This window comes from Callithrix jacchus, chromosome 11, assembly GCF_049354715.1.
Source record: "Callithrix jacchus isolate 240 chromosome 11, calJac240_pri, whole genome shotgun sequence".
Lineage (NCBI taxonomy): Eukaryota > Metazoa > Chordata > Mammalia > Primates > Cebidae > Callithrix > Callithrix jacchus.
This window is the reverse complement of record NC_133512.1, coordinates 51,609,383-51,753,561: the sequence shown is the minus strand read 5'-3', so window position 1 is coordinate 51,753,561 and position 144,179 is coordinate 51,609,383. Positions and strand designations below refer to the sequence as shown.

At 39.1% G+C, this 144,179-nt stretch overlaps 2 pseudogenes; one reads left to right on the top strand and one right to left on the bottom strand.

The window, feature by feature from the left end:
* The first annotated feature begins 19,314 nt into the window (after positions 1–19,314).
* Positions 19,315–19,751, top strand: LOC100387751 (transmembrane protein 203-like; annotated as a pseudogene).
* Positions 19,752–40,494: 20,743 nt separating this feature from the next.
* Positions 40,495–135,484, bottom strand: LOC144578232 (zinc finger protein 655-like; annotated as a pseudogene).
* Between the last annotated feature and the right edge of the window lie 8,695 nt (positions 135,485–144,179).

Genomic DNA, 144,179 nt, shown 5'->3' with positions numbered 1-144,179 from the left:
GTTGCAATCGGCTTGCCAATATTTTATTGAAGATTTTTGCATCTATGTTCATCATGGATATTGCCCTGAAGTTTTCCTTTCTTGTTGGGTCTCTGCCGGGTTTTGGTATCAGGATGATATTCGTCTCATAAAATGATTTGGGAAGGATTCCCTCTTTTTGGATTATTTGGAATAGTTTCAGAAGGAATGGTCCCAGCTCCTTTTTCTGTGTCTGGTAGAATTCAGCTGTGAACCCATCTGGACCTGGGCTTTTGTTGTGTGCTAGGCTCTAAATTGCTGCCTCGACTTCTGACCTTGTTATTGGTCTATTCATAGTTTCAGCTTCCTCCTGGTTTAGGCTTGGGAGGACACAGGAGTCCAGGAATTTATCCATTTCTTCCAGGTTTACTAGTTTATGTGCATAGAGTTGTTTGTAATATTCTCTGATGATGGTTTGAATTTCTGTGGAATCTGTGGTGATTTCCCCTTTATCATTTTTTATTGCATCTATTTGGTTGTTCTCTCTTTTCAATCAGTCTGGCTAGTGGTCTATTTTGTTGATCTTTTCAAAAAACCAGCTCTTGGATTTATTGATTTTTTGAAGGGTTTTTCGTGTCTCAATCTCCTTCAGTTCAGCTCTGATCTTAGTTATTTCTTGTCTTCTGCTGGGTTTTGAGTGTTTTTTATCTTGCTCCTCTAGCTCTTTCAATTTTGACGATAGGGTGTCAATTTTGGATCTCTCCATTCTCCTCGTATGGGCACTTATTGCTATATATTTTCCTTTAGAGACTGCTTTAATTGTGTCCCAGAGATTCTGGCATGTTGTGTCTTCATTCTCATTGGTTTCGAAGAACTTCTTTATTTCTGCTTTCATTTCATTGTTTATCCAGTCAACATTCAAGAGCCAGTTGTTCAGTTTTCATGAAGCTGTGCAGTTCTGGGTTGGTTTCTGAATTCTGAGTTCTAACTTGATTGCACTGTGGTCTGAGAGACTGTTTGTTATGATTTCAGTTGTTTTGCATTTGCTGAGGAGTGCTTTACTTCCAATTATGTGGTCAATTTTAGAGTAGGTGTGATGTGGTGCTGAGAAGAATGTATATTCTGTGGATTTGGGGTGGAGAGTTCTGTAAATGTCGATCAGGTTTGCTTGCTCCAGGTCTGAGTTCAAGCCCTGGATATCCTTGTTGATTTTCTGTCTGGTCGATCTGTCTAATATTGACAGTGGAGTGTTAAAGTCTCCCACTATTATTGTGTGGGAGTCTAAGTCTCTTTGTAAGTCATTAAGAACTTGCCTTATGTATCTGGGTGCTCCTGTATTGGGTCCATATATGTTTAGGATCATTAGCTGTTCTTGTTGTATCGATCCTTTTACCATTATGTAATGTCCTTCTTTGTCTCTTTTGATCTTTGTTGCTTTAAAGTCTATTTTATCAGAGATGAGAATTGCAACTCCTGCTTTCTTTTGCTCTCCATTTGCTTGGTAAATCTTCCTCCATCCCTTTATTTTGAGCCTTTGTGTATCCTTGAATGTGAGATGGGTTTCCTGGATACAGCACCTGATGGGTTTTGGATTTTTATCCAATTTGCCAGTCTGTGTCTTTTGATTGGTGTAACCCCATTTACATTTAGGGTTAATATTGTTATGTGTGAATTTGATACTGCCATTTTGATACTAGCTGGCTGTTTTGCCCATTAGTTGTTGTAGATTCTTTATTATGTTGATGCTCTTTAGCATTTAGTGTGATTTTGGAATGGCTGGTACTGGTTGTTCCTTTCTATGTGTAGTGCCTCTTTCAGGAGCTCTTGTAAAGCAGGCCTGGTGGTGACAAAATCTCTGAGTACTTGCTTGTTCACAAAGGATTTTATTTTTCCTTCACTTCTGAAGCTCAGTTTGGCTGGATATGAAATTCTGGGTTGAAAGTTCTTTTCTTTAAGGATGTTGAATATTGGCCCCCACTCTCTTCTGGCTTGTAGTGTTTCTGCTGAGAGACCTGCTGTGAGTCTGATGGGCTTCCCTTTGTGGGTGACCCGACCTTTCTCTCTGGCTGCCCTTAGTATTTTCTCCTTTATTTCAACCTTGTTGAATCTGACGATTATGTGCCTTGGGGTTGCTCTTCTTGCGGAATATTTTTGTGGTGGTCTCTGTATTTCCTGTATTTGAGTGTTGGCCTGTCTTGCTAAGTGGGGGAAATTTTCCTGGATAATATCCTGAAGAGTATTTTCCAGCTTGGATTCATTCTCTTCGTCACATTCTGGTACGCCTATCAAACGTAGGTTAGGTCTCTTCACATAGTCCCACATTTCTTGGAGACTTTGTTCATTCCTTTTTGCGCTTTTTTCTCTGATCTTGGTTTCTCGTTTTATTTCATTGAGTTGATCTTCGACTTCAGATATTCTTTCTTCTGCTTGGTCAATTCGGCTGTTGAAACTTGTGCATGCTTCGCGAAGTTCTCGTATTGTGTTTTTCAGCTCCTTTAATTCGTTCATATTCCTCTCTAAGTTATCCATTCTTGTTATCATTTCCTCAAATCTTTTTTCAAGGTTCTCAGTTTCTTTGCATTGATTAAAACATGTTCTTTTAGCTAACAAAAGTTTCTCATTATCCACCTTCTGAAGTCTAATTCCGTCATTTCGTCACAGTCATTCTCGGTCCAGCTTTGTTCCCTTGCTGGTGAGGAGTTTTGGTCCTTTGTAGGAGGCGAGGTGTTCTGGTTTTGGGTGTTTTCCTTCTTTTTGCACTGGTTTCTTCCCATCTTTGTGGATTTATCTACCTGTCGTCTGTGTAGTTGCTGACTTTTCGATTGGGTCTCTGAGTGGACGCCCAGATTGTTGATGATGAAGTATTTCTGTTACTTGGTTTTCCTTCTACCAGTCTAGCCCCTCCACTGTATGACTGCTGAGGTCCACTCCAGGCCCTGCTTGTCTGGGGTGCACCTATAGCAGCTGCGGAACAGTGAGGGATGCTACTGGTTTCTTTTTCTGCTATCTTTGTCCCAGAATGCTGCCTGCCAAATGTCAGTCTTTTGGATATAGAGGGGTCAGGGAGCTGCTTGAGGAGACAGTCTGTACTTTATAGGAGCTCAAGTGCTGAGCTGTGAGCTCTGTTGTTCATTTAGGCCTGTTAGGCTGCTACGTTTAATTCTGCTGCAGCAGAACTCATAAAAAAAAAAAAAAAAAAACTTTTTTCTCAGATGCTCTGTCTCGGGGGGGTTGGGGCTTTCTTTGTGAGTGTCTGTTGTGCTGTCCTGCCCAGGTAGGAGGCAGTCTAGTCACTATTTGCCTGCCGAGGCTCCGTCCTGCTGGTGTGAGGTTCGCCATGTTGCTGCAGGCTCTGCCGTGCTACTGCAGTCTCCGCCCTGCTGCCACAGGCTACGCCCTGTGGTGGAGTCTCTCTGTTGTAGCGGGTTGCCTCGGCAACAGCAGGCTGTGTCAGCAATGGGCGTGTATCTCAGTAGGGGTGGATTGCCTCGGTAATGGCGGAAGCCCCTCCCCTACGGAGCTGCACCGTCCTGGGTTCAGCTGTGCCCGCAAGGAACCTCTCCGCCCGGAGCGTTTGGAATCGCCATTTTGTTTGTCCCATTGCGCTACCCCAAATGCTTTTTCCCTTGAATCTCCTGGCCTGACTCACAGTCCAAGTCCCATTCAGTCTCAATTTCAGCCCTCTCAAGTCTCAGATTGCCGGTTCAACAGGGCACCCGGACCAGTGCACTTTGAGCGGAGCGCTGTGTAGTGCCACTGCGCTACAGCGCTGGCCTCCGGCTGCACTGGCTGCCGGCTGCACCAGCCAAAACCTCTGCCTGGCATCCCGCATCTCTTTTATACCTGGGAATTTCCCCATTCTGTGGGCAACAAAGATCCGTCTGGAAATGCGGCCCTGACTCACCCTCTCTGCGCATTCACCAAGAGCTTCAATCCTGGGTTGTTCTCACCGCGCCATCTTGAGTCCCTCCCCATGTTCCCCTTCTTTGAAGGGGAGAATTTTTAGCAGTGCTTCCAAATCTATTTTGCTGTTGCATGTCAGGTATATGGGAAACATAGAACTTGTCTTTTTCACAGGTCTTTCAGTTCAAGAAAAATTGTACTCAAGGAACTGTATATGAGGAATTGAACCCAATGAGCCCGATCTTCACCACAACCAGATTTAAATAGCAAGATCTTGGACTTTGATCTGATGCCATAAAAGGGCGGAGTTGAGAGTCTATAGGGAGAGGAAGAGTATTTTGCATGAGGGAGAGATATAATTGTGGCCAGAGGATAGGCTGTGACCAAGTATATTTTTATCTTACTTATTTATGTATGTATTTATTTATTAGAGACAGGTGTCACTCTGTCACCCAGGCTGGAGTTCGGCAGTATGAACACAGCTCACTGCAGCCTCAACTCCTGGGCTCAAGCCATTCTCCCACCTCAGCCTCCCAAGTAGCTAGGACTACAGATATGTGCCATGACATATGGCTAATTAAAAAAAAAAAAAAAAAAAAAAACTGTAGAGACAGAGTCTCACTACTTTGCCCAGGCTTGAAATGAATTCCTGGCCTCAACTAATCCTTCTGCCTTGGGCTTCTAAAGTACTGGGATTACAGGTATAAGCCACTATGTCCAACTGTGAGTGTACTTTTAAAAGATGGTCACATCTATCATATACGTTCTTCTTACATTGCAACGTTGACATTCCTCTAGATCTTTATAACTTCCTCAACAAAGAACATGAGGCAGAGTGACACTGCATGAATTTTTAGGTTAAGTTAAAAAAAAGTAATTGGTTCCCATCTGGCTCTCTTTCTTGGGATATATGCCTTAGAAATTGGAATATAAGAAGCCTCGCTACTCTGAAACTGCCCTCCTAGAGAGACTTCATGTAAGGAGCACATAAAAAGAGCTGTTCAAGGATCCCCAGATATGTTAGCCCCCAGGTGTCTGAATCTTCTGAGGATTAACTGCCAGAAATATGACTGAGAGAACCTTCAGAAGATTTCAGTCCCCAGTCTTCATGCTGCCCAAGTAGAGCAGGGACAAGTACTGTACAAATTGCATATTTGTGAGCAAAACATTTTAGACCAGTAAGTTTTGAGATGGTTTGCTGTGCAACTGTAGTCATGGGAACAATACTCCTACCTCCAAATTGCCCCTGCTGTACTATATCTAACTAAAATTTTTCCTGAATATAAATACCTGGGGTGCCTACATTGCAGACAAGGATATTCCCAGACATCTCAAGTTCTGCTGCACTAATCTTGACTCCTGAACATCACTGGAACTCATGACCTTCACTTCAGCAATCATTCAGCCACACTCAATCCAGAATTTCTCCTATGTGGTCTTCAGAACTAGTTACCACAACCCTGTCCATAGAAGACATTTTCTCTCTGTATAATCTAACCAACCCCTTAGTCTTTGCTACTTAACATCAATGTTTATTCTAGTTTTGGAGAACAGTTCAAATATGCTCTTATCATCCTCCTTTTTCCAAAATACACAATAGTCTAGACAGACTATTATATCTGTAGGTTATCTACTGTTATGCCTCCAAAATCAAGTACCACGGGTTCAGCTACTCAGTCTCCATTGACTATTTAGAGGAAAACATTGCTCTCCCCCACTGCTATGAATTAAATGTATGTTTCTCTTCAAAATACATATGTTGCAACTTAAACTCCAAGGTGATGGTATTAAGAGGTGGGTCCTTTGAGAAGTGATTAGGCCATGAGGGTCTGCCCTCATTAATAGTATTAATGCCCTTATAAAAGAGGCATTGGAGACCTTCCTGGACCTTCCAGCTCTTCTGCCATGTGAGGACACAGTAACAAGGTGCCACTTTGGAAGCAGAGAGCAGCTCATGCCAGATACCAAATCTTCTGGCACCTTGATCTGGGGATTTACAGCCTCCAGAATGCTGAGAAATTAATTTCTGTTCTTCATAAATTGCAAAATCTCAGGTATTTTGTTGTTGTTGCATGCACAGATTAAAACATCTACCCAGACCACTCTCTTCCCTTAATGCTGGTAACTAATCCATCCTCTACCAATCCTCCAGGTTCCCATTCCTCCTGAATCCCTTGTCAACTAGGCAATTCAGGGACAAAACCACTTACGTTTCTACCTGCCTCCACTTATGTTTCTACCTGCCTTCACCTACAGGCTCACGCCTGTAATCCCAGATTGTGAGAGGCTGAAGCAGGCAGATCACGAGGAGTTTGAGACCAGCCTGAGATACTATAAAGAGTGGTGTATACATGTGTCCATTTGTTGTTCCCTCTTTACCTCTCAAATTGAATGACAATTAAAGAGCACAGACATGTAACAAGGGTACAGGTATTGGGGTAAATACACCAGTTCCAAATGGAAGAAATTGGCCAAAATGTGTGGGCCTCCCAAACTTTCATAGTCTGCTTCCTCTTGAACACTTTGCCACTTAGAAATTTCTTCCAGCAGATACCTGAAGTCATCTCTTTCAAGTTCAAAGTTCCACAGTTCTCTAGGGCAGAGGCAAAGTGCCACCAGTCTCTTTGCATTGCAAGAGTGACCTTTAGTCCAGTTCCCAAAAAGTTCCTAATCTCCATCTGAGACTAACTAAGCCTGGAACTTATTGTGTGAATCCCTATTAGCATTTTGGTCAAAGCCATTCCACAAGTCTCTAGGAAGTTCCAAACTTTTCCACATTTTTCTATTTTCTTCTGAGCCCTCCAAACCGTTCCAGCCTCTGTCTGTTACCCAGTTCCAGAGTGACTTCCACATTTTCGGGTATCTTTACAGCAGCCCCTGGCCCCTTTGCTGTACCAATTTGCTGTATTGGTCTGTTCTCATGCTGCTAATAAAGACATCCCTGAGACTGGGTAATTTGTGAACGAAGAGAACGAAGAAGTTTAACTGACTCACAGTTCCACATGGCTGGGAAAGCCTGACAATCATGACAGAAGAACAAAGGATGTCTTACGTGGTGGCAGGCGAGAGAGCATTTATGGGGGAACTCCCCTTTATAAAACCATCAGGTCTTGTGAGACCTATTCACTTTCACAAGAACAGCACAGGAAAGACCCACCCCCATGATTTAATTATCTCCCACTGGGCTTCTCTGATGACGCATGGGTATTATCACAATTCAAGGTGAGATTTGCGTGGGGACACAAAGCCAAACCTCATCAGTGGCCTACAAATTAAGAATGGCTTTTACATTTTTAAGTGGTTGAACAATAACAAAAGAAAAGTAACATTTTATGACAAATGGAAACTATACAAAATTTCAATTTCGATGTCTATATATAAAGTTTTATTGGAACACAGCCATGCCTATTTTGTGTGACAATGGCAGAGCTGAATAGTTGCAGTAGAAATCACATGGTCCACAAAGCCTAAAATAAATGGTTCTTTGCAAAATGTTTGCCCTCCCCAGTCTAAAATACTGATATTACAAAAGGCACTGGATAGCTGATCTTGCTAATTAGAGCACCCAGGGTGCAGATCAGTACAGCTCCAGTACTTCTTGCATCTTTTCCAGGTTTGTATTTCCCTCATGACAATTTCCACTTTCTTTAAACACATTAGCCTAATTAATTGGGCTATGGTGACATTTTCCTTTCCTGTTCAATTAAGATTATATTGTTTCTGCTCACTGTATTTTTACAATCTTTTCCCTCAGGACTAGGGCAGCAGACACAGTCTTCCATATTTTTCAGACCTTTTGTTGGGCTCCAGATGATTTTCAATGGCCAGTATCTACCTCTGATTGCCTGGAGACTTTTGCCAGAAATACAATGGGTCTTTCCATCTAAACTAAGCAGTTGAAAAGTGCAGGGGAATTAACACCCCAAGGAATAACCCTTAATCAATAAGTCTAGAGAACTGGTGTATGGGTATCGGAGCTGCCCTATCCCTGTGGCATGTACTTTGCATCATTTTCCAGAAAGTCCTTACGGCATTAAGTTCTAGTCTCCCACTATGGTAGCTTGCTCTTTATTAGTTGCCTTCTCTTCCCTATTTGACTTCGCCAATTTATATCAATATTTTCTGAAATTCCCAAATAAACTGTTTGTACTAGAATTTTTGTCTCAATCTCTGTCTCTAGGAGAACCCAAACTAAAACACTGAAACTAAAACCACACTTCCTTTAGATCTTCAAGTTTTATCACCCAGGGTGAAGATGTGCTTGGAATAATATATAGAATGCCCAGAAATTTCACCTTTTCAACAAGGGTCAAGAAGAAAACACACTAGAAATAAGTGTGCTCTGAACCCAAGAGAGATCAACACTAAACCTCTGTGGCTGAGTACAGTGGCTCACACTTATAACTCCAGTACTGTGGGAGGCCAAGGCAGGAGGATCCCTTGAGGCCAGGAGTTCAAGACAAGCCTGGGCAACATCATGAGACTCTGTCTCTACTATAAAATAATAAAATAAAAAGAAGTTTTCTTAAAGAATAAACCTTTGCACTGGGATTTAAACCAAGCTTTTCCTAAATCTCTACTATTGTAATTGGGGGAAGATAGTTTACTAATACCTGAAGTCTTTACTCATACTGCCTCAGTTTTAGACCCAAATGCTTAATAGTCATCACCTAGTTGTAGACCACACTTCAATATAAAGATATATATATATATATGTTATGTGCATATATATATAAAATATATATTTTTATATATACATAATGAATACATAAAATGCCGCTTCCTCAGATACTTCTTATTCTCCTCAAAGCCTCATCCTCCAACATATTTTCCAAATATAGAAATGCCCTCTCTGGCATGACCACATCCAGCCGGGGTTACAGGTAACTCTGTATTGCTGTGGCTCCTGACATTAGCATCTATTTCTCAACTGACCTTCTGCTACTGGTCTTTCCATATGTCATTTGGCTTTCCACACTGCTGCCAAAATCATCTTTCAGAAAATACAATAAATCAAATTCTGTCACTTTGCTTTGAAACCTTTTTTGACTTCATTTTGCCTAGAGAATAAATTTCAGTCTTCTTGGTATGTCCCCCAAGGCTCTTAACAATTGGTCCAGCCTTTCTTACAGTTAGAAATTTCTTATACATACAGTAATTATTTTTCAGATTGATATAGGAGCTGTGGTGATGAAAAAAATTAATTTATTTCAAAGTTTTACTGAATTTATACGGATTTTGTGTATTTTCCAAGCAATGGAATAAATACAAAAAGCATAGTTATTATCATGTATAGTTGTAATTTTTGATGTCAAAAAGGTATTCTTGAGCAAAGTCACTGTAGCCAGACTGCCTCTAGATTCCCCCTCTGGGCAGAGCATCTCTGAATAAATGGCAGCAGCCCCAGTCAGGGGATTACAGATATAACTGCCTTCTCCCTGGGACAGAGCTGAGGCCTGGCAGGGGATGGGGGTGGGGTAGGGGAGGGATAGCATTAGGAGAAATACCTAATGTGAATGATGGGTTGATGGGTGCAGCAAACCACCACGGTACATGTATACATGTATACAAACCTGCACATTCTGTACATGTATCCCAGAACTTAAAGTATAATTTAAAAAAAGGGATTCTTATATTTTAAAAATTGAGAGCCAACTATATATATATATAGTATGATACTGGAGCAGTCTTCCTGCTCTTTAGATCAGCTAGGTCAAAGTTTTTATCTCACTACTAGGAAGAATTAGGTATGCAGACACCCGAGAGTGAGTGGAGTAGAATTTATTAAGATAAAGAAAAGATTCTCAGTGGAGAGGGGATACAGGGGTAGGGGTAGTTCCTTTACCCGAAGTGGGGAAGGCACCCTGTGTGGCTGAGTCTGAAGCCTTTTATGGACTCAGAATGGGGAGTGCATGCTGATTCGTTTATGAGTATGCAAAAAATGTTAAAACAAAGACACCACTCAAAGGTGGGCACAACAGTATAGAAAACCAATTAGGAAAGGCTAGGTATATGTAAAATAGGTGAATGTTGGGGATCAATCAGAGGAAACTATGCTAAACAGGAAACAAATTCTCAATCTGGTCTGGGGATTTAACTTGTAGCTTGGTTTTCAGACTTTAAACTGTCTTCAGCCTGGTGGTGGTGTTTCACTGGGGACCTGCCCCTATATGCCTAGGCATTTGGCTGCCTCTTGTCACTATTGATACCATTCTTTTTTTAATTATTGTAAAAATGCAACATGAGGTCTACTCTCTTAACAAATTTTAAAGTGTACAATACAGTATTGTTATCTATAAAGACAATGTTGTACAGCAGATCTCTAGAATGTATTCATCAGGTATAACTTTAATTTCATGCCTCCTGACTAGTGGCTACTCATTCCCCCCACCCCCAGCCAGCCCCTGGAAACTACCATTATCTTCTTCACTTCTGAGTTGGACTATTTTAGATACTTTATATAAGTGGAATTATGCATATTTGTCCTTCTATGACTGGTTTAGATCACTTAGCATAATGTCCTTACAAAGATTCATATTTTTAAAGGCCTCTTCCAACTTTCAGAACTTAGTCATGCTAAGTAAAATTTTTACTCATGGCCATTCTAAGGATGTAGACTTTAAGAACAATAGTATATTTGGGCTAGAAAATGATTTTGGTTTTGTGAGCATGTGTGTATATAGTGTGCATGAGGTGGGTGGCAAAAAGGAGATTAGCCCAGGGCGTGCATAAATAGGGTAAAATGTTACATTTTTTTCTCAATAATTCACTTCAAACAACTCCAGCTTCTTTAGGCTTCAGTAAGGAAACAGAGTAAAGTGACCTCAATTGTAGTAAAACATATTTACAGTACAATTTAGGCTTTCCATACATTTTATAATAAAAAGGGAGGATGGAAAGAGTTTTCTACCCTCATGAAGCCACCAATTCTTCAGGTAGCATCATCAGAACGCCATCTTGCACTGGACAGCCCCTCATTATAGAATCAAAATGTGGTGACTGAAGAGGGTAGACTGGACTCAAACAGATTTGGATTCAAACCCCAGGAGCATTCTTGGTAACTGTGAAATTGAGTAAATCGCTTCTCTGAGACTCAGTTTTTTCATCAATAACCTAAATAACAGACACATTTTGCGATATTATGATGACTTTAAGTGAAATTAAGTTGCTCTTGTAGGTAATAACATATTCTTTTTCTGTATCTATTACTACTAGTAAAAATACCATGCTCCCAAATACTTCATATATAGTTAAGGCTTCAAACTCTGTATCTGGAAGGATCCTTTGAGTTTATTTAGACCACCTTACTTAGTTTACAGACATAAAAACAAAAGCGGTCTTGTCATTATATCATGAAGTGGTACTGGTACTCTTTGGAATAACTACAACAGCAAATAAAACAAGATTGATGAGGAGTCAGGAAAATCATTAAGTTCAGCAAACGTTAAAAAAAAAAACACACGAATGTGCATCAGAAAAGGGATTTTCTACAAAACTAATTGGCAGTCAGAAACAGAAATGAAGAAAGAAGATGGCTGGTTGATCCAAGGTTGGAGGTTACACATATAGGAAAAGATGAAAAGAAAGAAAAATAAAACTTTGAGGAGGAGAGTTATTGACGTTATGAGTCAGAAGGTTTAAACTGGAAAAGCATGGGAAATAAAACCACAAATAGGTTAATAGGCAGAGAATATGGAGGATGAGACAAAATACACGTCTAAATAGGTTGGACAAATTGGGCTGGATAAGGCAGTGGAAGGTCAGAGATGAAATAAAGATTTAGAGGAAGACAGTATTTATTATTTTAAGGGCATTAAATGAGATAACATTGAGTTGCAATGAACTAAAACTTTTATTAATCTTAAATATTAAGAATCAGTGATGATAATTATTTAGGCCTGCCATTCTCTGGGAAATTATGGGTTAAGATGTTCACAGATGCCAGCAAAGGATCAGCAACATCCTAATGAATGACCCCAGGATATACAGACATGCAGTGAATCCTGAGGTTTGTTAGAAATGACCAATTCATCTCTTACTTCTCCACCCTAGTGATTCTAATAACAAATTCCACATGAAGGATAAGAGGAGCATCACCTAGTAGTCTTATAGCAGCTGAAGACCCTATTTACCTCTTTCTCAATCCTAGCCAACCCTGGCACAGCCCAGCCTTCCACATGAAAACCAAGGTCCCTGATATTATTGTAGAGGTTATAATAACCAAGGCTAGTTTCGGTAACAAAGATCCTTCTGACCATGCACCTACTTGCTCTTGGGAGACAATTCTCCATAGGTTTCTCATGTTTCTGTATGTCTCGCAAGCAGAGGCATTAACTGCCTTTGTACCAAACTACCTCTTCAAGAATGGGTTGTATTGGGAGCAAAGAGAAGTTTTGCTTGCTGCTCATTGTAAAACATTCAGATTCTCTTAGCCCAGTGTTCCTCTTTATAATCCCATCTGCTCACTGCATGAGCAAGTGCCACCTAGTACTCTTCCTATTGCCCTGTGGGAATTAGGGTTCTGGGCCATCGCAAGAAAATGTTGAATCTCTAGCTACTACTATTAATATAATTAAATCCTTTGACTGTGACCCAGGGGTCTCACATTTTCTGACAGCATCCATAAAATTGTCAGTCTAACTTGCTGGTTTGTGACTAGGGGGAAAATCTCACTCCCTTTACAGTTCTTGGTATTTGCCAAGTATTATTAGCAATAAAGACTGCCTGCAGGTCCTTGAAGCATAAATTTTAGGTAACAGCCTTCACTAATAGCTTCACACAGACCACTAACACTAAGCCAGACCTCAAAACAACTATAATAACCACTTATTTAGTGCATAGACACCCTTAGCTTCTCATTAAAATTTCTGTTAGATTCCTTCTAGCATCTCTGTGTGCTAATATCTCAGCTTTGGAAGGCTTTGCTGTTAATTTCTCTACCTGTGACCTTCTTCAGAGAAGAGACCTTGGGCACTGGAGCCTCCTCACCTAGACAGAGTACAGGCAGGAAGGGGCTGGGAGTTTTTATTTCTCCCAGTGACTGACTAAAGTAGAATAGAAGAGCTCTGTTCTCTTTTTTCAAGTCAGGACAAACTTGGTATAATTTATGCTCCAGAATATCCTGTGAGATCAGGCTAACGCTGGGATTTCCTTTGAAGTGATGTCCTTCCCTGGCCTCTTTCCCTTCCCTTTCCTGCTTCTTCTGCTCCTTCATTGGTTTCTCTTTGGAACACGTCCTTAATAAATAACTTGGCCTGTGTCTGTTTCTAGGAGAACCTAACCTAAGGTAGCCAGTGATTCTCAACCCTGGCTGTTTATTAGAATCTCTGAAAAAGAGTTTTTAAAAATTATGATAATGCCCTACCTTTGACCAATTAAATTAGAATATCAAGCAGTGAGATACATATGTTTAAAAGCTTCCCCAGTGATTCTAATGTTCAGCACAGATTTAGGCCATTTGGGGTCCACCTTCTTCAGGTAACTGAATTTCATCACTTGCTATGTTCCCAGTATTCCAATAGGTGCAGCAGAAATCCTCTCTAGGAAATTGCTCAGCCCAGAAAATTCTCCAGTCTGAAAATTTAGCAGCAACATGACCTAGCTCTGGCGGCAGCAGTATGCTTTTTCTTGGGAGTCGTGGCAGAGATCTTGGCCATCTGGGGCAGTCCTGTAGGTGAGAAAGGCCTAGAGGGCTTCTCTAGGGAAAGTTGACTGTAGCTGGCAAGTAAGGGCAGGGTACTAGTTCTCTTCACTACTCTGAACAGATCAGGGAAGCTGCCCATGTATGCCTCCAAATCCAGTTTACAGGAATATTTGGTGGTACTATATCCATAATAATTCTATTCTCAACAGCACCCTCCTAACCCCTACTTCCAGTTAGTCTAAGAGTTTTGTGATTATTACATTTTATATGTCAACTTGGCTAAGCTATGGTGCCAAGTTGTTTGGCCAAACACTAGTTTAAATATTTCTGTAAAGATACTTTGTAGATGAGACTAACATTAACACTGAATCTCCTATTTAATATAGTATTGGAAGTCTCAGAGCAATCAGGCAAGAAAAATAAATAAAAGATACTCGAATAGGAAAAGAAAAGTCAAACTATTTCTCTTTGAGGATGATATTATTTGACACCTAGAAAACCCTAAAGATGCCACCAAAAGGTTCCCAGAATCAATAAACAACTTCATTAAAGTTTCAGGATACAAAATCAATGTATATAAATCAGTAGCATTTCTAGACACCAATAGCATTCAAGCCAAGAGCCAAATCAAGAATGTAATCACATTTACAATAGCCACACAAAAATAAAATACCTAGGAATACATCTAACCAAGGAAGTGAAAGAGCTCTATAAGGATTACTATAAAATACTGCTAAAAGAAATCACAGGTGGCAAAAACAAATGGAAAAAAAATCCATGCTCATGGCTTGGAAGAATTAATATTATTAAAATGAACATACTGCCCAAAGCAATCTATAGGCTTAATGCCATCCCTATCAAGCTATCAATGTCATTTTTCACCTAATTCAAAAAAAAAACTATTCTAAAATCCACATGGAACCCAAACAGAGCCAAAATAACCAAAGCAATCCTATGCAAAAAGAACAAAAGCAAGGCATTATATTACCTGACCTCAAACTATACTATAAAGTATAGTAACCAAAACAGCATGATATTGGTAAAAAGACCAATAGAAGAGAATAGAGAATTCAGAAATAAAGCAGAACACCTACAACCGTCTGATCTTTGACAAGATCAATAAAAATAAGCAAGGGGGAAGAGATTCCCAATTCACTAAATGGTGCTGGGATAGATGGCTAACAATTTGCCGAAGAATTAAACTGCATTCCCATCTTTCACCATATATAATATTAACTCTAGGACTGGAGAGTTTGAAGATCGTGGTGGACAGGAAGCAGACTAGATTAAAGCTCTTACTCAGACAGACAGAGCAGCGTGTGGAGTCTCGCACTGTGAACTTTTGCTTTGGAACTACTACGGGAATAAATCATGAAAGATGAGAGAACTCACAGACCTCTGAAGGGAGCAGATTACTCCTGCAGGACCCAGGAAACACCCAAAATACTACCAGTACTTAAATGGTGGAAGTGGGAAAGAGGAATTGTCCACCCCCAAACACACACCTGCACTGGGGAAACTAAAGGTCTGGATCATGGGAGAAGCTTCTGACCTTACCTAGAGCTGAGTCAATTTAGAGAGCCTAGTGAAATACAGAGGTAGAGAAGGCAGTGGGAAAAGCTTTATGGGCTCTCTAGGTCCCCTAAGAAGTCATTTCTGCCTTGCCTCACAGGGGTTCTCAGGAAGGACTGCCAGAGGTACCTGGAGAAAACCACAGGGAGAAGGAAACCTTCTGAACATTCTTTTTTTTTTTTTTGAGATGGAGTCTTGTACTGTTGCCCAGACTGGAGTGCAATGGCCAGATCTCAGCTCACTGCAACCTCTGTCTCCCAGGTTCAAGCAATTCTACCACCTCAGCCTCCTGAGTAGCTGGGATTACAGGTGTCTACCACCATGCCCAACTAATTTTTTGTATTTTTAGTAGAGACAGGGTTTCACTATGTTGGCCAGGCTGGTCTCAAACTCCTGACCTCATGATCTGCCCACCTTGGCCTCCCAAAGTGCTGGGATTACAGGCATGAGTCCCCACGCTGGGCAGTCCTCAGCTGAACTTTTAAACAATTCTCACTGAGTGAAAAGCCTCCTGGCCAGAATGTGGGGCTGTGAATCCAGTGTGCAAACTCCACAAGTAGGGAAGCATGAAAGCCCTACTTGCTTTTGCAGCTGGGAGTCTGGTAGCCTGGGGCAAGTTCTCAGCCATGTTCACCCACTGCCTGGAAACAGAATCATGCTGTTGGTAGTTGATGGGGCACAATATGAGTGACACTGGCCTTTTAGGTTGCATAGGAGCTGGGTGAGGTCTGTGACTGCCGGCTTTCCCTGACAACCTGCATGACACAGCAGAGGCAGCCATAATCCTCCTAGGAACATAACTCCATTGACCTGAGAACCACACTCCCATGCCCCACAGCAGCCACAGCAAGACCCGCCCAAGGAGAGTCTGAGCTCAGACACCACTATCCCTGCTCCCACTTGATGATCCTTCCCTACCCACCCTGGAGGCTGAGGACAAAGGGCATATACTCTTAGGAGTTCTAGTCCCATTCACTACCTAATCCTCCCCATAGTACCACAGTTGATGTTCTTTTGAAAGTGCTGCCTTCTGGCAGGAGGCCAACAACCATAAAAATAGTGCATTTAACAGCCAAAACTAAGGACCCTCACAGAGTGCATTTCAACTCCCTACCACCTCCACAAGAGCAGGTGCCAGTATCCATCACTGAGAGGCCCACAGACAGTTCACATCACAGGACTCTGTGCAGACAACCCCCAGTACCAGCCCAGAGCATGGTACACCTGCTGGGTAGGTAGATCCAAAGGGGTGAGTACTACATCAAAGAAACACCTGTGGGACAAAAGAATCTGAACCACAGCCTTGAGCCCTAGACCTTCCCTCTGACAGAGTATACCCAAATGAGAAGGAACAAGAAAACCAGCTCTGGTAATATGACGAAACAAGGTTATTTAACAGTCCCCCAAAATCACACTAGCTCACCAGCAATCAATTCAAACCAAAAAGAAATCCCTAATTTACCTGAAAAAGAATTCAGGTCAGTTATTAAGCTAATCAAGGAGGCACCAGAGAAAGGCACCCAATTTAAGGAAATGTTTTAAAATCATACAAGAAAGGAGGGGAGAACACTTCAGTGAAATAGATAGCATAAATAAAAAACAATTAAAACTTCAGGAAACAATGGATGCACTTATAGAAATGCAAAATGTCCCAGAAAGTCTCAGCAAAAGAATCAAACAAGCAGAATAAAGAGCTTCAGAGCTCTAAGATAAGATTTTCGAATTAACCCAACCCAAAAAAGGCAAAGAAAAATGATTTAGAAAATATGAACAAAGCCTTCAAAAAGTTTGGGATTATGTTAAACAACCAAACCTAAGATTAATTGGCATTCCTGAGGAAGGAGAGATATCTAAACATTTGGAAAACATGTTTGGGAGAATAATCGAGAAAATCTTCCCCAGCCTTGCTGGAGACCTAGACATCCAAATACAAGAAGATCAAAGAACACCTGGAAAATTTATTGTAAAAGATAATCACCTAGCAACATTATCATCAGGTTATCTAAAGTTAATATGTAGGAAAGAATATTAAGAGGTATGAGGCAAAAGCACTAGGTAACATAGAAAGGAAAACCCCACTTAAAAGATACACAACTGCAGAATGAATAAGAACTCACCCAGTGAAACTAAGCTTCATAAATGAAGGAAAGATACAGTCTTTGTCAGACAAACAAATGCTGATATAATTTGCCACTACCAAGCTAGCACTATGAGAAGTGCTAAAAGCAGCTCTATATCTTGAAACAAATCTTGGGAACACATCAAAATAGAACCTCTTTAAAGCACAAATCTCACAATATCTATTAAACAAAAATGCAACTACAAAAACAAGGTATACAGGCAATAAGTAGCAAGATGAATGGAATAGTACCTCATTTCTGAATATTAATACTGAATGTACATGGCCTAGATATCCCACTTAAAAGATACACAACTGCAGAATGAATAAGAACTCACCAACCAACTATCTGCTGCCTTCAGGAGACTCCCCTAATACATAAGACTCACATAAACTTAAGGTAAAGGGGTGGAAAAGACATTCCATGCAAATGGATACCAAAAGTGAGTGGGAGTAGACAAAACAAACTTTAAAGCAACAGCAGGCTGGATGCAGTGGCTCACGCCTGTAATCCCAGCACTTTGGGAGGCCAAGGTGGGTAGATCACCTGAGGCCAGAAGTTTTAGACCAGCCTGGCCAACATGGTGAAACCCTATCTCCACTAAAAATACAAAAATTAGCTGGGTGTGGTGGTGGATGCCTGTAATCCCAGCTACACAGGAGGCTAAGACACAAGAATCGCTTGAGCCTGGGAGATGGAGGTTGCAGTAAGCTGAGATTGCGTCACTGCACTCCAGCTCAGGTGACAGAGCAAGACTCCATCTCAAAAAGTAAATAAAGCAACAGCATTTTAAGAAGACAAAGAGGGACATTATATGATTAAAAGCATTGTCCAAGAGGAAAATATCACAATCCTAAACATATATGCACTTACACTGGAGCTCCCAAATTTATAAAACAATTACTAATATACCTAAGAAATGAGATAGCAACACAATAATAGTGCAGGACTTCAATACTCCACTGACAGCACTAGACAGGTCATCGACAGAAAGTCAACAAAGAAGCAATGGATTTAAACGATACCCTAGAACAAATGGACTTAACAGATATTTACAGAACATTCTACCCAACAGCAGCAGAATATACATTCCATTCATTAGCACATGAAACTTTCTCCAAGACAGACCATATGATAGGCCACAAAACAAGTCTTAATAAACTTAAGAAAATTGAAATTATATCAAGCACTCTCTCAGACTTCAGTGGAATAAAACTGGAAATTAACTCCAAAATGAACCTTCAAAACCATGCAAATACACAGAAATTAAACAACCTGCTCATGAAAGATCACTGGGTCAAAACGAAATCAAGATGGAAATTAAAAAATTCTCTTAACTGAATGATAACAGTGACACAATCTATCAAAACCTCTGGAATACAGAAAAGAGAAATGTTCATAGCTCTAAATACCTACATCAAAAAGTCAGAAAGGGCACAGACAACCTAAGGTCATACCTCAAGGAGCTAGAGAAACAAGAAAAAAACAGACCCAAATCCAGCAGAAGAAAGAAAATAACCAAGATCCAAGCAGAGCTAAATGAAATCGAAACAAAGCAATACAAAAGATCAATGAAAAAAAAAATGCTGGTTCTTTCAAAAGATAAAGTTGATACACCATTAGCAAGGTTAACGAAGAAGAGAGAAAATCCAAATAAACTCAATTAGAAATGAAACGGGAGTTATTACAACTGACACCAAAGAAATACAAAAGATCATTCAAGGCTACGATGAACACCTTTATGCACATAAACTAGAAAACCTAGGGAAAATGGATAAATTCCTGGAAATATACCACCTTCCTAGCCTAAATCAGGAAGAATTAGATACACTGAACAGACCAATAAACAAGCAGTGAGGTTGAAATGATAATTCAAAAATTACCGCCCAGAGGAGCATGGAGTCCTAGCGAGGTGGGCGTCCGCGGGAGGCCAGTGTTGAGTTCCGGGCCGGGCCTGGGGATTGGGGGCGCACCAGGGCCGAGGCCGAAGCTGACCAGCAGGTGGCTGCCTCTAGCTCTCAGCAGCTCGGGCAGGCCTAGTCCAGGGCCACGGGGAGAAGAGACGCAGCACCGCGGGTGGCACGCTAGGCCGGTCCCCGCCCGCACTCAACAGGCGCGATGCTCTTCTAGCTCCGGAAGCTGGTGCAGTGGCTGGGCTTTGCCACCTTCGAGATCTTCGTGCACTTGCTGACACTGCATGTGGATGGCCTGGTCCCAGGCCTTTCCTGATGGAACGCGTTCGTGCCTTTCTTCGCCGCTGACGGGCTCAGCGCCTGCTTCACCACCATCGTGTCCCTGATCCTCTTCTAGGACAGAGAGAAGCGGCTGACGGTGCTCCGCCTTTTCTGGGTCCTAACGGTCTTGAGTCTCAAGCTCATCTTCGAGATGCTGTTATGCCAGAAGCTGGCGGAGTAAACTTGGGAGCTCTGGTTCTGTTTCATCACATCCCGGGTCTTCATTCTCCTGCAGCTGCTCGTGACCCAGGCCTGTCGAGTCAACAGTCCTCTCCGAGGTGCCAGAGAGGGAGCGCTGGGCAGCTAGAATGCTGACCTCAAGCCGAGGCCCCACTTGCACCACACAGGAGGAGAGGTTCTCTGGTATGAAGGCGACGCCTGCTTGCGCCGAGCTGAGTGCCTGGTTTCTCCATTCCAATTCCGTCTGAAATGGTTTCTTCAGCAGGGCCTAAAAGAGCAGGCTTCATACTTAAAATCTATTTCCTTTTATTTCATGCCTTGAGTAGGTAATGCTGAATTGAGGTGCTGAGGAGGGCTCCATGCCAGACAGTCCTGAACTCCTCTGACACTTGGAAACTGAAATGAAGTGGAAACCGGAAGTGAAATGTCCAGGTGAACTCTAAGAATTTCCGGTGGGTCCTGAGAGAATACTGCTGCACAAAGTCTGCAAAACCGGACTTAGGGATGTCCTCCAACCAGCAGCACTGACCTAAGAGCTCCCTGCACGTCCATCCAGACCTTGGCAGATAGATGTCTTTGTTAGATCTGTCAAATGTAAGCAAGCTTGTATCTTCCCCTGTGCCACGAGAGAGATTGGCTCTTTATTCCAGTCTAGGCAGAGACAGAAGAATGTTGAATAAGAGCACGATTAGGGTCCTGTCTGGTTATCTGTTGCCCAAGAAAAGTACTCTGCTGTTCAGGCACTGTTTGGCTTTCTATCCCAGCAAAGACTGCAATTTCATGTACTTTTTCACCACCTTGTGGCTGGCACTTTAAGCACACCTGAGACAGATTTAAGCCTCCTTAAAAGACTGAAGAGAGGAACAGGTGTCAGATACTCATAGGCTTTGAGACCTACAAATGGGAAGCTTGTGAGTGGCCCAGCTTTATTGGCCTATGAACTTTGGTTTGACGCCAGTCAGATGCCAAAGAGAACCTTTGCTGAGATGCAAATAAAGAGAATATTTTCCTGAAAAAAAAAATACCAACAAAAAAAGTCCAGGACCAGATGGATTCACAGCTGAATTCTATCAGACATTCAAAGAATAATTGGTACTAATCTTATAGAAACCATTACACACAAGATAAAGAAAGAGGGAATCCTCCCTAAATGATTCCTTGAAGCCAGTATCACCCTAATACCAAAACCAGGAAAGGATATAACCAAAAAGGAAAACTACAGACAAATATCCCTGATGAACATAGATGCAAAAATCCTTAACAAAATACTAGCTAACTGAATCCAACAGCATATATTTTTTTTTAAAATCCACTATAATCAAGTGGGTTTCATACCAGGAATGCAAAGATGGTTTAACATACACAAGTCAACAAATATGATACACCACATACACAGAATTAAAAATAAAAATCACATGATCATCTCAATAGATGCAGAAAAAGCATTTGACAAATTACAGCATCTCTTTATGATTAAAACTCTCAGCAAAATCAGCATACAAGAGACATACCTTCATGTAATAAAGTCATTTATGACAGACCCACAGCCAAGATAATATTGAAAAGGGAAAAGTTTAAAGCATTCCCTCTTAGAACTGGAACAAGACAAGGATGTCCACTCTCATCACTTCTCCACAATGTAGTACTGGAAGGCCTACCCAGAGCAATCAGACAAGAGAAAGAAATAAAGAGCATCTATATCAGTAAGAGAAAGTCAAACTGTTGCTGTTTGCTGATGATATGATTGTATACCCAGAAAACCCTAAAAACTCCTCTTAAAAGCTCCTAGAACTGATAAATGAATTCAGCAAAGTTTTTGGATACAAAATGAATGTACACAAATCAGTAGCTCTTCTATACACCAATAGTGATCATGATGAATATCAAATCAAGAACTCAACACCTTTTACAATAACTTCTAAAATAAATAAATAAAATGCCTAGGAATTTACCCAACCAAGGAGGTTAAACACCTCTGCAAGGAAAACTACAAAACACTGCTGACAGAAATCATAGATGACAAGAGCAAACAGAAACACATCCCATGCCCATGGATGGGTGGAATCAATATTGTGAAAATGACCATACTTCCAAATGCAATCTATAAATTCAATGCAATCCCCATCAAAATATTATCATCATCCTTCATAGAACTAGAGAAAACAATCCTAAAATTCATATAGTACCACAAAAGAGCCCTCATAGCCAAAGCAAGACTAAGCAGAAAGAACAAATCTGGAGGCATAGAGGCATCACATTACCTGATTTCAAACTATACTATAAGGCCATAATCACCAAAACAGTATGGTACTGGTATAAAAATCAGCACATAGACCAATGAAACAGAATAGAGAGCCCAGAAGTAAACCCAAATACTTATAGCTAATTGATCTTTGACAAAACAAACAAATACATGAGTGGGGAAAGGACACCCTATTCAACAAATGGTGCTGGGATAATTGGCAAGCCACATGTAGGAGAATAAAACTGGTTCCTCATCACCTCCTCACCTTATATGAAAATCAACTGAAGATAGATCAATGGCTTAAATCTAAGACCTGAAACTACAAAAATTCTGGAAGATAATATTGGAAAAGCCCTTCTAGACATTGGCTTAGGCAAGGACTTCATGACCAAGAATCCAAAAGCAAATGTAATAGAAACAAAGATAAATAGCTGGGACTTAATTAAGGAGCTTCTGCACAGCAAAAGAAACAATTATCAGAGTAAATAGACAACCTACAGAGTGGGAAAAAATCTTCACAATCTTCACATCTGACAAAGGACTAATATTCAGAATCTACAATGAACTCAAACAAATTAGCAAGAAAAAAACAATCCCATCAAAAAGTGGGCTAAGGACATGAATGGACAACTCTCAAAAGAAGATATACAAATGGCCAAGAAACATATGAAAAAATGCTCAACATCACTAATGATCAGGGAAATGCAAATCAAAACCACAAGGTGATATCACCCTACTCCTGCAAGATTGGCCATAATAAAATAAAAATAAATAGGTGTTGGTGGCATGGATGTGGTGAACAAATAATGTTTCTACACTGCTGGTGGGAATGTAAACTAGTACAACCACTATGGAAAACAGTATGGAGATTCCTTAAAGAATTAAAAGTAGAACTACCATTTGATCCAGCAATCCCACTACTGGCTCTCTACCCAGAGGAAAAGAAGTCATTATATGAAAATGATACTTGAACATACAGGTTTATAACAGCACAATTCACAATTGCAAAAATGTGGATCCAACCCAATGCCAATTAATCAATGAGTGGATAAAGAAACTGTGGTGTGTGTATATTGTGTGTATATATATATATATATATATACACACATCCACTTGTATATATATATACACATATATATACACACACATATATATATATGTGTGTGTGTGTATGTATGTATATACATATATATAAATGTATGTATATATATATATATGATGGAATACAACTCAGCCATAAAAAAGAAAGAATTAATGGCATTTGCAGCGACCTGGATGAGATTAGAGACTATTATTCTAAGGAAAATAACTCAGGAATGTAAACAAACATTGTATGTTCTTACTCATATGTGCAAGCTAAGCTATGAGGATGCAAAGGGATGAGAATGACACAAGGGACTTTGGGGACTCAGGGGAAAAGGGTGGGAAGGGGGTGAGGGATAAAAGACTACAAATTGAGTACAGTGTATACTACTTGGGTGATGAGTATACCAAAATCTCACAAATCACCACCAAAGAGCTTACTTATGTAAACAAACACCACCTGTTCCCCAATAACCTGTGGAAAAAAACATTTTTAAATTAAAATAAAAACCAATAAAATATAAGATGCTGTTTTTAAAAAATTAACTCAAGATGAATTAAATATTTAAATATAAGACCTCAAACTATAAGAATCCTAGAAGAAAATGTAAGAAACATCATTCTGAACGTCATCTTTAAGAAAGAATTTAGGCTGGGCGCAGTGGTTCAAGCCTGTAATCCCAGCACTTTGGGAGGCAGAGGCGGGTGGATCACGAGGTCAAGAGATCGAGACCATCCTGGTCAACACGGTGAAACCCTCATTGAAAAAACAGCTAAAAGACATGAACAGGCACTTCTCAAAAGAAGGCATACAAATAGCCAACAAACATATGAAAAAATGCTCTATACCACGTCACTAATCGGAGAAATGCAAATCAAAACCACAATGAGATACCATCTCACACCAGTCAGACTTGCTACTATTAAAAAGAAAAAACAACAGATGCTGGCAAGGCTACAAAGAAAAGAGAATGTTTATACATTGTTGGTAAGGATGTAAATTAGTTCAGCCACTGTGGAACGCAGTTTGGAGATTTCTTTAAAACAGAACTGCCATTCAACCCAGCAAACCCATTACTGGGTATATTTAGAGAGGAATATAAATCATTCTACCAAAAAGACACTATACACACATATGTTCATCATAGCAGTATTCACAATAGCAAAGACATGGAATCAACCTAGATGCCCATCAATGCTGGGTTAGATAAAAAAAAAAAAATGTGATACATGTACACCAAGGCATATTATACATCCATTAAAAAAAAAGAATGAAATTATGTTCTTTACAGCTACTTGGATGCAGCTGGAGGCTATTATCTTAGTGAATTAACTCAGGAACAGAAAACCAAGCACTCTATATTCCAACTTATAAATGAAAACTTAATGTTGGGTACTCAGGGACATAAAGATGGGGACAATAGACACTGGAGATTATAAGAGGGGTGGGGGATAAGGATTGAAAAACTATCTGTTGGGTACTATGCCCATCACCTGGGTGATGAGATCATTCATATTCAAATCTCAGTGTCATGCAATGTAACAAACCTGCACAGGCACCCCCTGAATCTAAAATAAAAGTTGGGGTGGGGGAGAAAAATATCTTACAAAAAAGTTTATGATCTGTTGGCTTTAAGTAGAGGAGATTACTTTTAACAATATGGGTGAATCTCATCCAGTCATTTGAAGCCCTTAAGTGCAAAAATGCGTTTCCTGGAGAAGAGTTTTTGAAAACATGACTATTACCTTTATTTTAGCCAATTCCTCTGCCTCATTCAGCCTAACCAAATTCAACCTAACCAGCCCCCTACCTCTCTACTTCCAGCTGCCCTGTGTATCCCATGATGATCTGTTTGCCCAATGCCCAGCTGTAGCCAGGGGCTCTTTTCCAACACCCTCTTTAGGGAAGTAGCTGACTGTATGGCCCAGCCACCTGTCCAGACCCTCTGGAGTAGGCCTAGAGCCTGTCATCATCTTCCTCCACACTAAATATCCTCTACCATTCTCAGGACCTCATTTCTCCCAGATCTATGGACACAATCCAGTGCTTAGCAAACTTCCTGGCATGTGAAGAGGCTGAAGAAAAATCTGATAAAGGAAAATTGGTTTTCAGGAAGCTGAAGAGCTCCAAGAGGACTTTTGAGAAATCTTCTGGTGGAACAAGAAAACTTGGAAAATCTACCTATCCCCACCAACAACTGTAAACTACTGGCATCTCAGTGGAACACCAAAGTCAACCACCCACCCTCACCCAAGTGTACTCGCTGGAGCACAGTTTAAGGCTCACCTCCAGGCAAACCGTCTCTGCCAAAAAGAGAGGAGTCTTAAATGTGAGCAGGCAAACAGCCAAATATAACCATACCTTGTCTTGGCAGTCATCCTGTACACCCCAATGTTCCATCTTCCTTGTTGCCAGCCATCTCTTCAGTCCACATACTCAAGCATCCTAGCTTTTACCTCATGTTCAGCCAGCTCTCCCCACACAATTCATGCTCTCCCAAGCTGTCATGTTGACAATCTGGACTTTGGAATCAGAGAGATCTGTTTTGAATCCTCACTTTATCATCTACAACCTGTGTGGCATTAAGCCATGGTTCCTTCACCTGTCATTCAGAACTGTTGTGGGGTTTAGAGGTAATCAGAGGACTAGTGAGATCTAGTAGAGCACCTGGCATGTAGTAAGAAGTTTTAAATGTCAGCCATTATTATTGTCATTTTGGACATAAGTCAACATTTGACTAGACACCACCACAATTACAAAAAACAGAACTTACATCTGGGTCAAGATAGCCTGCCCACCCCTCCAGACCTGAAAACCTGAGCAGGACCCTTCTCAATGATTCCCATAAGTTTCTCACAAACTTAAAAGCTATTTGGAAATTTCTGCATTTTGAAATAATTTTCTCAGCCTTTACGATCTTTAAACTTAACTCTTCCGTATGTGAAAGGAGTTTGATTATAGGCTTTCTTTAATAGTAGTTCACAAAATTAACTTTTCTATGAAAACTCTATACAAAATTGAATTCTCTCCGATAATTCCCAGCTCTGCCTACATATCAGAAGCATCTGTGCAACTTTATAAGACATTCCCAGACTTGATCTTCTACCAAGAGTTCCATGGCAGTGGGCCTCTCTGTGGCCTGGATGATCCCATCTCTTAAAAGCCCCCTTGAAGATTCTGATGACCAACTACACTTGAGCACCACTGACCTGCTGTCTGATTACAAATAATTCAAAACTGTACAGAGGAAGTGATGCAGAAATAGATACTGACTGAATCAAGAAGGCTGCAGGCAGCCCTCAGCTATTCTCAGATTTCTGTGTGCCCACCAACCACTATGTTCTGCTATCTGGAGAGTTAGTGCAGACTGGAAGTGACCTCATACCTGCAGAGTCCCAGCAGGGCTTCAAAGGGGTGCAGCCTCTGCTGTTGCTAGGTTAATGCTACATCAGACCAGAAGTTGGGAGGAGAAAAAAATGGGAGATGGTTAGGAAGGGTGTATAGAGTGGAAGAAAGGGAAGAGAAGGAGGGAGAATGCTAGGAGTAAAGCTATGTCTGTGAGTCTGGATGTCAGAAAATGAATGTGACTGAATGACAGAGATATTTCCAGAGAGAGCAATAAGCCCAATTCCAGCTGTTCAGAAGCCTCCTCGTTTGCCTCCTCATTTGTTTTTGCTTATACTTTCTGTAGAGAAAACCATTGCCTAAAGTTGTATTCATTTGTCTCTGTGTCATATTTCTGTTCCCACTCCGTGACTGTACATTATTTGTATGTTATTTTTCTTGTCATTATCAGAGCTAGCAGGACATGGTACTTGACATGGACCTATTTTGCTCCACAGATTAGTGTTGAACTAATAGATGGTGAGCTGGTAGACTGCCCTCTACACACACATTTCAGCCAGATCTTGGGTTAAGTCTATGCCTCCCACCAGACTGTGAGTCCCTCAGGTAAAGAACCTCATATATCCATCATCTCCTGGAATGGCGCTGGCATTGAACAAGTGCTTAACTATTTGCTACATCCCAAGTTAATTTTCTATCTTTTTTTTTTTTGCCAATCAGTTTGAGCTTATAAGGTTGCTCAGGTTAGCCTTGAACTCATGACCTCGCCTTTGCAAGCGCCACGACGCCACGACCTCCGGCGGGAGCCACTTTGGACCCCAATTTTCTATCTTAATATTATTTGGCTTGTGACTGATTTCCTTATCACCAGGAATGAAATAAATGCTAGAAAGGAAAGGAAAAAAACATAGCATAGGGTCCTCGCTATACAATTCCTTTTTAATGTAACTATAGATAAGCTATAAGATTTATTTGAGTTTCCATTCAGTAAACTTACTGTACTAAATCAGCTCTAAGGACATTTCCAGTCAGAAAAAATGGAAGCACTAGCCATATAATATAAGAGGTATCTGAAGCACAGCACTGTAGAAAAACTAATGGACCTGTATAAATTCCTTGCAGATCAACCTGAATTCAGATAACCCTCACCCGAACTTTGAAATGTGTATTTTGTTCCAATTTGAAGACCAAAAAAATAGAGTCCCAGAGCTTTGATTTAAGGTTGGATAGTTACGAAGAATATGCCAAGTATATAAGCCCAAACCTGTTTGAACCCATAGCCCACTCTCGCTCACCTCCATACACTGCTTCTGCCATGGGAAACTGATCAGTTGGCTTCTTGGTGATGCTGCCTAAAGAACAGGTGGCTTCTTTAGGAAGATTAAAATCTTTCCCTGCCTTGTACAGGCCTTGGGGCCAGTGTCTTTCCATCATCCCACCATCCAACCCTCCCTCCTTCCTTCCCCAGACATCAAATTTAAACAATTTGGCCTGATATGGTGGCTCACACCTGTAATCCCATCACTTTGGGAGGCCAAGGCAGGTGGATCACCTGAGGTCAGGAGTTAGACAGCAGCCTGGCCAACATGGTGAAACCCTCTTTCTACTAAAAATACAAAAATTAGCCAGGTGTGGTGGATGCCTGCAACCCCAGCTACTCGGGAGGCTGAGCCTGGAGAATCACTTGAACCCAAGAGGCAAAGGTTGCAGTGAGTGGAGATGATGCCATTGCACTCCAGCCTCGGCAATAAGAGTGAAACTCCATCTCAAAAAAAATTCATTAGTCCAGGTACACCCTGGAACTTAGAAGCTATACTCTTCTAACAGCTTCTGCTAAGAAAGTTATTTTAAATAAACTCTGAAACTTGGAAAAAATACTGCACAGAAATCTAGTTGGTTCCCAGTATTTATATTATGAGAATCTCTTTTCTATGAAGCATAAAATTACAACTCCACATGATAATAACAATGCTTTTAAGTATTCCTCGATTGAGAAAATATGTGATAAAAAGTTATAATGAATTGACAAGTTTTGAAACAAGTTTGTATTTTCTGCATGTCAACATCTATATTCATCTGAAAAATAATCAATTGTATTTGTGTGAAAAATAGCTAACTGCAAGATAGGCCAGGCCAATTGTCAAGGGCTTTTGGTGGCATACCAGAGAGATTCAAATTTATTTTCTGGGCAACATGGAGTAAAGAAAGGTTTTAAAGTAAACTGGAAAGATCAGGTTGATTTTTCTTTTCTGAAGATAATCTTGGCAGTAGTGTAGAGAGCCAAATGTGATATGGAATAAACAGAGGCAGGAGGTCAGGAGAAGGAGGAATAGAATGCCAGGAGCCAAAGTGATACAGAGGTACGTTGGACCCCAAAACTGGAGGACTTGGTGAAAAACTAGATATGAGCAATGCAGGAGATGGAGCATCCAGAGATCCTTCTAGATTTAGAAATATTTGAAGGATGTTACCCTGAAAAGAATAAGAAACACCAGAGGATATACGTTTGTTTAGTTATATACTTTGGGTGGGGCTGGGGGTTGGAGTGGTGGAATGGTTGATGAGAGTGATAATACTAATATGGACTGTGATGGTTTCTACTTGATTGGATTGAAGGATGCAAGGTATTGTTCCTGGGTGTATCTGTGAGGGTGTTGCCAAAGATTAGCATTTGAGTCAGTGGACTGGGAGAGACAGACTCACCCTCACTCTGGGTGGACACCATCTAATGAGCTGCCACCGAGGCTAGGATAAAAGCAGGCAAAGGAATAAAAGCAGCTAGTGGAGGACCAGCCTGGCCAAGTCTTCTGGCCTTCATCCTTCTCCAATTCTGGATGCTTTCTGCCCTCAAACATCAGACTCCAAGTTCTTCAGTTTTTGGACTCTTGAACTTATGCAAGTGGTTTGCTAGGGACCCTCAGGTCTTCAGCCACTGACTGAAGGCTGCACTGTAGGCTTCCCTACTTTTGAGGTTTTGGGACTCAGACTGGCTTCCTTGCTGCTCAATTTGCAGAGGGCCTATTTTGGGACTTTATCTTGTGATCGTGTGAGTCAATTGTAGTTAATAAACTCCCTTTCATATATACATCTCTCGTATTAGTCCTGTCCCTCTAGAGAACTCTAATACATGGACTTATATGTATTAAGCTTGAAATAATAAGGATACATCAGGTGATGTCCCTGCAGCATGTTATTGGATATTTAATTCTGATAATAAGATCTGAGCTGAATCTTTGGTCAGCAGGAAACTACAGTTTTATGGCAATAGCTTACAAGTTAGAAAGTCCCCACTTGAAATCTATTTACTAATTAGCTACAGGACAATCTTGAACTTTATAGAGCCTTAATTTCCTCATTTGAAAACTAGGATAATCAATACCAACATCAGGAATTTCTTTCAAAAGATTCTAGGTTTTCAAAAAATTAGAGATGATATATCTTGGCATTGTGATGGCAAGTGGTAGTTGCTCACTGAGAAGCAGGTGCTATTATTATGTAGATTGCAAGACACTAGAGTGTTGGTAACATCCATTGAGGCAGTGAAATTGATCATCATCATCCTTGGAGAACAAAATAGAGAAAAATAAAAGGCAGGACTCTGGGGATTCAATACTAGAGAAACAACCGAAAGAGCGGCAGGCGAAAGAGGCTGAGAAGGTAAGAAGGGAATAGGGAAAAGACAGTGACCTGGCAGTCATTAGAGAAAAGAGTTTCAATAAGCAGGAGGTAGATCTGATTTCTGAAGATGGGGACTAAACATTAATGTTGAATTAATAAGGGAGTTACAATGCCCTGAACAGTAATGTGAGGATAATGACAACATGCTGGGACAGTATGCAGGCACTTCTAGAGCTATAAAAAGTTAATTATCAAAATCATTACATAACTGCAAGAGACAGAAATTAACCTGGATTCAAAATGAGAGCATAATAAACCATACTGACATGGCTAAAAAAAATGGATTCACCTATTTGACATACCTGGAGCACTTAATATTTGCTACGGCTTCCACTACTGATGAAAGAAAAATGTGTCCTTGCCCTTTCTGTCTGTCTGATTGTGGTGACCAAGATTAAATGGGGAAATACAGGCATTACAAACACATCAAGGGAGGGTAGATAATTTTTACAAATGAGAAATAATCTTGTCAAAACAGAAGAGTCTGTTTTACTCTATAGATATGAATCGAAAATTTGAATTTAAAAATATGTTCAAACAAAAAAAGTGTAAGTCTCTTTCTCTCCCTACCAAATCCAATTCATCAACAAATGCTGTTAGCTTTATTTCCCAAATCAATTCCAAATCCAACCCCATTTATGGTGGCCTTCTACAGTGTTAAATTAGCTAAATGGAACTACATCTTGCAGAATTATTTTTCCTGTGTGGTTGTAGATTACATTTGGATATAAAAAAATTTGCATGTGATTTCAACTTGAGATGTGAAGCTGTTGCCAATAAGGTCAAGCAGTCAGTGCAGGGCGCCTTGCTGGAGCTCATGCATCTGCTGGCTTACCTTGTTGGAGTAGGGCAGAAGCTGGGCCCAAAGCTCCTCTAGCTCCCTCTTTGTTTCCTCTTCCAGCCTCCCCACGTCCTAGGCCAGCTGCTTGTATAACTCTGGGAGAAGGTCACCAGCATCTGCAAGTCACTGAGACACATATAAGAAGCCCATCTGTCAACACTCACCCTGCGTCGCATTCAGCTTTTCTTCCCAACTGCTGGGCCTACTGACTTCAGTGACCTTAGGGTTACCGTTAGATATGGGCAGCTTTCCATAGACTTCATCACACAGTGGGTAAGGTCTAAACCCTGTAATAAATCCTTTTTTATGTCACTTATAGCAGCTGGTTCCCTGACTAATACAGAAATTGATACTAAAGTGGTTCCACAGGAAAATAACCTTAAGGGTGGTTCTCTAAATTAGTTCTATGTCACCTAGAATTTTTTTTTCTATGATTAGAGAGACATTGATAGTTCATGGTATAAACAAAAAAGCGTCTGAGACAGAACTCAGCTGATTTAGAGTTTTATTTTGCCAAGGTTGAAGATGTGACTGAGAAAAAGAAATACAAGTTACAGTAGGACCTGTGACCTGTGCTTTTTCCAAAGAGGGCTTTGTTGACGTAAACATTTAAAGGCGGAGAAGTGGGCAAGAGGGGAAGGAGGAAAAGAAAAAAAAAAAAAGGAAAGTAGGCAAAAAATGAGACAAATGGTTACATTCTTGAGAGGCTTTGACTGATGCTTCCTGAATCCACATTTCATATGTGAAAACAGAGGAGTGAGGGGAAAGTCAATTATGCATTTATATCCTGCTCAGTATATCTACATTTCACATAAGCTAATGCAAGCATGGCTAGCTTTGGTGTCTCATGCCTGTAATCCCAGCACTTTGGGAGGCCAAGGTGGGCAGGTCACTTGAGCCTAGGAATTTGAGAACAGCCAAGGCAACACAGTAAAACCCCATCTCTACAAAAAAAATCACAAAAATTAGCCAGGTGTGGAGGTGTACACTTGTGGTCCAAGCTACTCAGGAAGCTGAGGTGGGAGAATTGCTTGAAGCTGGGAGGCAGAGGTTGCAGTGAACTGAAATCACACCACTCCACTTTAGCCTGGGCAGCAAGTGAGATGCTGTTTCAAACACAAAACAAAAACAACAACAAAAAGATAAAGTAAGCATGTGAAATTATGGCTGTTTGGGAACAAACGGAAGGCAATTGTTTTTGTTTCCATTTGAGTTTTTTTTTGGTTGTTTCTGCAGGACTCAGTTTCCAAGCCTAGCTTTTCTTTTCAACATCATGAGTTTGGGGTTCTGAGATTTTCTTTTCCTTTCACAATGGTATGCAAAAGAGTTGCTTGAATGATAACCTGTACACATGTTGGAATCAAGTGTCTATAAATGGTGGGAATGTGGGTGAACTAATTGTAATAATGAAGACTTTAGTGAAAATAATGTAGTATGGTATTGAATGGTTACTCCTAAGTACACTAGAGAATGTAAGGAAAGAAAAGGATGAACTTAAGGATTTACAGCTGCCCTACAAGATAAGGATATCCTGTAGGGCCAAGATGATTGAAAACCAAACATGAAATTTAATGCTGTGGGTGGTTGAATTACAACACAAATTAAATACTTAACTTCTCAGGGTCTCTTGTTTTAAGATTGGATATGGATTAAGAAAGAATAGTGCACAAAAGTCAGGATGGAAATATGTGAGCAGATTCCAATGAAGCTGGCAACCTTAAACCCTTAAACTCTACTAAGCCTCTCCTGAGTCAATAGAAGAAGCCCCTCCACCCCTGTCTAAGGAGAGTAGTCTTCTCCGGCCTGAAGAACCTGTAATGTCATCCTTGAAGTAGTTTCCCTACGTGGGACAGCTGATCATCTGCAGGAGGTACTCCCAACTCTATCATTACTTCTAGACCTGTACCTAGGCCCAAGTCCCAGCAGATCCCAGGAGGTAACCTATAAAGGATGACTCATAAGAGGGCCAATACATACCAAAAGCATTGCAATATTTTATCAATTTATATTGACAGAACCCCAATAAGATGTATGGGAATGGATCCTTAGATGCACTGACTCAAGGAAAAAGAAACATAATTTTGGATTCACTGGAATAGTGGACTTCATTGCACTAAGCAGAGATTTTGGAATCAGTGTGTTAGCTCAAGGGGCTGGGAATAGTTCTAAAAGTGGTTGGTTGGTTACTGAAACCTTGAAGTTGAAGGTACTTCACATTAAATGTGCTTTCACTAAATTAATTTGATGTTTCTTACCTTCTTGGTATACTAATAAAGGGAACCAAAGGCTGAGGGAGATTGATAAGCTGAAGTGAATAAGTACCTGTTCAGATAGTGGCTAAGTTCCTCAGAATGGCTCAGAGGATACATCTTTCATTAAGGCTTTCCAAAATATATTGGGAAAGGAAGATCTTTGTGGTAGCTGTGAGATGAAATTGGAATCTTTTTTCTGCCTCAAAGGAAATTCTAAAATTATGAGTAAAGAAAACACTAGCCAAGCATGGTGACTCACACCTGTAATCCCAGCACTTTGGGAGGCCAAGGTAGGTGGATCACCTGAGTTCAGATGTTCAAGACCAGCCTGGCCAACATGGTAAAACCCCATCTCTACTAAAAAGACAAGATGAGTCTGGCCAACATGGTAAAACCCTGTCTCTACTAAAAATACAAAAATTAGCCAGGCATGGTGGTGCACACCCAGCTACTTTGGAGGCTGAGGCAAGAGAATCACTTGGACCCAGGAGGTGGAGGTTGCAGTGAGCTGAGATCATGCCACTGCACTCCAGCCTGGGCAACAGAGTGAGACTCTGTCTCAAGGAAAAAAAAAAGAAAAGAAAGAGAAAAAGAAAATTGATGCAGTTTTGCTCTGCCTAATAGAGCACATATGGAAGGTCTCTCTGGTCTCCTTGCTTTCATTTCTGGCCCTGCCCGCCTTCCACACACACTCACAGATTATCCTCTGTAGCAGAGGGATCTATGCAAACCATAAATTAGGTCACTCAGTATAAAACCAAAACTGCCTTCCTGAGCCAGTGACTGATCTAAGTTGTCCCAAGTGGGGCCTGGGAATCTTACATTGCCTAATATCTCCAGTAGATTCTAACATAGCCAAGGCTAAACACCCCTGGCCTAGAGCTGTGCTTCTCCAAATTTAACCTAACAGTTCTCTGAACTATACTTTCTGACCCAGTAGGGCTGGGTGGATCCTGAAATGCTGCATTTCTAGCAAGCTTCCAGGTGGTGCTGGTGCTGCCTGCTGAGGACTACATTCTGAGTAGCCAGAGCCTCAAAGGGGAAACCATTGCTCGCCTCTGCCTAAACTACCCTTGCTCATAATTACTTGCAACTATATTTTCCCCCTCTACCCAACCTTCTGGACCTGCTAGTAACTCTGCAGCCAGCCAGCTCAAGCTGGCCTGACAGGACCTTCAGGGCAGACTTTTATAGATAAAAGAATGACATAATGATGGTGTCCACTAGGGACAGATCAGAATATATTAGTGAGAAACACTGTATTTTTATCCCAGTGTACAGCAGACTTTCTTCTGGTACAATTAAGCAAAACTCAGCCCTGCCATGCCCAATTACAGACTAGTTTATCAAGGGGGCAGATTGAAATTTAACCACAGTACCCTCCTCTCCCTGATATACATCTAAAAAGCAATGATTCTCAACCTTTTAACTACCATGACCTCCCTAAGCAGCCTTTTTAGACAAATTTTTCCTAATCACTTCCTCCATATAAAATGTCAATACCACAGATACACAATATAAATACAGATATATATGGTTATGAACTCTTGCCCCTTGTAGGACTACAAACCATTAAATGAGACTTAAGAATATTTTGCTGCCCCCTTGTGGGCAATAGAACCCTCATTGAGAATACATGATTGAGATCCATTCACTCATTCCAACCAGCTAGATTCCAGGCCTGCTGTGTAGACCACATGCTTGGACACATTTCTCCACCTGTCCCTACCAGGCCAAGTTGTAGAGAGAACACTATCTTTAGAATCACACAAATCAAGTTAAAACCCAGCCTCAGCCACTTACAAGTTGTGGAACTCTAAGCAAGAATCTTTACCTCTCTTATCCTAAGTGTCCCAACTGTTAAATGGAATTAAAATACTCACACTGAAAATTTGCTGTAAGGTGTAGAAGTGAGGTAAGGTTCCTGTAAAGCATAAACTGTAGTGTCTAGGGCAGGGCGGGTGTTCAAAAAATAGTAGCAGCTTGCCATAATTTAGTGATAGCCCTCCATAACTTTGTATTTCCTTTGAGATTAGATTCATTACACCTAGGCTCAGTAGCACCTTGATGGCCCAGTACACCAGCCCAGTAAAAGTGCAGAGTTAGATATCTCTCTTGTCAAGCTCCACTGCAGAAAAAAGAAAGACATATCTTCCTTAAGCATCTACCTGAAAACCAGGGCATCTTGAAGCAGCCCAGGGAGGAGTATTAAAGTAGAGTGGGGAACTGAGAATTTTTCAGCACGAGCAAAGGTATAGTCTGCATCCAAGGCCACTGCTATCAGTTTATAGCCCTGACCCAGTCTCTTCAACTCAACACTACCATTGATACCCATCTTCAGGATAAGAATAAGGCTGGTCAGCCCAGCTCTGCCACACTACACTTTCCCAAATGCCCCTGGACAATCTGACGACACTTTCATTTCAAGAATCATCTTCAACCTCATTTGCCACATCGATCCTAACTTGTCTTTTGAAATACCCTTCCTGCCAAACAGTACTAGCTACCACTATCTTAGTCATCAAAAAGATTCTTCATTTTCTCAGACTACCTAGTCCATAACCTTCAACCTCAGTGTGTATCCCTATTTTGCAGAGTATCATTGATATGGTTAGGCCACCCAAATCTCATCCTGAATTGTAATCCCCAAAATCCCTACATGTCAAGGGAGAAACCAGATGGAGGTAACTGAATCATGGGGGCAGGTTCCCTGATGCTGTTCTCATGATAGTGTGTGAGTTATCACGAAATCTGATGGGGCTCTTCCACCTTCACTCAGCACTGCTTGCTGACACCTTATGAAGAAGGTGCCTTGCTTCCCCTCCACTTTCTGCCATGATTGTAAGCTTCCTGAGGCTTCCCCAACAATGCTGAACTATGAGTAAATTACACCACTTTCCTTTATAAATTACATAGTCTTGGAGAGTTCTTTATAGCAATATGAAAATGGACTAATACAACTATTCAAAGCTGTCTTTGAATATATTCTCCTGTCTAGTGCCCAACCACAATCAGAAAGAGTGAATCAGCTCTTGCCCTCTTCTCTTATATTCTAAAGACATCATGGCTGCCATCCTCAAAAAATACCCTCTTTTCTCAAAATGAAAATCTTGCCTTATACCAACTCCTTGGTTTCCACTCCTCTTGGGCCCCCTTGTCATAAGCCAGTGCTTAGCCCAGTGCCCAGCAGATAGAAAGCCCTAAATAAACATCGATTGCCTGTTCCTCTATTGTCAGCACCAGAAATACCTATCTCCTAGGGAGTATCTGGCTCTATTACCTGCAGACTGTGTGACCTCCCTACAGGTGGCCTTGCCTCCCTGAGCCCCAACTCTTTTACCTATCAAATGGAAGTAAAAGAACCGCCTCCCAGGGCCATTTCAAGGGTTGGGACAATTAAAGATTTAGACTCTTAGCAGACAGACTGAATCCCACTCAAGGCCTCGCTAGTGAGAAACTAACCCAGCCACTTCTGATGACCTGGTAATGCTGCCTGAAACAGATGGCTTCACTGGGAGGGGAAATCATTATCAGCATTTTTAAAAAATTTCAGAATGGAGCTGAGGACCAAGTTGTATTGTACTGTTGTACAGATTTATTAATAAGAAATTATTATTACTTTTTCCTGTCTTTAACCTCTTCCTATATTAGGTCCTATCATCAAAGCCAAAGACTTCTTAAGATTCTACCACATAAAAAAATAAAAATGATCTTGAAAACATTTAGTATTTCAACAAATAACAAAAAAAAATCTTAGTATTTTATAAATAAATAAATTTTAGCCATGCTATTATTTAGGCTTTATCTTTTACAAAGGAGAAAGGTAAAGGCTTATAATTTCCTTATTAAGTCAGCACATAAAATGCAATTTTAACTTAAAACTCTGCCAAAAGTATATTTATTGTCATAGTTTCCATCCCTGATTGGTCCTGAGAATCATCAGTAGAGCATCTTGAACATAAAGATGGCTTTTTGGGGCTATTACAAATGTACTACTAAGAACATCTCATATAGTACCAATCTTTTGGTATGCATATGTATGCATCTCTGTGAAGTGTATATCTGAGAATAGAATTGCTAAACCAGGATATGCATGTGATTAGCTTGCATGGATACCACTAAAGAGTTTTCCAAAATGGTTGTACAAATTAACACTCACACCAGTGCAGTATGAGAATCCCTATTGTTCCATATTCAATAACATTGCTTGGTATTTTATATTTTTAATTTTAACTCCAGTGGGTATTTTAATTTGTATTTCCTAACCATAAATGAATTTGAGCATATATTTATTGGGCATTTGCATATTTTATCTGAGATGTGCCAAGTATTTTTAAAATTGAGCTGTGTTTTACTGGTTAATACATAGGATTCCTGTCTATATATTCATTCTCTCTCACCAGGGTACAAGTCTTTTATTTTTTTATATGTGTATTGAGAATATTTTTCTTCACATATCATTCTCTTTAATGGTGACTTTTTTCAACTTTTGTTCCCTAACTTTAACATGCCCCAATTTATCAACTGTTAACTATCTAGGTGCCCATCAATAGTAAAATGGATAAATAAGTTGCAGTTTACTCAATCAACGAAACACTATAAAACAATGAAAATGAACAAATCACAACTACCTGCAACAAATATGAGTGACTCTCATGTAACATTGAGGGAAGGAAGCTAGCATAGGAGTATATATTATTTTAATTTTTTTTTTTGTTTGTTTCAAAAACAAAACTAAACCATGATGTTAGAAGTTAGGATGTTGACAACTTTCTCTGGGCTTGTAGTAGTTAGGGGTCCTAATGGCTCTCTTGAGCTGCTGGTGAGAATCTGTTTCTGGTTTCAAGACTGGTGGTTACTCAGTCTTGCTCAGTTTGAGAAAATTTATCTAGCTTCACATTTATGATACATGTTTACCTCAATAAAAAGTTTACCAAAATAAAGGTACATATACCTGAGCCTCAACAGCTGGACATCCATGTTTCTTAGTGATTCAAATGGGCAGCCAGGGCAAGGACCTTTGATCAATATTCTGATCACAAATATGTTTGCAAATATAAGGAATGGAAACCTATTTCTTGAAAAATGTCTGTGGTTTATGGGAAACATTAAAATGGTGGTATTCTGGAGTTGGTTTTTTCTTTGACATTGCAATTTGGACTCTTACAATGTTGTTTTGTGCAATTATGAAAATCCTGTGAATTACACTTCTCTGTGCTCTCATTTGTCAATATTGTCCATTTTCTGCAAAGAAATACTTGCTTGCACATCTAGAAGTGTGGCAAGAGGGAGGAGGGACAGAAGCTATGAGGAAGTGAGAAAATAAGTGCTGGCTTTCCTCCATCTTGTTCTACTCTGATTTGTTCCAGCCCATAGCCAAGCATCCTCCTCTGACCAGATAGAGGGACACAGTGGTGATGTACATTTGCCAGGAAGGCAGAGACCACTGTTTATGAGCTCTGCAAATTACTGTAGCAGAGTATGATCCTGAAGAACAGAAGAGACAGAGGAAGCTTCCAGCCACAGCTTTCTCCTCCACTTTCTCTCTGCCCTCTCATGCCCTCCTTGTCTGGCAATTTGAATACAGACTAGACATTTCATTATTTGTTACAAGGACTTATGAACAGTGATATGGAATCCAATGTTGTTGGGCAGATTCTAGTTTAGACTAGATGTTGGAGAATAGGGGAGGAGACATAAGAAAGGAGGATGAGGTGTTAATGCTATATGTAGTTTTGAGCGAGAAAGAAATGTGACTCTGGATGATGAAGGTCTCGGCTAAAGGGGTCTGTTTTTCAGACAGACAAAGAGCCTCTGTGATATTGTGAAATATATATTTGGTATCTGTCCCCTTTCTTGGCATACAACTTTTAAAATACTTGGAATCTCCAAAGAGTTTTTTTTTTGTATGCAAATGTTGACTGCTAGATTCGGGATGGGACTGGTCACCAAAAGAGGCATGATCACATGGTTGGGACTTTCAGCCCCATCCTCCAGCCTTCTAGGGAGGGAAGAGGGGCTGAAGGTCAAGTTGATCACCAATGGCCAATAGTTTAATCAATCATGCCTATGTAATGAAGCCTCCATAAAAACTCAAAAGGGCAGAGTTCAGAGAGCTGAACGTGATGGAGGCTGATAGGGAGGTGAACAAGAATTTATTTATATGCCAGGAAGATGGAACATCCCAACTACACAGGGGTAGAAACTCCTGTGCTTGGGACCCTTGCAGACTCCATCCTATGTACATCTTCTCTGGCTGCTTGTTTGTATCTTTTAAAAGAGGCCAGGTGTTGTGGCTCACACCTATAATCCCAGTAACATTTTGGGAGGCCGAGGTGGGAGTGTCATATGAGCCCAAAAGTTCAAGACCAGCCCAGCCAACGTAGTAAGACTCCATCTCTACAAAAAATAGAAGAAATTATCCAGACATGGTGGCATGAGCCTGTAATCTTAGCTACTGGAAAGGCTGAGGCAAGAGGATCACTTGAGCCCAGGAGTTCAAGGTTACAGTGAACTCTGATCATACTGCTACACTCAGCCTGGACACATGCTCAAGACCTCGTCTTTAAAACAAGCAAACAAACAAAAAACAGAAACTCTTTTAAAATCAACCAGTAAGCATAAGTATACTTACTTTCCTGAGTCTGGTGAGCTGCTTTAGCACATTACTTACGACCAAAGAGGGGACTGTAAGAACTCCAACTTGAAGGTATACACCCTTTGTGAAATTATTTGTAATATCCAAGGGGCAAGATTATATTACTCCCAATGTCACAGTGGGTGTACACCCTCCATGATATTATTCATAATACCCAAGGGGGGAGATGATATTACTCATAGTATGGCAAATACCCTGTGTGTACACCCTCTTTGATATTCTTCATACTACCCAAGGCAGGAGATGGTATTACTCCTAATATCATAAACACACTGTGTGTACACCCTCTGTGATATTCTTCATAATACCCAAGGGAAGAGGTGATATTACATCCAATATCCTAAACACCCTGTGTGTACAACCTCTGTAATCTTCTTTGTAATATCCAAGTTGGGAGATGATGTTATTCCTAATATTGCAAGGGGTATACAACCCCTGTGATATTGTTTATAATATCAAAAGTGGAGATTATGTTACTTCTAATTTCGCAGGGGGGTTACACCCTCTGTGATATTCTTCCTAATATCCAAGGGGGGAGATGATGTTACTCCTAATATCGTAGTGGGTGTACATCCTCAGTGAAATTCTTTGTAATGTTTAATGCTAATACCTTTTCTACATTCATCACATTCAGAGGGTTTTTCCCTGATGCTGAGTAACGGCTGAGTTATGATGGAAGGCTTTACCACATGCAGTACGTACGTGATTTCTCCCTGGTATGAACTCTCAGATGTTGAATGAAGCCTGAATTTGATTAAATGTCTTCCCACCTTCATTACACTCACAAGTTCTCTTTGGTATGAATGCTCTGATGTTGAACCAGGTGTGCTCTCTGACTTGAGTTCTTTTCCTATATACATCACAATCAAAGACTTTCTGTCTGGTGAGAACTTCTTGTTGCAGGATAAGATCTGAGTTATGACCGAAACTGCCCATACTCATTACGTTCATATGATGTATCTTTCCTATGCATTTTTTGATGCTGAATAAGGCATGAAGTTTGACTGAAAGAGTTTCTACATTCATTACATTCATGCAGTTTCTCTCCTGTGTAAATTTTTCAATGCTGAATAAGATGCGAATTCAATGTGATATCTTTTCATTCATTTTATGCATAGGGCTTTTCTCTGAAATGAATTCTTTGTTTAATATAGGCCAATCCATATTCATCATATGCGTAGGATTTCCTCTCATGGTGGACCCTCTGATGTTCAAGTAAGTATGAAGCATGGCAGAAGTCACTGCCACATATAGTACACGTAAAGGGCATTTCTTTGTGAATTTTCTGATGTGAAGTAGGATGGACACTATGACTGAAGACCCTTTTACAACTGCTGCATCTGTAAGCTTTGGCTCTGATGTGAATTTTCTTGTGCTGAATTATGCCTGAGCTTGGACTACAGGATTTTTCAGATGCTTCACAGAATTTATCAGATGCTTCACATTTGTAAATTTTTTCTCTTGTGTGTATTATTTTATGTTGACTAAGACTTGAGCTCTGACTCCAAGACTTTCACATTCTTTATATTTGTAGGGCTTCTCTCTGGTATGAATTCTCTTATGTCTAGTAAGGGCTGAGCTCTAACAGAAAATTTTCCCATATACATCACATTTATAGGATTTCTCAGTGTTAGGGATGCTGTCCCATTTATTAAGGTGGAAGAGATCCATTAAGCTTTCCTTACATTCACTACTCTGAAAATCCTGTGTTAGATTTATGTGTTCATGTTTACCAGAGGCTGAATTCTGGTTGAAGCTCATGTCATGCTTGTCATTATCATCAGCATTCTGTATTCTAAGAACTCTCTGATCTGCATCAATAGTAGAGTCCAGACTGAAGCTTCTTTCAGGTTCATTGCATTCATTGTTCTCATTGGTGAAGATTTCCTTGTTGATTGCTATTCACCTAAACTCTCTCTCCAGGTACAAAAATTTCCTTAGAATTTCCTGAAGCCTTTCTAATCTGTCCTCAGACTTATACACTTCTCTAGTCTCAGGAACTTGGGTAATATCCTGTTTGAGTCTTCCCACTCTCACTTTTTATGAATGTACTTCTTCCAAAATTTTCTGCTTAGGAATCAACAGCTTGTTCTCTTCTCTGGTCTCTCCATCCGATACAATATATAAATAGAAATTGCAAATGTAATCTGTACCTTGTGCTTAGGAAAAGAAAACTCAGATGAGAAAACTAAACAGTTTGGTAGCTACAAGGACAAGAAAAGTTTATTTACTCTGAAAAACAGGCACAAAAATCTCAACAGCGGAATTAAGGGCATGAAATGGAGCAGTGAGGTAAAACAGTGGACATGTTCAGCAGAGTAAGAAGACAACAGTTACTACTATTGATGCAGATCAGAGAGTTCTTAGAATACAGAATACTGATGATAATGATAAGTACAACATGAGCTTCCACCAGAATTCACCCTGACAACAGTTAAGGAGAAAATAGGGAAACAGTTTAAAAGAATTTTAGATAAACAACTTGATTAGGGTTCTAGTATAACATGTGCAAGGGTACTAAACAAATGAAAAGGGTCAACCTAACTGAAGGGAAAAGGAAAGAACCATCCATGTTGGGACACACATAGAGCTCTTCCTTCTGAGTGCCAAAGCAGCTACAACTTGACTCAGCGATTGAGCTTTACTTCCCTACTAATTCCATCTGATTGATCTGCCTTACTCACCTGAGCAGTTATCTCTTAAGACTTCTCTAGTCTTAGTTTCCAGACCAAAGACCTGGAGATCCTGTTCCAGGTGGGAGACCCCATCAGGCTTGGAAATTGGAAATCCTGCTGATAGAGAAGGAGATGGGATGTGGCGATGTATCCCCAGAAGCTACACCAGCCACTTTTTCTTTTAACTAATAATTAAGAGAGAGAGAAGGCAAATTCTGAGAAGACATTAATTAGGAAGGCCTGGAGAGTGAAGAGGGCAAAGATCTTCTACAAGGAGCTCAGATTTGTGCTCTAGAAAGATGTGTGTTAAGGGGCAAGTTGATAACTTGGGAGCAGAAGGATTCATTTAAACATTATTCAGACAACAGAATGTGTGCATGGGTTTGTCTTCACAGAAGTTATCATTGTCACTCTTCATCTGTTACCTAAAGATCAATCTTTGGATTAGGTCTGGTCTACAAGTATCAAAATGGAGGTCATCAAAATATAATTCTGCAGGACTGGAGAAAAGTGAAACTCAAGCACCTGCTGCTTGGTTAGCTAACCTGTAGCAAGAGAATCCGTAAAAACTGAATAAATATACTAAGGACCAATCTCAAGAAACATAAATAATAATAATAATGAAGAAAACAAAGACTAATGTACAAATTATTACCCATTAGGAGTATAGCATTTATTCAAGAAACATTTATGGAGTGCCTCCTTTATGCAAAGTATGCAGGGGATAAAGAGGGCAAGCAAGGTCCCTTCCCTCGAGGACCTCAAAGACCTCACACTCTACACAGAGACAGCTCTAAACAATTAACTACGATAAAATAGAGAGGAAAGTGCAATTAAAGTGCATCTTCACATAAAACGGTCTTTCTATGGCTTGCATGATGAAATGCTTGGACCTAAATCTCTTTTGAAGCTGAAGCAATAGGCTCTCCACTTCCAAGGAGACCGAATTTTAATACTGTTAGTATCAAAGGGCAGTTTTTAACCCAGAAAACTAATAGCACACATACAAGATCTAGCTCAAGCCCCTCATCTCTAAAAATCTTTCTCTCCATTTACTGAATGTCTACAAAATTTATTAGTTGTTCTTCTTATCCTGACATGTCACATATAGTGGTGTTTACATAGATTTTTTTAGAGTGGTTTCAGGTATTATCATTCATACTTGATTTTTAACTCGTTGATAGAAGAGACCATGTATCTTGTATCTTGCACTTCTTTTGATTCATTTACTTAACAGCTACTTATTTAGTGCCAACTCTGTGCCCAAGTATCAATGTATTAACAGCTACCCAATTTTATAAAAAGGGCATTGGGGCTGGAAAACATGAAGAACTGACAGCTACCCTGAAGATTCCACGTGAGAGCAAGGAGATCAGAACAGATAGAAGAAAGTCTGCAATATCAGGAGTAATATCATCCTCACCCGTGTAAATATTATTAACAATATCAGAGGGGAGTGTACAATCCTTGTGATTTTGGGAGTAATATCATCATCTCCTGCCTAGATATTTGATCCTTATAACTACCTCTGAGACGTGTGCTAAAGACTTCCCACTTGGCCAGGTGCAGTGGCTTATGCCTGTAATCCCAGCACTTTGAGAGGCTGAGGTGGGCAGATCATCCAAGATCAGGAGTTTCAGACCAGCCTGGACAACATGGTGAAACCCCATCTCTACTAAAATACCAAAATTAGCTTGGCATGGTGGTGCATGCCTGTGATCAATCCCAGCTACTCGGGAGGCTGGGGCCGGAAAATCACTTGAACCTGGAGGCTGAGTTTGCAGTGAGCCAAGATCATGTCACTGCACTCCACCTGGGTGACGGAGTAAGAGTTCATCTCAAAAAAAAAAAAAAATATATTCACACTTTACATGGGTGATTAAACTGAAAAGCAAAGAGGTCCAAGTAACCTATCGAAGCCCAAGCAGCTAGTAAATGGAAGAGCAAGGATTTGAACCCTGCCATTCAGAACCCAGAGCCAGAGCCCTTGGCCATATTGTCATACTGCCTTCCTTCTTATTACAGAAGTGCACATAGTAGCCATTCCATTAAAAATGTAGTAAATGAATGTTTATGGCAGTGCTCAGATAGCTCCTCATTCCTTCCAAAGTAGCAAAGCCGGCATAAAAAGTAAGATGAGCTACATAACTTAAAAACATTTACATAAATCTCTACATATTAGAAATTTAACACACAAAATGATACACATTATGGAAGAACACAAACAAAAAGATGTTAAACATTTGAGAATGGTTACATATAGAGGGTTGTGGATAAACAGGAATAGACAAAACAAGAGAGGCCTCGCAACATCACATAGACATATAATGATAATGTGCCATGAACTGAAAAATATAATTATTTGGCACCCTGCACCTGAGGTCTTAGCACCTGAGCCCATGTCTCCAGAGCTGAGGAGCAGAGTCAGATGCCAGGCTCCTCCCCCACAGAGGTCTCCCACCATTCTAAACTCACAGGGTTCAAGATGGGATGAGATTTAAATTTATACGAAAATACTTAGAAATATTTTCAAATTATTTCTTACTATTGCTATATTTATCACACAAAAATATGAATACGTAACCATTTTTAGGTGAGGCTAGTGCAAAAGAATGGACCTTCTAATCAAAACTCCGTAAATAAAAATGTTAAATGCTTTCTTGGTTCTCTCCCTGGCAATGATTTTTAAATATATCTTCATATATTAGGAATCTGCAGCTCTGCAGTGTGGCCCACACATCTGGATAGTGTGTGTATGTATAAGTGTGTTTGTGTGTGTTTGCTTTTTTAAAAACTTAATTGATTTTTTTTTTTTTTAGAGATAGGGTCTCACTATGTTGTTCAGGATAGTCTTGAACTCTGGAACTCAAGTGACTATTTTCCCTCTGTCTCTGGAGTAGCTGGGACCACAGGTATGCACCGTCAGGCTGAGCTTGGATTGTTTTTTTTTTTTGTTTGTTTGTTATTGTTTCTTTCTTTTTTCCTTTTTTTTTTTTTCCTTTGGAGAAGACACTTGTTCTGTTACCCAGACTGGAGTGCAGTGTCTTCTGCTGCCTTTTGAATTTGTTTGCTCTTGCTTCTCTAGTTCTTTTAATTGTGATGTTAGGATGTCAATTTTAAATCTTTCCTGCTTTCTCCTATGGGCATTTAGTGATATAAATTTCCCTCTAAACACTGCTTTAGCTGTGTGTCCCAGAGATTTGGGCATGCTGTGTCTTTGTTCTCATTGGTTTCAAAGAACTTTTTTATTTCTGCCTTAATTTCATTATTTACCCAGTAGTCATTCAGGAGCAGGTTTGTTCAGTTTCCATATAGTCGTGCAGTTTTGAGTGACTTTCTTAATCATGAGTTCTAATTTGATACCCTGTGGTCTGAGAGACTGTTTGTTATGATTTCCATTCTTTTGCATTTGCTGATGAGTGTTTTACTTCCAATTATGTGGTCAATTTTAGAATAAGTGCGATACGGTTGCTGAGAAGAATGTATATTCTGATGGAGAGTTCCTCAGATGTCTATTAGGTCTGCTGGTCCAGAACTGAGTTCAAGTCCTGAATATTCTTGTTGATTTTCTGTCTCATTAATCTGTCTAATATTGACAGTGAGGTAGAAAATTCTCCTATTATTATCATGTGGGAGTCTAAGTCTCTTTGTAGGTTTCTAAGAACTTGCTTTATGAATCTGGGTGCTCCTGTATTGGGTGCCTATATATTTAGGATAGTTAACTCTTCTTGTTGCTTTACCATTATGTAATGCCCTTCTTTGTCTTTTTTGAACTTTGTTGGTTAAAGTCCATTTTATCAGAGACTAGGATTGCAACCCCTCCTTTTTTTTTTTTTTTTTTTTGCTTTCCATTTGCTTGGTAAATATTCCTCTATCCCTTTATTTTGAGCCTATATGAATCTTTGCACATGAGATAGGTCTCCTGAATACAGCAAACCAATGGGTCTTGACTCTTTATCCAATTTTCTAGTCTATGTCTTTTACTTAGGGCATTTAGCCCATTTATATTTAAAGTTAATATTGTTGTGTATGAATTTTATCCTGTCATTATGATGGTTATTTTGCCTGTTATTTGATGCAGTTCCTTCATTGTGTTGATGGTCTTTACAAGTTGGTGTGTCTTTGCAGTGGTTGGTACCAGTTGTTCCTTTCCATGCTTAGTGCTTCCTTCAGGAGGTCTTGTAAGGCAGGCCTAGTGGTGACAGACTCTCTCAGCATTTGCTTGTCTCTAAAAGATTTTATTTCTCCTTCACTTGTGAAGCTTAGTTTGGCTGGATATGAAATTCTGGGTTGAAAATTTTTTCTGTAAGAATGTTGAATATCAGCCCCCACTCTCTTCTGGTTTGTAGGGTTTCTGCAGAGAGATCCACTGTTAGTCTGATGGGCTAAGTCTGATATTTTTTCTTTCATTTCAACCTTGGTGAATCTGATGATTATGTGTCTTGGGGTTGCTCTTCTTGAGGAGTATCTTTGTGTTGTTCTCTGTATTTCCTGAATTTGAATGTTGACCTGTCTTGCAATGTTGGGGAATTTCTTCTAGATAATATCCTGAAGAGTGTTTTTCAACTTGGTTCTCCCTGTCACTTTCAGGTACACCAGTTAAATGTAGGTGTGGTCTTTTCACATAGTCCCATATTTCTTGGAGGCTCTGTTAATTCCTTTTTATTTTTTTTCCTCTAATCTTGTCTTCATGCTTTATTTCATTAAGTTTATCTTCAATTTCTGATATCTTTTCTTCCACTGATCAATTCAGCTAGTGATATTTGTGTATGCTTCACAAAGTTCATCACTGTGTTTTTCAGCTCCATCAGGTCATTTATGTTCTTCTCTAAACTAGTTATTCTAGTTAGCAATTCACCTAACCTTTTTTCAAAGTTCTTAGCTTCCTTGCATTGGGTTAGAACATGCTCCTTTAGCTCAGAGAAGTCTGTCATTACCCACCTTCTGAAGCCTACTTCTGTCAATTCATCAACTTCATTTTCTGTCCCATTTACTGTCCCATTTACTTCCCTTGCTGATGAGGAGTTGTGATTCTTTGGAGGAGAAAAAGCATTCTGGTTTTTGGAATATTCAGACTTTTTACACTGGTTTTTTTCTCACCTTTGTGGAGTTATCTACCTTTGATCTTTTATGCTAGTCACCTTCATATGGGAATTTTGTGTGGATGTTCTTTTTGTTTATATTGATGCTATTCCCTTCTGTTTATTAGTTTTCCTTCAAACAGTCAGGCTCCTCTGCTGCAGGTCTGCTGGAATTTGCTAGAGGTCTCATCCAGACACTGTTTGCCTTGGTATCACCAGCAGAGACTGCAGAACAGCAAAAATTGCTGCCTGTTTCTTCCTCTGGGAGCTTCATCCCAGAGGGGCACTCACCAAATGCTAGCTGGAGCTCTCCTGTATGAGGTGTCTGTTGACTCCTGCTGGGAGGTGTCTCCCATTGAGAAGGCACAGGGGTCAGAGACTCACTTGAGGAGGCAGTCTGTCCCTTAGCAGACCTTGAGTGTTGTTCTGGGAGATCTGCTGCTCTCTTCAGAGCTGGCAGGCAGGAATATTTAAGTCTGCTGAAGCTGTGCCCACAGCTGCCCCTTCACCCAGGTACTCTGTCCCAGGGAGATGGGAATTTTATCTATAAGCCTTTGGCTGGGGCTGCTGCCTTTCTTTTAGAGATCCCCTGCCCAGAGAGGAGGAATCTAGCGAGGCAGTCTGGCTACAGTGGCTTTGCTGAGCTGTGGTGGACCCTACCCATTTTGAACGTCTCGGCAGTTTTGTTTACACTATGAGAGGAAAACCACCTACTCAAGCCTTAGTAATGGTGGACGCCCCTCCCCCCACCAAGCTGGGGTATCCAGGTTGACTTCAGACTACTGTGCTGGCAGCAAGAATTTCAAGCAAGTGGATCTTAGCTGACTGGTTTCCATAGGGGTGGGATCCACTGAGCTAGCCCACTTGGCTCCCTGGCTCCTTGGCTCCCTGGCTTTCCAGGGAAATGAATAGTTCTGTCTTGCTGGTGTTCCAGGCACCATTGGGGTATGGAAAAAAACCCTGCAGCTAGCTTGGTATCTGCCCAAAGGGCCACCCAGTTTTGAGCTTGAAATCCAGGGCCCTGGTGGTGTAGCCACCTGAGGGAATTTCCTGGTCTGCGGTTTGCAAATACCATGAAGAAAGCACAGTATCTGGGCCAGAATGCACCATTCCTCATGGCACAGTCCTTTACAGCTCCCTTGGCTAGAGGAGGGAGTTCCCCAATCCTTTGTGCTTCCCAGATGAGATGACACCCCACCCTGCTTCTGCTCACCCTCCATGGGCTGCTCCCACTGTCTAACCAGTCCCAGTTAGATAAGCTGGGTACCTCAGTTGGAAATGCGGAAATCACCCCCCTTCTGTGTTTATCTCACTGGGAGCTGCAGACTGGAGCTATTCCTATTCAACCATCTTGCCAGCCACCTCATTCCTTTTTAAGACTAAATGATATTTCACTGTATGTAGGTGCCAATTTTGTTTATCCATTTATTGACTGACAGACACATGTTTTTGATGATTATGAATAATACCACTATGAACATTCATGTATAAGTTTTGTGTGAATGCATATTTTTGTTTCTCTTGGATACATACCTAGGAGAGTAATTTCTGGGTCATGTGGGAAATCCACATTTAACTTTTTGAGGAATTTAAGTATCTGAATACTTTAAAGCTCCCTGGAAGGAAACGATGCTGGCTCTCTGACTCCCCAGGCTGTCTCTTAAAAAGGTCACGCTCCAGGTCAGGTTTTTGAGAAGTTACTTAAGTTTTGAAAAGCGAGGCATCTTCACTTTGACTTTTTAATGAAAAGATTTATCATAATGATTATTATTTCTTTTTCATCACACCTCTCTCCTTAACTGTATATACTTTGAGAATGACATGATTTACCTCTTTAAGTAAGTAGGCCACATAGCACAGTTATGAGTGCATGCTATAGAGGCAGGCTTCCTAGTTCACATACTGCCTTCCCTACTTACCAGCTGTATAATATTGGAGGCTGGGTATGGTGGCTCACACCTGTAATCCCAGCACTTTGGGAGGTTGAAGAATGTGGATCATGAAGTCAAGAGATTCAGACCATCCTGGCCAACACAGTGAAGCCCTATCTCTACTAAAAATACAAAAACTACCTGGGCATGGTGGCACATGCCTGTAGTCCCAGCTACTAGGGAGGCTGAGGCAGGAGAATCAACTGTGGGAGGCAGAGGTTGCATTGAGCCAAGATCATGCCACTGCACTCCAGCCTGGCAACAGACCAAGACTCCATCTCAATAATAATAACAATAATAATAGTAATAATATTGGGCATGTTACTTAACGGTTTCTCATCTATAAAAATGACATGATGACAATAATGATACTACTTCCTTAGAGTTATCAGAAATTAATACCTGTGAAGTCCAAAGTATGATACCTGGCATAGTCTAAGTATTCTATAAATATTCATTTTCCAACTGCCAGCATTCCATAATGTTTGACAAAGAGTTGGTGCTCCATGAATGTCTGCTAAATGAGATGAATGATAGGAGGACTTACCTAGAGCCAGATTCATCACAGATAAAGTGTTAATAGAATGAACCACTCCTTCCTATTTGTTCCTGGGGAAATTAATCACTCCTTCCTGGTTGCACCTATAGCACTTAGAACATCCAATAGAGCTGACATCTTGGTCTTGGAATATTGTGGCTCTGCTCAGATCTGTGGCTCACAAACAGCTCAAGCTCTTCTTCACCTTTTTATAACTGATACCCAGAACAGGAGCCAAGCACTAAGCAGGTTTGCAAATATTCAATGCAACATCTTGTTGGCACTTGATTGCCAATAAGACAAGTCTTATCTTCTCCAGAAAATAAAATCTATATGTATATTATCCAGAAACCAAGACCACCAAGTTTTATGTACAGTTTTATAATTAGCTAGTAGTATGACATTTGACCATACAGCTACACTCTTTTGTGTTTCCTAAAGTATAATACTGGCCCAGATGAAAATGGGATTTCTTTGGTTCAAAAGTGGTCACAAATCAGCCATTTCATATGATTTGAGCTAATACTTCCAGCCCTCAGGTTCTATGCCCTAAGCAAGTAGTTCTCAAAAGACTCCTGTAGTTGAAGAAGACAAAACACTCCTCAGACAGACTCATACAACATATTGTACACCCAAGCATGAGTGTACTTAACAAGTGTGGGCAACTTTGAAGCACAGCACTAAAGGGAGGGAAATAAGTATTAATTAACAGTCAGGACCACAATCCCATTTAAATTTCAAACAACTTTCAGAAATAGGTAACGCCCCACATTACAAATGAAAGAAACAGATGCCAAATGAATCACTTGTAAACGATACAGAAGTATTAAGTGTGGATCCAGGACTTCCACCTACTCCCAAGTCTATCTGAATATAGAGTCTATGTTCTCCCCACTATGACCCTCTGCTTTTGCTGAGGAAGCCTAACCTACACAGAATGGCCCTGGAAAGAATGACTGAAGGATAAGCAGCCAAGAAAAGAATGGAAAATAATTCATATACTCTAATTTTACTGCAGGAAGCAACTGCAATTTTATTTCAGTTGTACCATTTATTATAAAACACCTCTTCTTGATATCATCCCCACCCCTGACACTGAAGTCTCAAGGGTGACATTAAAAAATCTCTTAGCTGTATCCTTAAGGGTTCAGAATAAAATCCTATACATGATAAGAGGCAGCATAGGTTAACAGCCTACGCTGATTTCTGCTTCTTGGTCACCATACAACTCAGCCTCCTCCTGCCTCAGCTTCTCACTTCTGGAAAAATTAAGAAAATATCAGTAACTAGTATGGAATTTTAAAACATACCTTCCTTTACTTACAGAAAGAAAAAGAGGAGCTAAAAAATTAAATTTCTGGGTTTTTTGTTTTGTTTTGTTTTGTTTTTTTGTTTGTTTTTTGTCCATGCTTGGTTAAAAAGGAATCAGCTAAGGAAACTTGAAAGCAAAAGAGTGATGTAGAAACTACAGATACTTTATTGATAAAAACTTGATGTCTTATTTTGAGTAGACAACGAAATGAAAATGGTGCTAAAACTTGATTAAGTAAAGGCAAAACTGGCAAGGTGTGGTGGCTCATGCCTTGTAATCCAAGCACTTCAGGAGGCCTAGGTGGGTAGATCACTTGAGCCCAGGAGTTTTAGACCAGCTTGGGCTACATGGCAAAACCCACCTATACGAAAAACACAAAAATGAGCCAGGTGTGGTGGTGTGCACCTGTGGTCCCAGCTACTCGGGATGCTGAAGTGGAAAATTGTGCAAGCTGGGAGGTTGAGGCTGTAGTGAGCTGAGATTGCACCATTGCACTCCAGCATAGGTGACAGAATGAGTCCCTGTCTCAAAAAACAAAAACCCCTAATATGATATGAATAAATTCAACTATGTAACTCCTCTGTATGAGTCATGCAATTTTCTTCTTGTGTCATTTCCTTCTTTTCACTATAAAAAACTGAGGACTCTTATTTTGTCGAACTTTGCTAAATCATATTAATAAAATGTATGCCAGTTAAGGTGTGATTATTTTTGTTTTTCTCTTCTTTCTTTGTTCTCCAAAAAGTCATCACAAGAGAGAACAATTTTGCTTTTTTTGAGATAATGACTAAGATTAATGTGGTCTCTTTTACATAAGCTAATACGACAAATTATTTATAATTTTTAAACAAAATTATTAGTCTTTAGAGACAGGGTCTTACTCTGTCACCCACACTGGGTGCAGTGTGGTTACTGCTCACTCCAGCATTGACTTTCCAGGCTCAAGAGATCCTCCTGCCTCAGCTTCCCAAGTAGCTGGGACTATAGGCACACATCACCATATCTGGCCAATTTTTGTATTTTCTGTAGAGACAGAGTCTTACCATGTTACCAAGGTTGATCTGGAATTCCTGGGCTCAAGTGATCTGCCCACCTCAGGCTCCCAAAGTGCTAGGATTACAAGTGTGAGCCACTGTGCCCAACCTATAATATTTTAAATTGTAAAATTAAGGATTAGTAACAGTTTTTAAACCTGAATCTAACATGCAGCTTTATGTCCTGACAACTCCACATGATGTTATGATTATTAAAGGAGTAAATCATGAAAAACACTTAGGACAGTGTCTGGCACAAGCTAAGTGTTGAGGAAATTATTATTATTATTGCATCTTAATGTTCTCAAGCTGTTATTTTTCACCCATCATATTTATTGTAAAATAGAATTTGACCCTGGGAACCAATGATCACATACTTGGTATAACTAATCTCAAATATTTAAATTGACTAAGATTTCTGTGCTTCATTAAGGTAATGTAGGCCTGCAGAGTCTAAGTGGATCAACGGTTTACAATCATTAAAAAAAATAATGAAGCCCACAATGCCAAAACATTTCACAGGACTCCATGTGATTTAAACTATATAAATTGTATTTTGATTTATCCCCTAGCTGAAAAAAATACATAAGGATTAAAAACTACCATAAATCCCCTACTGCTTTGAAACTAATTTGTATTGTTTATAACAATGTTTATTTGAAAATTCATATGTGAGTCATATTCATTCACAAGAGAGTTATGCTTGTAGAATATACTGACTCACTGCCATCTTTAATAGCTTAATGGGCTCCTGGGAGTCCATGGCTAGCCATTAGGAATAATGAGTTAGAAGGGTCAGCAAAACCTTTCTGCAAAGGGCCAGAGAGTAAATATATTAGACACTGCTGGCTAGGTATGTTTCTGTTGAAACAACTCAACTTTACCATTGTAGCAGCGGGCAACATGTAAACAAATGGGTGTAGCTGTGTTCCAATAAGACTTCACTTTTGAAAGCAGATTTGGCCCTAGGGCTGTAGTGGAAGACCCCAGAATTTATTTCTAATTAGTTATAATTTCTAAAATCGTAAACTACTTGTTGCTATGGTTTAGACATGGTTTGTTTGGCTGCACCAAGTCTCATGCTGAAATTTGATCCCCAGGATGAGATGTGGGGCCTGGTAGGAGGTGCTTAGGTCATGGGGGCAGATCCCTCCTGAATGGCTTGGTGCCATTCTCAAGGAGTGGAGTGAGTTCTCATTCTTAGCTCTGAGAAGAACTGATTGTTGAAAAAAGCCGGAGAGAGGACTCAAGATGGTGCTGTGAGAACAACCCAGGATTGGAGCTCTCGTTGAATCCGCAAAGAGGTGAGTCGGAGTTGCATTTCCAGACTGATCTTTGTTGCCCACAGAACGGGGAAACTCCCAAGTGTAAGGGAGACACGGGACGCCAGGCAGTAAATCTGCCTGGCGAAGCCGGCAGCCGGGGCGGCGATGGCCGGCCCTACCCAGCAATCCCCACAGGGCACGCCTGTCCGGGTGCCCTGTTGAACCAGCAACCTGAGACTTGAGAGGGCTGGACTTGAGACTGAACAAGACTTGGACAGTAGGCCAGCCCAGGGGATTGCAGGGACAGAGCGTTCGGGGTACCCAGTGGGACAAACAAAACCGCGATTTCAAACTATCCGGAGCAGACGGTCCGAGACGCTCTGTGGGGGAGGGGCGTCCACCAGTACCGAGGCAACCCGCCCCAACTGAGATACACGCCCACTGCTGACGCAGCCAGCCGTTGCCGAGGCAACCCGTCCCTACTGAGATACATGCCCACTGCTGACGCAGCCGGCCGTTGCCAAGGCAACCCGTCCCTACTGAGATACACGCCCACTGCTGACGCAGCCTGCCGTTGCCGAGGCAACACGCTACAACAAAGAGACTCCGCCGCAGGGCATGGTGGAGACCACAGCAGAGCCTGCAGGAACAGGGCGAATCACACAACAGCAGGGCGGAGACTCGGCAGGCAAACAGTGGCTAGTCTGCCTCCTAGCTGGGCAGGACACCTCAACATCAAAAAATAAAGCCCGAACCCCCCAACACAGAGCATTTGAGAAAAAAAGGGTTTTTTTAATGAGCTCTGTTGCAGCAGAATCAAACATAGCAGCCTAACAGCCCTGAATGAACAACAGAGCTCACAGCTCAGAAATTGAGCTCCTAAAAAGAAGAGACTGTCTCCTCAAGCAGTTCCCTGACCCCTCTATATCCAAAAGACTGACATTTGGTAGGCATCATCCTGGGACAAAGATAGCAGAAAAAGAAACGGGTAGCATCCCTCGCTGTGACACAGCTGCTAGAGGTGCACCCCAGACAAGCAGGGCCTGGAGCGGACCTCAGAAGTCGTACAGCGAAGGGGCTAGGCTAGTAGAAGGAAAACCAAGTAACAGAAATACTTCATCATCAACAATCTGGGTGTCCACTCAGAGACCCAATCGAAAAGTCAGCAAATACGCAGACGACAAGCGGATAAACCCACAAATATGGGAAGAAACCAGTGAAAAAAGGAGGAAAACACCTGAAACCAGAACACCTCACCTCCTAGAAAGGACCAAAACTCCTCACCAGCAAGGGAACATAGCTGGACGGAGAATGACTGTGATGAAATGACGGAATTAGACTTCAGAAGGTGGATAATGAGAAACTTTTGTGAGCTAAAAGAACATGTATTAAATCAATGCAAAGAAACTAAGGAACTTAAAAAAAGATATGAGGAAATGATAACAAGAATGGATAACTTAGGAATATGAACGAATTAAAGGAGCTGAAAAACACAATACGAGAACTTCGCAAAGCATGCACAAGTTTCAATAGCCAAATTAACCAAGCAGAAGAAAGAATATCTGAAGTCGAAGACCAAATCAATGAAATTAAACGAGAAACCAAGATCAGAGAAAAAAGTGCAAAAAGGAATGAACAAAGTCTCCAAGAAATGTGGGACTATGTGAAAAGACCTAACCTACGTTTGATAGGTGTACCAGAAGGGGACGAAGAGAATGAATCCAAGCTGGAAAATACTCTTCAGGACATCATCCAGGAAAACTTCCCCCACCTAGCAAGACAGGCCAACACTCAATTGCAGGAAATACAGAGAACACCACAAAGATATTCTGCAAGAAGAGCAACCCCAAGGCACATAATTGTCAGATTCAACAAGGTTGAAATAAAGGAGAAAATACTAAGGGCAGCCAGAGAGAAAGGTCGGGTCACCCACAAAGGGAAGCCCATCAGACTCACAGCAGATCTCTCGGCAGAAACACTACAAGCCAGAAGAGAGTGGGGGCCAATATTCAACATTCTTAAAGAAAAGAACTTTCAACCCAGAATTTCATATCCAGCCAAACTGAGCTTCAGAAGTGAAGGAAAAATAAAATCCTTTGCGAACAAGCAAGTACTCAGAGATTTTGTCACCACCAGGCCTGCTTTACAAGAGCTCCTAAAAGAGGCACTACACATAGAAAGGAACAACCAGTACCAGCCATTCCAAAATCACACTAAATGCTAAAGAGCATCAACATAATGAAGAATCTACAACAACTAACAGGCAAAACAGCCACTTAGCATCAAAATGGCAGTATCAAATTCACACATAACAATATTAACCCTAAATGTAAATAGACTAAATGCACCAATCAAAAGACGCAGACTGGCAAATTGGATAAAAATCCAAAACCCATCAGTGTGCTGTATCCAGGAAACCCATCTCACATGCAAGGATACACAAAGGCTCAAAATATAGGGATGAAGGAAGATTTACCAAGCTAATGGAGAGCAAAAAAAAGCAGGAGTTGCAATTCTCATCTCTGATAAAATAGACTTTAAAGCAACAAAGATCAAAAGAGACAAAGAAGGCCATTACATAATGGTAAAAGGATCGATAAAACAAGAAGAGCTAACGATCCTAAACATATATGGACCCAATGCAGGAGCATGCAGATACATAAGGCAAGTTCTTAATGACTTACAAAGAGACTTAGACTCCCACACAATAATAGTGGGAGACTTTAACACTCCACTGTCAATATTAGACAGATCAACCAGACAGAAAATCAACAAGGATATCCAGGGCTTGAACTCAGACCTGGAACAAGCAAACCTGATAGACATTTACAGAACTCTCCACCCCAAATCCACAGAATATACATTCTTCTCAGCACCACATCACACCTACTCAAAAATTGACCACATCATTGGAAGTAAAGCACTGCTCAAAAAATGCAAAACAACTGAAATCATAACAAACAGCCTCTCAGACCATAGTGCAATCAAGTTAGAACTCAGAATACAGAAACCAACCCAGAACCGCACAGCTTCATGGAAACTGAACAACTGGCTCTTGAATGTTGACTGGGTAAACAATGAAATGAAGTCAGAAATAAAGAAGTTCTTCGAAACCAATGAGAATGAAGACACAACATGCCAGAATTGGCAACAAAAGCCAAAATAGACAAATGGGACCTAATGAAAATCCACAGCTTCTGCACGGCAAAAGAAACAGTCACTAGAGTGGATCGGCAACCAACAGAATGGGAAAAAATTTTTGCAGTCTACCCATCTGACAAAGGGCTGATATCCAGAATTTACAAAGAACTCAAACGGATTTACAGGAAAAAAACAAACAAGCCCATTCAAAATTGGGCAAAGGATATGAACAGACACTTTACGAAAGAAGACATATATGAGGCCAACAATCATATGAAAAAATGCTCATCGTCACTGGTCATCAGAGAGATGCAAATCAAAACCACATTGAGATACCATCTCACGCCAGTTAGAATGGCGATCATTAAAAAATCTGGAGACAACAGATGCTGGAGAGGATGTGGAGAAAAAGGAACACTTTTACACTGTTGGTGGGAGTGTCAATTAGTTCAACCATTGTGGAAGACAGTGTGGCGATTCCTCAAGGCCTTAGAAATAGAAATTCCATTTGACCCAGCAATCCCATTACTGGGTATATATCCAAAAGACTATAAATCGTTCTACTACAAGGACACATGTACATGAATGTTCATTGCAGCACTGTTTACAATAGCAAAGACCTGGAATCAACCAAAATTCCCATTGATAATAGACTGGATTGGAAAAATGTGGCACATATACACCACGGAATATTATGCAGCAATCAGAAATGATGAGTTTGTGTCGTTTGTAGGGACATGGATGAATCTGGAGAACGTCATCCTCAGCAAACTGATGCAAGAACAGAAAACGAAACACCACATATTCTCACTCATAGGCGGGTGATGAAAAATGAGAACACATGGACACAGAAAGGGGAGTACTAAACACTGGGGTCTATTGGGGGGAAAAGGGGAGGGCCAGTGGGAGGGGGAGGTAGGGAGGGATAGCCTGGGGAGAAATGCCAAATGTGGGTGAAGGGGAGAAGAAAAGAAAAGCACACTGCCATGTGTGTTCCTACGCAACTGTCTTGCATACTCTGCTCATGTACCCCAAAACCTAAAATCCAATAAAAAATAAAAATAAAAATAAAAAAGAAAGAAAAAAGCCTCGCACCTCCTCTCCACTCTCTCTTGCTTCCACTCTTGCCATGTGACCTCTGCACATGCTGGTTCCCTTTTATCTTCACCTTCAGCCTCAAACAGAGGCTGCAGTCAACTGCAGATTCTGGCCTAGATACAAGAGAGCCAGAAAAGAACAACGACAGGTTTATAGAAGCAGTTTCTGGGTGCTGGGAGAGAAGGATAGGAGTACCACTAAAATGTGAATTACTGACTCTCTGGCCAGCCCTAGGGATTCTGCACTGAATTGGGAGGATTTTGCATGTAGTCCACATCTCTTTAATCAGGGGCCGAGATCCTGCCCATAACTGAAAGTTATGCTAGTTTTCCAGGCTGCTGCCAAGATGGTTTTGGGAGAGGTGGCTCTGGGGAAACCACAAGTGTTAAAGCAGTCAGGTCAGGGGAATTACACACCAGTCAGGAGAAACCAAGTATTTGAGGCAACCTAGAAATAAATCAATCTCTGCCTCTTTTGAGTCACACAAACCAGAATGTTTATTTTTAAGCTGTCACAGTCATTTCATCCAGACTAGCTCCTAGGATAAAAGTCTGGGAGGAATAACTATTGCTGCTTATTGATTCCAAATACAAACACTGCGCACAAGCAGCTCCACTTACTCGGGTCTCATGCTTGGTAATCTAATTTAGACTTCTGGCTCCTTGGGCCTATCTGGCCTCAGTATAATTGCTCACCAAATTGGCCACTCCTTTAAGCTGTATATCAGCCTAGTAAATATCACTGGCCTCACATACTACATTGGTTGTCATGCTGATTTTAGGCATCTATATCCCTGTATTGTCTAGTAGCTTCTCTCTTCTACTGAGGTCATTCCCTTCTCATCTGCCTTGTCAGACTCATTATCACTCTGCTACAGTCTTCCTAGATGACTATAAAAGCAACAGCTACATTTTTTATAAAGTACTGTTATAATAAGCACTTTTACAGTTCAGCTCAGAATCCTCATCAGCAGTGCTAAGGAAGTCCTGCTGAGAGGCTGTGCAGTCATCCAGGAAAGAGACAATGAGGAAGTGGACAAGGAGGTGTCAGAGAAATGAGAAAAAGGGAGGATGCCAAAGAGTTCACATGGAGACTGCACACAAATTTATTATCAGAAGAGACAAAAGATATTTAAAAGATTAGGGATCATTGTTCAAGGAAGAAAAAAGTGTGGCAAAACAAAAGGTTAAAAAATAATGACTAAAAGATACAGGCAAGACAAATATTGTTACCCAATTCTAGTGTGGTAGAAATAGGCAATGTCTCTGAAAACTTGAAGAAAAAAAAAGAAAAAGAAACAACCTCTTAGAGGATCAATTTGGCCTATATTAATTTCTTTAAGGAATTTCCTCTGGTATAGTGATACACACCAGACTATATATTCTATATTCCCTGCTCTTATGTTTAGGATACCAAACCACCTGGCTTCCCTTGCTAAGACATCTAACTCTTTCTGTTTTTCTTGCATCCCCTATGGCTTCCAAACACTGCCTATCTTTCATTCACATTCCCAGATTTGTTCACGAGTGAGTTTCTTATAAACCTTTCAGAATACCAAATCATAACTAATTTTGTAGAGTTTACCATGCACTGAACAAAACCTTTGGTAGAACTTTTCTCCTTTAATAATAACAAGGGAATTATTATCCCTTCTTAACACAATATTTAAAGACTGCTAAAATAGATTGCTTTTGTTGTCTCCTTGTCTGCATATTATGATTGAGTCTGTGGGTTACACTCCTCCTGGCTTAAACATGTTTCTAAGAACCATTTCATGTATGGCATCCCAAATAACAAATTACCCCAAAACTTTGTGGCTTAAAACAAAAAATATTTAGTATCTTAAAGTTTCTGAGTACAGCTTAATCAGATGCCTCTGCCTTAGGGTGTCTCATGAAGCTACAATCAAGGTGTTTCCCAGGGCTGTGGTATCATCTGAAGGCTCAGTTGAGAGAGGACCTGCTTCTGAGCTCACTGATGTGGTTGCTGGCAGGATTCAGTTCCTTTCTAGCTGTCAGCCAAATGGCTCCCTCAGTTCCATGCCATATGGGCCTCTGCACAGAGCAGCTCACAATGTGACATCTGGCTTCCTTCAGGCCAAGTGAGCAAGAGAGCCAAAGGGAATCCCCAAGAATAAGCCCCAAATCTTTGTAATCTAATCTCAGAAGTAATATCCCTTCCCTTTTGCCATAATCTGTTCATTAGAAATGAGTCACTAGACTCAGCCCACACTGAAGGTGGGGAGGTTATGAAAAGCTATAAATGTCAGGCAGCAGGGATCACTGGGAGACCTCGGAGAGGCTGCCGGCCACATAGCCCAATGCTCACAATCCCCAAAGTGTGCTTGGAGGAAGATGAATTGTTGATGTGTTTTGGGATTATTTTTAAAGCTGCATTTTGTGTTTAATTTATATTTTTAAAATTTTACAGAGGTGCTTTAATACAGCTGTGTAATAAGTATATGGGTGTCCTTTATATTATTGTCTATAATTTATTTGTTTTTAATAAAGAATCAAACACATTCCTAGAGTTGTTTTGATGAGACAATCTGTTTATATAGTTTGTCTGTGTGCTGGTTTATGTTTTATATTTTGTCATGATTTTAACATGTTTAAGATATGAATGTTTATGTCATTGTAAGTTTCTCCCATAAACCAGCTCTCTTCTGCTTACCACATTTCCTTTAATACCCTAATTATAACGACTCTGAGAGTCTACCTGAAAAATTAGCAGGATGCCCCCCAATCCTAGCTTTTCTCTCCACAAATATTGAGGAAAGCCCCAGCTTTGTATATACATGTCCTTGAGTCAGATCTCATTGCCACCTACTGATGTGATATAATTTGGGTATGTGTCTCCTACAAATCTCATGTTCAAATGTGACCTCCATTACTGTTGCCTTGTAGTATAGTTTCAAGTTGCTGTTTCCTATTAGCCTGACCTTTGCAATTGTATTGACTCTGCTGAGGTCACTTTCTCTAATTTGTGCATGTCTTCTTTTCTTTCTCAACTGCGTGAAGGATATATAAGGGTCCATGACTCTGAATCACCACATAGGCGTTGTGAAAATTATACTTTCTAAGAGTGCCCAGCCAAGGAAAAAGAGTTGCTGAATTCAGCCTGTGCTCTGCCTGAAAACCTATGCTCTGTGCCGGCCTTAGTTCATCTAGAGGATGGGTTACCTTTAAAAGTACACACAAAGGCACATCATGGGCTGGCAGCAGCTCTGCCTGCCCCCAAGTGAGCTAGCAGTGCCAGATGCCTCCAGAATAGACTGGAAGGCCTTCTGGCCCTCTATTATATCAAAACTGCAACTGGAACTACTTTGTCCAAGGAAAGAAGAGAGAGACCATAGGAAAAACCCATAGAGGAATTGTGTCTGGAAAAAAAAATCTGCAGAGAATATAAGAGATATGAATGAAGAAGATACAATAAAACAACAGGTTTAATTTCAGGCTTAAGTTTGTTTTACTGAATGAAACAGAATCCCCTTTGAGTAAACACAAATACAAAGGGTTTATTGAGAAGATACAGAGGAATTGCACAGAGCCAAAAGCCCAGCCTGGCTTCACAAGACCTGAAAAACTAGAGTGAGGTACAAGGAGGTTTCCCCCTTTCTTTATCCAGAGTCACACAGCCTCTCCTCTCCTCACCTCTGTATTGTCTACTCTTCTCTTCAGTCTCTCCCTAAAGACAAGTTTTTGTTACTCGTGAGAAAGCTCTTGGCAAAAAATGGCTCCTCAATCTCAACTTTATGGGACAATTCTGTTCATGCATTCACTGTTCTCTGACCATCATGTCAATAGATTTGGATCAAATTCCCAAGAGATGAGAGAGCAAATTCCTATTTTACCCTTTTGCAGATTCAAAATTAACACATATATAATTTGTAATGCTTTCTACCAACCTTGACCAGGACAGTAGATTTTTATATTGAGTTCTATAGATCAACCCATAGCCATGTTGAAGTCAAATAAAATACAGAGACGAATCTCTAAATTTAAAACATTTTATTTGAGAAGCAAAGATTGTGATTCAGCACATACCCACAGACTGGGTGACTTTTAGTATGTCCAAAGGACAAAGAGAAGGTTGGAGACTTTTATAAAAAGGCCAAATGTTACATATTATTTTGAAAGTAATTTCTTTGGCATTAGTAAGGTTTTGGATCACTGGCAAGCTCTGATTGGTGAATGATGGTGGTGGCTAAAACTAGTTGTAGAATTACAGCAGGCTGTTTCTGTAGCTATTAGATTAAAACTCATTCATGTTAAAACAGGCAGTTTCAGCAGCCAAGTTTGCAGAGAATTACAGAGAAATATGATATGCCTTGAGTGCATCTTCCCCCTTTCTCCTCCACTCTGATTTAGTTGAATGTAACAAGAATGACCCAATTTGTGTGATCAGCTTTTACAGCTGGCTCCTAATCATTGAGTCACAAAGAAAAATCAAGATATAATCAATTTTATGAAAATTTCCCCACAATGTGATGAATTTATTGATGATCATCAACAGTGAAATAAAGATGCTTAAAACTCCCTGCTCTATATAAATTATTAAACTGACAGACCCAGGCATATGATTTATCAAAGAAAAAAGTAAGTATGCTTTTTAGATAGAATACCTGCAGAATTAATGAGTTCACAACTTAGGGAGATGGGTTATTGTTCTCTATTGTTAAACAAAATGAGATCACATTTTTATGGATTAATATCTGGCAAAGGTGTACACCTACCATCAGAGAAAACTTTGAAGAGTCATGGATTCTGAATGCTTTATTCAGTAAAAGTTGTACAAAAACCCTGTTAGAGTACTAAGGCTACAAAATTCAGAGCAGGTGACCTTGATTTATAAGTGTAGGAAAAATAAGTCTTTCAAATGTCAGATCAGGTCTGGATTTTTCTGCAGTGAAGTCACAAATTTTGCTATTTTTACAGGTCATCAAGAAAACTCAATTCCTCTTCAGGAACTTAAGTGACTTAAAGATTACATAACAGCTAAGAAGACTAGTCAGCTAAGGATGCTCAAAGGGCTTTTTGAAACTGCGTCAATTGATCATAATAGTGTGAGTTTCAAGCCCCTTCATAGCTTTCCTATAGCTCACTCTGCATCTCCCAAATGACAAAAACAAGGCAAACCCACAGAGTATTAGTTGACATTATATGCAAAAAAACATCTACAAAATCCAGAGTATAGAAAATGGAAGAAGAAAAATGAAATCAATGAAAGTTAATGTCATTAAAGTTAACACCAAATACAGGGAACTTTATCTGATCTGGCATAGTTTTTTGACACATTTTATTTAAAAGATTTCAATTTATGCATCCCTTTCCACACCTAAGTTATGGATTCTGACAGGTATAAGACTGTCTCTTATTTAATCTCTGTATCCTTAGCAACTAGTGATATACCTAGCACAGAAAAAGCACTCAACGCATTTGATGAATGAATGTGGTTGTTTTTTTGACAAAATTATAATGGTCTCTCAACTAGAAAAAAAAAATCATTCTAAAAATCATCACCTCAGGGAGTTAAAGAATTTGGGAATCTGTTTACTGTTGTTCCTATGCATTTAAACATAGCAGGCCCTCTCAAATATCCTATTGCATCTGGCCCACAAGATCTAGTTGCAGAGATAAATTATTCTAGAAATTTTCCCTGGTGTACTCCCTGCTTATACCAGAACCACTACTTTTGCTTCCGTCCGCCATTTCTCTGAACTCAGGGCTCAGTACCTCTGACTTTGATAAATGCTTTGGGCTTCTTCAGTTTTGGTGACTGATAGAAGTTGCCCTGTTTCATGAAACCTCTGCCTCCCACCTGACTCTTGTCCCAGCTTGCTTCACAATGATTATGATTGTATTAGGCTCCAAAATTCCCTCATGATAATCAAATCAACTCTCAGAGGGCTGATAATGGCAGTGAATACGCTATGAATTGAATGAAGACACCTGTCATTATTTGGGTAAACTCTACTCGTTAGTGGTTCTCTGCCTTGGCTTTTGATGGGAATTACCTGGAGAAATCGAAAAATATTGATGCCTACCCCCATAGATTTTTTTCCCCCATAGATTTTTAACGTGGTTGGCTTGGGGGAGGGCTAGCATCAGAACTTTTTAAAAACTTCCAGCTGATTCTTACATAAAGTTTTCACATCATTGCTTTAGGCTGAAAACCTAACTAGTGCAATTTTCCCCATAATGAAGAGAATAGCATTACAAAATGAAAATGAAAGAGTTTCTTAGCTTTGTGTTCTATTTTGTCTGTGTTTACCACAACATTTAAATAAATATTGCTAGATGAATGTAGGTTGGCTGAGATGACATGTTAAAATTTTCCCTGGAGTAAAATGAGATATGTTGGGTGAATAGGTTTGAGACATGTTAAAACCAAAAAATCCAAAATGTTAATGCCATAAGGATTGATTCTTCTTTCTAAAGTGATAACCAGGAGAGAATGTTCTGTTCCACTTCCTATCTTAATTGAAGGCTGAAAGCTGTCCATTCCCACCCCCACCCCATAGGATCAAGAACTGGCATTCTCTGACTGTGCCCTCCCACTTGCAGGTCATTTGCCTAGGCATTGGCTGTTTTGAGAGCTGTCTGTCTGGAGAGATAGAGAACTTAACTGTTAATGGAGGAACAAACGCCAGCCCTCGGAGCTGACTCATGCCTAAAATATGCAGAGGGAGTCCAAGAGAATGTAGGCTTCCTTTCTCAGCTATTTGTCTTGAAACAGCTGCTAGGGAAGCTCCCTTGCCCCGTGCAACAGAGAAATACTGCTGACTCAGCTTCTGTTTCCAAGGCTGAAGAGATAAGGGCATAACACAGCCCTGGGTGCTGGCATTTTCAATTTTTTTTTTGAGACGGAGTCTTGCTCTGTCACCAGGCTGGAGTGCAGTGGCACAATCTCAGCTCACTGCAACCTCCGCCTCCTGGGTTCAAGCAATTCCTCCACCTCAGCCTCCAGAGTAGGTGGGACCACAGGCGCATGCCACCACGCCTGGCTAATTTTTGTATTTTTAGTAGAGACGGGGTTTCACTGTGTTGGCCAGGATGGTCTCAATCTCTTGACCTCATGATCTGCCCACCTCGGCCTCCCAAAGTGCTGGGATTACAGGCGTGAGCCACCACAGCAGCTGACATCTTCAATTTTAACTCCTGCTTGCCATTTGTCCATCTCTCTAGACCATAAGTGCCTGCTTATATGTTGTGACAAAAGTAAGGCTTCAATTTCTAGGAGAAAAGGAGGGTTTATTACATTTTTTATAAATGGCAAAAAATACTGTAAAAATTGCATATATACCGTTTAAGTAAACTACACATAGTATATTTGGCTTCTTTCATTAGGCCTCATTATTATGGTTCTCTTCGACCACTCCATTGACTCCTCTCCCTGGATAGTCCTGGTTTGAGGCCTGTCTCAGGACAGAGCTGGGAGGAGAGTGGCCACTAACTGTTGACAGCTGGCACCATCCCTAACATGAGATTCCAAATGGATTTTGCCACAGCCCAATTCTTACAGACCCTTCAGGGGGTGGCAGTGTCATTTAGGAAGACATCTGGCTTGGGTCACTGACTTCAAAGACCAAAGGTAGATAAATCCATGAAGATGGGATGAAACCAGTACAAAAAGGCTGAAAATTCCAAAAACAAGAATGCCTCTTCTGCTCTAAGGGATCACAACTCCTCACCAGCAAGAGAACAAAACTGAATGGAAAATGAGTTTGACGAATTGACAGAAGCAGACTTCAGAAGGTGAGTAATAACAAATGTCTGCAAGCTAAAGGAGCATGTTCTAACCCAATGCAAGGAAGTTAAGAAGCTCGAAAAAAGGTTAGGTGAATTGCTAACTAGAATAACCAACTTAGAGAAGAACATAAAAAACCTGATGGAGCTGAAAAACACAGCGTGAAAACATGAAGCACACACAAGTTTCAACAGCCAAATTGATTAAGTGGAAGAAAGAATATCAGAGATTGAAGATCAACTCAATGAAATAAAGTGAGAAGATAAGATTAGAGAAAAAAGAGTAAAAAGAAATGAACAAAGCCTCCAAGAAATATGGGATTACATGAAAAGACCAAATCTATATTTGATCAATGTAACTGAAAGTGATGGGGAGAATGAAACCAGGCCGGAAAACACTCTTCAAGACAGTATCCAGGAGAACTTCCACAACATAGCAAGGCTGGCCAACATTCAAATTCAGGAAATACAATGAAAACCACAAAGAAACTCCTCGAGAAGAGCAACCCTGAGACACATAATCATCAGATTCACCAAGGTTCAAATGAAGGAAAAGATGTTAAGGGCAGCCAGAGAGAAAGGTTGAGTTACCCACAAAGGGAAGCCCACCAGATTCACAGCAGATCTCTCAGCAAAAACCCTACAAGCCAGAGAGAATAGGGGCCAATATTGAACATTATTTAAGAAAAGAATTTTTGGATGGGTGAGGTGGCTCACACCTGTAATCCCAGCACTTTGGGAGGCTGAGGCAGGTGGATCACAAGGTCAGGAATTTGAGACAAGCCTGGCCAAGGTGGTGAAACCCTGTCTCTAGTAAAAATACAAAAATTAGCCAGGTGCAGTGGTGGTTGCCTGTAATCTCAGCTACTCAGAAGGCTGAGGCAAGAGAATCACTTCAACTGGGAGGTGGAGGTTTGCAGTTAGCCAAGATCAAGTCACTGCACTCCAGCCTGGGTGACCAAGCAAGACTCCAACTCAAAAAAAATAAAGCAAAATAAGAAGAAAAAGTTTCAACCCAGAATTTCATATCCAAACTAAGCTTCATAAGTGAAGGAGAAATAAAATTCTTTACAAATGAGCAAATGCTGACAGATTTTGTCACCACCAGGCCTGCCTTTCAAGAGCTCCCAAATGAAGCAATAAACATGGAAAAGAACAACCAGTACATGTCACTGCAAAAACATACCAAATTGTAAAGACCATCAACACTATGAAGAAACTGTATCAACTAATGGGCAAAACAACCAGCTAGCATCAAAATGTCAGGATCAAATTCACACATAACAATGTTAACCTTAAATGTAAATAGTCTAAATGCCCCAAATAAAAGACACAGACTGGCAAATTGTATAAAGAATCAAGATCCATTAGCATGCTGTACTCAGAAGACCCATCTCATGGCAAAAACACACATAAGTTCAAAATAAAGGGATGGAGGAATATTTACCAAGCAAATGGAAAGCAAACAAAGTGGCGGCTGTAATCCTAATCTCTGATAAAACAGACTTTAAAACAACAAAGATCAAAAGAGACAAAGAAGGGCATTACATAATGGTAAAGGGATCAATGCAACAAAAAGAGCTAACTATCCTAAATATATATGTACCCAATACAGGAGCATCTAGATTCATAAAGCAAGTTCTCATTATAGAGACCTATAATGGACTTAGACTGCCACACGATAATAGTGGGAGACTTTAACACCCCACTGTCAATATTAGACAGATCAACAAGACAGAAAATTAACAAGGATATCCAAGACTTGAACTCAGATCTGAACCAAGCAGACCTAATAAACATCTACAGAACTCCTCACCCCAAATCCACAGAATATACCTTCGTCTCAGCACCACATTGCATTTATTCTAAAACTGACCACATAATTAGAAGTAAAACACTCCTCAGCAAATGAAAGAATGGAAATCATAACAGTGTCCCAGACCACAGTGCAATCAAATTAGAACTCAAGATTTAGAAACTCATTCAAAACTGCACAACTACATGGAAACTGAATAACCTGCTCCAGAATGACTACTGGATAAATAATGAAATGAAGACAGAAATAAAGATGTCCTTTGATACCAATGAGAACAAAGACACAAACTACCAGAATCTCTGGGACACATTTAAACAGTGTGTAGTAGCCCACAGAGAAATGAGACAAGATCTAAAATTGACACTCTGATATCACAATTAAAAGAACTAGAGGAGCAGGAACTAACAAATTCAAAAGCTAGCAGAAGACAAGAAATAACTAAGATCAGAGCAGAACTAAAGGAGATAGAGACATGAAAAAATCCTTTAAAAAATCAATAAATCCAGAAGCTGTTTTTTTGAAAAGATAGATAGACTGCTAGCCAGACTAATAAAGCAAAAAAGAGAGAGGAATCAAATAGATGCAATAAAAAATGATAAAGGGGATATCACCAGCAATCCCACAGAAATGCAAACTACCATAAGATAATACTATAAACACCTCTATGCAAATAAGCCAGAAAATCTAGAAGAAATGGATAAATTTCTAGACACTTACACCCTCCCAAGACTAAACCAGTAGAAAGTCAAATCCCTAAATAGACCAATAACAAGTTCTGAAATTGACGCAGCAATTAATCGCCTACCAACCAAAAAAAGTCCAGAACCAGACAGGTTCACAACCAATTTCTATCAGAGGTACAAAGAGAAGCTGGTACCATTCTTTCTGAAACGATTCCAAACCATACAAAAGGAGGGAATCTTCCCTAATTCATTTTATGAAGCCAGCATCATCTTGATACCAAAACCTAGCAGATATACAACTAAAAAAGAAAATTTCAGGCCTGTATCCCTGATGAACATCGATGCAAAAGTCCGAGTGAAATACTGGCACACTGAATCCAACAGCACATCAAAAAGCTTATCCACCATGATCAAGTCAGCTTCATCCCTGGGATGCAAGGCTGGTTCAACATACGCAAATCAATAAACATAATCCATCACATAAACAGAACCAAACACAAAAAATACATGATTTTTTCAATAGATGCAGAGAATGTCTTCAACAAAATTCAACAGCCCTTTATGCTAAAAACTCTCAATAAACTAGGTATTGATAGAACGTGTCTCAAAATAATAAGAGCTATTCATGACAAACCCACAGCCAATATCATATTGAATGAGTGAAAACTGGAAGGATCCCCTTTGAAAAACTAGCACAAGACAAGGATGCCTTCTCTCACTACTCCTATTCAACATAATATTGGAAGTTCTGGCCAGGGCAATCAGGGGAGAAAACAAAATAAAAGGTATTGAATTAGGAAAAGAGGAAGTCAAATTGCTCTATTTGCAGATAACATGACTATATGTTTAGAAGACCCCATCGTCTCAGCCCAAAATGTCCTTAAGCGATAAGCAACTTCAGCAAAGTCTCAGGATACCCAGTAATGAGATTGCTGGGTCAAATGGTATTTCTGTTTCTAGGTCCCTGAGTGAACAGGCAACCTACAGAATGGGAGAAAATTTTTTCAATTTACCCATCTGACAAAGGGCTAATATCCAGAATCTTCAAAGAACAAATTTACAAGAAAAAAAAAACCAAAAAAACCCATTAAAATGTGGGTAAAGCATATGAACAGACACTTCTCAAAAGGAGACAGCTACGCAGCCAACAAACATACGAAGAAATGCTCATCATCACTGGTCATTAGAGAAATGCAAATCAAAACCATAATGAGATACCATTTCACGCCAGTTAGAATGGTGATCATTAAAAAGTCAGGAGACAACAGATGCTAAAGAGGATGTGGAGAAATAGGAACACTTCTACACTGTTGATGGGAGTGTAAATTAGTTCAACCATTGTGGAAGACAGTGTGGTAATTCCTCAAGGATCAAGATCCAGAAATACCATTTGACCCAGCAATCCCACTGCTGGGTACATACCTGAAGGATTATAAATCATTCTATTATAAAGATGCATGCACACATATGTTTATTGCAGCACTGTTCACAATAGCAAAGACATGGAACCAACCCAAATGTCCATCAGTGATAGACTGGTTAAAAAAAATATATGGCACCTATACACCATGGAAAATGATGCAGCCATAAGAAAAGGATGAGCTCATGTCCTTTGTGGGGACATAGATGAAGCGGAAAACCATCATTCTCAGCAAACTAACACAAGAACAGAAAACCAAACACCACATGTTCCCACTCATAAATGGGAATTTAACAATGAGAACACATGGATACAGGGAGGGAAACATCATACACCAGGGCCTGTTGGAGGTTGGGAGTTAGAGGAGGGATAGCATTAGGAGAAATATCTTATATAGATGACAGGGTGATGGATGTAGCAAACCACCACGGTATGTGCATAACTATGTAACAAACCTGCACGTTCTGCACATGTACCACAGAACTTGAATAATAATAATAATAAAAAGAGGACACCTGGCTCTTCTCCAGAGACACATTTGGACAGACATTGCAACCACCTTGGTGGCAGAAGAAAGAGGAGATAGGACAGCCCATTAATGGCTAGAGCTGCAACTTGAACAGAGTCAGAGACAGGCAAAAAGAAGCAGGTAGCCCACGGGCAGGCAGAGGAGGCTGACATTCTCTATGGACAGGACTATGTCACAGAGGAGCTCATGGCAGGGCTTGTGTGCATTAAGAGGAGAGTTAGAGATAAACTGCAAACTCCCCAGTATCTTGAACAGCAGGCCCCAGCTTGCCTTGTATATGGAGATAGCGATGAATAGGTCTCCTTGGCAATGGAGGCGTACACACTCAGCAGGACTACCAGGCTGGCATCTGCAAGCCTGAAATGAGTGTTGGTGTCCCTGTCCTATTCCTGTTAATGCTCATGTCATCTTAAGTATACCCCCTTTTACTCCTCTTCATTGCTGTCATCTACTGCCTTCGGATCACTGCCCATCATTGCGTAGAAATCTCCACCACAAATGCTGAGAGATTTCCACCTCTAGATAGCCAGTGAGCAATATTGCTTTGTAATTCCTGAATCTCCTTTGCTGCATTTTATTACAGCTCCCTAATCCAAGGAGCTGATCTCGGATCTTAATATCCTCCAAATGCCCTAATTTAGAAATCCTAATTCCCGTTGTTTATTCTCAGATCATCTCCTTTCCTTTCTGCTGTTTTTCCCTTCCAACCATCTGTTCGCAGAGACCCCTAATTCGTTGACTTATTTTTTCATGAAAATCTAACAGGATTCTCTTAGCCTCTCTTTTTTTGTTACACTGCCCAGATCCCCTCATTCTAAATTACTACCTCACCAGAAAGATCAAAACTCATGATCAATGTTACAACCTACCTTCTCTGATTCTAGACTCTGGTGCTCCTGCTGTGAGTGCACACTGGCACAAAGTAACTGCACAATCCATTTGCACTTTCCAATTTCAGTTTAGCCCTGAGCAGTTTATCAACCTTCCTATTTGTCTTTGACCAGCTTCTTCATCCCACTTTTCAATGGTTCTCAGTTAACTACCTCATCTCATACTTTATTCACAAAATTGGCAGTGTCAGTACAAGGTCCCACATCATCCTACTCATACACACTACAGATGTGCCTGCCTCCTCTGCCCAGGTCTCAGAACGCAAGTACTTCCTGCCCTTAGCACACTGAGGACCTACTCCCTCCCGCTTCCTCTGGAATTGGCTTCATCAATCTTTTTCTGGTTTTCCTTTACCTTTAATCTCACCGTCTCCACTGAGCCCTTCTCTAGTATCTATAGACCTGCTCATGTTCCTCTCAACCTAATATTTTATCCCTTGTCTAGATATACCTCAACTGGGGTTTGGCAAATTATGGCCCACGAGAAACCTATCTTTGTAAATAAAGTTTTACAAATCATACCCTTTTTGAAACTCTAGGGAAATAACCCAAATTCAAATCCCAAGAGAGGCCAGGCAAGCTGTGACAATTAATGAAGAAAGCCACATTAAGATAAGAACATTGGCTTAACACGCTAAGGCCTGCAGGGAACTGGAGTGCATGTACCCCATAGCAATAGGGCAGCCCCTTGGCCCCTATAAGGGACTGCCCACCAGGCCTAAAAAACAAAATGTCCAGTGTTTCATGGGACACTAGAAATGCAGATTTTTTTGAGATACCTCTCAATTCTTAACTGTTGGCAACTATTTTTAAAAAATATTATAAACACTGGTGACGAAAACAAAATGAAACTTTGGGCCAATTTAGTCTAAAGGCTGTGGATGAGTCCCCCTGTATTCCATAGTTGAATATTCTTGGTTTTCTTTGGGAAACTTTGGTTTTTGCTGCTGGTGGTTCTTTGTGAGCCACCCTCCCTCTGCCTACTCAGGTGTTCATCCCCAGCCCATGAGTCTTTTCTTACTACACAGTCTTTCTGAGTGACATCCTAAGTCTATATCTCACACTCTTACATATGCCTTTGTTTCTTACTTCCATTTCCAATTCCTGCTATAGCTGTAAATCTTACAAACACTTCAAAGTCCACACCAGCCCTCCCACCATCCCCGACCTCTACCCTTCCCTAAGCCAACACCTACACATAATTTAAGATGCAGCTTCCAAGAAACCAAGCTGCCCTCCTCTCCATTTTTCTCTCAGGATTGGGATACCTCTTCCATATCTTCAGAATATTTTTATAACTATACTTTCTACAAAGTATCATAATGATCTATCTTGGTATCTGTTTTACCCACGTACGGTATGACATATCAATGAGCAGGGGCTCTGTCTCATTAATCTTTGTATTCCCAGCTTCTAGAATAGTGCTGGCATGTAGTAGGTTCCTATTAAATGCTTGGCAAATTAATAAACAAACAAATAAGAGAAAAATGCACCAGAAAACAAATTTGTCGTATGTTTACAGAACACATTTCCTAGTGTTATTTTTACTTATGTTCTCTGTTACATAAATAGTATTATAGTTAACATAAAATTTTGGTATTTTATCGGAAAAAAGTACTTTGTTAATTTTTAAATTACAAAAAAAAAAAACCTTGGACTAGTGAAGTGCAGTAGCAAGAAGGTAGGGAAGAGCAGAAAAAGTTCAATCCATAACTATGAACAATCAGATGAGATAACTCACTACCTTCAGACCAGCCTTAATTGTTATTTTGTAAAGCATTTATCTGCATGTTAAAACAAAACTTTATTACATTCAGCAATAAAAAATATAAAACTGAATGATGGAAGTCAATGAATAAGGTAGGATTTGCCAAATAAATATATAAAACATAATGACACACATTTATTAAGTGAGAGATTTACTAGGACAATTTTCTAGCATAAAAATGGGAAAATTAGGGCTGTTTTTTGAAATTATTTTTATTTTATTTTATTTTATTTTATTTATTTATTTTTGAGACAAGGTCTCACTTTGTAGCTCAGGCTGAAGTTCAGTGGCACAATCATGGCTCACCGTATTTCCCAGGTTCAAGCAATCATCCCGCCTCAGCCTCCAAGTGCAGTGGCACAATCATGACTCACTGTATTTCCCAGGTTCAAGCGATCCTCCCGCCTTAGCCTCCTGAGTGGCTGGGACCACAGGCGGCCACGCCCCGCTAGTATTTCTTTTGTATTGTTTATAGAGACAGGGTTTCACTATGTTGGCCAGGCTGGTCTAGGAGTCCTGGGCTTAAGTGATCCACTCACCTCCAGAGTGCTGGGATTACAGGAGTGAGCCACCTTGCCCAGCCAAAAACTTTTTTTTTTTTTTAATTTATTTTACTTTAGGTGCATACTACATCTGGCATTTCTCCCCATGTTATTCCTCCCCTCCCTCCCCACCCTCCCCACTCCCCGCTGTCTCTCCCCTAGAAAACTCTTAAAATCTTATGTGGGGCGGGGCGTGGAGGCCAAAGCGGGCGGATCACGAGGTCAAGATATCGAGCCCATCCTAGCCAACATGGTGAAACCCCGTCTCTACTAAAAATACAAACAAAACAAAACATTAGCTGGACGTGGTGGTGCACGCCTGTAGTCCCAGCTACTTGGGAGGCTGAGGCAGGACAATTGCTTGAACCCGGGAGGCGGAGGTTGCAGTGAGCCGATGTCGCGCCACTGCACTGCAGCCTGGCGCCTGGTGACGGAGTGAGCCTCTGTCTGAAAAAAAAAAAAAAAATCTTATGTGGAATGAAAGCAAACAATGAAACAATGAAACTGGAAGTTTCTCTCAAGGAAATGTAGAAGTCAACCATTCCAGCTTTCTAAGGTACTGGTAATGTTAAGACTCCTGTGAGCTGTGTCTCTGGGATAAGTTTGTGAGGGACAGGCAGGTGTTAATGTTGAATTAACATCCATTTAATTTTCGCCCAGGGCTATCTGGGCCTCATTCCAGCATTAGGACTTTCAGAAAAAAACACTGAAATAAACCTCTCTTTTTATACCAATAGGTGGCAGTATTGCTTTGAAACAAACGACAGCAGCGACGTGGTACAGTGCCATTTTAAGAAACTTCTAGATCCATGTTGCATTTCTAAACTCTAGACTTTTTTTTTTTTTTTTTTTTGAGACGGATTCTCCTCGCTCTGTCTCCGAGCCTGAAGTGCAGTGGCGCGATCTCAGCTCACTGCAACCTCAGCCTCCCGGGTTCAAGCAATTCTCCTGCCTCAGCCTCCAGAGTGCTGGGGTTACAGTCATGCACCCCCACACCTGGCTAATATTTTGTATTTTAGTAGAGATGGGGTTTCACCGTATATTGCCCAGGTTGGTCTAGAACGTATTGTGCCTTGCCTCGGCTTCCCAAAGTGCTAGGATTATAGGTGTGAGCCACAGCGCCCAGCCCTTTTTTTGTTTGTTTGTTACAGTCTGGTGGCTTTGTTTGCCCAGGCTGGTGCCGTCACGGCTCACTGCAGCTTCGACCTCCTAGGCTCAAACGATCCTTCCACCTCAGCCTCTCAAGTGGCTAGGCCGACAGGTACACACCACCACACCTGGCTTCTAGGCTTCAACATGCCTCCAAAAATGACAATGGAATAGCCGCATGCGGTGATGTGAGCCAGTAGTCCCAGCTACTTGGGGGCCGAGGTGAAAGGATCGCTGGAGCCCCAGAAAGTTGAGGCTCCTGTTAGCTGTTAGCTGATGTGCCACTGGGCGACAGAGCCAGAACCTGTCTCCAAAAAAAAGTGGAATAAACAAAGCACGAACATGGTATTTGAAGAAAATTAAAAAGGACTCACCAATATCACCCCTTCATTCAGACCTTTGCCTTTGGAAGAAACACACACTCATTTCTCTTTGCCTAGGAAGGCTTCTTTCCTATCAAGTAAACCTAGAGTGATGATTAATGCAGGAAAATAGGCCCCATGTTGCAAATGATGAGTTTGCTTCTCTGAGAACCTCCAGACTGGGTTACATTCAATTCACTAATCTATTCTCCAGTCTGGAAAAAAAAATTTATTGTGAAAATGTCTTCACAAAAATTTATTGCGAAAATGTACTTCAAAGTACGTTTCTATTTACATTGATTGTTGGGATAGGACTAGAATCAGGGATTACAATTTGATCCTAATTTGTTGATGCTCCCTTAATTTTTAATAATTTATGCATGTACATGCACTCATGTAACCATCACACTAATTAAAATATAGAATATTTCTAGTACCTAAGAAGGTTCCCCATGCTCTCTTAATTTTCAAAATCAGAAAAAAATATTTCTCTATTTGTGTGTTTAAAACAAAAACAAACAAATAGAAAACGTGAAGTAGAAGGGGATGTGAAAAGAAAATAAATGTTGAGGCCCCCAAATTACTAAAGGGAAAAGTCAAGCTGGGAACTGCTTAGAGCCAACTTGCCTTCCATTCTGTTCAAAGTCACTCCTCTGCTCACTGAGATAGATGCATATCTGATTGCCTCCTGTAGAAAGACTAATCAGAAACTCCAAAGATTGCAACCCTCCCTCTCTCACCTCTCTGTGACCTGGAAGCCCCCTCCCTGCTTCCAGTCTTCCTGCAGGTTGTCCCTCCTTTCCAAGACCCAACCAACGTACTGCTCACATATACTGATTGAAGTCTCAAATCTCCCTAAAATGTTTAAAACTAAGCTGTGCTGCATCACCTTGCGCACATGTGATGTCCAAAGCTTCCTAAGGCTGTGTCACAGACACATCCTCAATCTAGGTAAAATAAACTTTCTACTCAAATTTTCGGGGTTCACATTTTGGACCGTGGAAGGATTCTGAGTGGAGATGCCCCTGACCTTTGACACATCTCCTACCAGTGCTTGGTACCAGCATGAGCTAACTGTATGGCTCAAACCAAGAGAACAATTTGCTAAGGTCTGAGAGCACTCCTTCCTGAGAATCCCTGATTTCCCAAAATTTGGTCATGATCTAAAGTTTATTTGGGGGTATAATTCCTTTTTTTTTTTTTTTTTTGAGTTTTACTTTTTTCCACCACAAGGAAGCCGAGTTTTCCTGCTTCCATGATGTTGGAAGGCAGGTAACTCCTTTATGGAGTTTAAACTTGCTTGCAACAGGTAAAATGAGTTTGGGTTTTTTGGTTGTTTTTTCCTGCTTCTAGGATGGTAGAGACTACAGCCTGAGACTGATCACTAGGTAAAAAACTGGTTTGGGATTCTGTCTTGCAAACTCCTTTTAAATGACTAAAGTTAGCATTTAACAACCAGCTGGTGTTAATTTCTGCTTACACTTAGAGCGCTCAGAAATCATGTATTTTTGTGTGATCATTGTTAGTTCAGCAGCATTTTGTCTTATATAAAATATGGTAATAAGATTTTTTAAAAAATTTTTAAAGGAACTCAATGTTAAAAATCAACTTAATTAAAAGGCCATCCAAGATATGTGTGTGTGTGTGTGTGTGTGTGTGTGTGTGTGTGTGTGTGCATGTACGTGTCTTTGTATTTGAAAGGCCTTCTTGTTTTTGCTTTTTGTTTGTTTTTCTCTTCTAAGACCTTGTCTTTTTTTTTTGAGCGCAAGTTTTTTTTTCTTTTTCTTCTCAGCTGACTGAATTCTGTTTTCACCTGATTTTTTTTCTTGTTTATACTATAATAGTAATTGCAACAGAGGCTGCTTTTAAGATTTTAAGAAAGAGTGTAGTTTAATTTTGTTTCATTTGGCTCAAAGAAAAATGAAACGTCTCCCTCTAGCACCATGACACCCTTTCTCTCTGTACCTTATGATGTGAATTTTGCTATTTGATTTTCACCTGAGTTGTTTCCTTTAATGTGCAAATTTAAGGCTATTTAGCTAACAACTGCCTAGGGTTGTGAAACAGGCTATTAAGAATCTGAAAGTGTGAGATAGGAAGAAAAAAGAGCAGGGTCTTTATAAATCTATAAAATGTACTGCCATCAGGATGCCTATACATCTTTGTATTTATGTGTTGTGTACAAAATGCTTTACTACTAAAAATATATAAAAGAGCTCTAATTAATTGAGTTAAAGAAAAATAAAAGCTCTTAAATGCTAAAAAAGATGAATCAAATGCTTTTTCAGATTGATGTATCTTAAAATCTTTAATAAATAAGCTAACTTTAAGATTATTGATTAAGTAATATTAGAAATGTCTTAAAAATTGCCACCATACTTTTTTTGTTTTGCATTTATTAATCAAGGAATTCCATACTTATCCCTGACAAATACTATAATGTGTCGAAATTTGGCATAGGGATTACAAAACTATAAGCCCAGTCCAAAACAGAATGATTTTTGGTTGTGTAATTTTTAATAAGTAAGACATTGATATCGGTTTAATGAAAATAGCTGCATCTTGAATTTAGTAAGATTACCATAACTTCTAATCCTGTGGCTTTATGCAGTCTAGTCCACAGGCAATAAGGAAATTTGTTTTGGGAAAGGACTGTTTTCAAGGTAAACTATAAACTAAGTTGCTCCCAAAGTTAGTTTGGACTATGCCCAGGAATGAACAAGGAGAGCTTGAAGATTAAGAGCAAGATGGAGTACTTTAGGTCAAATCATATTTTCACTGTCTCAGTTATATATAATTTTGCAATGTCGGTTTCATAACTTTAAATTCATGACTATCACAGTTTTCATAAACAGGCTAGGCTGACAATTAAAATAGGTAAATGTAATGGGATAAATACTTGTAGACAAACTGGTCATATCATAATTTAGAATATAAAGTTATGTATTAAATTAAATATATTTCATTACTTGGGTATTTTCCAATAAATGTATATTGTAGAAAAACATTCTTGTAAAAAAAAAGAAAGTGGTTGTGTTTTTTTAAAAAAAAAAGGTGAAAAATTTTTGTCTAATTAAAAGCTTATTTAAAGATGATATATAAAATCAGGTAAAAGGAACCAGGAAATAAAAAGAGATGTAAAGAAGGTTATAAAATTAAAGAGGTATTTTTGTGTGTGGGTGGTAAGAAAGCTTAAAAAGAAATAATTTTATATGAGAAAGAATCTTATATGGTTTTAGTCCTAAAATAAAATGACTGGTTGTTTAAAAAGGAAGGATGTTCAGGACAAATCAGAAAGTCCAAATACTATTATTAAGTTTCGGTTTGCTTAAGGAAAAAACTGAGATTAAAAAAAATTTTTAATTAAGGTTATTACATTCGTGTATCTTCCTGTATGTGCTTTTAAAGTCCTTGTGACATTCAGTTACAGGGCTTTGACTCCTGGATCTAAAAAGGACACAAAGTCTGCTAAATCTTAAACACTGGCAACAATTAAACCCTCATCTTCAGGCCCCAAAGAAGATGCCAATCAAAATAAACCACATTTCTGTGACACAGGGCAAGAAACTAAAGCTATTTCAAACCTCAAGGCCCAGGGACTATCTCCAAATAGGTGGGCATGCAATATTATAAGGGCCAATTTTGAAAGATAAAATAAGTTCGTTTCTTTAAAAATCAATCATTAATGTCAAAAGCACACTGATGAAAGACCAGCACATGGGCCCCTGTGTCAGATTAACAAGGTTTTCTTGAAGCATTAACCAAATCCTTAGTAAAAGTTATAAAGGTTATAAAATGCTATAGAACCTATATCTTATGGTCAAGATTAAAATTTTATAGATTGTGTAAAATTTTATAGATTTTATAGATTTTGAAAAACAAATTTAATTGGCTTCATGCTGTTTATATTAGGGCTTACTGTTTGGAAAATTAAGTCTCCTCTCTCAAAAAATAAAGATTCTTGCCTTTTAAAAAAAATCCATGAGTTTTCACTTTGGTTAAATGAATGACTTATTTTACAATGACCTGTGATCCTATTTTGTGATATCAAGTGCTTAAAATCTTTGATATTTGACAAACTTTCCAAAATCAAATGATAAAATCATGTCTTTTTCTGACCTAATTAATTCTTTAATAAATTAGGTTTCCTAAAGTCCAAAAAATAACATAATTTGGCTTATTTGGTACACAAATTATACAGGAAGCACTGTCAAATATGAAATGGTCTTGATTTTGGGGGGGACCTGTATTTGTAATATATGTTATTAGTATGTGTTCCAAAATTATAAAAAACTCCTATAATTCTGATATCACTTAGTGTACATTATCAGTAATAATCATAATTGTTATGTTAAAATTATTTTGTGCCACAGAGGTAACAAATGTCCTTTTTAATTGTGTTTTTGACTATGGCTCTACTAAAACTTTTTGTCATCATGGACAATTGCTGTCATGTTTTGGTTCTCTTTAGAAGGTGGCTTTATAATCAGCTATAAAACTAACAGAAGCTCTTGAAAGTAGGTTTCTGATAACTTTAGAGATTGTGACATCAGAATAGAGGAAAATCTTTCAGAACTTATGGAAAGCTATAAAATATTCATGAATATCAAGAACAGAAATTACATGGAATAAACTACTCTTTTTGACTTTTTGTTTAAAATGTTGCTGATCCTTTGTTTTGTTTTTCAGTCTTAAAGCTTTTCTTTTGAGCTATTGGCAGCTTTTAACAATTTAGTAACTCCCATGAACAAAATTTGGAGCATAGTTGTTTCTCTTTACCTAATTTCTCTAGAATTTGGAAAATATTTGCAAGTATACTTAACTTATGGCAATACAGTTATTTGCATAAGTGCAGTAAGAATCTGTTTTCATTAACAACAGACCACAATTGGAGAAACTGATTATTTTACCAAGGCTTTGACTGGAATGGTGTGCTTTTAAGGAATCAAATTTGACTAATGGAGCCAATAAAGCCCTTAAAAAAACCGTCCTCATATTTTGTGCACGCAGTCCCTGTACAGGGTTTCTGACCTGTGGTAAGCAAAGAATGTCACTTCTATCAGACATGGAAGCCCCCAGTTTATTTTGAAACCTCAAGAGGGGAGAAAATTCACCCAACTCATAGATATTTGATGGCACAAATCCATGGCTGGGCTTGGCTTTAAAAAAATCTTATCTGGGATTACTTCTATGGAACACAGTTCCATCAAGGCCAATTTAAAGCCTATGTAAAAAATATTCTTTCTGTACTGAATACAAGTAATTAGGCCAAGTATACTAAAGCAAACCAGTCCTGCCATGATTTGTCTTTAGCAAAAATGGGAAACTGGATAGAGAAAAATTATGTTTCAAAAACAACTCTGCACCTGTTTTTAGATTCTAGTCTTGCCTAACATTTTTCAGTTTTTATTATTTCTACAGTTTGGTTAAATTCTAACTTTTTCTTGACTACAAGTCTTCAAAATAATGTTTCCAATTTTTTTCTCTTTTTTTTCTTCTTTTTTTTTCTATTTTTTCTACTTGGGAGTCACTGAAAACTAAGCGGTGCTTTCTTAAAGCCTTGCAAACTGAAACAACACAACTAAAAGTTCAGAAGAAAATAACACCCACCTATTTGCATACATAAGCCTCTTTCATACCTGCCTACTGAGGTATATAGACTTCAGAGAAGTGGGGCCTATATTGATTTTTCCAGAAGTGCCCTTTTGTTTGTTGGTTTTGTGCTTTCCTCCACCACTATTTGCTCTTCACAGGACATGAGACTTCACAACCTGCTAAAAATGAGCTTTCAGGACCTACCATCCTAGGAATAAACTGTCCTGAAAGATCATGAAAGATCAGATAAAACCTAAGACCAGAGACTCATTTTCTTGCTGTCTCCAAAAGATTTCAAAGAAGAAAGCGGGGGGGGGGGGGGGGGGGGGGGGGGGGGGGTAATGTGAAAGGAAAATAAATCTTGAGGCACCCAGATCACTAAGCTGAAGGGAAAAAGTCAAGCTGGGAACTGTTTAGAGCAAACCTGCCTCCCATTCTATTTAAAGTCACCCCTCTGCTCACTGAGATAGATGCATATTCTGATTGCCTCTTTTGGAAAGACTAAGCAGAAACTCAAAAGAATGCAACCCTCCTGTCTCACCTATCTTCTTACATATATTGACTGCACTTCCTACATATATTGATTGATGTCTCATGTCTCCCTAACATGTATAAAACTAAGCTGTACCCCAACCACCTTGGACACATGTCAAGATGACTTCCTGAAGCTGTGTCATGTGTACATCCTCAGCCTTAGCAAAATAAACTTTCCAAATTAACTGAGACCTGTCTCAAATTTTGGGGGTTCACAGGAAGAAAGACAACCCTCCTTTACATGTTGCTCTGGGTCTCTGCATTGCCTGGATGGGAACTCTGGAATAGAAGATTTTAGAAGGGTCTACTAAACCCATGAGCCATTCCCTTCTCTAGGAATGGCTCCCCAGTTCATGGCTTGGGCTTCTAGGAATCATATTGGTAGTCTGTAACTCCCTACCCATCTCGATATAGTTAATTGGAAAATTTGACCCAGTATGAACTAATCATTTTTCCTTTCAGGAATGTGGAATCCAGACCAAAGGAAAGTCAATCAGTCTCTTTTCATGGCTGTACGTGCAATTTGTATGCTTGAGAGCTGTGGAGGTGCTGTATTCTGTCACAAGGGCAGATCAGCAGAGAAATCTAAAGCAAGAGGAAAATAGTAACATGCACACAGAGCAGAAATGGAGAGATCAAAGATGGAAAGAGAATATATCCCAGATTCATAATGGCTTTTCAGACCTTACTGTGTGGTAGTATCTACGTATGCATACCCTATGACCCAACAACTCTACTCTTACCTCTGTACACAACAACATGCATACATACTTTCACCAAAAGACATACACCAAACTGTTATAGGTAGCAAAAGGTCCATTGACAGATGCATAACTAGATTGTGATAGTATTCACACAGAGGAATGCTATACCACCACAGGTAACTATAACAATACGAATTTCATAGGCATAATATTAGGAGAAAGAAGCTAGACGCAAAAGAGTGCACATGTTATAATTCCACTTTTATAAAGTTCACAATTAATCTATACCCCAAAGTGTGAATCACAGTTATGCTTAGGTGGGAGTAGTAACTGGAAAAAGGGTTTCTGGGGTGCTACTAGTGTTCTACTTCTTGATTATTCCAGTGTGTTCAGCTTGTGAAAATTCTTCAACCTGTATACTTACATTTAGGTAAGTATGTAAGGAAGTACATGTAAATCATACTTGAAGTTTTTAAAAATTATGCTTAGCCAAGTGTAGATAAAAGTCACTTCTACCTGGAATGACAGTACAACTGGATAAAGGAAATCAATTTATTTCTTTTCTTTTCTTTCTTTTTTTTTTTTTTTTTAGCCTGTTGCCCAGGCTGGAGTGCAGTGGTATATTCATAGCTCACTGAAACATCGAACTCCTGGGCTCCAGTGATCCTCCCCAAAGCATAGGGATTAAAGGCATGAGCCACCTCACCCTCAGATCTCACCCAGTCAGAAATCACATTTCAATTAGGCCCTCAAAGATAGGCAAGTCTTCCCAAGTAGAGATGGAGAATAAGCATTCTAGAAAAAAATGAATGGTAGAATGGCACAAAAGCAAAAGCATAGAGGTTTGAAAAATTAGGGAGCATTTGGAAAATGACTAAATTAGCCAAAGAATAAGGTTGGTAGAAGAAAGTAGGAGAAAAGTTTCAAAACATGTCTAAAGAATTTGGTCTTTATTCACTGGGCAACAAGGAGCTGGTGAAGTGTTTTGTTCTATTTCATTTGAAGTGGAAAACAAAATGGTCAGATCTACACTTTGGGAAGATCAATATGCAGGAGATAGTGGAGGAATAAGAGCCTAGAGATTGGGTAGGGTAGTATACAAGGGACATACAGGACCCTTTGTGATCTGCCCCAGACCGTCACTGAGTAATCCCATTTTTCTAAAACATAGTTTAATTATTTTTCTGTCTCTTCTCTTTTTCCCACTTCCTACTTAGCTCTTTAGAAATGCAATTATAGCCTTTATCTCCTCTTTAGCAGATACTCCTTACAAGGCAAGTTCATCTAACTGTGCTTAGAAGCTCCAGAATGGAACTCACACCCACCAGGAGGTTGCCTCCAGATGTAACAGCCAATTTACAATCCAAAGTATACCCGCTAGAGTTTTTGGCCACCTTTACATCTCATTTCTGCCCATGAAGACACCAGCTTGACTGTCTGATAGGTAAGGCACCAAGATAGCACATGAATCCCCCAGCTGTTTGCTTTCTCCTTTGTCTTTTAAAAGTGCCCACTTTCTGCTCCAAAGATGAAGCAGTACACTTAAGGCTGGAAGCCTGTACTTCTCCTACACCAGGTTTGGAATAAAAAGTCACTTTCTTTATACCAGGCCTCGTTCTTGTTAATTGGACTCTGCAAGTGGCACACAAATAAACCTGAACTTCAGTTACATGACTACCCACCCATCTCTTCAGCCTCGTTCCTCACCCAACCCCACCCAGCTGCAAGCCCATCATCCAATCACTTGCTGTTCCTTGAACAAACCAAGCCCTGCTGGCTTTGCACATGAGGCTCATCCCTGCAGAAGACCCTTCTTCTCCTTCTTCACTAGGCTTAAGCTGGAAGAGAGACAACTTCCTTCCCTCCAGCACTCCAGAGAGCTTTCCCGTAACACAAAGCAAAGCCTGCAAGTGCCAAACTTGTCTTCAGGATTCTTAGGACCAAAGAGTGAGTATATAAACGAAATAAGGAAACATAGGCTACAATTAGCTTGTATTCCCAAATTGTGTGAAAACTGTGAAGGCAAACAGATATGCTACTAATTTTTAACATATTAATTCACAAACAACAAAATTTCATTTTGCAGTTACTCCTGAGCCTCTCTCCACTTTGAGTAGTCTAACCATGGTCTCTGTATCCACAGAAACATGTAGCTGTTTCTATAATTAAAAAACACCAGCAATCACCTCAAAAGATAACCACAGACCCAATTTTGTTTTGGTGTACAACACTAACATACCTCCTCTTTCCCACACTAACAATCAGAAAGATTCTCCTTGGTTATTGCCAAGAAATCAGAAATGGGGTATTGCATCATTTGAGTAATTTTTTACAGCTCAAGTTGTTCAGTGCATGAAGAAAATGTATAAAAGCAGAAGAGAATAATCTCAATGTTTCCTAAGGTTCAAAAGGAAACAGGAAAACTCAAGTAATCCACAATCTTTCAAGCCATCTATACAATACACACAATTAAGCATTGTTAAATGCAGTCTTCTACAAAAGCAAATATTGGAACAAGTAACACACATGCATGGCAGTGGTAAAGGAGAACAAATATTTGTAGTGAAGTTTCAATGCCAGAAACTAGCCCGGATAAAGCAGAAGAATGGAAGCCAGCTAATGCCTCTTGCCATGCTGGGGATACCTGTTCCAAATCTTCCATCCGGCTTATTACTAAGTTGTCTTTCAGAATTTATCTGCCATAGGTCATCTCTTATGAGAAGCCACACTGGACCCTGCCTAGGTTGAGGAGGACTTTGCCGGAGTTCCAGGGCACTCTATGTTTTACACTAAGCATAGCTGTTGCTACTGTGAAGTGAGGAAAGATTTCCTGGTCAGCTCCCACTCCAACTTGCAGTGGGACAGAGACTGAATCATCAGGACAGAGACTATCTTGTTCCACTCTGCCTCCCATGGCTATCAGGTGCTTCGCACATTAGGGCCCAGCATATTTGAATGTATGCCTGAGGTTCCTTTTAATGCTTTTGACCTCTTAGCTGGTCCTGCAAAGTCTTAAAGGAATATAGGGTGATCAACTATATCAGTCTCCTTATAAGTACTACAGTCAGGACTTGAAGGCATCTTCTATCTCTCTAAAGCCAATGATTCCCTCCCCCGGCCATAATAATATCACTATTTTCTTTACACTGTTTTAAAAATCAGTGGCACAATCTAAACTGCATAATAATAAAATATAGGATTACTTTGAAAAACTTAGAAAATACAGATAAACAGAAAGAAAAAAATCACTGAGAATTTCATCTCTATCTACAATCACTGTTAATATTACAGTACATAGCCTTCAAGATTTTTCCTCACATTAACTCATTACATACAGCCATGTCCAGGCTGGGACCGGGCTGTTTTTTACAGCATCAGTGCTATGACTGCAGTATTGCTCAAAAAAGACTATTCCTTGTTCTAGCTCAAAAATTTGTGAGTTTCTTGTTTCTTTGTTTTACCCTTCTCCAATTGCTTTAAACAGGACATGACTTTTCATTTTGCACCACGTACTCTGTACCTTCCTTTCTTTTTCTTTCTTTCTTTCTTTCTTTCTTTCTTTCTTTCTTTCTTTCTTTCTTTCTTTATTTTCTTCTCTTTCTCTTTCTTTCTTTCTTTCGTTTTGAGACAGAATCTCACTCTGTCACTATGCTGAAGGGCAATGGCGCAATATTGGCTCACTGCAACCTCTGCCTCTCAGGTTCAAGCAATTCTCCTGCCTTAGCCTCCCGAAGAGCTGGGACTACAGGTGTAAGCCACCACGCCCAGCTAGTTTTTATATTTTTAGTACAGACGAGGTTTCACCATGTTGGCCAGGATGGTCTCAATTTCTTGACCTTGTGATCCGCCCCCCTCAGCCTCCCAAAGTTCTGGGATTACAGGCATGAGCCACCGGCCCGACCTACTCTGTACCTTTCTTATATCCTCAAATTTATCAAGTTCTCAATGATAAACCTGGCCAGTCCACTCCAGTCTTTGCCCAAACAGCTCCCATCTGGAGTCCTCAATCCTCCTGCTCCAATGTAAGCTATTGCTCTTCGTGCTCCTGTCAGCAAATGTCCTGAGACCTCACTGCCCTGTTCCCCTTGGTTAGAGGAACTGCTCCAGCGTCCCCCACCTTTCTCTTTCTTAAATTATTCTGTCATTGCTGAAATCCATCCTCAAGGAACATTTTTTTAAGGGCATATTGGAGATAAAATTTCTAATACTTAAATATTTGAAAGCCTTTTTCCTCCTATTGATTATTTGGTTAGCCAAACAATAGAATAGCATAGCAACCTATATTTTAAATTACTGTATAAATTACTGTTTAAAACTGTAGCATAGCAACCTGTATTTTAAATTATTTTCCCCAGAACTTTGAAAGCCTTGCTTCATATTTTTCTTAGCATTTCATGGTGCTGATAAGTTTGATGCTGGTAATTAAGTCTTCTGTTCTCTCTCTCATCTCAGGTTTTAGGGTATGTGAGTTGTGTTTATGTGCGTAATTGCTAGGTAAAAGGAAATGTGTATATTTCACTGTTGTGGGCAGAATAATGCTCCTCCTCCTGACCCCTCTCAAAGATGTCCATGTCCTAATTCCCAGAAACGGTGAATTCACTATTTTACACAGCAAAGGAGATTTGACAGGGATTATTAAGGTTACCAATTTTGAGATGGGGAGATTAGTCTGGATTGCCTGAGTGCACACAATTTAATCACACAAGTCCTTGAAGGTGGACAACCTTTCTTGTCTGGAGAAAAGCTGAAACAAGGAGGAGATTTGAAGCATGAGAGGACTGGATCTCCCACTTCTGGCTTTGAAGAAAGACGATAAACATGAGCCAAAAACATAGGCAGTTTGTAAATGATAGAACTGCTCTCAGCTAATAGCCAGCAAGACAACATGCAACTTGGATTTATGTCTGTCTGCAAGGAACTGAATTCTGCTTGCAACCAAAATAAGCTGGAAATGGATTCTAGAGCCTAGAAATCCTAGATCCTAGGAACAGATCATAGAGTTTCCAGAAAAGAACACAACCCTGATGAACCTTTGATTTTAATCCAGTGAGACTCGTACCAGACTTCTGACCTACAGATCTTAAATTAATAAATTGGTGTGTGTCTTTAAATATGTGTTTTTTTAAGCCACCAAGTTTGTGGTAATTTGTTACAGCGGCAATAGAACACTATTTTTTTTAATAAATGCTGCCAAAATGTCATCCCCCAAATCTAAATTTATTTATACTTATACCAACAGGTGATGATAAAACTCTTCCTCAAAACCTGCACTGACAAGGGAAATTTTCAATATCTTAATTTTTCCAAGCTGATCCTGAAAAATATTTCATTTTTGTTTTCATTTGCAGGCCAGGTCAATTTTTTTTAACAGGGGTGAGCATCCTTTATATATTTTTTAAACATATTCTGTTTTATTTGGAATTAACACCACTTTGTAAAAGTCCCTAGATTTCTAAACTTTCTTTTTTTTTATTTCCAAACTTTCAAACTATTAATAGTTATAATACCATGACTATGCATATACAAATATGTCCTGTTCAGTATTTTTTAAACACTTAACTTAATGATTTATATCTCTTGCTCTGGAAATGATTTTGCATAGTAAACCCTGTGGCAGAATCTGCTGCTGTCTAACTGAATATCAACACCCCCTCCTTAATAAGCACATCTTGATCTTTTTATCATCATATTGCTGCCTAGAATAAAGAACTACATTTCCCAACTTCCCTTGCAGCTAGGTTTGACCAGTGAGATATAAACAGAATTATTGAAAAGCTGCTTAAAGTTAGTTCCCACAGCTTAGAAGGGCCTTTCTCCACCCCACCCCGACTTCACTTCTTTTTCTCGTCTGGATTTAGACTTAAAGGATGCAGTTCTACCAGCCATCTTGGACCATGAGGTTGCCATGCACCTGGAAACAATTTAGGACGGGGAGTGGTGGCTCAGCCTGTATTCCTAAAACTCTGAAAGGCCGAGATGGCAGGATCACTTGAGCCCGGAGTTTGAGATCACCTGGGTAACAAAGTGAGACCCCATTTCTACAAAAAATAAAAACGTTACCTGGACATGGTGACTTGTGCCTGTAGTCCCAGTTACTCAGGAGGCTGAGGTGGGAGGATGGCTTGAGCCAAGGAGGTCAGACCACAGTGAGCTATGGTCACACACACCACTGCATTCCAGCGTGGGCAACGAAGCAAAACCCTGCCTTAAAAAAAAGAACAAAAGAAACCATTTGGTAGATAACAGAATGGGAAGATAAGACCTTGTTGATCCTGGTGACTCAGTGAAGTCACCAATGCACCTCAGAATTTTATTTTATGTAGGTGAAAAACATGTTTTTTTCAATCTTCTATCATTTTGTGATTTTTCTATTGCATGTAGTCAAATCTAATGCTAAAACAGAATTCTCGCAGTAATCTGTTATGTATTTTATCTGTTATCTTTTGATCCCTCTCCCTTTTTATTTTCCAGGTGAATGCCTTGATTTCATCTTTAAAACTTTAAAAAAAATTCTGCAATTATAATTTCACTTTCTAAGTTATTTCTTTTTCATAGCATATATTTTCTTGTTTTGTGTATGCAATAGCTTTTCTTTTTTTAATATATATTTTATTGCATTTTAGGTTCTGGGGTACATGTGCAGAACATGCAGGATTGTTGCATAGGTACATACATGGAAATGTGGTTTGCTGCCTCCATCCCCATCACCTATATCTGGCATTTCTCCCTATGTTATTCCTCCCCAACTCCCTAACACCCACTGTCCCTCCCCTAGGACCCCCCCACAGACCTCAGTGTGTGATGCCCCCCTCCCTGTGTCCATGTGTTCTCATTGTTCAACAGCCGCCTATGAGTGAGAACATGTGGTGTTTGATTTTCTGTTCTTGTGTCAGTTTGCTGAGAATGACAGTTTCCAGGTTCATCCATGTCCCTACAAAGGACATGAACTCATCGTTTTTTATGGTTGCATAGTATTTCATGGTGTATATGTGCCATATTTTCCCTGTCCACTTTATCATCGATGGGCATTTGGATTGATTCCAAGTCTGCTATTGTAAACAGTGCTGCAATGAACATATGTGTGCATGTGTCCTTATAATAGAATGATTTATGATCCTTTGGTTATATACCCACTAATGGGATTGCTGGGTCAAATGGAATTTCTATTTCTAGGTCCTTGAGGAATTGCCACACTGTCTTCCACAATGGTTGAACTAATTTACATTCCCACCAACAGTGTAAAAGTGTTCCTATTTCTCCACATCCTGTCCAGCATCTGTTGTCTCCAGAATTTTTAATGATCACCATTCTAACTGGCGTGAGATGCATTGTGGTTTTGATTTGTATTTCTCTAATGATCAGTGATAATGAGCATTTTTTCATGTTTTTTGGCCTCATATATGTCTTCTTTTGAAAAGTGTCTGTTCATATCCTTTGCCCACTTTCGAATGGGCTTGATTTTTTCTTGTAAGTCTGTTTTAGTTCTTTGTAGATTTTGGATATAAGTCCTTTGTCAGATGGGTAGATTGCTAAGTCCCATTCTGTTGGCTGCCGGTTCACTCTAATGATTGTTTCTTTTGCTGTGAAGAAGCTCTGGAGTTTATTTAGATCCCATTTGTCTATTTTGGCTTTTGTTGTCAATGCTTTTGGTGTTTTAGTCATGAAGTCCTTGCCTATGCCTATGTCCTGAATAATTCTGCCTAGATTCTCTTCTAGGGTTTTTATGGTATTAGGTCTTACATTTAAGTCTTTAATCCATCTGGAGTTAACTTTAGTGTAAGGTGTCAGGAAGGGGTCCAGTCTGCTTTCTTCACATGGCTAGCCAGTTTTCCCAACACCATTTATTAAACAGGGAATCCTTTCCCCACTGCTTGTTTTTGTCCAGTTTGTCAAAGATCAGGTGGTTGTAGATGTGTGGCCTTGCCTCCGAGGCCTCTATTCTGTTCCATTGGTCTATATCTCTGTTTTGGTATGAGTACCATGCTGTTTTGATTACTGCAGCCTCATATATAGTTTGAAGTCAGGTAGTGTGATGCCTCCAGCTTTGTTCCTTTTGCTTAGAATTGACTTAGCTAGGTGGGCTCTCTTTTGGTTCCATATGAAGTTTAAGGTGGTTTTTTCCAGTTCTGTGAAGAAGGTCACTGATAGCTTGATGGGGATAGCATTGAATCTATAAATTACTGTGGGAAGTATGACCGTTTTCATGATATTGATTCTTCCTCACCATGAGCATGGAATGTTTTCTCCATCTGTTTATGTCCTCTCATTTCCTTGAGCAGTGGTTTGTAGTTCTTCTTGAAGAGGCCCTTTACATCCTTTGTCAGCTGTATTCCTAGGTATTTTATTCTCTTTGTAGCAATTGTGAGTGACATTTCGTTCTTGATTTGGCTCTCTTTAAGTCTGTTATTGGTGTACAGGAATGCTTGTGATTTTTGCACATTGATTTTGTATCCTGAGACTTTGCTGAAGTTGCTTATCAGTTTAAGGAGATTTTGGGTTGAGACAATAGGGTCTTCTAAATATACAATTATGTCAACTGCAAATAGAGACAATTTGACTTCCTCCTTTCCTAATCAAATACCCTTTATTTCTTTTTCTTGTCTGATTGCTCTGGATAGAACTTCCAATACTATATTGAATAGGAGTAGCGAGAGAGGGCATCCTTGTCTAGTGCCAGATTTCAAAGGGAATGCTTCCAGTTTTTGCCCATTCAGTATGATACTGGCTGTGGGTTTGTCATAAATAACTTTTATTATTTTGAGATACATTCAGTCGATACCTAGTTTATTGAGAGTTTTTAGCATAAAGGGCTGTTGAATTTTGTCCAAGGCTTTCTCTGCCTCCTCTATTGAGATAATCATGGGGTTTTTGTCTTTGGTTCTGTTTATGTGGTGAATTAAGTTTACAGACTTGCGTATGTTGAACCAGCCTTGCATCCCCAGGATGAAGCCTACTAGATCATGATAAATAAGCTTTTTGATATGCTGTTGAAATCGGTTTGCCAGTATTTTATTGAGGATTTTTGCATCTATGTTCATCATGGATACTGGCCTGAAGTTTTCTTTTCTTGTTGAGTCTCTGCTGGGTTTTGGGATCAGGATGATGTTAGGCTCATAAATTGATTTGAGGAGGATACCCTCTTTATGTATTGTTTGGAATAGTTTCAGAAGGAGTGGTACCAGCTTATCTTTGTATGTCTGATAGAATTAGGCTATGAACCCATCTGGACTTGAGCTTTTCTTGGTTGGTAGGCTATTAATTGCTGTCTCAGCTTCAGCCCTTGTTATTGGTCTATTCAGGGTTTCAGAACTTCTTCCTGGTTTAGGCTTGAGAGAGTGCAAGTGTCCAGGAATTTATCCATTTCTTCCAGGTTTACTGGTTTATGTGCATAGAGTTGTTTGTGGTAATCTCTGATGGTGGTTTATATTTCTGTGGAATCTGTAGTGATATCCCCTTTATCATTTTTTATTGCATCTATTTGATTATTCTCTCTTTTCTTTTTTATTAATCTGGCAGGTGGTCAATTTTGTTGATCTTTTCAAAAAACCACCTCCTGGATTTATTGATTTTTGAAGGGTTTTTTTTATGTCTCTATCTCCTTCACTTCTGCTCTAATCTTGGTTATTTCATGTCTTCTGCTAGCTTTTGAGATTTTTAAAATCTTGCTCCTCTAGCTCTTTCAATTTTGATGATAGAGTATCGATTTTAGATCTTTCCTTGCTTCTCATGTGGGCATTTATTGCTATAAATTTTCCTCTAGATACTGCTTTAAATGTGTTCCAGAGATTCTGGCACATTGTGTCTTCATTCTCATTGGTTTTGAAGAACATCTTTATTTTTGCCTTCATTTCATTGTTTATCCAGTCTACATTCTAGAGCCTGTTGTTCAGTTTCCATGAAGTTGTTAGGTTCTGAGTTAGTTTCTGAATTCTGAATTCTAATTTGATTGCACTGTAGTCTGAGAGACTGCTTGTTATGATTTCCATTCTTTTGCATTTGCTGAGGAGTGATTTACTTCCAATTATGTGGTCAATTTTAGAGTAGGCATGATGTGGTGCTGAGAAGAATGTATATTCTGTGGATTTGGGGTGGAGAGTTCTGTAGATGTCTATTAGGTTTTCTTGGTCCAGGTCTGAATTCAAGTCCTGGATATCCTTGTTAATTTTCTTTCTCACTGATCTGTCTATTATTGACAGTGTAGTGTTAAAGTCTCCCACGATTATTGTGGGGGAGTCTAAGTCTCTTTGTAGGTCATTAAGAACTTGCTTTATGTATCTGTGTGCTCCTGTATTGGGCGCATATATATCTAGGATCATTAGCTCTTCTTGTTTCATTGATCCTTTCACGATTATGTAATGCCTTCCTTTGTGTCTTTTGATCTTTGTTGGTTTAAAGTCTATTTTATCAGACACTGGGATTGCAACTCCTGCTTTTTTTTTTTTTTTTTTTTTTTTTTTTTTTTTCTCTCCCTTTGCTTGGTAGATCTTCCTCCTTCTGTTTATTTATAGCCTATCTGTATCCTTGCATGTGTGATGGGTTTCCTGGGTACAGCACACTGAGGGGTTTTGACTTTTTATCCAATTTGCCAGTCTTTGTCTTTTTATTGGGGCATTTAGCCCATTTGCATTTAAGGTTAATGTTGTTATGTGTGAATTTGATCCTGCCATTTTGAGGCTAGCTGGTTGTTTTGTGCATTAGGTGATGCAGTTTCTTCATTGTGCTGATGCTCTTTACCATTTGGAATGATTTTGGAGTGGCTGGTACTTGTTGTTCCTTTCTATGTTTAGTGCTTCTTTCAGGAACTCTTGTAAAGCAGGCCTGGTGGTGATGAAATCTCTGAGCAATTGCTTGTTCATAAAGGATTTTATTTCTTCTTCACTTATGAAGCTTAATTTGTCTGGATATGAAATTCTAGTTTGAAGGTTCTTTTCTTTAAAGATGTTAAATATTGGCCCCACTGTCTTCTGGCTTGTAGGGATTCTGCTGAGAGATCTGCTGTTAAGTCTGATGGGTTTCCCTTTGTGGGTAACCCAACCTTTCTCTCTGGCTGCCCTTAGCATTTTTTCCTTCATTTCAACCCTGGTGAATCTGATGATTATGTGCCTTGGGGTTGCTCTTCTTGAGGAATATCTTTGTGGATGTTGGCCTGGCTGACTAGGGTGGGGACATTCTCCTGGATAATATCCTGAAGAGTGGTTTCCAACTTGGATTCATTCTCTCCGTCGCATTCAGGTACACCTATCAAACGTAGATTAGGTCTTTTCACATAATCCCATATTTCTTAGAGGCTTTGTTCATATCTTTTTACATTTTTTTCTCTAATCTTGCCTTCTCATTTTATTTCATTGAGGTGATCTTCAATATCTGATATCCTTTCTTCCACTTGGTTGATGTCGCTATTGAAACTTGTGTATGCTGCACAAAGTTCTCGTATTGTGGTTTTCAGTTCCATTGATTCATTTATATTCCTCTCTAAGCTGTTTATTCTCATTAGCATTTCATCAAACCTTTTGTCAAGGTTCTTAGATTCTTTGCATTGGGTTAGAACATGATCTTTTAGCTCTGAGATGTTTGTTATTACCCACCTTCTGAAGCCTGTTTCTGTCAATGCATCAGACTCATTCTCCATCCAGCCTTGTTCCCTTGCTGGTGAGGAGTTGTGATCCCTTGGAGGAGGAGAGGCATTCTAGTTTTGGGTATTTTAATCCTTTTTGTGCTGGTTTTTTCCCATCTTTATGGATTTACCTACCTGTGGTCTTTATGGTTGGTTGACTTTCAGATTGCATTTCTGAGTGGATGTCTTTTTTGTTGCTGATGGAGTTATTTCTTTCTGTTTCTTAGTTTTCCTCCTAACAGTCAGGCCCCCCTGACATATTCAGTACTGGTTAATGACAGGCTTCAATAGTGTGTATGTGCAGGCATGAAGTCAGGTAGGACTGCTGGAGATTTACTCCAGACCCTTCTTGCCTGGGGATTACCTGCAGTGGCTGTAGAACAGTAAGGGTTGCTTCCAGTTTCTTCTTCTCTTATCTTTGTCCCAGGAGGATACTCACCAGATGTCAGCCTTAGCTCTCCTTTATGAGGTGACTCTTTGGTTATATGGGGGTTGGGCAGCTGCTTGAGGAGACAGTCTGTCCCTTATAGGAGCTCAAGTGCTGAGCTATGAGCTCTGTTTTTCTGTTCAGAGCTGCTGGGCAGGTATGTTTAAGTCTGCTGCAGCAGAACTCATACCCTCCTTTCTTTCCCAGGTGCTCTGTCCCAGGAAGGTGGGGCTTTATTTATAAGTTCCTGACATGCTCCTGCCTTTTTTCAGAGATGTCCTGCCCAGCAAGGAGGTACCCTAGTCACAGTCTGCCAGCAGAGGCATTGCTGAGCTGCCATGGGCTCTGCCCAGCTGCTGTGTGAACTTCGTTGCAGGTTTGTTTATAGGGGTGTAGTTAGAACAGCCTCAGTAATGGCAGTCTGCCTCAGTAACGGTGGACTGCCTCCATAGTGGTGGACTGCCTTGGTAATGGTGGATGCCCTTCCCCCCACAGAGCTGGACTGTCCCAGGTCCAGCTGTGCTTGCTGTGAAACTCTCAATCCAGAATGTTTCAGATTGCTGGTCTTTGTGGGGGTGGGACCAGCTGAGCCATATCATCTGGCTCCCTGTTTTAGCCCCTTTTTCTTCAGTTGAATGGGCAACTCTGTCTCCCAGGCATTCCAGTCGCCAGTTGAAACAGCACCCAGATTTGTGTGTTTTTGTGTGGAGACCTGCTGCACCAGCTAAAACAGCCATGATGGATATTCATGGCTCTTTTCCACCCTGGAATCTCCTGGTCTGTGGGCAGTAAAAATTCATTTGGAAATGTGATGATCACTCACCCTCTGCATTTTCACTGGGAATTGCAATCCAGAGCTGTTCCTATTTGGCTATCTTAGCTCAGTCCTGCAATAACTTTTCAAATCTCAGAAGTCACCAGTTGGAAAGTCTGTCCTATTTTGAAGTATACTTCTGTTCTCTGAATTATTTCTTTCCTTTGATGTCACTTTTTTCCCGTTGGTTTATCCTGGGTTTTCTTTTTCATGGTGGAGACTTTCATCTGGTGTTTATTGATCCTTGATTACTTCCCACACTAAGAATGAGACAATAATGGGGCAACAAATTAATATCACTTGCCTTATGACAAGATATGGACTGAGGAAAACACTGACTTCAGTGGTATTCCTGCCAAAAATGTATGATCTAAATTTAATCATTAGGAAACATTAGACAAACTCAAACTGAGGGACATTCTACAAAATAATTGACTAGTCATCTGAAATATCAATACTATGAAGCACAAAGACTAGGAGATTCATCCCCATGAAAGGAGATTAAAGAGATAAGACAACTGAATACAACCTGATCTAGAAATTTCTTTTCCCAAAAAGGACTTTTTAAATAATCAGCAAAATCTGAAAAGGCCTATAATTAGATAATAGTATTCTATCAATATTAATTTCCTGAATTTGACATTCTTCCTCTAATTATGCAAGAGAATGTTTTTAAGAAACAAGCACTGGAGTATCTAAGTATAAAGGGGCATCATGTCTACAACTCTGAAATGGTTCCACAAAAATAAATTGCATATCTATCTATTCATCCATCTGTCTCTATATATATCTGTGGAGAGAGAGAAAAGGATATAGTACATATGTTAAAATGTCAATATTTCAGAAACTTAGGTATACTGTATATGGGAACTCTTTGTACTTTCCTTCCAACTTTTCTGTACATCTAAAATTATGCCAAAATGAAGTATTTTAAAAAGAATATGGCCCATGTAAAGATTTTCTGAGAGCTTTGTGGACATATTCAGTACTGGTTAATGACAGGCTTCAATAGCGTGTATGTGCAGGCATGAAGCCAGCTGTAACTCTGGGAACCCTTAAATGTCAGACTTAAGAGGTATTTACTCTGACAGAGTTTTCCCTTACCATCTGCCCTACTTTTTCCTGGATAATTTCTTAAGATTATTTAAACCCTCTAATTTTTTGGTTTTTGTGCAAATGGCTGCCTACAAATCCTTTCAGTCCAATTTCTCAAACCCATTTCCCACTCTATCCACTGTAGTAGATAAACTGGATAGAGACCCCCTTTCTGGGGGTGTCTGCCAGGACAATCAGCTTCATGGTGCTCCCTCAGCTATGGTTGTCTCTACTCAGCTTCATCAATATTGAGAAAACTTCCAGAAATTTATTGCAATCTCTTGTCTACCAATTATCCCCTCAGTCTTTTTATTGTGCTATTTTTGTTTTTATTCTTTGTATAATTTTGTTTTTTATACTTTATATATTTTATTTTTGTACTTATTCTTTATATAATTTTATTCCTACGCATATGCTTCACCAGCCATCTTGAATCAGAATTCTTTAGATAATTTAATATTAATTTTTATCTGTAACTGGTTATTCATTATTTACAAACACATACTTTTGTTTTTTCTTTTTTGGCATATCTGATAATCCTTCCACTTTTCAACATTCTGTATTGTCATAATATGGTATAACTACAGATCATATTGGATTCTCACCCTTTGGTACTTTTTGTCATATTATTATTCTTTGGGCCATTTAGTAAATGTATATAATTCTTTCATGTGCATTGCCCTCTACAGCTTCACTTCATAGATTTTAGATTTGCTAAGCCCAACCTCAATTTCATTATTTATCCCTTTCTTTTACCTGAAGTAAATACATGCCCAGAAGAATAAGCAGTCCAATACATTACATGCTACCTCTTCTTCCCCCAGCCATGGTTGATTAGGTCAGGTATCTGCTCTAAATGGGCAGCCAATCTGTTGGCTTATCAGAGACCTCTGCTTGCTATGGCTTGACTAGAACAGATGATCTGCACCAATCAGATTCCCCCCATTATTATTTTAAACTATGAAATACAGAAATTGTTACGAGTCAGGGTGGGCATTGGAGTGGCAAAGTCATGTCAGCTTGGTGGTGGAAGAAGCCATTTGCAAGATCATGAGTAAGCAAATGACATTGCTTTTTAAAGAGATGAAAGTGGTTGGTATAGTTGTAGAAAAAGAAGCTGAGATTAAGTGAGACTGAATTAATATTGGTTCTAAATAGCCTTCTAGTTTGTATGAGGCCTGGTTTCACACAGTTCTGTGATACATCTGTAACATTAAAATTAACCTTTTCTAAGCTAGTTTGAGTGAGTTTCTAATTCCTTCCAACCGAAAAAAAAAACCTTGAACTTTTAATTTTATGATTTTAATTTCCTCATTTTTGTTTTTCAAAAGAGAAACAATTCTTTACTAATAAAACTTTGCATAAAAATTAATATCTATACTAATCATGCCACAATTTTTGTTTGTTCTGGTTTTTTTTGTTTTGTTTTGTTTTGAGATGGAGTCTTGCTCTCTCGCCCAAGCTGGAGTGCAATGGTGTGATCTCGGCTCACTACAATCTCCGCCTGCCGGGTTCAAAAGATTCTCCTGCCTCAGCCTCCTGAGTAGCTGGGACTACAGGCCTGTGCCACCATACCAAGCTAATCCTTGGATTTTTAGTAGAGATGGGGTTTCACCATGTTGGACAGGCTGGTCTTGAACTCCTGACCAAGTGATCCACCGGCCTCGGCCTTCCAAAGTGCTAGGATTACAAGCGTGAGCCACTGCACCTGGCCCATTCCACAAATTAAAGTGTCAGAGAATTAGAAGTCTTTACCAGTCCTCTGATAGAATATGGAATCTTCCTCACTAATCCTTGACTTTTTTTACTGAGTTTAATCCCATCACTAAAGTAAGAATTTCTTTTAGGGAAATGTGTTTCAAGAGTCAAGGATCAGGCACAAATTTTCCATTGCAAGCTCTCCTGTCAGAGTTTCTACCAAAAATGCATTAGGGAAATGCCATGCTCCCTCTGTTCCCTTCATTTGTCCTTCTTTATGCTTTTCCAGAAGCAGCAGGAGAAAGACCCAATGCCTTCAATGTGTTTCTATAATTGCTTTCGTGAAATTATGTCCTCTATATGTATTTTGACCTTCAAAGCTAGAATTTCTTCTTGTTTTTACATCAGATCAATCAGATATATCATGGGTTTTTAAAAGAATGCATAGAATTATAAAAATATTCAACCAGGATAAAATTATCTAAACACACTTAAATAAATCTTAATTTTGAAAGATAGTTACAAAATAATTTTACAAAAGTCATCCAAAGTGAGTTCTCAAATGTAGGGACCATGTCTTTTAATTCCTTGATATGTTCCCTCCAAAATGAAAAAATAAAAAAGGATTCAGAGTTATGCAACTTTCAGTGCTCCAACAAGAGTGGTTGAATTGAATCATTTCAATTACCAGAAGAAAATGTTAAACTTCCGTGCCAAGTTTCAATTTGAAAATACTTTTAAAACAACATTTGGAAATGACATTAAAATTTTTGAGTTGCAAAAGTCAGCAATTAAGAAAAGTACTCCAAAATAAGCATGTCTCATCTGTGAATAAGCAGTTTACTTTGGCAACTACAGAAGCTTGTCTCGGGTGGATTCATAATATCTCACTCCATAACTGTTAACTTCCAAACAAGTGAGAGATGTATTTTTTATTTAACTATCTAACTGATTGTTAAAGCTAAAACAAATATGTTTTCATAACATCTTCAGACAACAATTTTTTTCCACTTTAAAATAGTTTATGTTCATAAAAGACATTTTTGAAAAGTATGACAAAGTTGGAAAAAGAAATTATCTAGAGTTTTATTCTCCAGCTAGATCCACTTTTAATACATTATTTTTATTATTTCCTTATTACAATTCAAAGAATACATTAAATGCTTTTTTCATAAGATAGCTAAACTCCATGGAGTTTATTCATAAGAATCCTAACCTCCATGAAATGTTGAGTAATCATTATTTAAAGTACAATATACCACTTACTCCTGAATTCTCCCAGACTTACTTTTGTGCTCTAGGTTAAAGATGCCCTGCTGGGGGGAACACTTTGGCCTCAACCACAGGATATTCAAGCACATGTGTGTTGAGGAAAGAAGGGGAAGCATCCAAAAACAGTACTTCTCAAATTTTTCTGCATTAAAAATCTTCTGGCAAACTTGTTAAAATGCAGAGCTGGCATTTAAACTTAGAATATAGGATAATTAATGGAAATGTTTGCCTTCATACATCTATCTACCATTAAGTATTATCCCAACTCTAACTCATTTCTGGGAAGACAAAGTAGTATTTCTCATACCTGTAAAGTTTCCCATAATCCTAGGGTGGAGTAGGATTTATTTATTGCAATGCAAATGAAAGTGTTGAGCAACTATGGTGAGTCCCCTTTGCACAGGAAACCTTCCAGGGTTTACAAAATACTTGTTCATTCCTTCTCCCTTGGTGGTAATATCTATCATATCTGGGCACATGGCTCCCTAGAGTAAAGGTTGCATTTCCCAGCCTCTTGAAGCTGGAGTGGCCATGTTACCAAGTTCCTGCCAATGGGATCTAAGCAGAAGCATGTGTACAAGCCATGTTTTGAGGATGGCGATTAAATTTAATTAAGGTATTTTGTTTGTCCAATTCAGTTTAAGTTACAACCCAAGGGCAGTCAGCTAAAATTTCAATTAAAAGTTTGCACTCCAGAGGTGGCACTAATGTTCTAATTAAAAAGCCTATATCATAGAAGTGACTGTTTCTGTCATTCATATCTGGGGCTTTGCTAATATTCTCAGTGAATTTCAGAAATGGTTTTTAAGGGTGAATGAAATTAACAGTCTACTAATGAATGCTAGAAAGGAATTGTCATTGGCTAAATTAATTATATTTAAGGTATCAGGTTAGTTAAAATATTTTAGAGACACTCCCCACCTTTGCATGAGTAGAATAAAAGAATCCAGTGTGACCTATGGCCTGTGGGCTGTACCTTTAGGAATAATGCCTGTGGTTTAATCTCTAAATGATGCTGGGTTCAGTATTTGGTTTTAAGGGCTTCTTAGCTGCCTGATGCTGACTACACAGATAATAGATTTCTGCTTTTGGAATATTGTCATAACTGCCTTGGTTCAATTTTTCATGTCAGGTGAGATTAGAGATTGGAGGAAGTAAAGCCAAGACTACCTTCAATGGAAAGAAAGACTAGATAAACTATTTTTATGCTTGCTTGTAATTAAATGTTTTGTTATATATGAGTGCTTTTGTAGCAGAACTTGTTCTGCAACTTGCTTTCCATACAGCCTCATAGCAAGATTAAAGAAGCAGCTGATACTTTTATCTCAAATCTAGTATTCTCTACCAAAAAGACCCTAAGAGTCGTATGGGATCAAATGGATTTGTGTCAGTCCACTGTACAGAGCAATGGGGTAGAAAAAGACAGGTCTCCTAAAAGCCATGTAGCCACCATAAAGCTCTGGACTGCTCTCCTCCAGACAGGTTTTTGTGTTCATGAAAAATAAATTTCCAATGTGTGCCAGCCTTTATGTTTTCTGTTATTTTCCAATGATAGATATATCAGAAGACAGACATTTAACCCTTAGACTCTGTATCTTACCACGTAAAATTTTTCAAATGATCGGTTTAGGAACAAATATAATCTAAAGCCCATATAACATGATACAGTATTTCTTTTTATTTTTTCAGGTACTTTTAAAAAATCTCATCTTTTTTACTCATTTCACAATTAAGAAAAAGTTTTGTAAGACTACAAATGACTCAATTACATAATATTTAAGATTACATAACATGGCTTTACCCATTAGAATGTGTTTTAGGCCTATTACCATTCTTTGTCATTTTCTTTATACTTACACCCCACTTCTCCAAAAAATAAATAGGAAAAGAAGCTAAATGAACGAATAAAGGGATTAAGGCCGCTCTAATTTTTGGATAGCTCAGTATCATAATTTGAATTCTTCAAGGATTTCTTTGTGTAAAGTTCAGCCCATGATGAAAGCAGGAGGGTCTGATGATTTAGGATATGTTCTAGAGGCAGTCTAAGTTCAAATCCTGATACTACCTATGTGCCCTCAGGCAAATAACCACTCTGTGCCTCAGTTTCTCACATGAAAATAGGAATAACAGGGCCAGGTGTGGTGGCTCACGCCTGTAATCTCAGCACTTTGGGAGGCCGAGGCGGGCGGATAACCTGAGGTTAGGAGTTCAAGACCAGCCTGTCCAACATGGTGAAACTCTGTCTTTAAAAAAATTTTTTTTTAAAGAAATAGGAATAATGATACCCATCTCTCAAGGTTGTTGTAAGGATTAAATAAAATATTAAAAAGCTTGGTACAGTTCTTGGCATGAGGTAGCATTTAATAATATTTAGTTATTCAACAAATAATTATTTAATGTGTGCTATGAGCAAAGTACCACTAAACACTATAAGGAAATGGACACTGAGGCAGACTGGCTTCCTAGTCTTAAGGCATGTACAATCCAGTAGGAGAAATAAAACATGCAAAGTACATAACTAGAATAATAGAAATGGATATATGTGAAGATATTCAGATAAATCATTTATTGCAATATATTAAAGATGGTTGCAAATTATTTGCTATTCCTGCTATTGAGTTTAATTCTCCTCACTTTGAATCTGGAGCAAGTCTTAGTACTTTGCCTAACTAATACAATGTGACAAGTGCTCCTCTAGGACTTCTACTAGGTCTCTTAGAATGCTTGCTCTAGAAGAAGCTAGCCATTATATAAGAACTCAAGGTATCTGGGATGACCATGTGTAAGGAAGCCCAAGATATCCACCAGGTGAATCTGCATAGACATGACACTGGGCCTAGCTATTCCAGTTATCCCAACCAAGGCATCAAACAAGTGAGAAGAAGTTATTTGGCAGCATCTTGGCCACATTAGTGAACATGAAGTAGAGAAGAACCAAGGAATCCAACTAACAGCTAGAACCAAGGGTTCAGACCTATGGTCCCAGGTGAACTATCCTAGCCTACTAACCAGATATAACTTTAAACAAGCTAGTCAGCCTGTCTGTGCTAGAGATGAGTTATCTCAAATGTCTCTATGCATGCTAGAATGAAGAAAGTATTGTGTGCAGAAGAGTTAACATAGCAGGCCTATGCCTGCTATCCTAAGAAAGGCCCAATTACAAGATCAGCCCTTAGCTAGCATCTGGGAATTTGGCTGGTAAAAAGTTTCATCCTGCACACATATAAAAATATCCCTTTATAACAAAGGTGACTCACTATGGCTATACTGTTTGTGCAAACAATATGTTTATGCTGAACACCTGCCTGAGAGGGAAGCCTGGAATTTTGGTTTATGGCAGGAAAAAGATTCCTATTTGATAAGCCTTTGATTAAAAAAACAACCTTGTACACCAACTCTCTCCTGAGCTGGCTCGATAGATAGCACTTTGCATGTGTTGTCACAACTCATTGCTGAAGGAATTAAGCCACTCCACTATGAAAGAACTCTTGGAAGCTTGTGCCTGGTTTTCTCCTGACTTTGTCTCATGTGCCTTTTCCCTTTTTTGATTTGGCTTTGTATATTTTTATGGTAATAATGTTAGCCTTGAGTGCAAATATATGCTAAATTATTTGAATCCTTTTTACCAAATCATTGGAAATGAGGGGTGCTCTTGGAAACACTTGAAACACAGCATTTTAAAAATTGTGAGAGAAAAGTTTAAGAAATGAGATTGCTCTTCTACGTCCTTTTCACAAAAGGAGGTCTCCCTCCTAACTTTGCCATTTCTTCCTTTCATCTTTCCCAAAATATGTTTGCTGGACTTTCTTATTTATTCCCCACCAAAGCCCACAGTGGCTTGTGGACATAAACATAACTCTCAGAGATAACACTCTTAGTTCCTCAGCCCTGAAAAGCTGTATAACTGATATCTTGCATACAAATATAAGATTAGTTTTGCCTGTATTTTACTTTTTATCTAGTTGTGTTTACTTGGTATGGGTGTAATATAAAGACCTTTATCTTATTGGGCTAAAGATATTGAAATTTCTTTTTAAAGTATTTACCCAATGACTAAACTGTTGATAAAAAGTATTTTCCTTGCAATTACATAGCAGCCTTCTTATATTTATGGCTAATCTATAAAAGAATGGACACTACAGTAGGAATTTATATCTATCGCATAAAATCTATGCAGCATCTCCTGCTCTGTAGTATACCCTCACATTATATAATATGTATGACTTATTTTCAGATGTTTTGCCTGATAAGCTTTGTGATTATATTTTGACAGGTCTGAGTACCATTTCTTTAATCTCGGAAAATGACAAGAGCTTAGGAACAGTGACAAGCAAAGTTTTTGGATTTGACTCTAAGAATTACTAAGCACAGTATATTTTAAGAATTTATTCAAGAAGCCAGTAAACTACTGAGAATTATGTGCAGGAATTCTGCTGAGTACTTTAAATCATGTGGTAGACATAGGGACTGAGAGTTATGAGACCACATTCTGACCTGGTCTATGTTTTAAAGATATGGCCTTGGGAAATAATTTATTCTTACAGAACCTCTATTACACCAGCTATAAAATGACAGGTTTGAGTGAATCATTTTTTTCCATCTCAAGCATTCTGTGGTTCAATGATAATAGAAAGTGTGGGGTAAGTGCCAAATGAGAGGATACACGTGTATTTCATAGGAAGGAGAAGTCCCCAGAGGCTGAAATGAGAGACTTTAGTTGGCCAAATAGAAAGAGATACTCTTCCTGGGGAAAGGAGCGTGGGTGAAGGTAAAGAGACAATGCACTCTGTGGGATCTTAGTGAAATGTCAATGTGCAGTAATAGTGATATTAATAGCTAACCTTTATTGAGCACTCACTAAGGCAATATGTGTTATCTCATTTAATTCCCACAACAATCCTAGGTATATATTATTATTCCCATTTTACAGAAGGGAAAACAGGCACAGAAAGATTCAGAATTTACATGAGGTCAAATAGCAAGTGGTAGAATCCCCATGTGAATCTAGGCAAACTGATACTCAGAGAATAGCTTCTAATTATTGCTGTAGCAGTAATGCATGAAAGTCAGAAATAAAATGCTCCACAGAAACACTATAGTTTTGATGAATTTGACTGGAAAACTAGCATAAACAGAAAATGATAGGCCACCATCAGGAAGAATAATGATACTTATGTAGTGCCAATTCTGTGCTTGTCATACATTAGTTTTAATCCTCACAGATGTTTTTGTTTTTGTTTTAAATGACTGTTTTACAGATAAGAAATCTGCGCTCAGCACATGCAGCTTTCACAAGGTCAAAGTTGTTAGGTAGAAAGCTGAAATTCAGCTCTGAGTTTGCCTTATTTCAAAGACTCTACTTAATCCACTATGCCACGCTACATTCTTGGCTAGAGAGACGAAACTACTTTCAAATATTAAAAACAGCTGTATCTTACTGTAGGCTTTCATTTATATGAAATTCTAGACCAGAAAAAAACTAGTCAATAGTGATACAAATCAGATCTCTGGTTTCTTGGAGTGGGAGAAATGAGGGGATTGCCTGCAAAGGAACATAAAGTATTTTGGAATGATGGAAAGATTTCACATCTTGATTATGGCAGTGATTACATTTACATCATATCTGTCAAACTCACTGAATTGTACATTTAAAATAGGTGCATTTTATCCTATGCATATTATACCTCAATAAAGTTGATTTTTGAAAAGTCCAGCTGAATCCAGTAGTTGGTCTTTGACAGAGGCTTGGGCCACTGGCATAATGTGTCTTTTTATATGCATGAGACCATAGTGATGGATATAAAACCCTAGCTTTTAGCAACCATTCCAAACACCTTCTATAGTACTTTCCTATATTGCTGAGGCTGAAAAGCTCAAAATTAGATTTATCTGACTCCTTCATAGCTAACTTTCTGATTGTAAGTTACACATTTCCAATTAAATAGCTTTGAGTGAGACTAGGTCCACCTGCCTGCTCTGATTTTTGTTGCTGCTGGTAAGTAGGACCATTCAGGCATTGGGTTTTTCTGCAACAGCATTCCAATGTCCAATGCCCAGTTTTATGAGCATTAACAGCTGCAACGATGACAGTGGCTTCACCATCTTCAGATTGCAACTATAGCAGTGTGTTCAAGAATCCATAGGTTTCCATGACATACTCCTGATTTCACACATTTAGGACTGGGACAAAGGATATAGCTCCCCTAGCAAATCAGCTTGATGGCTATCTCCTGGGAGTTATTTCTGGAGGTTCAGTTTAGAGACTGCTCCTCCAGCTCTCCAGTGATTTGACAAGGACATAGTTACCCTTATTAAATCCCTTTATACATGAAATTGCTGGAGTGATTTCTGTTTTTCTGGAACTATACATTGACATCACCATAAGCATTGTATGTTTTTCTTCTATCAAAATTATAACTAAAATGATTACTGGCATCATGAGATTAATAGCAACTTTTTCAGAGTACTGACTTTCTGCTAGGATGAATGCAGTAAGATGCAAACAGAGCACACCTTTATTCTTTTTCCCATGCTACTCAAAGTGTACGGTTAGATGGTAACCTGCTGCATGAAAGAAATGAGGCAGGTCTAGATCATAAAATCAGTCCCTCTCAGATCTTAAAACATCCTCCAATTCATGTCAGTCCCTCAAATGATCTCATTTTAGTTATTAAAATGTCCAGTCTGGGGTTAATATTACATAACCCAGTGCTCTTCTTGTCCACTTACATACACCCCTAGCTTGAGATTCCTTGGGGCTGGAGGAGGACATGGCTGCCTTTTGCTCAATTTCTCTATAAGATGCCTCTCTGTTTCCCTTCTCCTTCCTCTTCCTCTTCTCTTTCTCATATCTTTCTCTCCCACTTGGGATCCTCTTGTGTGGGAACACAACTGGGAAGAGTTAAAACTGGGGAAGGGGAGGAGCTTCTAAACAGGTCTGGATGTCATCTGGCATTGAGCCCTCTTAGTATGGCAGATTCTCAATGCTGATTCTTCCTCTGCTGGGGTGCTGACATAGCTTCCTCAGAGAACCTCCGCTGCAGCTTTCCCACCACAGCGTCTTACTAGGCTGGCCAATGTTGAATCCCTCTCAGTTTCTGTATCCGATGGTATACTCCAACTTCTTTTTGCCAAGATCCAGTTTGGCAGGAAGACTCTCTCTCAGACAAGGCCCTTTGAAATGACTCCAGACTTCCTTCATCCCACCAGCCCACTGGGCACACAGGAAAATTCCCCCACTTCATTGTTCTGCTGTCAGCGGCAGAGCATATGGGCTCCTGCAGTCACCAGGTAGGCAACTCCAGCCATAGCCTTCCACGTTTAATATTCACAAGTGTGAGTCAAACATCAGGTCCTACTTCCCCTCAAGCTCTCTGAAATGTTCCTGTCACCTGACCTGAGGTGAGGGGAAAGCACTGGGAGCAGGAAGAACAATTCTCTCTAAAAAACAATTTCCCTCTACTGGCCTTGTCAGCCTTGATTCCTTTTTCAGTAGAACTGAATGATACAATATACCAGCTGAAAAAGTTTTATACTCTCTAAGCATGTCTTGTATAGGTAGTCTAGCAACTCACTTTAGAATGTTGATACTTTGCAATTAATCATTTTGTTTTTGGTCTTTGAGGCCATGGCCAAAATTGAGACAGAAGGAGCTCTATCATGCTACACGTGTATTATGTAATGATCTCAACAACCCTATAAAATAAAAATCAATGACTCCATTTTAGAAACATAGGTTCAAATGGCAGCAAATGGGATTCCAACACTAATGAGTCAGCTGCTAAGGTCTTTGCTGTTAACCATTACATTTATATAATTGACGTCACAAATACTGTTGAGTGTTACAAGCTAAATTGCATACCCCAAAATTTATAAATTGAAGTCCTGACCTCTACTACCTCAGAATATGACCTTACTTGGAAACAAGGTATTGTGACCTTACTTGGAAACAAGGTATTGCAGATGTAATTTGTTAAGCTACAATGAAGTTGTACTGGAGTAGGGTGGGCCCCTAATCCAATGTGACCAGTGTCCTTATAAAAAGAAAAATATCTGGACACAGACACACTGGGAGAAAGCCACGTGAAGGCTGAGCTATGCTGCCACAACCAAGGAACAACCAGAAGCTAGGAGAGAGGTTCAGGGTAGATCCTTTCCTAATGCCTTCAGAGGGAGAATGGCCCTGTGGACATCTTGATCTCAGACTTCAAGGCTCCAGCTTGGGAGACAATACACTTCTGTTTTATAAGCCACTTCATTTTGGTACTTTGTTAAGGCAGTCCTAGAAAACTAAGAAAACTACTCTGTGACAGCCATGGAAATATGACTGAGATTTCACAGTTGACTGAGTTTTCACAGTTGAAATCTCGTGTGAGGGAACACCTGAGCTCTGAGGGAAGAAAAGGGAGCACCTGAGCTCTGAGGGAAGAAAAATTACTGGAACAGCCGAGGTGGGGCCTGCTATTATGCATGTTCGATGACAACATGGAGTTGGTCACTAAAGACTTTGGACAGGCTGTGAAGCAGAAAGCTTCCAAGTTAATTCTACTTCCCTTATAACAGAGAAAGATTACTTGGAAAAAACTTGAGAAAGGTTACCTTGAAAAACTTTACAAAAATAAACCTCAAACTCGATTTTTGCCTAATTGTTTCTGGGAAGGCTTAAAGAAATTTGAAAGTGGGTCAAACAGGATATTATACCTGTATCTGAATATACAGAACTAAGGGTAAACAAAAGGACAATACAATACAAGCTTATATTTAATATTTAGTGTCTTGCTGGCTTTGAGAACAGGAGGGCTAAGATACTAGAATATGTGTAATGGAATTAATTCTCTTATACATCATGGGACCTCCAAATATATAAACAATGGTAAAGATTTTCAAATCATAATTAATGCAGAGTATGAAGACACATCCGTGTTCTGATCAAGATAGGCACACACATTACTGTTTTAAAGATTTTAGGTTTAATCAGTTTCCAAAATTACTGGCTCAGGTAACACAGATATATAATTAAATATTAATGCAAATATCCAAAACATCTCAAATGCTTATTATAATAAACATTTATTTATTGCTCACATCACAATCAGATGGCCCTTCTATAGTTTGTAACTGTGCCATCTAGGACATCTGGCCTCCACTTCAGGGGAAGAAAGGGATAGAAGAAGGCACTCTGGCTCTCAATTGCCTCAGTGCAGAAGAGACACAACAATACTATGTTCTTAGTTCACTGGCCAGAGCAAGTAACATGGCCCCCAACTTAACTGCAACTGAAACTAGGTAATATAGAAAAACAACTGGAAATTTTGGGAAATACTAATTGTCTCTTCCATAAAAACAATACAGGGAATAACTGTGTAAAACACATTAACCCAAAGGAGAAGATGTTGGTTAGATGATAGTAAGTCCAATGAGAATCTGATCTCTTTAATCTTAACAAGGGGGCGTTCTGGTGCCTTTCTAACTGTGTGAAAATTATTATAGTAAGGCTTGATTGCTAAAATTAAATTCTGCTCAAGAGACCCCTATTTCTTCCAGAAATTCCCAAAGGAGTAGCTCATATGTGACCTCCCCCACAAAAAGCTGAATTGTTCCACATATAAAACAAAAAGGAACTCAAGAGTTTCCAGAGCAGCCTGGAAGCAGGAAGATAGCAGTAAGAGAATGCCAGGACTTGGAAGGGAAGTAAAACGACAGAGGAGAGGGTCTCAACGAGGGCAGGAGGCCCAGGCAGCTGGCAGCAGGGAGGAGCCCTGGAAAGAAGGATGGACAGTGATACATCCCCCAGTAATGTCTAATGTTCAAGTTTAAATCATTGTCAATTTTTTTCCTGAGCTTTCATACTGCCTGTTAGTCTAAACAATAGAAGAAGTCTGCTCTCCCCGCGTAAGGAACAGTCTGACCTTCAGGGTCAGGGAAGTTTGGAATAGCTGCAGAGACCTTAGTCCTACATTCTCTAGGATAAAGCCATCATTTGGTCCCATATTCTACAAAAAATCCACTTCTCAGACCTTGTATCCCAATTTTGTCTTCAAAAAATATTGTCATTGTGAAATCATCCCTGTGGAAAAACTGGACAGAAAGATTTTTCTGTGGTGCAGGGAAGGCCCCATAGAGAGCAGATAACAGAACAGATTTGAAAGTGGAACCAGGAAGCATAGCTTTTGCCAACAGTGTTCAACAGAAAGAAAAAAAATCTATATTTTTATTATATTATATTTGTATACGTAAACCCTAGAATGATATCAAAAAAGCTAATCAAGTAAGTACTTAAGGTGGGGCAAGGTTGGGGGATAAGGCAGATGAGGGCAGAGGTGGGAGTGAGAATTTTTACTATGCATACTTTTATACTATTTGATTTTTGAACTATGTGAATGTATTATATATTCAAAACTTTGAAAGCAATTTTAAAAGAAAAAAGTCTTCCAACCATCACAGCCTCATATTCAAGCTGTTTTGGGAGAACAAAAGAGTAAGACAGAATCCATCAAGAAGGAAGCAACACAGAGGACAGTAGTCAAAGGAAGAATGACAATTTCAGGATAAGCAGGAAATGAGAACCTGAGCAGATCAAGGGAACTAGGAGTCCCTAACTCAACTCCTTCTTCCTTGAAGCTCCAGAATATTTAGGGGGAGAGGGTTAGGAAGAGGAGGAGGATGTTGGACTTTCCAGAGAATGTGGAATAGGAGCTGGAGACCTTGCAACTTTGAATATTAGAAGAAAAGGTGGCCCTAGAAGGATGGTGTGATTTGAGAACATTAGATCATATCAACATGGCATCCGAGGCCCTTGACAATTTGATCTGACCCTTACTGACCCTCACTTTTTTCCTGCAGCACCTTTCTCATTAAGGACCAGTCTAGGCTAAGTGTTGGGGACACAGAATGAATGCAAGATTAAGGAGAACTCAGTCTGATTGATTAAAAAACTGTTTTAAAAACAACAAGGTGTTACACATGCTCTACTAGCAAAGTGTACAGTTTCAGTGGGGACTCAAGTGCAAAGTGGACAACTGTGTGTTCCAGGGCTTCACTCACATGCCAGGCCCTCTAGCCAGGGTGATGGCAATAGCCAGGGATTGGCTGGGTTTCTCTCTTTCCACCAAATCTCTCATGATCTCATAATCTAGTCTTGGCTTCAGTACATGGAGGCTGGATCCCAAGAGTCTAAAGAAATCTGCAAGCTTTCTTAAGGTCTAGGCCAGCAAGGTGCACTGCATCATTTTCACCACATTCTATTGGTGAAAACAAGTCACAGGGCTAGTCCAAATTCAGTGTATGGGAAACAGATACTACCTCTTGATGGGAAGATTAGAAAGGTCATATCACAAAAGGGCAAATAGTATGACAAGGATTATGGAGGCTGTCTTGAGCAATTAACTATCTTAGTGGGAAAGCATTAATTTGAGATATGTACAACTTGGCTACAGACACTCACTTAACCACTCATTAAAGATTTGCTCCCTAAATGTAGTAAACTTAGATTGATCACCCAATATCTGGACTGCCATTCTAAGTATGGGTATCTTCCTTATGATACACATACCCTTAGGGCCCATGACTAGACTTGAACATCCAAAGGGTAAGACTCTGTCTTAATCATTCTCTATACTCAGAATTGAATGTGATACCTGGCACTTAGTGACAATATAAAGTATTCAGTAATGACATGTGTTGAATTAATAAATAATAAAATTTGGTGTTTATTGGACACTCTTATATACCAGAGACAGTTCTAAAGACTTCAGATGTTATATTAAGCTGTTCTCATGCTGCTAATAAAGACATACTCGAGTCTGGGTAATCTATAAAGAAAAGAGCTTTAATTGACTCACAGTTTCACATGGCTGGGGAAGCCTCAGGATACTTACAATCACGACAGAAGGGGAAGCAAACATGTCCTTCTTCACATGGTAGCAGGAGAGATAAGTAGAGCAAAAGGGGAAAAGCCCCTTATAAAACCACTGGATCCTGTGAGAACTCACTCACTTTCATGAGAACAGCATGGATATAACCACCCTCATGATTCATTTACCTCCTACCAGGTCCCTCCTACAACACATGGGGATTATGGGAACTATAATTCAAGCTGAGATTTGGGTAGGGACACAGCCAAACCATATCAGATGTTTTGATTTATTTAAGTAGTACAACTCTAGTTAAATAGTTTGCCTAAGATTATATATGTTGTGTGCAGTGGCCCTAATGTAGATCTACTTTATCTGGCTCCAGAGCCTGTGCTCTGAAGGCTTCGCTGCCTTAGTAAAAGTGTAAACAACTGCAGTGAAGACAGGATTGAAAACGGAAGAAATAATAGACTTGGAAAAGGATCATTGTCCAAGGTATGAATCACTTAGAAGCATTTTAGCATACTGGTTAAGAGTGTAGTCTCTTTTAGTTTGAATTTCAGCACTGCTAAATACTATCTTGGGTGGGTTGCTCTCTGAGTCTGTTTCTCATCGAAAAATAAGTCTAAGAATAGTACTTATAGAGTTGTGGTGAGGCTCAAATGAGATAGGGCAAGTACGTGTTTATCTTAGTTCTTCAAACATAATGAATGCTCAGTGAATATTCACCATTAATCGCACAGACAAGCAATTAAAAAATGAAATGGCAAAACAATGCTTAAAAATAAAAATGGGAGTCAGATGTAAGTCGTTTACACCATGCATGATAAAATTTTCTTCAGATGTTTATTTTTTTTAATACAAAGAAACCTAAATTGGAAAAAGGAAAACAGTTAAAACTCATCATTAGAACATCAAGAGAATTTTGAACATTAAGGAACTTTCTCTTTATCAAGAATGCTTTGCTGGCTGGACCTGTAATCCCAGCACTTTGGGAGGCTGAGGCAGGCAGATCATGAAGTCAGGAGATCAAGACCATACTGGCCAACATAGTGAAACCTCGTCTCTACTAAAAATATGCAAAAAAATTAGCTGGGCATAGTGGCGTGCACCAGTAGTCCAGCTACTCAGGAAGCTGAGGCAGAAGAATTGCTTGAACCTGGGAGGCAGAGTTTGCAGTGAGCCAAAATTGCACCACTGTACTCAAGCCTGGCCACAGAGTAAGACTCTGTCTAAAAAAAAAAAAAAGAATGCTTTGCTAACCTTTTGAAGAGGAAGATTACATCAAAAAGGTTTTTAAGAGCTACTGCAGGAAGAAAATAAAGGCTAGGTATAATAAAATCATTAAGAATTAAAATCTCAAGAGTCAAGAAGACTACCCAAGGAGCAAAACACAGAAAATGATTGAACTCTTTCAGAAACGAAAAGAAAGAAAATTCCAGCATGATAAAAAGCTAATACCGTTTTTCAAATTAAGGTTCAAGAACACTATGAAGAAATCAATATGTAAACACTAAGTGATGAAAGGCTTAAAACCTATTGACACAAGTTTTATTAAAAGGAGATCATGCTAGATAAGTTGAATAAGGCTGTGATTGATATCTGATGAGAGAAAAGTCACAGACATGATCACTAAGGTTGTCAAATAACTAACATTTTTTGGCACATATATGAAACCTTTATTAGAAAATTAGCAAATAACTTCTAGAGAAATAAAAAATAATGCATCTTAAATTACATTTCAGTCATCATCCCTCAAGCTACTGTGGCTTCCCCTTCTCCTATGATTTTCCCTTCATCCCTCCCTCAGGAGAGTAAAGGAAGTAGGAAGGAGAAAAATTTGAGTGGCAGCAGTGGTGGTGAGGAGGAGATGTGTGCAAGATTCTGAGGCTACTGCTTTCTTTATAGCAACCACCAAAAAAGCCTTGTTTTCCATATAGATACTGGACCCTTTGTTTAGACTTTAAATTGCAAATACAAATTGAAGTAGAAGATTATTAAACTATGTAGTTTTTCAAAAAGAGGACTTTCCTAAAAGAACTGGCTTTACAAGGCTCTGTAAGACAAAGGACTCTATCAGGTGTTTACGGTGTTCCTTTTTCACTTTGCATGTTCCTTATGCAGCTCTGTAGACAACAAATGATGCAGCACTATAAGCACTTTGTGGAAAAGAGGCAGAAGAAGCAATATTTATTTGAGGTATAAGAAGCATAAGAGCAAGTTTTTAAAGGGAAAATAATATACAAGGCTACTTGACTTTTGTTGACTAAAATGATGGGATTCATTTAATCATGCATTCAGCAAATATTTGTGAAACAGATCCTATGTGCTGGCACTATTCTATCCGCTGGGGAGACAGCAATAAACATGACAAAGTTCCCAGTCCCCTGGGACTTGCATTCTAGTAGAGGGAAACAGATAATAAACAAAAAGACATAAAAAGTGATTGGGTCCTATGAAGAAAGATAATTCAGAGTAAAGAAGAGGGGGAAGAGGTTATGAATCTCTTTAGGTAAGATATTAAGAGAAGGCCTCCTGGGGAGCTGAGATCTGAATACAGTGAGAGTCTTACAAGTGTCTGAGGAGAGAATATTCCAGGAGAGGACATGCCAAGTAGAAAGGCCATAAGGCAGGATGAGTAATCTGTACAATCACAGGGGTCTCCACTCTCAGAAGGACTCTGTGCTTCCTTCAATGCCCAGCAGTCACTGTCTTAAAATTTTTGGTAATTTTTGAGTAAGAGGCCTCAGGTCATTTTGCTCTAGGCCCTGAAAATTATGTAGCCAATCATGTCATGAGGTGGGAGTGGTCTTAGCATGTTTGAAGAATAGCACAGAAGGAGCAGGGATGAAGATGAGTGATCAGGTGAGGAGTAGGAACATAGAAGATGCAATGACAGAGGTGGAAGAGGATGGAGTAAATAAGACACTGCAATAATACTGGTAATTAATGAGCTGTCACAATCTCAGATGGTCATCATGGTGCTTGGTAAGATACCCATAAGATATGTTGCCTGATAAATAGATTACTAATTTCAGATCCACAAATTCCTTCTCATTCATCATAAATTGCAGTGCTATTGGCACTATACTGTATAGTTATGTGCTGCATAACAATGTTTCCCTCAAGGATGGACCATATACACTTGAGTGGTCCCAGAAAATTATAATTGATCTGCAACATTCCTATCACCTAGTGACATTGTTAATGTAATGTATTGCAGTATAACATTATGATGGCTGCAACATTTTCTATGTTTACATATGCAAATACTTAACATTGTGCTATAATGGCATACACTATTCAGTATAGTAACATGCTATACAGGTTTGAGGCCTAGGAGCAATGGGCTATAGCATACAGCCTAGGTATATACCTGTATACCAGGCTATGTCATCTAGATTTGTGTAAGTACATTCCATGATGTTCACACAAGGATGAAATCACCTAACACATTTTTCAGAATGTATCCCATCATTAAGCAATGCATGATTGTATTCAGGATCAAATAATTTAATAAAGCCCAAGGACTTCATTTCTAGGAAACAACTAATTTGGTTGCTATTACTAGAGAAACTGCTAAATAGCAGTAGTGAGCAAAGGATGTCTTGGGTGCTGATGCCCAGTGCCTGGCTCACTCTTTTAATACTCTTCACAGGTGTTAAATAAAAATCACAGCAGGTCATTGTTTTGGCTTAAGCTCCTGCACTAGGGTCCAATAGACCAAACCAAAAATTAAAATGGAGTCAACTGTGCTAAGTTCCACGCTACCAAAACAAAACTAGGTTGTTATGTTACTTTCAGAGAAATCAGGAGAGATGACAGCCAACTGTCCAAACAGTCCAGTTTTAATCTTAACAGGCATGATACTGACATTCCCTCTATTTTAATTTTTCACAACCAAAGTCACCTGTAGTAATCTGATATCAATCAGTTACATTTCTATTTTTCTGTCTCCCTACTCCTGCCTTATGAGAAAAGTAACTTTGAAATGACTGCATTTTGTTCTTTGATTTCTTCATCCCTTTCTCTCTGTAAAACTAAACACTTCTGCACATCTCAGTGAAACACTCATTCTATTTTATGGAATAAAATATTGTCCTATTCTAGAATCACAAATAAAGCCAGTTAGGCCAATAAATATCTCAGTTAAGATCTTTAACTAAATTAATTGTAGTTTTGTCTTTTGACATGAGCTAATTGTTTTCTGCTGAGGTTTGGCAGTTTGCATTTTGGGTCATAAAAGATGCTACCTATTCGAGCTGCTTTACCTCCCTGAATAGTAGGTTCAATGGCAACAAGGACAAATCATACACATTTTTATATTTCTTCATCAAAAGTCTTCCATTTTTCTTCTGCATTCAACTACATTATTAACTCTTATAGAAAATGTTTTAGCTACATCTATGAAAGCAATCAGTGACTCTGAACCTAGGACATTATTATCATTATCAAAAAAAGGCTATTTGCTTTAAAAATTCCTTTGATTCTTTGATTAAAAATGTCTTATAGCTTCATAACATAAATCAAAATCACCTTAATAAAATTACAATTGTTCTACTGATGCAAGTAGGATAGCTCAATAACTTTCCTCATTAGCCCTGGCCTGCAGCTAGTTTACAAGCTTATAAATGCTCTTCTAAAATCAACTAAAAGGCTAACCTCATATTTAAGTCCATGCTAATATCCAATTGTACGCCTCTTCCTCAATCTTATTGTCAAATTTGCAAAGCAATCATATTCTTCGCTTCAGTGGGAACCATTTGGAAAGGCCTTTTTAAGGTACATCGTGGTGGTTCTTTCCAGTAGGAGGAGGCTGGATCAGCCACATATATCATAGACCACCGCTTCCCTCTTCTTTGGACCTGGAGATCGGCTGTGGCAGTGAGTATTCTGAGAACTGCTCCTCATGGGTTCTACATCATGAACAATTACTATTCTGGGCAGCAGTTCACACCCTCATTCTCGTTCACATGGGGCTCACAGAACCTACTGGATTCTCCATCAAGCCTGCACTAGGATTCTGCATAAACTCCTGTTATCATAGCAAAGAGTTTATCTCCTTTCCTTTAATCATATTCATTCGTTTTTTAATCCCCTTGGGCATTTGGATCATCCCTGGTGAAAACTGAGTCCAATGAGTAGTACGATTGTCATTAAGTATTTCTTATAAGAAGTATTTGAATTTCACTACAGTATTTGAACTGAAGCAGCATTAATGTCAGATGAGTGCCCTCACCCTGTTATCCTCAGTCTGATGTATACCAGTGTGCTCTACTCTACCACATATGGCTTTAAATACCATCTATTCACTGATGACTCCTTAATTTATGTTTCTAGCATAGGCTTCTCTTGTGAACCCCGTACTTATAAATTCAACCTCCCACTTGACATCTTCAACTGCATGTCTAATAGGCATCTCAACTTAACATGCCCTAAAACAAATCTTCCCCTAAATATGTTCCTTTCTAAGTTCCTCTATCTCAGTAATAAATAAAATCTCTCCAGTTGTTTAGGTCAAAAGCTTGGAATCATCTTTGGTGCCTCTTGCTTTCAAACACCCCACATTTGATCTATCAGCAAATGCTGATGACTCTGCCCTCAAAAAATATCTGGAACTCAATGACTTCTCATCCCTTCCTTTGGAGCCAACCTAGTCCAAGTTGTATTACCTTTTGCAATAGTCTCCCAATTGATATCATTGCTTCTGTTTTTGCCCCAGTGCAAAGAGTTTGGAGCCAACCTAGTCCAAGTTATATTACCTTTTGCAATAACCTCCCAATTGATATCATTGCTTCTGCTTTTGCCCCACCACAAAGAGAGTTAGAGCAAAACTCTCAGCCGCAAACCCTCCAATGTCTCCCCACCTCACTCAGTGCAAAGTCAAAGTCCTTTCACAGGCCTACAAGGCCCTACATGATTCCCAGGTACTTCATGTTTGGTAGAAAGTCCCGCCATCTTTCCCCCAGATTTCTTGCCCCCACCCTCCCCCCAGGCTTCCTGCTGCCCTGAGAAAAGCCCGCCAAGCCTGCTCTGTTCTGCCCAGCAACAACAAGCAGCCAATCATTGCAGCAGGAAAGCCTGCCAAGCCTCGGCCTATCCTGAACCGACACGTAACCCTCTGAGCCACCTCAGCAGTCTGCCCAGAGACGGACAGCCTATCCTAAGCTCCTACGACACTCCGCCAGCCCTGTGTCCACGCCCCGTCCACCCCCCTATAAAACCCTCCTACCCCAGCTGCGCAGGCGCAGCCAGCCCCATTCTCCTTCCTTTCCTGGCCTGCCCGCTGGTCCCAATAAACCTGAACACGGCTTCCAACTCTGGAGCTGTTACTTGGGGTCGGGTACCGGGCAGGGGTCTACGAGGGGGTCGCACACTTCACCTATTTCAAATTTCTTTTTCCTTCATGCATATTCAGCCTCATTTATCTCACTGTTCTCCCAAAATACAGGCTATAGCCCAGCCTCAGGGACTTTGAACTTGTTACACCCTCTGCTATGAATGCTTGTCCCTGAGATAGTCACAGGTTTTCTCTTTAACCTCTTTAGGTTTTTCTTCAAATGTTCATTTCTCAGTGACCACCCTACTTAATACTATAGCTCCTACTCGCAGCACTCTATTCCACCCACCACCCCCACTCCATTGCACATATCACTATCTGACCTTGTGATTGTTTATGGCGTTACTTTCCTCACCCACCAAAATTTAAGCTTTAAAAGAGAAGGAATTGTTGTTTTCCCATTTCAAAAGTCTAACCCCAGATCAAAAGCCTGGCCTATAGATTCAATCTTCTGTATTTGTGGGTTCTACATCCATGAATTCAACCAGCCATGATTAAAAATATTAAGGAAAAAGTTCAAAATAGCAGTACAATAAAAATAATGAAAATACAGTATTATAATTATTTACATAGCATTTACATTGCATTGGGTATTACAAGTAATATCAAGATTATTTAAAACATAAGTGAGGATGTACACAGGTCATATGCATATACTATGCCATTTTATATAAGAGTCTTGAGCATCTACAAATTTTGATACTGAGAAAAGACTGTAGTAAGTACTCAAGAGATCTGCATGGCATGATTACCAAAGCTGTCAGTTGTCTCTGGTGAGCATGAGTCTCCAGCGTGTTTGCTGGTGAGCAGGCTAGGGTGTGACAGGTCCTTGGGACCAGTGGAATTAAAGAACCTAACAAGGAAATATACAACTTCTCAGAATTCTCCTCCTGGAATGCCTAGAAGGTGAGAGAGACCACAGTGGCAGCTGGCATGATGGGGAGACATCTCTCCACTCCCACAAGCAGCCTCAGGAACACAGGGCTGAATAGGTCTCCTTATCTGGCCACTACATGGGGTATAAAGCAATACTCACTCACAAGAGTTCTTTTCATTGTACCCAGATCCTGACACTTCCTGGGCCTCATACTAATAATACCCAGGACCCCACCCCTTCTCCTTTAGACCCTTGAGCACAAAAAGTTCTCCTGTTTCTCTGAAAACAGAATTCCACTACCTTCGAGAAAGGGCCCAGAACTTAGAAAAGCCAGTTTATCATACATGGATGGTAAAAGTTTCCAGAATTTAGAAACTCCAAAGAACAAAGACCTTCTTTTATCCCTTTATCCTGTCTCAACCTGTACTGTGTGTGTGTGTGTGTGTGTGTGTGTGTGTGTGTGTGTGTATGCAAATACCTACCATTTGTCTTTTAGAGTCACCAGCCCCGCCCTTCTTTAGCAGGTCACCACCTTGCTAATCCTGTTATATGAATACTGGTGGAAATTGAAATAGTGCTAGAAGTCAAAATAATATCACTGAATCCAGTTTTTTCAAAAATAATAATGAGGGAAGATTTGTTTTTGACCAAGGGCCTATGGGATGATCAGGAAGCCATGTTTAATCAATCAAATTATATAGCTATGTCATAGGAATATATAGAGGCTTATAGTGACAAATCTAGCATGTTGTCCTCTTTTTAAAATATTTTTAAATTATTTTAATTGGCATTTTAAATTTTAATTTTAAAATAAACATTTTTAATTTTTTTTTAGTAGAGATGAGGCCTTACTTTGTTGCCCATCCTGGTCTTGAACTCCTGGATTCAAGTAATCCTCCTACCTCAGCCTCCCAACATGCTGGGATTAGTGATGTGAGCCACTGCTCCCAGCCTGCATGTTGGTTTCTTTCTAAACTCAAAAGTTAGTTGAAGGCTACAAGATAAATGAGCTTTTTACTAATTAAAGAATCAATAATTTCTACTTTCAAAAATACATACCAATTAAAATGCTAATTTAACCAAAATATACTTTTAATTGGCATTTTCTTCTGAGAGAAATCTGGAGACAGAAGTGCCATATAGGGCAAAATGAATGGACTGAATTCTCTCAATCAGTTAAGGTGAAACTTGGCCCACCAAGAAAATAAGGTCATCTCCATTTACAGGTGCCTAATACAACTAAATTAAAGGTAATACAACAAGCTAATAGTTATGATAATTAATAAAGCCAGAAAGCAAGCCAAAGTTCAAGTACACAGAAACAAATGGTTCCAAGAAAAGCAATTGCCTGAGGAGTGGTAAAAAATAAGATAACAGCCAGGTGTGATGGCTCATGCCTGTAATCCCCGCACTTTGGGAGGTTAAGGTAGATGTATCACGAGGTCAAGAGTTTGAGACCAACCTGGACAAGATGGTGAACCCCAATCTCTACTAAAAATACAAAAAAAAAATGTAGGCAGGCATGGTGGTGGGCACCTGTAACCCAGGAGATTCACTTGAACCCAGCAGGCAGAGGTTGCAGTGAGCTGAGATTGCACCAGTGCACTCCAGTCTGGTGATAGACCAAGACTCCATCTCAAAAAAAAACATAACAAAGACTCACCTACATAACAGTGATATATTAGCTAGAAAATGATAATCTTTGCTACTCAAATATGGCTGGAAAGGAAATTTAAAATCACTGTCATGCATATCTCTATCGCAACTTTTGAACTGCAATAATTCAAAGAAAGAAAGGAAAGGTGTAACTCTAAACACATACAAATGTAAATATATAAAACATAGGTTAAAACTAACATTGAGGGGTATTTATGCCACACATATCCATTATGCTATTAATATTTCATTGTCTCCAAACCCTATTGAGATGGGCATTTTCTTATCCATCTTCCTAATAACAAAATTGCCTCACAGAAAGGTCATGTAACTGATTCAAGTTATAAAACCAGCAAGCACTAATACTAGAATTTGAACCCAGGTCTGTGTAACTCTAAAACCCTTGGTTATTCTACCTCATGACCCAGCCTCTTTTCTGCTCCCAATTAAACAAGTCCTGATAAGTAAAATGCAGGCAATAATTGTGGAAGCCAGAATGCAGGGTGGAACAAGACAGAACTTTGGGGTGCAGAGCCAAAAGCCAAGGATATTTCATGACAAAAACAATTATATATATATATTTTATATATATATATATGAAATTATATATATATAATTTCAGTGGCTGATAGCCACTGAACCAGAATAAGAAGCCAAAAAGACAGTCCAAAAATTTATCAAAAAGATGTTAACCAGTGTTCCAAGAGGAAGTGGGCCCTCATTGGACACTCCTCTTTTCAAAAAAGACCACTGAAAAAAGGGTGGGGTTTTTAACACCAAAAGAAATAGAGTGGTATAAGAGGAAAAGCCATCATCACCTGTAAGTGGGTGAAATTTGACAGTGATGAAAACTATTAAACAAATACCCAGGGGAAGTCAGAGTAGGGAATAAATGGTGCATTTTATCTTTTTCATGAGATAATAGTAATGATAATAATGTCAACAGCAATAGGAACAAAATAGCTAACACTTATTGAAACCTGTCAACAACTATGTTAAGCACTTTGCAAACATTGTATAATTTGATCACAATATCCCTCCAAGATACATATTCTTAAGGAGACTTACAGAGGAATTTGGCTCCAGAACTCTCACCCATTACCTTATAGATTCCAGTTTCCTAAAGAAATAACCTATCCTCACTAGGGAAATTTTCTAATTTAATGTAACTTTTGCTCTCTTTCTCTCTCTCTCTCTCCTTCCTTCCTTCTTTTTCTTTCTCTCTCCCTTCCTTCTTCCCTCCCTCCCTCCCTTTCTTCCTTCCTTTCTTCCTCTCTCTTCCTCTTTCTTTCCATCTGTCTGTCTGTCTTGTTAAAGAGACTCCACTCTGTTTCCCAAGCTGGAGTGCAGTGGTGTGGTCCGGAAATTTTTTTATTTTTAACATTTTTTTTTATAGATAAAGACCTCACTATGTTACCCAGGCTGGTCTCAAACTCCTGGCCTCAAGCAATCCTCTCACGTTGGCTTCCCAAAGGGATGGCACAGGTATGGGCCACCATACCTAGCTTCCATTTCTTGCTCTGTCACCCAGGCTGGAGTACAATGGCGTGATCTCAGCTCACTGCAACCTTTGCCTCCCAGGTTCAAGCAATTCTCCTGCCTCAACCTTCCAAGTAGCTGGGATTAAAGGTGCCTGTAACCATGCCCAGCTAATTTTCATATTTTTTAGTAGAGACAGGGTTTTACCATGTTGGTCAGGCTGGTCTCGAACTCCTGACCTCAGGTGATCCACCTGCCTGAGGCTCCCAAAGTGTTGGGATTACAGGCATGAGCCACTATGCCCAGCCCCTTGGCCTCTATTTCTTAATAAGTAACACCCTAGTCTTATGCAAAGATTTATTATTTCAAAACTCTTTTCTTTCCCTCAACTATTTAAAAGTACAAGTACTGGCTAGATGCAGTGGCTCTCTCCTGCTCTCTCATATTCTCCCACTTTTTCCCCCAGAACCCCACCACAAAAGGAAAACCCTATCTGATAACACTGCCTCCCGGTTTTAGCAGGTACCAAGGAGCTATAAGTGGTCTGCTTGGCAAGTTTAAAATTTGTGTCAACCAAATAAAATGGGAAAACAAATTAAGGACACATAAAAGTTAAACTATTTATAAATGATCGAAATGATTGAATGAAATCATGAAATGCTCGGGAAAATAAAATATAATGTAACATCAAAATTTATAATTTCATTGATATAAAATTTATTTTAAAGTTGTGTGTATATGTGTGATTTAGTTCTATGTTTATTGAAAATTAAGGACGATTATGATATATTTTGAGGAAAAGACTGCAAAAGAATATGACCATATAATTCTGTTTTTGTTTTAAACATGAGTGTGCATTTATTCAAAGAATAACAAAGTCTAAAAATATTTATAGCATAATAGTTTTCTCTGAGTGATAGGATTATAAGTAAAGGGTTTTTTTTTCTAATTTTTTTATAGTAAAATAAATTGTTTTATGAATTTTTAAACTTGATAAAACAAATCACAGCCTGGCCCTCAAGAAACATTTTACTCTGGGATAGGGAGCAGGATTTATTTATTCGGAGGCAGGTGAAAGGAATGAGTAATAATATTTAACAGTTATACTTTGCCAGTAACCAAGTTTTGTTTTATTTGTTTTTTTGTGTTCTTTTGAAGATGGAGTCTCACTCTGTTGCCCAGGCTGGGCTGCAGTGGTAAGATCTCAGGTCACTGCAACCTCTGCCTTGTAAGTTCAAGGAATTCTTGTGTCTCAGCCTCCCAGGTAGCTGGAATTATAGGTGCATACCACCATGCCTGGCTAATTTTCATATTTTTGGTAGAGATGGAGTTTCACCATGTGAGCCAGGCTGCTCTCAAACTCCTGATGTCAAGTGATCCACCCACGTTGGCCTCCCAAGGTGCTGGGACTACAGGTGTGAGCCACTGAGCCCAGTCAGCCAGGACCAAGTTTTTAAAGAGACCTTCACTAAGCATCAGTTCTGGATCCATTTTCTGCCTCTGCCATAGGCCATCTGGGCATGTTGGACAAATCATGCTGAGACACAGTTTACCTATCTAAAAAAATGAGGATGTAAATGTACTTAATCGAGAATTTCTTTCCCAGAACTAATATTCATTGACTTTACATTCCTATTTCTGTGATAACCAGTAACATAGTGGTATGATTTGGCTGTGTCTCAGATGGAGATAAGAAACTTGTGAACCTCTGCCTAGATTTCAGAAGATACATGGAAATACCTGGATGCTCAGGCAAAAGTTTTCTGCAAAGGTGGTGCCTCATGGAGAACCTCTGCTAAGGGAAATGTGGGGTCAGAGCCCCCACACAGGGTTCCTACTGGGGAACTGCCTAGTGGAGCTGTGAGAAGAGGGCCACTGTCCTCCAGACCCCAGAATGGTAGATCCATCTAACAGTTTGCACCATGCACCTGGAAAAGCCACGCTCAATGCCAGCCTGTGAAAGCAGCCAGGAGGGAGGCTATACCCTGCAAAGCCACAGAAGCAGAGCTGCCCAAGAGGGAACCGACCTCTTGTATCAGCGTAACCCGGATGTGAGACATGAAGCCAAAGGAGATCATTTTGGGGCTTTAAAATTTGACTTCTCCACTGGATTTCAGACTGGCATGGGCCCTTAACCCCTTGGTTTTGGCCAATTTCTCCCATTTGGAATGGCTGTATTTACCCAATACCTCTACCCCCATTGTATCTATAAAGTAACTAGTTTGCTTTTGATCTTACATGCTCACAGGTAGAAAGGACTTGCCTTGTCTCAGATGAGACTTTGGACTGTGGACTTTTGGGTTAATGCTGAAATGAGCTAAGACTTTGGGGTACTGTTGGGAAGGCATAACTGGTTTTGAAAAGTGAGGACATGAGATTTGGAGGGACCAGGGGCAGAATGATATGGTTTGTCTGTGTCCTCACCGAAGTCTCAACTTGAACTGTACCTCCCAGAAATCCCACATGTTGTGGGAGGGACCCAAAAGGAGGTAATTGAATCATGGGGGCCAGTCTTTCTTATGCTATTCTCATGGTAGTGAGTAAGTCTCACAAGATCTGATGGGCTTATCAGGGGATTCCACTTTTGCTTCTTCCTAATTTTCTCTTGCTGCCACCATGTGACAAGTGTCTTTCACCTACCGCCGTGATTCTGAGGCCTCCCCAGCTATGTGGAATTGTAAGTCCAATTAAATTTTTTTTTCTTCCCAGTCTCAGGTATGTCTTTATCAGCAGCATGAAAACAGACTAATACACATGTGTAGATCTTTTCTTTTCCTTCCCGGGTACTAATTAATTAATTAATTCTTCCTCCCATGCATTCATACGTCTATCTCTCTGCTCAAATAGTATTTATTGGCAAGCTGTTTTGTGTCTAGAACTTAGCTGAAGCATTTCCTATGATTTTTTTGGTTGAAGCTTGTTTTCTATGTATATTTCTCAGGGAATAATATTCATTCGGTTCCTGCATGATCACAATTGCTTTATTTTTCTGTACCTTCTACTCTTAAAAGTAAGTTCGGGTATGTGTAAAAATCATTGTTTCATTATTTTTTTCTCTTTAATATATTAAATATATTGCTCCATGGACTTACGAAATCTGAAGCAAATATGATTTTATTTTTGACAACTTAGTCTTTATGCCTGAATGTTCAAAGAACTTTTTTATTTTCCAGTTATACTGGAATATATCTTGGTATTGGCAATTCTGGCTTTACTTTTCCAAGGTTACTGGTGTGCTCTTTCAATATAGGTGATCATTTTTTTTCTAACTTTAAGAACATCTTTTTGCATTATGGATTTTTGTGTTAGCTTTGTTCCATTGCTTTCATATTACATTTATGTTGGATTTCCTTTTCCTGTCTTCTATAACTATCATTTTTCTCTTGAATCCTTTTTACTGTTTCTTTTCCTCCTTTGTAAACTGTATTTCACAAGTCCTATTTCTGAAAATAGTGAACTAGGTTGTTTCAGAACAATTTGAAGGTGTTGAAAAACCTGTCAGGTAGTGAGGGCTTATGGGGCCAGGATCCACAAGGAAAGGGAATCCCAGAGAGCTGAACCTGACATGTGCCACTGCTTTTAATCTTGAGGCATTTATTTGCCTGTTTGAGAACAATGGCTGAAAGGATGAGAATTTGAACAAAACTTTTGATAGACTGAAGAAGTCGGGGGGGGGGGAATTGGAGTTCTGAGCTGCACAAGGAGGATGAGATCTAAAAAAAAAAAAACCCAAAAAACAAAAACACTAGGCTTTCCATTGGGACCACAAGAGACTACACTTTATGAGTAAGGATAAACTGGAAATGGATGAATGACTCAACTCCAGTTCTGAATTATATCAGTCCCCAATTGATGCTTAGCCGTCTTGTCTCCGAGTTTCCTGGTTCTAATATATGCTGTTATTTTATAGTTTCTATTATTTTCTTAATTTGCTTCAGTTGATTTTGTTAGTTTTTATTTTTTTATTATGTCTTTTCTGATACATATTAACTACCCATTTTTTCTTTATTTAGTTCATTTTCTTTATAATAGTATACTTGTTTGGTGTTCAATCACATCCTTTTCTGTTGCTTTTGTATAAATAAAATCGGGTGTTCTGTACTCTTAGGAAATGGTTCCCTTGTGGGAATTGGGATACGCCATGACAGCCTTTATAGTTTCATTGCTTAAAAGATTCCTCCTTTATTATTACCACACAGTAGATAGATGGAGATACACATGTAGACATAGAGACCTACTTTCAGGGATCTGCCTTCTCTGGAGACCCACCTCACCTTCCAGTGTTTGATTCTTTTCTCTCAACAAACAACAAAGGCATTGTAAGGTTGTCAAAATATTGGCTTTACTCTCAGAGTTTCTATCCTGCTCAATTTGAATTTTCTTCACAGAGGTGTTTTCTTCAGGAAATATATTTTATTGGCTGTTTCTGAGTTCTGTGAGTACATAAGCCACCAAGTCCCTTCTGATCTTCCCATGTTCTCTTAGTGTGTGGCTGAGACATTTTTATTCTACTCACCCATAAAAGGAGGAGTCAGAAGCCTTCTCCTTTTTCTGTTATTTTCACAATATTTACCTGTTGAGAATCCCACTCAAGGTGAGACCTTCTTTTTTTGAGTATTTGTGGACAATTTCTATATTGCAGTATTCATAGAACCTTCCATACTTTTGTTCTCTCCTGTCCACTGCCTCTGCACCGCTGCTGAAACTAGGCATGCTCTGTTTGACTTCTGCTGCTGTTGTCTGTGGTTTGGGTGGGGCAAAACCCACTGGTGTTCTGAGACTCATGGTGATGTTTTTTTCAGTTGGTTTTCTGGAGGTTGTGGTGAATGGAACTTACCTTTTGCTATTCTAGTTGTTCAGTATGATTTTAGGAATGGATTTGGGGAAATTCAAAAACTGTACATCATAACCTTGCCCTGACCTGAAGTCAAGATGGGTTTACTTCTAAATCATGAAGCTATCAATCAGGGCAACACAGTCACTGATTCTGTGTTGCTCTATTGTCTTGACTGGCTTCTAAGATTATACTTATTTCGAATAGTTTCTGTTCAACTTAGTTAAGAATTTATTAGCTTCCCTAAAGATACTCTTTTGAAGTATAATCAGCCTCTATCTCAGAGTTGCCAACATTCTTGTTTGCTTTTGTTTTCTTTACCAACACACTTCAAATTTCAGTTCCTTCACTAGCTAGCCTCAGTTAGGGTGTGTACGTGTACATCCTGAACAATTCCTTCAGTCAGTGAGGTCTCTTCCTTTAAGATCAGACTTTATTTGAGAACTGTCTTTTTGCTAAAATTGCCTTATTTTCCTTCCAGGCATGTTTCAAATTGGCCTTTATATTTCGGGAATCTCATCAGAATGCCTCCTTTAATATTCAGATAACTTGCTAAATCAAAAGTAATTTCCCCAAGTTGCTGTTGTATTAACTTAGCAGTACATTCCTTTCACATGAAAATTGGTATATTCAAGCCTGTTACCCTCTCACAACCATATATTTCATGATGAATAAAGTAAAATTACTATATCTCTCTGAAGTTTTGTAGAGTCCTCTCTAGTCTTTAGGACCTGTTAGAATGTCCCTTCCTTTTTACTAAAGGAAAGAAATTAAATGGGAGGTGGGGGTGGGATGGGAAGAGTGGTCTCTAGTCTCCAGTGATCTACTGCAGGGCTCTATATCTGACTCTGTTCCATCTAATTCAGTCAGCATTCCAGTATTCCTGAGTACCTCCTATGTGCTGAGTTTTGTGTTGAATAGAGAGGATAAATAAGAAATCATTCTCCAAGAAGGCATTGGTGTTAGATGTGGATTCAAATTCTGACTCTACTGCTCACTAGCAGGTTGACTAAATAAGCTGTTTGATGTCTCTGAGTCTTAATTTTCATATCTGAGTATAATAATTCCTATATAACATAGCTGTTGTAAACATTTTGATATTTTTTCTATTATACTTTACATAGTATATACACATAATATATATCTAATATACACATATTTGTATAAATTTATAAGTATATACACATATGTAGCTATGTATACATGTATGTATATATACATATATATTTCATATATAATTTTATAAAAGCTGTATTATTCAGGACTCATATAAACATATAATATGTAATAGGTGGTCAAATAAGTATTTGTTCCTTTTAGATAATGTTACAACCTACTTGTAGTTAGATAACATTTCTTCCCCTTTTTGCCTCCCCAAACACACAAAATGGCTGTTATATGGCCTACTGATTTTCTTAATGGATTAAAATGTTGTGTTTTAAGACATTCTATCTCAAACTGTGTGACACTTGTGAAATATATTGAGACAACAAGCAGTGTTCTTGATCTGAGGTCATAAACTACTGAGGAATTCAGGGAGTTCTTGAATCTTCCAAAATTGTGTGCAAATAGGGCATGTCTGTGACTCAAGCATTATTGGAGTGAAGAAATTCATTGCTATCACCAGATTTTTAATGGGACTGAGAAATAGAAAAAAAAGTCAAGAATTATGAAGGTGTTATAAAATCACAGCTGGGACTCAAATGATTGTATGCTTTTGGAGGTCAGAAATTGTCTATATAATTTCCTTTTTACAATGCTTGGCACAGAGCCAGAAGAAATGCTTAATTTTTATTTTTGAATGACTGTAATATTGACCATCTTATCTCTACTAGGAGGGGGAGATATAAAAAGTAGCACTAAAAAATAAAAAAGAAGAGATTGGAAAGAGGCAGGCCAAATACTAAGAGCAGTAAAGGAGGACTAAGAAGCAAAGAAAAAGAAGGAAAGAAAGAAAACACAGGAAGAGAACGGGGAGGAGGAAAAGAGTGGAAGAGAAATAGAAACCTAAAGCAGAAGAGAGAAAGGAAAGAACAGGGTGTGTTGGACTGTGCTGATTTATTCCCTCCCTTCCTGTCCCCTCTCCCCAATAATCTCTTCAAGGCAAAGGCTCCCTAGAAACCCAGTAGAAACAAAACTGTTACAGACTGAATGAAGGTGTATGAAATCCTAATTTTAGCTTAATTTTATAGTAATGCCTTTGGAAAGTCACTATTCTTCCACGTAGCTTTTCTTTATCAGCAATCTTTAGATAGTTAATGTTAGTAAAGTTAAAAGAAATTCCTGTCCCCATCTAAGCTATATTCAAAAATTCATTTTAATGTTATCCAATTCAAATAATGCATTTTCCTATGGAAACAGTGTTACAAAGAGTATCACTATAGTCCATAATAACATACTTAACATGTAATGGAAGAAAAGGGAACTTGGCCTTTCAGCCATCAGCTCCGAGCTTGGTAAACTGGAGGACAGCATCTCTTCTCATTTCCTTTCTCACATCCTAGGGAGCTCTGCACCAACCGATGTTCATAACTTGAGGGATATGTCTGCACTTCAAAGATCAAAGGCAGCAATACCATAAATGGCCATTCGTACATAAGTAAAACTAGTTAAATTTCCTGATTCTTATTCTTTCCCTGAGCCCTTTCCTGCCCCACACGTGTATCCTTCTTATCCCTAGTACCTTTCCACATTTTATCTTGTGTACACATTCCAGTAGCCTCATGGAACTAGAGATCTGTTTCTTCTGAACTCTAGAAAATTCTTTCTATTCTGTTTCTGCATGTGACCTTTACCTTCCATCCAGATCTTTTTAGTCTTCAACTATATGAGTGTCATCTCTTTCTTGAACCTTCACCTTCTACCTCCAACCCCTAATCCTTGCCGTTATCCTAATCAGATATATCCTTGACAAAAGTCTGACATATAAGGGGGACAGATAACGGTATCTTGATTGACAGTGTTCTAATACATATATTAAGTAGTTGATATAGAACAGGAAGGAAGACAAAATGTTATCCTATTTCTCATGAAAAAGGAGGCTACACTGCTCTTCTTAGACAGGAGGAAGGAAGATGGATAAGGAGACAGATATTTAGAAGGGGAGGAAAATAAAAATGGTCTATGTATCTGCTAGCCTGAATCCACTCAGTAAAAGAAAAGTCAAGTCCAGTTCAATGTAGAAGTAAGGTTGAAGACTAAATTGGTTCCAAAGGATGGACACATACATGCAACTCATTTCTGGGTACAAAAGATGAAATAGAGGGCATGTGTCCAAGTATATGTCCAAAAGTATGAAGTAGCTGCAGGAATTTTATCAGAGAAGCCAGTCCCCAGGACTAATGTTAACAGATGACAGAGAGAAAGCTGTCTGAATTATTTGCAAGTAGATTACTAGTTAAGAATACTTAGAACTATAGCTGAAAAAAAACTTTGAACTACAGACACAAACACAGTATTAATCAGCAGAAGTAATGAGTATTGAGAGAAAACAATGAGCCATACTTTACAATCAACTTAAATAGAATTTATGCAACTGAAAAGCTAAGACAGAATAACAGGCAGTAATTTCCAGCTTATAATAATGTGTAGTCATTACTACACAATTACTAATTGTGTACTGCCAAGTATTTTGCACAATGATATGATAGACTAAGACAGACTGAATAGTTTGCAAGTAAACTACTAGTCAAGAGGACTTGGAACCATAACTCTATTGACATGTAGCAATCCTTACCAAAGAGAGATTCAAATTCACAGCAACATTTGCTTCTATTTTTGGAAGGTCATCCAAATCCATAAACTTGTGAGGCTTTAACAGTGGGGAAAAAAACTTACAACTCACTTAGTCTAACTTCTTTATTTTAAAAGTAATTGCCCCTTGGATGAAAATCACAAACATTTTAGTATAAACATATTTATAGTGAATAATTTTACATGTGCTAGCCAAAATTTGTTACCAAGGGACTAAAAAATGTGGCAATAAATTGAAGTATTTGTTAAAAAGATATTTACTTTAAAAATTTTTTTATCAGTCCACTTTCATTATAAGAGTTATTAATAAAAATAACTACCATTTACTGAGTACTCATAACATGTTAGACCCTTTGCAAACATCCTCCCCTTTAACCAGAACAACCACTAGAAAAGACAGGCATCATTATCTTCCTTTCACATAGTTGAGGAGCATGAGGCTCAGAAAGCAGCTAGTAAGTAGTAGAGTCATAATTAAAATACATGTTTTCTAATACTTAATACTCTATCAGGTTGTGTCACAGTGAAATTTAAAAAACAGAAATATAAGAAAACATGAATACTTTCTATGGCAGGTGCTATTTCAAGTATCCTCATAATATGTGTGCAAGTGCAGAAGATTCTATGGAAGTTTTCCTTAAGGCAAAGACAGTCATAAAGAGGTCATAAAGAGGGCTGACTTACTGAAGGTGTTTCAAAATTCTAGCCTCTCATTAAATGCAAACAGTTCAAAAACTTTAGTAATTGTCATTGATCAGCATGGTGAATGATTATGGGCTCATTTGTGGATACGACTGATACATTGCACTGGATCTATCTTTCTTCATTTCTCATGTGAAACATTGATGTTAATGGATCTATGATGCACAAAGCTAACTCTAAGTAAGCAGAAGTAACTCAAATTCTATCACCTACTGATCTTAGATACCTAAAAAGGAACTTGAATTTCAGGAGCATTGGGAAACAGCTCTCCTCTTGCTGTATATTTTGCCATAGGCTGGGTTTTCCAGAAAACAGACTCTGAAATGGAGATCAGCATGTAGAAAGTTTATTAGGGAAGACTTTTAAGATCAGCACCTGTGCATAGAAAGATACAGAAACAGGATTGAAGGTGAGAAAAGTTGGGCTGTGTTGTAGTCTCAACAAAGGCCTCAGTCAACTAGATGGGGAACTCTGAAGGTGGAATGGTCCTAAAGAGTATCACAGGTCAGGGAAGGGAAGCTGTATTTTTAATAAACTTGTGTTGATCGTCATTGGATATGGGTGCCTGAGAGGGTATAATGTTTTCAAGCCTTGTCCATGTAGTAGCATATATCAAAACTTCATTTTTTTCATGGCTGAATAATATCCCACTGTATGTATATAAGATATTTTGTTTATCCATTTATTGGTTGATGAACACTTGGGCTGTTTCCACCTTTTGACTGTTATGAATAAGGTCACTATGAACTTTCATGTACAAATATCTCTTAAATCTCTGTTTTCAGTTTTTTGGGGTGTGTATCTCAGAGCTGAACTGCTGGGTTGCATGGTAATTCTATGTGTAGCTTTTTGAAAAGCTGCCAAACTGGTTTCCACAGTGGTTGTACCATTCCCACCAGTAATATGCAAATGCTCTAATTTCTGCACATGCTTGTTAATACTTGTTATTTTCTCTTTGGGTTTTATTTATTTTTTTAATCTTATAGCTATTCTAGTAAATGTGAAATGGTACCTCATTGTTGTTTTGATTTGCATTACCCTAATAACTAAGGATGTTGAACATCTTTTCATGTGCTTATTAGCCATTTGTACTTTTTTTTGAGAAGTGTTAATTCTAGTCTGTCCATTTTTAAATCACATTGTCTTTTAAGTATGCTGTTGGATTCAGTTTGCTAGTGCTTTGTTAAAGATTTTTGCTTTAATATTCAAAAGCAAAATTGGTGTGCCCCTTTTTGTGGTCTTTACCTGATTTTGGTATCAGAGTAATGCTGCCTTCATAGAATAAGTTAGAAAATATTCTTTCCTCTTCAATTTTCTGAAAGAGTTTAAGAAGAATTGATGTTAATTCTTCCTAAAATATTTGGTAAAGTTCACTGGTGAAGCTATCTGGTCCCGGACTTTTATTTGTTGGGAGGTTTTTGATCAGTGGTTCAATCTCTTTGTTATAGGTCTAGGGAAATTTTCTATTTCATCTTGAGTAAGTTTAGTTAATTTGTATGTTTATCCATTTTATCTAGATTATCCAAAGCTGGCAGTAATATCCCTATTTTCATTTTAAATTTTAATTATTTGTGTCTTTTTTTTTCTTTGCCAGTTTAGCTAAAGGTTTGTCAATTTGATTTTTTTTTTTTTTTTACAGAGACAAATTATGGTTTTACTGATTCTCTCTATTGTTTATTCCCTGTTTTATTGATCTCTGCTCTAATTTTTATTTCCTTCCATTGGCTAGTTTTGGATTTGGTTTGCTTTTCCTTTACTAGTTTCTCAAAGGATAAAGTTAGGCCATTGATTATCTTTTGTCTTTTTTAGTGTAGGAATTTACAGTTATAAGTTTTCCCCTGAACATTGTTTTTGCTGCATCTTATGTTTTAATATATGTGTTTTCATTTTCATTATTAAATATGTTATGTTAGGCTGGGCACGGTGGTTCACGACTATAATCCCAGCACTTTGGGAGGTTGAGGCGGGACGATTACCTGAGGTCAGGAGTTCGAGACCAGCCTGGTCAACATGGTAAAACCCCAACTCTACTAAAAATACAAAAATTAGCCAGGGATGGTAGCAGGTGCCTGTAATCCTAGCTACTCAGAAGGCTGAGGCAGGAGAATGACCTGAACCCAGGAGGCAGAGGTTGCAGTGAGCCATGATCATGCCACTGCACTCCAGCCTGTGCAACAAAGTGGGAGTCTGTCTCAAAACAAACAAACGAAAACATCTTGTTTTAATATGTGTGCTTTCATTTTCATTATTTTCTAATTTTTCTTGCCGTTTTTTCTTTGACCAGTGGGTGTTTGGTTGGTGTTTTGTTTAATTTCCATATATTTGTGGATTTTCCAGTTTTCCTTTGATTTTGATTTGTAGCTTCATTCTACTTGGTTAGAAAATATACTGTGTATGACTTCAACCTTTTAAAATTTATTCACTTGTTTTGTGGATATAATCTTTCCTAAAGAATGTTCCATGTGCCCTTGAGAAAAAAAATATGTATTCTGCTGTTATAGGGTAAAATGGTCTAGGTCTAGTTGGCTTATTCAAGTCTTTTGCAGCTTATCTTCTGTCTAGATATTCTGTTCATTTTTGAAAATGAGATATTGGAGTCTCCAACTCTTATTGTATAACCATTTGTCTCCCTTTAATTCTGTCAATATTTGCTTGAAATATTTTGGGTCTCTGTTGTTTGGTGCATATGTTTATAATAACTCTTTGATGATATTTATCAATATATCAATATACAATGTCCTCCTTTGTCATTATAACAGATTTTTGACTCGAAGTTTTTTGCCTAATATTAGTATAGCCTCCTCTGCTCTCTTCGTTACTATTTGCATGTAATGTCTTTTCCATTCTTTCACTTTCTACTTATTTGTGTTTCTAAATCTAAAGTGAATCTCTTATAGACAGCATTTATCCATTCTGCCAATCTCTGCCTCTGAGTAAATAGTTTAATCCATTTATACTTAAACTAATTACTCATAATGAAGTATTTTTGCCATTTTGATACTTGTTTTCTGTATGTCTTAGACTTTTTTCCTCTCTCATTTTCTCCATTATTGCCTTCTTTTATGTTTAATTTTTTGTGTGTGTGAACCATTTTTATTCTTTTCTCATTTCCATTTGTGTATATCTTTTAGATTTTTTTTTTTTTGTGGTTATCATAGTGATTACATTTAATGCCCTAAATTTAAGGCAATATATTTTGAATTGACACCAACTTCACTTCAAAAACATTTAAGAATTATAATACTATACATCTTTATCTTCCCCCTTTATGTTGTTAATGTCTTTTTACATCTTTAACATGGGGTTAAAGATGTAAAAGATATAAATCTGCCCAATAGCAGATTTATAATTATTTTGCATGTGTGTGTGTATCAAATCTTATTAAAAATAAAAGGTGGAGTTACAAAAATGAAACAGTACTTGTTTTTATATTTGCCTACCTTTACTGCAGGCCTTTATTTTCTTCGCATGGCTTTGAATTACTGTCTAGTGTCTTTTGATTTCAATTTGAAAGACTTCCTTTGCAAGTGGTAATTAACTCCCCCGGTTTTTGTTTATCAAAGTATATCCTAACTTTTCCATCATTTTGAAGGACAGTTTTGTTAGATATAAAAATCTCACTTAATAGGTTTTTCTTTCACCCACTTAAATATGTCACCCCACTGTCTCCTGGCTTCCATGTTTTCTGATGAGAAATTGGCCTTTATTCTTAATGAGGATTCCTTGTATATGATAAGTTACCTCTTTCTTGTTTCCTGCTTTCAAGATTTTCACTCTCCCTTGGGCCTTTGGTAGGCTGGTTAGAATATCTTAATATTGGTCTTTTTGAGTTTATCCAACTTGGAGTTCATTAAATTTCTTGGATTTGTAGGTTACTATATTTAATACAATTTTAGAAGTTTCTGGCTATAATTTTTCAAATATTATTTATGCCCCTTTCTCTCTTTGTCATCTAAAACTCCCATAACAGGTATGTTGGTCCTCTTAATGACACACTGGTCCCTTTGTCTCTGAAAACTTTTTTAAAAAATTAACATCTTATTTTTAATGCTATTTTAGGTTTACAGTGAAATGCAGCAGAGTTACAAAAAATTTTCATATATTCCCCACCACCACACATACACAGACTTCCCCACTATCAACATCTCACACCAGAGTGGTACATTTGTTACTATCAATGAACAGTGACACATCATTATCAACCGAAGTCCATAATTTACATTAGGGTTCACTCATGGTGTTATACATTCTGTATATAGTACCATAAAAATAGTTTCCCTGCCATAAAAATCTCCTGTGCTCCATCTATTCATCATTCCTTCCCCTCATCTGATTGGAATCATGCAGTGTGTAACTTTTTCAGATTGGCTTCTTTCCCTTAGCAATACACACTTAGCTTTGATACAGTTCAGATATTTCTTGCTGCCTGAATCTCATGTTGAAATGCCATCCCCAGTGTTGAAGGTGGGGCCTGGTGGGAGCTGCCTGGATCACAGGAGCAGATCCCTCATGGATGGTTATCCCCTTGGTAATAAGTGAGTTCTTGCTCCCTGGTTCACATGAGAGCTGGTCATTTAAAAGTGTGTGGCATCACTCCTCCACCTCTCTCTCTCTCTGGCTCCTGCTTTGGCCATGTGATGTGCTTGCTCTTCCTTCACCTTCTGCTATAATTGCAAGCTTCCTGAGGATTCCCTGGAAGCCAAGTAGAAGCCAGCATCATGCTTCCTGTAAAGACTGCAGAACCTCTTTTCTTTATAAATCACCCAGTCTTGGGTATTTCTCTATAGCAATACAAGAATGGATTGACGCAAGGTTCAAGCATACGTTTTTGTGACTTGATAGCTGATTTCTTTTTAGCATTAAATAGTATTCCATTGTGTGTGTGTACCACAGTTTATTTATCCATTTACCTTGTATTAGTCTGTTTGGGCTGCTATAACAAAATAATACAGAGTAGGCTGCACACAGTGGCTCATGCCTGTAATCCCAGTACTTTGGGAGGCTAAGGCGGCAGATTACTTAAACTCAGGAGTTGAAGATTAGTCTGGGCAACATGGTGAAACCCTATCTCTATAAAAACTACAAAAAGTTAGCCAGGCATGGTGGTGTATGTCTCTGATCCCCATTACTTGGGAGGCTGAGACACCAGGATCACTTGAGCCTGGGAGGTGGAGGTTGCACTGAGCCAAGATCATGCCACTGTACTCCAGCCTGGGTATTACAGCAAGACTGTCTCAAATTTTTCAAAAATGGGAAAAAAAATAATATAGACTGGGTGGCTTAAACAATAGAAATTTACTTTCTCATAGTTCTGGAGGCTAGAAATCCATGACAACAGTGCTGGCAAACTCACTTTCTGGTGAGGGCTGTCTTCTTTTTATGTCCTCACATGGTCTTTCCTAGGTATATGTGTGTGCAGAGAGAGAGGAAGAGAGAGTGCTCTGTTATCTCTTCTTGAGAACACTAACCTTATCAGATCAGGGCTCCACTCTTACCTTCAGTTCCTTAAAGACCCCATCTCCAAATACAGCCACACTAGCCATTAGGGCTTCAGCACAGGAATTCTAAAGGGTATATAAACCTGCAGTCCATAATACACCCACTGAAGGACATCTTGGTTACTTTCAAGTTCTGGCAATTATTAATAAAGCTGCTGTAACCATTCAAATTCAGGTTTTTGTGTGGACATAAATTTCACCTGATTTGGGTAAATAACAAAGAGCCCAACTGCTGGATTGTATAGTAACAGTATATTTAGTTTTGTAAGAAAACTGCCAAACTGTCTTTCAACATGGCTATACTGAACTGGGCATGGTGGCCCATCCCTGTAATCCTAGCACTTTGGAAGGCTGAAGTGGGAGGATCATAAGCTCAGGAGTTCAAGACCAGCCTGGGCAACATAGTGATAACTCATCTCTATTTAAAAAAGAAAATGAAAAAAGTGACTGTACCATTTGCATTCCAACAACAAATGAAAACTTCTTCATTCTTTTTCCTTTCTGCTACTCAGACTCAATAATTTCAATGGTCTTATCTTCAAGGTCACTGACATTTCTGCTTGCTCAATTCTGTTGCTGAAGCCACCTAGATTTTCTTTTTATTTTTCAGCTTCAGAATTTCTGTTTGGTTCCTTTTTATAATTACTTTTTGTTAATATTCTCATCTTGTTAATGCATCATTTTCCTGGATTCTTTTAGTTCATTGTCCATGTTTTCCTTTCCATGTTAGCATTTTGAGTATATTTAAGACAATTGTTTTAAAGTCTTTGTTTAGTAATTCCAATGTCTGAATTTCCTCAGGGACAGTTTCTGTCCATTTATTTTGTTCCTTTGAAGGAACCATACTTTCTTTGTATGCTTTGTGATTTTTGTGTGTGAGCTTGAAAACTGGACATTTTGCTCCTATAATGTGGTAACTAGAAATTAGATTTTCTACACTTTCCTAGAGTTTGCTGTTTTCTGGTTCTTGAAGACTGTAGCAGTCAGTTTATTTGATGCTTGTCCCAGACTATTATTTCAAACACTGTATTCCTTGTCAATGTGGTCACTGAAGACTCTTCCTTAGCCTGTATCTAGCTAGTGTTTTGGCAAATTTCCTTAAATGCCAGAAGCTCGCACAGTCTTTGCAAATTTGCTCTAAGCCAGGGCTCTACTTCAATTCTTAGTCAGGTTTACACTGTGCTAAGGGATCAGCCCAAAATGAAAGCTTAGGGTTTTCTCAGGTGTTTTCTAAGCATGTGTTTTGCCCTGGGCATGTGCATGGCTTTCTAAATTCCCATGTATATATGGTTGCTTTTGAATATTTTAATTTCCCAAAGAAACTCTCTCCAGATTTTGCCTTAGGCAATCTATTGCATGTTTCAACTGTAATCTCTGCCTCCAGGTGTCTGGGATTACTTCCGTTTGCTGTGTTTTCTAGCTTTTTCTGCCCTAAATTCTAAGTTAGACAAAACAGAGGAGAATATCTTGCATCAATCCTTTAGGTAGTCCCTTAGTCTGCTTGGGCTACTGTAACAAAATACCACAAACTAAATAGCTTAAACGACATAAATTTAGTTTTTCACTGTTCTGGAGGCTAGCAAGTCCAAGATCCACAGTCTGGATGACTTGGTTTCTGCTGAGGGCTTTTTTTTTTTTTTTCCTGGTTTACAGATTATTAGCTTATCTCTTTGTCCTTACATAATGGGGAGAGAGAGCAACAGGTCTATCGGATTGGGCCCTACCTTTTTAAATTTTTTTTTTATTACCTTATTTTACCTTTATTACCTCCATAAAACACCGAAAGGATAGGGTTTGGGGGGCTTTCCAAACACATGGAGGTGCCTAGAGGTTGGTATGCCTGGAGACAGCATGGAAGCTATATGCCATTTCTCCCATACCTTACATTATACATCTCTTCTATCTGGCTATTCATCTGTATCCTTTATAAAAAGTGAGTAAACATAAGTAAAGTATTTCCCCAAGGTCTATGAGTCATTTCAGCAAAATGGGAATTTGTGGAAGGGTAAGGAAGGAGATGCTTTTCAATGGAGGATGAATAGAAACCAAAAAAGGTATCTACCACAGGTCCACCTTTAGATTTAGAAATACAACTTGAAATAAGAAAAAAAAAATGCCACAATATACAGCTATACAATTTGTAAGTCAATGAGTTCTTTACAGTAACAGATGCAACACCTACATTTATAAATAATTTACTCCTTTGGAATTTCAAACTAAAGAAACTTCAACTATTCCATTTACAACAAATGTTTTCTGCTTTTGTTTCTCATCAGTTGAAAGAACAATTAAGAAATACTTTTGATTCTTATTCCAGGGTACTAGAGGAATGGAGAGTAACCCTAGGGATTCTAGCATCATAAGCCGAGAATATTTTTCTAGATGACACAAGTTCCTCAGTGCACACGTGGCAGTCTCTGCTTTCAAGCTAATATGCTATGAGTCATACTGGGTCCTCTTCCCTCAAGGTTAAATGTATTTCCTAGACTTTTTTTCTTTATTGCTTCCTCTGCTTTATTCTCCATCTTAACCCTATTCCTCTGTCAGTCAATTCAGAAAACAACAACCACCTTTCCAATTGTCTCAAAATCTTGGTAAATTTTGTGAAGATGTAGCTGCAAGGAATGAAAACTGTTTAGAAAATGTTCTCTTAGATTATACAGGGTGGCACTGTCAGGTATTTTCAATAGGAGATGAGAAGCTATGTTGAAAAGCACAATGTTACCAGAAGGACTTCCCTCATCTTTGTTTCCTGTTGTCCATTTTTCACTTACTCCCTAATTCAACATTGGAAATGAGGTGCATTTAGCTCTGTCCCTCTCTTTCCCCTAAAGTTCTTCTTTTTCTTACTCAGGGATCATCCACAACAAAAAACAGTCTGATATCTAATTAGGCCAGTAGTTTCAACTGATTTGGGCTCACAGCTGAATAGCTGAAAGCAAGAAACAACAATACAATTAAACTAGGGACCTTGTGTTTAAGGCTGTTCATCCACTACATAATCAGCACTCAAATCTCACACTAAGGCTCTGTCTTACTCATTCTAACATATTTATCTCTCAGGTTAGTCATGCCACAAAAATATGCATTGTTAATAATTGCTTCATCTCTGTCTTTGATGTTCCAGTATATAAAGCCTTCCCCTGTGTGCCCTAAGTTCCGTCCTCTGAAAGAGAAAGACATGTTTTCTGCCACTTATTTTCTTGCTGTTGGATGCAATTTTGCTCTAGTATAAACTCATAAATTCAAATAACTGGTTAAGTATGTTTATTATTAAGTATGTTAAGTACCTCTGTTACTATAAAGAGGAGCAGATATACTCATCCACAGTTACAAATTAATTCATGAAAAGAAATGGAGCCAGTGATAATTATGCATTCTTTTAAAAGAGTAATAAATTTTCAACAGGCTAATAAAATGAGATCTGACATATATGCTACCATTCTACCATACTCTTAAATCCAAATTGCTTGCTATGAATGATGCTACTATTTTATACAGTACACAGTAAAATCAGTAAATAAGTTGTCATTTCCAGAAAGGTCTCCATGATGTTCACATCTAAAATACTTAATGCATAATTGCTTAAAAATAAGTTAGACATCATCACCATAGTTTAATTAAAAGAATGTTAATGCTTTATATGATCACATACAATCTCACTGACTGCCTTTTGGGGTATATTTTCCCCAGTAGTGGATAGGGAAATTGAGATTCAAAAGGGTTAGGCGACTTACTAGAGGTCATCCAGCTAATCAGTAATCAATCTAGAGGCACTGAAGGATAAATACCTGGATTGGTCTTATCATAGTGGTGGCTACAAAAAAGGCTACAGCTGTGTTTAAAAGTTTATAGGCGAGCCATCCATTTTCAGTTGACTTTTTCAGGAAATGATTCAGTTTGAAAAGAAGCAAGAATCCTGCAAGACAGGGCTTTGAGAGAATTTAGATCTGTAGATTCTGATCTTTAGATGGATTACATCAAAGCAGAATTGAACTGCCCCCTTTGTAGACTTGAGAAATGCAGACAGATGCACTGGCCAGCCATAAAATGTTGCGAGGAGAGTCAGCAGAGGCGTTTGTAGCTAAACATGCTATGTATCAGACTGGTCATTTGTGAAGAGGAAGAATACAGTCAACTTTGTGAAACAGTATTCTAAGCCCTCTGAGCAAGTCTGTATTATGAGTCAATCTGTAATTTGCTTGGAGATGGAAGACAAGATGGATGTCTGGTTTCAAGATATGGTTTTATTTTGTGTTAACTCATTAATTAAAAATTTTTTTTTTAATTTTGAGAAAAGAAAACTGAGGCCAGAATTCAAACTCCAAGGATTCCATTGTTCTATTAACCATGTTACTTCTACAACTGGCAAAGTTCAGCTCACAGTAAGAGTCACACTTCAAATCTCTAAGAGAGATCAAAAAACCCTTATACAATACAGGTGTCTGGTAGCAAAGATAATCATAACATTGTAGGCAACCCACTAAAGTGAAAAAGATATACTTCATTCAATTGTTTATTCATTCAAACAACAAATAATCAAACACCTGTATGTGGGCCAGGCATTGTGCTAGGCTCTATTATATCTAGCTGTATGAGTTACCTATTATTGCATAACAAACTCACAAAACTTGGTGGCTTAAAACAACAATCATTTAAATATTTAGTATCTCACAGTTTCTGTGGACTAGGAATTCAGAAGCACCTTAGCTGAATGGTTCTGGCTCAGGGTCTCTTTCTAGGTTATAGTCAAGATGTTGACCATGATGCACACAATCATCTGAAGGCTTGACTGAAGTTGGAGGATCTGCTTCCAATCTCACTCACACGGCTATTATCAGAAGGCCTCAACACCTCACTGGCTGTTGGCTAGAATCCTTAATTACTCACCATGTAAGCCTCTTTATAAGTTGCCTGAGTGACCTTATGATTCTGACATGACAGCTACCTGGCCCCAACAAGTAATCCCAGAGAAAGAATAAAAAGGCTGGCATGTTTTATGATTTCCCCTCAGAAGTCACACTACGTCATTTCCACTACATTCTATTCATGAGAACAAGTCATTTAATACAGTTCAAACACAAGGTGAGGGGAATGAAGTTTCACCCTTTGAAGGAAGAAATATCAAATAATTTCTGAACATATTTTAATAATACTACATGAGTCAATACAATGTAATTTGGCTGGGCGTAGTAGCTCATGCCTGTAATCCCAGCACTTTGGGAGGCCGATGCAGGTGGATCACGAGGTTAGGAGTTTGAGATCAGCCTGGCCAAGATGGTGAAACCCAATCTCTACTAAAAACACAAAAAATAAGCTGAGCACGGTGGCAGGTGCCTATAATCTCAGCTACTTGGGAGGCTAATACAGGAGAATCGCTTGAACCCAGGAGGTAGCGGTTACAGTGAGCCGAGATCATGCCACTGCACTCCAGCCTGGGTGACAGAGCAAGACCCCAACTCAAAAAAAAATTTAATTCATGAAATTTAATTATTATAAAGTGGTGGTAATATATTTGTAAAATGTAAGTATTTTTTTTTAAAAACTAAATCTATTAGAGAAGACAATGTTTTAATGTTGTTGCTAGCTTGTTTGCATTTTGTCACCATTTTCATCTCATTCTATTAAAAAATTCTATCGTGCTAAATAAATAACTTGACCTATCTTATGTCAACTAAGAATAGCATCTGATACTTAGACAACCCAAGTAACAAAATCTTATATAGAAGGGATATATTCTTCCTCACCTAACAACAAATCCAGAAGTGGACAGTTCAGAGCTGGTAAGTTGGCAAAGCAACTATGAACCTAGGCACCTCTAGCATCCTACACTACTAATAGTGTCTGTGTGGCTTTTATTTTTATGGGTGAAATATGGCTGCTCTATCTCGCCGATCATTTCCCTGTTTCAGGTAAAAAACAAAAACAAAAAAAGGGATGGCCTTAGAAATAGAAATTCCATTTGACCCAGCAATCCCATTATTGGGTATATATACAAAGGACTATAAATCATTCTACTATAAGGACACATGTACACGAATGTTCATTGCAGCACTGTTTACAATAGCAAAGACCTGGAATCAACCAAAATGCCCATTGATGATAGACTGGATTGGAAAAATGTGGCACATATACACCATGGAATATTATGCAGCAATCAGAAATGACGAGTTTGTGTCGTTTGTAGGGACATGGATGAATCTGGAGAACATCATCCTCAGCAAACTGACACAAGAACAGAAAATGAAACACCGCATATTCTCACTCATAGGCAGGTGATGAAAAATGAGAACACATGGACACAGGGAGGGGAGTACTAAACATTGGGGTCTATCGGGGGGAAAAGGGGAGGGCCAGTGGGAGGGGGAGGTGGGGAGGGATAGCCTGGGGAGAAATGCCAAATGTGGGTGAAGGGGAGAAAGGAAGCAAAACACACTGCCATGTGTGTACCTACGCAACTGTCTTGCATGTTCTGCTCATGTACCCCAAAACCTAAAATGCAATTAAAAAAATTAAAAAAAAAGGGATGGGTGCAGATCAAATGACTCAAGTGCTATTTCTTCCATAAAGCTTTCCTTGAGCCTCCTCTAGAGAAATTCACTTCTTTAACTGATGGTCCCATGACCAACCATGACTTAAGTCTAGGGGCATGAATATTTTTAACTGAACACATTGTTGCCATGAAGAAATCAGAGTTCTACTAGTAAAGAAGAAAGGATATTGGTTTAGACAACTAGTAATGTCTACTGACCTACTCCAAGGAGCTCTGACATGCATTATTAAACACCAGACACCAGATAAACAACAAATACTGAGGTTTACTGTGTTTCAAATATGTTTCAAATGGAAGAATCTGGTCAGTTTTAAGTCCTACATATAAAGTATATTTTCCAAAGTAACCACTTTTATTCTCTAATTGAAAATGTTGAAGAATTGGCTGACATTAATGCCACTTCTAGGAATGTATCCAAGGAGATAATTGCACAATTGTGCAAAAGTCTACGGATAAGAATGTTCATCAGAGACTTTTTTTATGATAGTAAAAACTTGGAAACATAAATATTAATCAATAGAATATTGGTTGGATAAATGATGATACATCCACTTAACAGACACTGCAACCTTAAAAAATGATGTTATTCATGAAATATTGTTCACTGTGCAGATAAGATCCAATTGATGAAATATTGTATTTATATGTCTATATGTGTTTTTATTCTTAGAGAGAAGCCTAAAAGAATGTAACACACAATTTAAGAAATGGTTATCTCTAGATTATGGGATTTGGACAAATTATAACTTCTTTGCATTTTTGTTTAGAATTTTTGAAATTGTTTGCGTAAGCATGTATTGATTTTATAAAACAATAGTTATTAGCTGGGTGCCACAGCCTGTGCCTATAATCCCAACCACCGAGGAGGCTACGGCAGGAGGACTGCTTCAGCCTTCAGCCCAGTTGTTCAAGGCTGTTGTGTGCCATGATCATACCTATGAATATAGCCAATGTACTCCAACCTGAGCAACACAGAAATACCCTATCTCTTTAAACAAACAAACAAAAACTATTTTAAAATAAAGGCAGGGAGGGGACGGGGCTTATTTGTTCCACTATAGTTTCTAGCAAGTAATTTTCCTGGGTAAGGCTGTAGCTAAACTTATCTTTGGAAAAGTTTCTTATCTATTCTTTACTCCTTATAGCTTTTAATAAAATTAAAACAAGATAAGGAGTTGTGAGTTTTGGTTTCTACTTGGAACACTGACCTCAGGAAGAGTCTCCTATCCCTGTTTTACAATGGGTGGAAAGGTATGGTGGCAAGGCAGAAGGGTAAGGTGGGAAGGTGAGGGAAGAGAGTGATCAACAACTATATACAACTTGGGGAGCCGCAGAGGATGGAGGTAAGGATGTAAGGGACAGAAGTCTGGACCCATGAGCCAGGGAAAGAGCAATAACCTGGACATCAGGATAGCTGCACTTCTCTTCTAACATGGACCTATCAGTTTATTATCTTTCTGGCCTCAGTTTTCTGATGTAAAAAATGAAACAACTGTATTAGAATCACTACATGTGCTTTATGTTTTACAATTCTTTTGGATATATTGATGCTATGTCCTGAGAAACCACACTACAGCTGAACCTAAGCAAATTAAAGGAAAAATAACAATAACTAATGTATGTTGTTTATTATTTCTGTCAGGCATTCTAAGTAACTTGCCAATACGTGGAGAGACCAAGACGCCAGCCAAGGCAGTCTGATTTCAGAGCCCATACTCTTAACAACCATGCTGTAGAGTACTAAAGAACTGCTTGATTACGGCATTTAAAGGAAGCAGGGTAGCTTTCCCATTCTGGAGCTTGGTCTCCTAGATAATGGTTAACCGCAGTAAGGCGTATACCTTACCTTCACCTCGTGACTATTGTGAAATTGCCTCAATAGGTAGCAGCCTCCTCCCCCTTTTCCAAAGACAACTCCCTCATTCAGAGCCCTTTGGCCAGCGAAAGGGGACATAGGTTTAGTTTAAAGCCCGGAAGAAGCTCTTCCGGCCACTGACCCACAGAACCGAAGCGATGACAGAACCAAAGACCAAGAGTGCCTCCAGAAAGCTTTCTGGTACCATTATGTCGGTTTTCAGCTCTTCCTGGTTCACACATGATGACCATCACCCTTTTGGATACTTCATCTAATCATTATTTCCTTTCATTAAGCCCAGAGAGATACTGAGTAAGAGTGTACGGGAGAGA